Source organism: Amblyomma mixtum, chromosome 4 (genome assembly GCF_055824585.1).
Source record: "Amblyomma mixtum isolate Tamu chromosome 4, ASM5582458v1, whole genome shotgun sequence".
Lineage (NCBI taxonomy): Eukaryota > Metazoa > Arthropoda > Arachnida > Ixodida > Ixodidae > Amblyomma > Amblyomma mixtum.
The window spans coordinates 69,457,388-69,567,523 of NC_143015.1; the positions used below are offsets into that span (position 1 = coordinate 69,457,388).

A 110,136-nucleotide genomic window follows, 5' to 3' on the forward strand; every position below is an offset into this window, starting at 1 on the left:
GCATTTAAGCAGTGTCTGCGCCATTAAATAACCAGTTGTCAGTGAGCGCTGTGTTTTATCTTTCTTCCAAACTTCAGTAAAACGGCAAGTTGGTACATACTTGAAGAAAACATCGCAGCAACAGGGACAAGAGAAAAGATGATACAGGTGCTGACTGGCAACTGAAGGTTTATTGAAAAGGAACACATAAATATACTCACTTTACAACCAAGAGTGCGCATGAGCTGCACGAACAACACTGATAAGCAATCAACTTCAGTCATGGTGGTCAAGATTCAACAGTTCACAGTCATGAACGACCGTCCGTCCTTGTTCATGACTGTGAACTGTTGAATCTTGACCACCATGACTGAAGTTGACAGGTTATCGGTGTTGTTCGCGCAGCTCATGCGCACTATTGGTTGTGAAGAGAGTATACTTTATGCGTTCCTTTTCAATAAACCTTCAGTTGCCAGTCAGCACCTGTCTCATCTTCTCTCTTGTCCCTGTTGCTGCAATGTTTTCTTCAAGCATCCTTCTTCCCTTCTTTGGTCATGCACCGTTGCACTGGAAAATTACAAATTTGAAGTACTGTCAACATTTGCATGAACAATTTAGCACGTCTAAAATATGCTTGTCTTCTCGTAGCCTCCAGCTGCTCACGATGATGGTCTCTTCTAATTCATGATGTCACAAGCGAAGCTGCATCCCTGCAAAAAAAAAGAAAGAACCAAAATTTCCTAATATAAGCATCTTGGTGGGCCACGTCTAATAACAAATCTTTTACACTCCTCAATAAACACAGACATTGGACAGCTCTGTACAAAGAACTTATGTCCAGACACTTGGCTCAAACCAAAATAGTGAAAAAAAACGCCCTTCCCTGGCACCGCGAGCGTATTTTAACTGCCTGAGCAACAAATTCTTCTGAAAGTGGCTAAAAAATGCATTCATTACATAAAAGACATCGACTATTCATGCCACCTAAAATTCCTCAAAAGCAAGCAAATAATATACAAACAAAAATTCCCATTCCCGCACCTCACAGCAATGGCCAGTGCTGCTGTCTCGCTTGAATCCTGCCTTACAAGCGGACCTACTCGTGTCAGCCATGGGGACGGCCATTCAATTGCTTAAAACCACAAGGGCGTTTGTAGATGAAGGCACGACTGGAGGTGGTTGCACATCGCTCCCTTTGTCTTCCCTCAATTGTGCCATGGCAGGTGGCCGACAAAGTAAACCGAGCGAAGAGGGCAGGCCCAGCCTATAGTCTTTTTCAGCCTCACTGCTGTGCACAATTTTAAAGGCAAAGTTGCTGACAGCCGATTCTTCCTGGGCTACATAAGCTAGATCACAAACTGATGATGGGTCCAGGGGTCAAGTGGATGCAGCTAGCACAGGAAAGGGCTAATTTGGGGAATGTGGGAGAGGCTGTCGCGCTGCAGTGGGTATAGTCTGGCTGATGATGATGAAGGATGATTGAATACCAATGAATATTTCACTTTTCTTACCCTTGGCGCAAATCGCTGCACAGTCCCATAAATGCTGGTTATAAGAGTATAGATCTGATTGGGAATGAGAGGGAAAAGACAAAACTACTGGCATGATGCAGCAGCGTGTTTCGAGTGAAATAATAAATTCTGGTTCCTTGCTTAAAATGCCGCTGGATTTATGCTATCTTCCAGTAGAATGCATGAGAACTGGTGTAATGCCCTCGCACAAAGTGCAGACGTTAAGGAAGGTTTGAAGGTTTGAAGGTTTATTTCCGCAACTAGGTGTTGCGAGGACAGCCAGGGAAAAAGCTGTATAGACAGCTTGAGAGGTCCTGGCTTCCTCTTACAGTGCAGCATTGACGGCGGCGGAATAGGACATCAAACAAATAGTAAGAAAAAACTCGTATGTTCTGTACATAGAATGACACATGTACGTTCAGTAAGCAGTACATTCTGCTTGTAAAAGAAAAAAGAACTATATTAGGTCAAAGAGACTATAAAGGCAAACACAGAACATGCACATGTTCTTCCAGTGAACGAAAAATTCCAAAGTAGTGGTAATGACCATCGGTGATCACTGCTGGGTCAGTATGCCTCTGCGTCTTTAGTAATTTTCTAGCATCCGTGGGTAACTCTGGATGGTATGTATGGCTTCAGCACTTTATGCAGGGAATGCAGGTGAGAAGCAGGCTATTAATTGCCCACACGCGCAAGTCGTGCTCTAGACATTGAGTGGCGGCACCAGACTCAACTGTCATCCTATCTTCATAAACCACCAACTCCTCTATGTCAGAAATCCGCGACAACTCTTACGTTGCACTTTCTATGTCAGAGATGCTGCTAGCGGAGCTAAAATCCGACAAGTGAGAACTGCGGCTTTCAACTGCGTCCTCGGCTGGCGCTGATAGAGGATAAAATAACATTATGCGATGAAAAGGCATCTTGATACTGTTCTGCTCCTGTTGCGCACAATCTGCTGCCATGACCATTATCAAGACTGACAACTGCCAAACAGTTTTCTAGTTCGTCGTGAACAGCCTCTGCTGTTCTTCGGCGTCGTTGCCGAAAGGACACTTCGCTTAGCGAACACTTCATTCTCTTCATGATACAACGAATGTAGCACTTTATCAAACTATCACGAAGGGCGTGGGTAACATTTATACACTACTGGCTTTGTGCCAACCAACACAAGTCACAGCACAGCAATGGTAGTCCAGAAATCACTCACCATTGAGGTCATCCTCTGGGCAAGCCTTTGTTGTTTCAGCTGAATTCCAGTGAAACCACAACGAAACACAGCAGCGCGGGCACGGCGACAGCAAAAAAACTGTACTAGAAGAACAAAAAACGTGAAGACCTTGCCACGACTGCTGCTGACACGCGGGTTCTCGGATGAGCGCGCGCGTCGCAGGATTGGCTTTCGGCGCGGCTGCGAGTAGCCGCGGTTTGGATAATTTGGATCATGGAGGAAAAAAAACTGAGGAGGGAGCGTCCGGCGACAACCTTGAAGTCTAGTCTTAACAAGTAAAGATATAGCAAAAAAAGGAGAGTGTGTCCCCCCGTGATCGCACCACGTGATAGCGTGCGGTAAAGTCTAGCCCCGCTGCGCGCGCGCATGCGCCGATTAGCGCGGCAGACTAACTGTAGATGAACTTCCTTTCTGTAGACGCCCGCGCCGCGGGTCGCGCATACGCGCGCACTAAAACATACCGGAATCAAAACATAAAGGACCGGCTCGGAGAGCGAAAAACTGAGGGAGAAAACGACTTCAAAACACTCGGCTTGCGAACGCTGGCCGCGTGACGTCATGCTCCCTCCTTAGTTTTTTTTCCTCCATGATTTGGATTTGTGATAGTGATCTCCATGTCCATTAGACTGCGGTGCGTCAGTGAAACCAGAACTCAATTTCTTCGCCAGTTTTAATTTTGTCTGCGTGTTTTATTGAAAAATAAAGTAATTCCAGCTGTTTAAAAATATTTTAGATAGAAATATATCTTTCTACCTTAGTGTCATAGAGTGCAAGTACACTTGCGGTGCTCACCATTACAGACCACATGCAGACTTGCACTCGAAGTAAAAATTAATAAGTAAATAAATTAATACTGTCATGGTGAGGAGAAGTGATCTGGTACCGGCTTTTCTATTTGGGCTTCAGAAATAGCCCGAGAGGGCAGACAATTATGAATGTTATAGCAATGCCATCGTATGTGGTTCAACTTTTATCCATAATTTGACAATATTGCTGCAATGTGAAAAGACCACTTTAGAGCAACGTTATCAGCATGTTGCTCGGTAACATTGCAGCAACATTATCTAATGTTTAAGAATGTTAGCGCAACATAGTACAACATTGGCAATGTTGTTGCAACGTTGCAGTAACATACTGTGCTAATCGCCATGCGTAGTTTGCGCTATTATTGATAAAATACGATATGAACTACAACGCGATGGCGGCGTAGACAATTCACCGCACTTTCCCCGCCGCCGCCTGTCCGCGGCATAGAACAGGCATATGGGCAGCGCATGTTGCATGAAGGCAAGATAACCAATTATCGTTAGGGTAACGGGCTGGATTCAGAGAGAATGCAAGCACAGCAGAGAGGATCAGGGCAGGTGGGCAGATGAGGTTCTGAAGTTTGCTGGGATAAGGGTCCATAATAAGGGGGCCGCCGCTGGCACAGGGTTAACTGGAGAAATTTTTGGCCTGCACTGGACATGATTACAGTGTTGACATGATGATAAAAAGCGGGACTCAAGAAGTTTATTCTCAAGAAATATGAGGTCTCACATTCAGCTACACAAATGCCTAAGCTTTCCTCAGTTCAACATTCCAATATTTATCATTGCTAGCGCGATTAGCAGATTTAAGACATTTTTGAAAAAAAAATAACTCCCAAAAATTGAACTGAACCAATTCTTGTACTTTAAATAGTTGGATAAGTTGAATAAAACATGCCTAATCAGAAAAAATGGTTATTATATAGTCCTGGCTGCTAAATAACAAAAAAGTTTTTTAGTGTGTCCTCACTTTTCAGTGTGGTTGAGATAGCTTGCAGACTGTAGCACAAGGTATAAATTGAATGTAAGAATAGTAATGAAATAACAATGCGAATCCTGACCAAAGTGACTGGCATTTCAAACCAACTGCGTACAGTTGAGTCAGAAACCTGATGCGTGTGCATTCAGATTTGTCTTTACTACTTCCCGTATTTAATTTCTTCTTTCTAGGTAGGATAATGTTGCCGTGAAGCGAGCACGAAAAAACACATAAACACAGGCAGCGCTGGTCATGCCTCCAATTTGTAGTCAACAGCGATTTCCAACTTTAAATGCAGTAAGGCAACACGAAATATCGAATGATTGAAAAATATGGAATTCTTAAATTATATATCTCGCTTACATACCCAGGACGTGACAAGTAATATCTATGAGGAGTCTAGGTTAAGGCAGATATAATGTCGTGGGTACGTCTCCAGCTTTTCCACGAAAAAAGGTTGGTAGATAAGACGTCTGAGAGATTTTTCTTTGGTACATAGACGTTCAGACTTAATCTGGACATCTATGGGAGGTTTGTGGTTTGCTGGGGGGTGGAAGATTTCCGCGACGCTTTAGCAGAGCAGTCGCTGCTCCCCGATGTTATCGCAATGGGGGCGTATCGGATGAGCCACGTCTGGGCCGTCACTCTCAAGGATGCTGAAGCGGTGACCAAGATTATTAGTGTCGGTGAGCTGGTAGTGAAAAAAGGCCGCTGCTTGGTGATTGACCCGGCCAACCAAGACGTGCGACTGAAACTTCACTGGCTGCTACACAACGTGCCAGACGAGGATGTTCGGGCTGCCTTTGCGCCGTACGGAAAAGTGACGGAAGTGGCCCGCGAGCGCTGGCGCGTGAGTGGTATGTCAGAAAAAGGCTCGACTACTAGACTCGTCACGTTGAAGTTGAGAGCTGGCGTGAAGCTGGACGACCTGCCGCACCAGCTGAATGTTAGCGGTGAGCTGGCGCTCGTTGCTGTGCCGGGCAGACCACCGTTGTGCCTACGCTGTCGGAGTACGGGGCACATCCGTAAGGAATGCCGAGTCCCGCGTTGCGGAACCTGCCGACGGTTCGGCCATGAAGACGGACAGTGTGCCCGCACTTACGCGAGCATTACCGGCCCCGGTACAGGAGTAGACAAGTCTGAGTTGCTGATGGACGAGGCTGATGCGGAAGGTGCAGCCCGTGCAGACGGGCAACCAGCAGCGAGGGAAGGGCCATCGCTTACGGTTTTGACGAAGCAGAAGGCGTCGTCAAGTGAGGTACCGGCGAGTGTAGTACAAGTTCAGAGTGCCTTTCAACAGGGTGGCGATGGCGCGCCGAAGAGCGCGCCAGAAGCCGCGGCCGAAGCTCTGGACAGCGCTGAACCTGCCAACACCGAAAGCATGGACTTCACTGAGGAGGCTGGCACCCTAACGGCTGGAAAACGCTCCCGCGAGGAAAGCGCCGGCGAAAAGACGCATCTTGATGGTGGCAGCGACGAACCGCCGTCGAAGGCCCCGGGAATCCGGCGTCCGATGTTCAAGCCGCGGCCGAACGTCATGGCCGAGACAAGGCAGGCGGGGAAACCGTCTCCGTAGTTCTGCAATGTGCATTTGTGCTGTTTTTTTTTCTTGCTTTTCTTTTTTTTCCTTGTTGTCTTTTTTTTTTGGTGGGGAGTGGTACCCATCAGACTGTGTGCACGGATCTGGATCTGCTGGCAAAGGAATTACCCATGGGTTCCCGACGCCTGCACGCGGATATCTGGAAAGGCGACACCGTACATGCACAGTGAGTTTAAGAAGACTGCTCGGCTGACTATGAGGGGTACTGTGGGACTCAAGTCTCCTTTTCATAGGGCATGGCGATGAAACTAGACACAGCTTTACATGTAGCAACTTTGAATGTGAGAGGCCTTGGTGCACGACGGCGTCAGTGCCAGCTTAACCGCCTGCTTGCTGAAAACGCGCTTGACATAGTTGCAGTCCAAGAGACTAAGATCGAAAGTGAGGAATCCACTGATCGCATGGTGTCCACCTTTCGTGCAGCCTTTAACGTTTGTGTTTGCCATTCCGTTGGCACCTCGGGTGGGTGCGTATTATTTGTCCGAAATAATTTAGGCATCCTGCTCTCTTCTTGCGCTTTTGCGTTGTCAAGGTACCTTCAAATTCTTTTCACAAAGTCATTACAGGAAGGCTCCTTGCCTGATGAATGGAGGCTTGCTAATGTTGTACCTATACATAAATCGGGACCTAGGAATGTTGTTTCAAATTATCGACCAGTGTCCTTGACCAGTGTATTATGCAAAGTTTTAGAGCATGTGTTTTATACTAGTATTATGAATCATCTTAGTATACATTCATTATTAAATACTAATCAACATGGCTTTCGCAGTGGTTACTCGTGTGTCACCCAGCTTACCGAATTTGTACATGACCTGTCAAGTGCTTTAGATAAGGGATATTCTGTTGACTGTATTTTTCTAGATTTTAAGAAGGCCTTGACGTTGTATCACATTCCTTATTAATACAAAAATTATACTGGTACAACATAAATGAGAACGTTATTAGGTGGATAAAGGAATATTTGAGCGTTAGGCGTCAATGTGTTGTTGTCAACGGGAAACAATCGCATGAGGTGGCTGTAACATCAGGGGTGCCTCAGGGATCCGTCTTGGGCCCATTACTGTTCATAATTTACATGAATGACATCTTTTCAGGTATTTCTTCATACATGCGTCTTTTTGCGGACGATTGTGTATTGTATAGAATTATTAACGATCAAAGTGACTGCGATGCATTACAACAGGATTTGTGTAAAGTGGCCCAGTGGTGTGAGAACTGGAGAATGCATATTAACTTACAAAAATCTGTACATATGTGTTTCACTAAAAAGAAGGTTCCCCATATTTTCACTTATAACATAAATAATAGCAGACTGCTTTCAGTGTTGGAATTTAAATATCTTGGTGTATATTTAACAAGTTCAATGTCTTGGCATCGTCACGTGCATTTCGTTACTGCCAAAGCCTGTCGTGTTTTAGGTTTCCTGCGACGTAACGCTAAACTTTTCCCTTTAAAGACTAAAGAACTGCTGTATAATACAAACGTTAGAAGCATACTTGAGTATGCTTGCACTGATGCTTGAGTATGCTTGCACTGCTTGCAATGACGCTTTTACAATCAAGCAGCTATTTGAAGAGCAGTACACTGAGCTTCTTGGACATACGCGTGACATGAATGAGGCCTTCCTGGTTGGCTTTTTGCCTCTCCTGCCGAGACTTCAGGACGAAGTAAAGGAGCGTCTTGAGCAGCCCATAACTGCAAAAGAAATAGAGATTGCAATCGAAGACCTGCAAGCGGGAAAAGCTCCAGGACCTGATGGAATAGGGGCCGAATTTTACAAAGCATTTAAGCCCACAGTCGCTCAGTTACTGCTACGAGTTCTAGATGAAGCTTACGAAAGAAAACAAGTGCCACTCTCATTCACCACGTCGTACATAGTGCTGATTCCGAAATCAGATGTCCCAGAAAAGAGGTTGTTCGTGGGAAATTATCGCCCGATAAGCCTCACCAACGTGGACTATAAATTGTACATGAAGGTTTTAGCAAAGAGATTGCAGAGCATAATTACGAAATTGGTTGGGCCGCACCAGACTTGCGGAATCAAAGGTAGGAGTATCGCCACAAATGTGCACGTCGCACGGACCGTGCTGGAATGTTGCGATGTGCTCGGGGACCGCATCGCTATGATGCAGCTAGATCTGGCAAAAGCCTTCGATCGCGTTTCCCATGATGTCATTTTCAGCATTTTGGAGCACGCTAATGTAGGCCGTATTATTGCAGAAGGTGTTAAGATGGCATATGCAAACTGCACCACGCGCATTATTGTTAATGGTGACCTCACAGACAGGATAGCAGTTCATTCGTCAGTAAGGCAGGGATGCCCGCTATCGCCTCTGCTGTTTGCGGCCTACTTGGAGCCACTGTGCTTAGCTATCATCAAAAGTGAGAGCATCACGGGCTTTCGATTGCAGTCGACTCACATCAAAATCCTTGCTTATGCGGACGATATTGCGGTATTCTGTTCAGACAGAGGCAGCATTACTGAGGTGATCAGCACGGTGGATAAATTCTGCAAACAAACGGGGTGTCTCATAAACTGGGACAAAAGCTCTGGCTTTTGGCATGGCGACTGGGAAGCGATGCCTGAACACTTTTCCAGGATGCGATGGTCGTCTTTGCCGACGCAATATCTCGGCGTCCCCTTAGTGCATTATCGCGATGCAAGTGAACACTGGAATGAAGATACGTCAAGGGCGAGGGAGAAAGCAGATGCCTGGAAAGGGAGGCAGTTATCAATGTTTGCGCGAGCCTCCGTCTGCAATCTTTTCCTTGTATCCAAAATATGGTATTTGATGAATGTGCTGTGCGCATCTCGGGCCAGTATTCAAAAGATGCATCGAGTGTTTGCTGTTTTTATTTGGTCGTCAAATTGGGAGAGAACCAGCCGTACCAATTTGTTTCTTTCAGTGAAAAAAGGAGGCCTCGGCCTTGTGCATTTATTTCTGCGTCAAGTTGTTTCGCGTTTTTTCTTTCTCCGAAATCAAAGGGATAATTTTCTTATGACTGTTATCCAAGTGCGGTTGCAGAGACTTCTTCCTGAATTTGTCGTCTCATCTTGTGCGAATATGTGTGGCACTGTCAATGGGTACATGCGAGAAGTTGTACTTTCTTTTAGGCTGCTCCATGTGCGATTTTCCCTTGAGTACTTATCTAAAGTGTCAAAGCAAAAGCTGTATAAGGATCTGGTGGACACCATGTTACCGACCCCAATCTACCGGTTACCTTATCGTGGAGGCCCAGGGCACGATGTATTAAAGAGAGTTAAAAAATATGCCTGTGAACCCATCTACGAAATATTTTTTCTTTAAATTGCACTCGAATACACTTCCTGTTAAAACGTGGCTGCACGAAAAGGGGATTTTTGTCCCATGGACCACAAACTGTCTCTTATGCAAGAAACCTGAGACAGTAGAACATGTATTTCTGGACTGTTGGGACCCCATTTTCTATTGGGATGTGCTACAACGAACAGTCAAAAAAGATTTTCCCCTGGACCCCTACGGCATCAGATTCCTGCCAATTCAGAATGAAGCAGGAGTACCATATGATTTAATCATGCTTCTGGGCCTCCACAGTCTCTGGAGGACACGGATGCAAGTGCGACACGCGGATGTTAACGTTCGCTCGGTGCGCGAAAACTTTATTGAAAGTTTTGCTAGCTTGAGAGAAATGTACCGAGCACAAGCTGACCCACCTGAATGGATTACTGTATTTGATGAACTGGTCGCATTGAGAAGATTTTAAGCCCTGATACGTCAGCCGAATTAGGCTGATGTTTTTATCATTTGTACATTTTTGTTATCATGTCACAGACGGCAATAAAGAAAAAAAAATCGTTAGTATAGTGGCCAGCATCCCCGCCTGTCACGCGGGAGACCGGGGTTCGATTCCCCGACGGGGAGCTTTACTTTTTTTTCTCTCCATGCCGGCACATTTACTGGCAGTAGAATTCTCTGCCATGGCCAACACCGGTGGCTCCCCTCTTCCGGATTCTGCTTCCGGCCACCGAGCGTGACGGACGTGTGTATCATGGGCTCCCAAGGAGCGGATTTAGCGGCCCAGCCGGGCCGCGGTATCAGGAGTACGATCAAACCGAACGAGGACTACCAGCTGATTTTGCCGCATTTGCCAACAGGTTCGAGCGTTTTGCATACTGTTTTTTTGCATGGCGACGTCCAAGCCAGGCCATACCGTGTTGAAAACTTTCGTGACGCTCTTGAGCGTCTGTCATTGCTGCCGGAAGTGGTTGCCCTCGGGGCATATCAGATGAATCATGTTTGGGCCGTGACATTCTGCAATGAAGAAGGAAAAAACAAAATGCTACAGGCGGAGGCGTTCAACGTCAAGGACCACCGCTGTGTGGTCATTGACCCATGCAACCAGGGCGTCAGGCTGAAGCTGTTCTGGCTGCTACACGGCGTGAAAGATGACGACGTGAAGGCAGCTCTGGCGGCTTTTGGAAAAGTGACCGACATAACTCGGGACAAGTGTAGAGTCAAAGGCTGCGTCGACAAGTCGTCTACTACGCGCTCAGTGACATTGAAGCTGAAGGTGGGCGTTACCATCGAGGACTTACCGCACCAGCTGCGTGTTGGAGAGGACGTCGCACTCGTCCACGTTCCTGGCAGAGCTCCGCTCTGCCTCCGGTGCCGCGGCACCGGACACATACGTCGGGAGTGCCGTGTGCCACGTTGCGGGCTCTGTCGTCGCTTCGGCCACGACGACGCCCAGTGCGTGCGAACATATGCTACCGTAGCTGGTCCTGGTCGTAGGGATACTACTGAGGAGCATATTATGGACGAAGTCGACGCAGTAGAGGCGACCCGTGAGAGTCGGGAAGACGCAGTACCGAAAAGCATAGCCTCAGAAAAAGCAACGCTTCCCACGGAACATGAGGCTGCCAACTCAGAAGAACCGCCTGTGCCTGACACCAGAACTGAGGCGGACGCGGGAAAAGCAGATGATGCTGTGGTAGGTGCAGCTGAGACGGTTTTGGAATCGACCGACGAGAAGGACGTTGACACGGAGATGCCCGCGGCGTCAACTTTGCCAGCGAAGAGGACGCACGACGAAGCTGATGACAAGGCGACGAGCTACGACGGGACGGACCATGAGGAACCTCTTCCCAAAGCGCCTCCTGTTCGACGTGCGGCCTACAAGCCCAAGCCGAACATCCCTCCTGATCGTAGGACTTCGTCGGGTGTCCCTCCGCCTTAGCGGAGGTGCCTTGCAGGGTCTTCGTGTTGGTAACCCGGTCTTCGATCGGGTTCAGTGCTGACACCGCCGTACTTTGCAAGCTGGAAGGATTTTTGATGAGGTGAGCTGCAAACCGATGTCACTTTGAGAGCGGCGAATCCCAACCATTTAGATGGCGCCTCAACTAACATCTAGCTTGCGTATTGCCACACTGAACGTAAGAGGTCTTTCTGCGCGAAGAAGGCAAAATCAGCTTAAACGTCTCTTGTTCGAAAACGAAATCGATCTGTTGGCTGTTCAAGAGACAAAAATTGAAAGCGAAGAGTTGACAGATGCGATGGCAGAAATTTACCGTGCACAGCTCAGTGTTTGCGTGTGCCATGCAAAAGGAAAGTCGGGAGGGTGTCTGATTTTAACTCGAAACGGCAAAGTCGCTGTGGAAACTGTATTTTCCTGTGAAAGTGGCCGGATTGTAGCATGCGATTTTTACTTTTCTGGTGTAGAGTGGAGAGCTGTGTGTGTATATGCACCTAATAGAATTCCCGAACGAGATGCCTTTTTTCGCCGTGTTCAACCTTTCCTGCTGACAGAAAAGCGTGTACTATTGGAGATTTCAACTGCGTGTGTAGACCTGAAGATAGAACAAGCAACAAAACCCTGCAGGACACGAGTGCCGAGCTACTGTCTGAGATGATTAATGAAGCAGAATTGGAAGATATTGGCGTTATAATGCAAGGTTCAGAACAAGCACAGTACACGCATTTCCAAGGCGTTAGTCACGCAAGGCTGGACAGAATTTATGTTGCTTCTGAAGTTGTGCCCTTGTGTTCCCAGTACCAGACTGTGCACGTCAGCTTCAGTGATCATTCTTTAGTCGTGATCACACTTGGGAGAGGAAAAGGACTGTCAAGTTTAGTTGGGAATTATGGAAATTTAATGACTCATTGTTGGAGGATGACGAGTTTAGCAAGAAACTAAAAGACTCAGTCAAAAGCTTGTTAGAAAAAGAGACAGACTTTATACAAACATGGGAACAATTTAAATGCGACGTGAAAGTGGCCGCTATAGAAAGAGCATGTGTTTTAAAGCGTAAAGAAAAACAGCAAGAAAAGGAACTTCGTACCGAGCTTGATTTCATGCTCAGCATGGAAGGCGTCAAGCCGGGGTTGTACAGACAAGAAATAAAAGAGACCAAAACTAAGCTTGAACTAATAGATGAAACGAAATATCGAGGTGCTGTGATAAGGGCACGCAGCGAAAGATTTTGGCTTGGGGAGACGCCCACAAAAAGGGCGCTCAGTGACGAAAAACAGTATGCAGTTTCGAAAGAGATAAAGGAAATTTGTTATCGCAATGACGTAACTTCCGAATCTGAGGTGATTGAAAGGGCGTTTCTGGAATATTACCAAAACTTGTTCAGCCTTAAAACGCCTGATGTTGAACATTACAAAACTGCATTCCTGTCGCTAATGCCAAGAGTCGAGGAGGACCTGGCGCAGGTACTTGAGGAGCCCATAACGGCAGCAGAAATCGAAGCTGCAATACAGCAGCTGAGCTTGAACAAGTCGCCTGGGCCGGACGGCCTCGGTGCCGCACTTTACAAGGCTTTGAAAACAGAAATGGCAATAGCATTACAGCGCGTAATAAGCGAGTGTTACGAAAGAAAGTTAACTCCGCCTTCTTTTCGAACTTCCCACGTGGTGTTGATCCCAAAATCGGACGACCCGAGTAGGTTGCAGTCAGTTGAGTGTTACCGCCCAATAAGCTTAACTAACGTAGACTACAAAATTTATATGAAAGTGCTAGCCGGACGACTCCAAACAGTAGTTAAAACCCTTGTTGGCCCACACCAGACCTGCGGCATAAAAGAAAGATCCATTTTTGCTAACATACACGTAGCTAGAAGTGTCCTTGAATGCTGTGATGCAACGGAGGGTCGTGTCGCCATGATGCAACTGGACCTGTATGAGGCGTTTGATAAAGTTCTGCATGAAATTTTGTTCGTGCTTTTGGAACATGTGAATGTAGGATGTATCATCACTGATGGCGTGAAAATGGTTTATGATGGCTGTACATCAAGGTTCATAATTAATAACCGCCTGAGTAATAGTATTCCTGTCTTGTCGTCAGTGAGGCAGGGTTGCCCTCTTTCTCCACTGCTTTTTGCACTTTACCTGGAGCCCTTTTGTTTAAAGCTGTTAACTACGCAAAACATTCGAGGTTACGCCTTTTGTCATAATGAAGTGAAGGTATTGACATATGCAGATGATATAGCAGTGTTCTGCAGAGACCAGGAAAGCGTGCAAGAAGTGGTGAGAGAAGCCGTAAATTTTTGTGATGCAAGTGGCTGTGCGATAAGCTGGCAGAAATGTTTTGGTTTTTGGCATGGAAAGTGGCAGGCCACGCCAGAAGTATTCTGTCGAATGAAGTGGGTAGACACGCCAGAAGTACCTCGGCGTGCCGCTAACCAACTACACAGAAAGCAAAGAATATTGGGCCCATGAAACCGAACGATTCAAAGCTCAGACAGGCAAATGGGGCGGTCACAACTTTTCCATGTTTGCAAGAGCTACGGTGTGCAACATGTTTTTAATAGCGAGGATTTTCTATGTTCTGCAAGCGTTAACTTTGCCAAGGACTTCAGTGCAAAGGTTGCACAGAGTGTTTGCAACATTTATTTGGGCGTCAACATGGGAACGTACCAGCCGATGCAATCTGTTCCACAAGGTGCGGAACGGGGGGCTAATGTTGTCAAATTTATTTCTGAGACAGATAGTCACTAGATTCTTTTTCTTGCGTCAAGATAATGATTTTCTGCGAACTGTTATACAAGTGCGATTGTCAGAATCACTGCCTGATTATGTTGTGTCATCTATGTCTGCAGGGCGGAGTGGGTTGAGTGCTTTTTTGCAAGAAGTTGTTGCAGCAGTCCGTATTCTTCGGTCAAAATTTTCCGATGAGTATCTGACCATTGTAACAAGGAAAAAGATGTACAAGGACCTGCTTGATGTGTTTCTGCCAGTGCCTGTTTATCGCAGTGCTTATCTTCTGGGTCCCGAAAGGGATGTGCTAAAAAGAGTAAAAAAAATGCCGGTGAAGCCTTCAGTGCGTTCTTTCTTTTTTCAATTGCATACTGGAACCCTCCCAGTGAAGCCATGGTTGCAAAGCAAAGACCTTTTTGTACCTTGGTCAGTAGAGTGTCTTATTTGCAAGAAAGTGGAAACTATAGAACATATCTTTCTCGACTGTCATGACGCTGTTTTTCTTTGGGATGTGTTGAAGCGCACACTGAAAAAAGATTTCCCCCTGACTCCTTTTGGAATACGCTTCCTACCATGTGCAGAGCCAGGTGAAGTGCCTTGCGACCTGCTAATGTTGCTCTGCATGCACAGCCTATGGCGTACGCGAATGGATGTCAGGCATGAACATGTTGTGAATCCGGCTCATCAGTATTTCATTGAGAGCATCAAGTATACTCAGGACGTTTTCGGACAGCAAGCTCCTCAGCCTGAGTGGCTGCCTGTCCTCGACCAACTAAAATCATTTAACCCATTTTATCATCGTGCACTAGGTAGAAACTGACCTGTGCTTTTATTGTCATGTCATTGTATTTTTGTTTTGTTTGCCCGGCCAAGTCGGTAATAAAGAAAAAAAAATCCTCGTTAGTATAGTGGCCAGTATCCCCGCCTGTCACGCGGGAGACCGGGGTTCGATTCCCCGACGGGGAGCTTTTCTTTTTTTCCTCTCCATGCCGTCACATTCACGGGCAGTAGACTTCTCTGCCATGGCCAACACCGGTGGCTCCCCTCTTCCATCTCTCCTCGTTAGTATAGTGGCCAGTATCCCCGCCTTTCACGCGGGAGACCGGGGTTCGATTCCCCGACGGGTAGCTTTACTTTTTTTTCTCTCCATGCCGGCACATTTACTGGCAGTAGAATTCTCTGCCATGGCCAACGCCGGTGGCTCCCCTCTTCCATCTCTCCTCGTTAGTATAGTGAAGTGCCATTTCCGGCCACCGAGCGTGACGGACGTGTGTGTCATGGGCTCCGTAGGAGCGGCTTCAGCGGCCCAGCAGGGTCGCGGTAACAGGAATATTGCTTCAGACAATGATTACCAAGTTGTTTTGCCTAGTTTGCCAACAGGGCGTTTTGTTTTGAACACCGTTTTTCTACACTGCGATGTTAGGGCCCGCCCATATCGGGCAGAAGATTTTCGCGATGCGCTCGCCGAGTTATCGCTCCTGCCGGAAGTGATTGCCCTCGGAGCCTACCGCATGAGCCATGTGTGGGCGGTGACTTTCAAGGACGAAGATGCGGTGAAAAAGATTGTCGGCATGGGTGAGCTGCTGGTGAAAAAGTGCCGCTCGTAATCGATCCTGCCAACCAGGACGTTGGCATGAAAGTGCATTGGTTGCTGCACAGCGTGCCCGACGACGACGTACGGTTTGCCTTCGAGCCGTACGGGAAGGTCACAGACGTCGGCCGAGAGCGGTGGCGGGTGCATGGCCTAGCAGATAAGGGCTCAACTACCAGACTGGTCACCTTGAAGTTGAAGCCGGGCGTAAAGCTGGACGACCTGCCGCACCAGGTGAGCGTCACCGGAGAGTTGGCCCTCGTGGTCGTGCCAGGCAGGGCTCCGCTCTGCCTTCGGTGCCGTGGCACGGGCCACATTCGTCGCGACTGCCGCATCCCTAAGTGCAGTGCGTGCCGACGCTTTGGTCATGAGAGCAGCCAGTGCGAGCGGACGTATGCCAGCGTAACAGGACTGACAACCACCGAGGACGCCTCAAACCTGCTCATGGACGAGGCGGACATGGAGGATGCAGCATCGGTGGCAAGTGCAAGAACGGAGGTAGCCAAAAATACGGCGATTCCACTGCCGCAGCAGGAGCAACCCGGAACCGAAGCGGTTACTGCAGAGCAGCAACAACCGCCTTCGCAGGATTCTTCGACAGCTCCGAGCGCCGAGCTGAAAATCTCAGTTGATTATGAAGCAGCACCTCAGAACCCGAGGTTATGGACATCCTTAGCGCTTCAGCCAGCCTGCTGGCGGGGAAACGACCACACGACAAGACCCTTAGCGTTGGGACGAAGGAGGACGGCGGGGGCGGAGACGAGCCACCCACCAAAGCCCCAGGTATGCGGAGGTCTACCTTGAAGCCGCGACCGACCATTCCGGTCGATTCGCGGCAGGCGGGTAAACCGCTCCCGTAAATTTAGTTTGTCTAGCTAAGGTGGTTTGGGAGGGGTTTCCGTTAACGCCATGGCCCTCATCCTGAGCGGTTCGTTTTTCGTGTTCGGGCTTGGAAAGAGGTGCCAAGTTTACTTGGAGTGTCCTTTTTTGTTGGTTAGTTTTATTTTTTTTTCCTGGCCTTCGACGCGCTTATCGCCAGAGCATCATGAGCACAGACCCTTGGGCTATTGTAATGGGCACCATTCTACCGTGTAGCCATGGCGGTTAATATCGAAAGAGCGCTACGGGTAGCGACGTTAAACGTACGGGGCCTTGGAGCAAGACGACGACAATGTCAGCTTAGTCGCCTTCTCTTAGATAATGACTTACATATAGTGGGAGTCCAAGAGACAAAAATTGAGAGCCAGGAGCTCACCGACCGAATGGTGTCCAATTTTCGTGCTCATTTCGATGTGTGTATTTCTCACGCGATTGGTAGATCAGGTGGTTGCGCCGTATTCATAGGCAACAGCTTTGGAATCTGCGTGCAGTCAGTATTTTCATGTGACAGTGGACGCCTCTTAATCGCTGATATCGTCTTTGGCGAATTGGAGTGTCGCGTCATCTGTGTATACGCGCCGAATATTGACATGGAACGGCGGGTATTCTTTGAAAGCCTTGAGGCGTACCTAAATTGTCAGAAAGTGATAATACTGCTAGGCGATTTTAACTGTGTTTGCAATGTTGATGACCGCGCAAAACATTCGCGTGTTCGTGACAAGAGTGCAGAATTTCTCAATACACTTGTGCACGAATATGACCTTGAAGACATTGGTAGCGTTTTCGCCAGCGGTACTCGTCCGCAGTTTACACACTTCCAGCAAGACAGCCATGCAAGGTTAGACAGATTATATGTCTCTGCCGAATTGATACCCTTGTGTAGCGAGTACGAAGTGAAACCCATTGCATACAGTGATCACTGCTTGGTAACGGCCACCTTTGGAAAGACGCAGAAAAAACGAATCTTTAGCTGGGACTTGTGGAAAATGAATGCGCAGCTGTTGGATTGGATGACGAAGCTTTTGTCGACGCTGTAACGAAAGAACTGAAAAATTTGACTGCAAGCGAGCCAGAAAGTTACGCCATTCGTTGGGAAGATTTTAAGCAGAAAGTAAAAACAATGGCTATTGAAAGAAGTAGTGTCATTCGACGCAATCAGAAAGAAGCAGAGACAAAGCTTCGCCAGCAACTGCAGTTCTTTGTTAGTATGGAGAATGTCGAACCTGGTCTGTGTGTTAGAGGAATAAAGGAAGTGAAAACTGAACTTGAACGGATAGATTCGGAGAAGTACAAGGCGGCAGTAGTGAGATCAAGGTCCGAGAAGCTGTGGGCGGGAGAAATGCCAACCAAGCGGGCTCTGTGATGAAAAAAGATACGCATGTCAAAAAGAAATCCGCCAACTAGCTATAGGTGAAAACATCACGTCTAACAGAAATGAAATTAAGTAAGCGATTGCCGAGCACTTTAAAGAAATTCTAAGCCATCCACGGGACCTTAAAGATTGTTTCCAAAAAGAATTCCTTCCGTTGATGCCAAAACTTGACGAAGAAGTAAGGACACAGCTAGAACAACCAATCACACCAAGTGAGATAGAATGCGCAATAAATGAGCTGGCAGTCGGGAAAGCACCTGGGCCGGATGGCTTAGGGGCCATTTTCTATAAAACCTTCCGGTCTGAGGTTGCCCAAGTTCTTTATCACGTAGTTAGCGAAGCGTATGACCGGAAAAGACTACCCTTGTCCTTCACAACCTCGCATATCGTGCTAATCCCGAAGAGTGCTGATGCTCAGAAACGTTTGTTGCCAGGCTCATATCGCCCAATAACTCTTGCTAACGTCGACTATAAAATATTCACCAAAGTTCTAGCAAAGCGACTGCAAGGCGTTATTAAGAAGTTGGTTGGACCACACCAGACTTGTGGCATTAAAGGCCGCACTATCGCGACGAATGTGCACGTGGCTCGAAGCGTGCTCGAGTGTTGCGATGCCATGGGCGATCACGTCGCGATGATGCAGCTTGACCTGGCAAAAGCCTTCGACCGTGTCTCGCACGAGGCATTGCTCTGCATACTTGAACACACAAATGTGGGCAGTGTGATTACGGAAGGCGTCACGATGGCGTACAAAAAATGTACAACGCGTATTATTGTGAACGGTGAGCTCACTGATAGCTTGTGCGTGCTCTCGTCGGTGAGACAGGGATGCCCCCTTTCACTACTGCTGTTTGCCGCTTATCTTGAGCCACTCTGTCTGGCGATGGAAAATAATGCGCGCATAACAGGTTACAGACTACAGGCTGCCGAAGTCAAAATTCTGGCGTACGCGGATGACATCGCGGTGTTCTGCGCCAGCAAAGATAGCATTAGAGAGGCAACTAATGTCGTCGAAAAGTTTTGTGATGCGACTGGAGCCCAGATAAACTGGGATAAAAGTCATGGCTTCTGGCATGGCAATAGGGTGGACACACCAGAAGCCTTTTGTCGGCTCACCTGGTCAATGGTGCCAACGCAGTACCTTGGAGTGCCTCTCGAAAATTATCGCGACCCTGAACCATACTGGAGGGATCAAGCCTTGATGGCTAAAGAAAAGGCGAACGGGTGGCAAGGCAAGCAACTGTCGATGTTTTCTAGAGCCACTGTCTGCAACTTTTTTTTGGTATCAAAAATCTGGTACGTCATGAATGTGTTGTGTGCGGCGAGGATGAGCATTCAAAAAATGCACCGGGTTTTTGCTATTTTTATTTGGGCCTCGACTTGGGAGCGGTTCAGTCGAACGGATTTGTTTTTGCCTGTAAAGAAAGGGGGTCTTGGCCTGGCTCACTTGTTTCTGCGACAAATTGTGGCACGCTTTGTTTTTTTACGGGATCAGAACGATACCTTTCTGCGCACAGTTATACAAGTAAGACTGTATAGACTTCTGCCTGGATTCGTAGTCTCGTCTGTTCAAAATATGTGCGGAAGGGTGACTGGATACCTGCATGAAGTTGTCTTATCGTATAGGCTGTTGAATGTACGTTTTTCCCAGCAGTACCTGCCAACCGTTACAAAGAAAAAACTCTACAGAGACCTTGTAGATGTCATGCTCCCTGTACCTTTGTACCGTTCTCCACATCGCGGTGGCCCAGGACAGGACGTCCTAAAAAGAGTGAAGAAAATGCCTATACTACCCTCCGCCAAATCGTTCTTTTTCAAGTTACATACAAACAACCTCCCAGTTAAGACCTGGCTTCACGATAAAGGACTCTTCATTCCCTGGAACACTGACTGCTTTTTATGCAAGAAACCCGAAACAATAGAACACGTATTTCTAGACTGCTGGGACCCGATCTTTCCTTGGGATGTACTCCAAAGAACTTTAAAAAAACAGTTACCCCTGGATCCGTACGGCATACGTTTCTTGCCTGTGAATAGCTCAGAGGAAATACCTTATGACCTCATTATGGTCCTGGGCCTCCACGCGGTGTGGAAAACACGAATGCAGTTCGAACACGCGGACTTGGTTGTTCGCCCGGTTCGCGAACATTTCATTGAGAGCGTTGTGCGCTTAAGAAATGTGTACAACGCACTGCCTGATCCACCACAATGGATAACTGTACTAGATGGATTAATGTCGCTCAAAAAATTTTAAAGTCGTGTCGGCCGAAGTGTGGCCGCCATGTTTTATTTCTTGTAACCTCTTGATTTGTACGTCAAAATCGGCAATAAAGAAAAAAAAATCCTCGTTAGTATAGTGGCCAGTATCCCCGCCTGTCACGCGGGAGACCGGGGTTCGATTCCCCGACGGGGAGCTCATGTTTTTTCTCTCCATGCCGACAGATTCACGGCCAGTAGACTTCTCTGCCATGGCCAACACCGAGTGGCTCCCCTCTGCCATCTCTCCTCGTTAGTATAGTGGCCAGTATCCCCGCCTGTCACGCGGGAGACCGGGGTTCGATTCCCCGACGGGGAGCTCATGTTTTTTCTCTCCATGCCGACAGATTCACGGCCAGTAGACTTCTCTGCCATGACCAACACCGAGTGGCTCCCCTCTGCCATCTCTCCTCGTTAGTATAGTGGCCAGTATCCCCGCCTGTCACGCGGGAGACCGGGGTTCGATTCCCCGACGGGGAGCTCATGTTTTTTCTCTCCATGCCGACAGATTCACGGCCAGTAGACTTCTCTGCCATGGCCAACACCGAGTGGCTCCCCTCTGCCATCTCTCCTCGTTAGTATAGTGGCCAGTATCCCCGCCTGTCACGCGGGAGACCGGGGTTCGATTCCCCGACGGGGAGCTTTACTTTTTTTTCTCTCCATGCCGGCACATTTACTGGCAGTAGAATTCTCTGCCATGGCCAACACCGGTGGCTCCATTCTACTTCCAGCCACCGAGCGTGACGGACGCAGAATCGTGGGCTCCCACGGAGCGGCGATAGCGGCCGTTGCCGGCCGCGGAAACAGGTTTGCCAGCGACGCTGATAAGGACTACGAGATCGTTCTGCCTACCCTGCCCACCGGACGTGTTGTTTTAAACACGGTTTTTCTGCACGGCGACGTGCGTGTGCGACCCTACAGGGTCGAAGACTTCAGAGACGCCCTCGCTAACGTGGGTGCGCTCCCCGACGTCGTGGCGTTGGGGGCGTACCAGATTAACCACGTGTGGGCTGTGACCTTCAGCACCGCCGACGCCGCAAAGAAACTGGCCGCCATGAAGGAGCTGGAAGTCAAGGGATGCCGCTGTATCGTTTTTGACCCAGAGGACCACCAGGTCAAGCTGCGACTGCACTGGATGCTTCACGGCGTCGCCGACGAGGACATCCGTACGGCATTCGCGGCGTTCGGCAACGTGACCGAGGTCACCCGGGAGCGTTGGCGCGTCGCTGGCATGAAGGAGAAGGGGTCCACCACGAGGACCGTGCTCCTAAAGATGAAGCCAGGCATTAAGGTAGACGACCTGCCCCACCAGGTTCGAGTTGCTGGCGAGTTGGCTCTCGTGGTGGTGCCCGGGCGGCCGATGCAGTGTCTGCGGTGCGGCGGCGCGGGGCACGTGCGCCGTGATTGCAAGGTGCCCAGGTGCTCGAAGTGCCGACGCTACGGTCACTCCGAGGCCGACTGCGTGCGCACCTACGCGTCGGCTACCGGGCGTGTAGCGGCGAGCGACTCCGCAGAGCTCATGGACGTTGTCGAGGCGGAGGAAGCAGCCAGCGGCATCGACGACACGGGCAAAACGGCGGGGGTTGAGCCTGCGGTTTCGACCAGCAACACCGACGCGGCTGGCGCAAAAGAGAGCGGGTCGCCCATCTGTGACCAACCTTTGACGCCTCTGGAGACGCCCAACGATAACCCGAGCCCCCCAGAGCACGTGGAAGAGGAAACAAAGGCGGCCAGCGAGAACCGCGACGAGAAGGCCGACGCCCGCGTGAACACCGGCGTGACCACCCCTGCGAAGCGTCCGCACACCGAGACCAAGGCCGACGGGGAGAAGGCAGCGGAGTCCAGCGTGGAGGAACCGCCGACAAAGACGCCCCAAGCACGACGACCCAGTCTGCGACCGCGCCCGAAGGTTCCGGATGACAGGCGTGGCGGCGGCAAGGCGCCGCCTGACCAGGTCCATGTGCTCGCGCCGGATGACACCGGCGGCGACGGCATCGTCTAGCGACATGCTAGGCGCGGGAGGTAAGCACCATGCTTTCGGTCCCTTCTTCTTAAGTTGAAATGGCTTCCGCAACTCCGTTCAAAGTCGCCACCTTAAATGTCAGAGGCCTGGCAGGCAAAAGAAAACAAAGCCAGCTGTACCGACTTATAACGGAGCAAGACATTGATATATTAGCAGTGCAGGAAACTAAAGTCGATGGTGAGGAAGAGACCGGGAGCATGGTGCGACGTTTCACGTCTAGATATTTTGCCGTTGTCAGCCATGCGGTGGGCACATCGGCTGGTTGTGTTCTGTTTGTCAAGAAGTTGCCGGGGCTAGAGGTACACGGTCATCATTCGTGTTTGTCGGGTCGATACGTGTCGATAGATTTTTCGCTGTGCAACACTGACTGGCGCATTGTTTGTCTGTACGCTCCTAATGCGGTCGATGGCCGAGCAGCGTTTTTTGAAACTGTCGAAGAACGGCTTCGCACGGACAGGCAGCTCATTGTTATGGGCGATTACAACTGTGTCCTTAGTGCGCGCGACAAGACAAGCGTCCGAAATTTCCGAGATAAGAGCACTCAAGTGTTGTTGCGAATGATTCTGAACTGCAACCTCGAGGATGTGGCTGAGTGTCTTCAAGGAACGCGTGCTGTAAAGTACACACGATTCGAGGGCTCAAGTCATGCACGGCTAGACCGCATTTATGCATCCGCTGATACTGTACCTAAATGCAATAGTTATGGAGTTTTGCCGGTTTCATTTTCTGACCACTGTTTAGTTCAATGTTGCATAGGTATCGTTAAGAAGGGGAATGGTTTTTCGTGGGAAATGTGGAAGCTAAACGACAAGCTACTTCAGGACGAATTTTATAACCGAGCTGTAAAGGAAGAAATAGCAAAAATAGAACCAAGTAGCAACATGAGGATTTGGCAGCAGTGGGAGCTCAGTAAAGAAACTTTAAAATTAAAAGCCAAAGAAAGAGCCACCTGTATACGTCATGAGGAAAAAATGCAGGAAATGGAGCTAAAGGCACTGCTTCAGAAGATGACAAAACAGGAATGCCGAGCGCCTGGTAAATGGATAGAAGACATAAGAAAAACCAAACAAAAGCTAGAGCTTATCGAAGAAGAACGTTATCGGGGAGCGCTGGTGAGGGCAAGGGCAGAAGACATGGCAGCAGGGGAAGCGCCAACGAAACGAGCGCTTGGTTTAGAAAAGGCCCGTGCCGAAAGAAACCACATAAACGAAATAGAATGGAGAGGTGTTTCAAAAACGGACATCGATCACATCAAAGCAGCTTTTTTCGAGCATTACCAGGCGCTCTTCGCATTGCATCCGGTAGATGTTATCACATTTAAGGAGGCGTTTCTAGCCGAGATGCCGCGTCTGGACGACGAAAGTAAAGACAGATTAGAGCAGGAGATAACTCAATTGGAAGTCGAGCAAGCAATAGACAGTTTAAACCCAGGTAAGTCGCCTGGACCGGACGGGTTCAGCGCGGCATTCTACAAAGAATTTAAACATGTTATTTCCCCGGTCTTGACGGTCATCTTTAATGAAGCCTTTAAACTAAAATCACTGCCTCCGTCCTATGGCTCGTCCCATACTGTGCTGATTCCGAAAACGGATGACATAGACAGATTACGAATGGTAACAGCATACCGACCCATAGCACTCACTAATGTCGAGTACAAAATTTACATGAAGGTTTTGGCACGAAGGCTGCAGACCGTGATTCATTTATTAGTTGGTCCGCATCAAACCTGCGGCATTAAAGGGCGGTCTATTTTCACAAATATTCACGTTGCGCGCAGTGTCTTAGAAACATGTGACGACACTAATGGTCAGGTGGCGATTCTACAGATCGATTTGGAAAAGGCTTTTGACTGCGTTGCCCATGAACTTTTGTTTTCAGTATTAGACCATGTTAATGTTGGTTCTGTTGTCCGCGAGGGTGTGGCCCTGGCATACCGGAACTGCACGACGAGATTGATCGTTAACAAGAGTCTGGGGGCCCCCATTAGCGTGCAGCGTTCGGGGCTGTCCCCTCAGCCCCCTTTTATTTTGTATTTATGTGGAGACCCTTTGTTTAAAGATACTGAGAAACATGAGTATTACCGGATTCAGATTACAAGCAGCCGAAGTAAAACTCTTGGCGTACGCTGATGACATTGCTGTGTTTGCTGTTGATAAGAGAGGTATAAGCGAGGCTGTTCAATGTGTACGCGATTTCAGCCAAGCTACAGGCAGCGGGGTTAACTGGTCGAAGTGCCTCGGGCTTTGGCATGGTCGGTGGGCATCTACGCCTGAACGGTTTGCCAGCGTGCCTTGGACGACGACACCAGTTAAATACTTGGGCGTTCCGCTGGATGCCTACCGTGACAGTGCAAAGTATTGGACAGGACAGGTCAAGGAGATACGGGAGATAGCGGATAAGTGGAAAGGAACCACCTTGTCGATTTTCGCCAGAGCCACTGTTTGCAACTTGTCCTTTATCAGCAGGCTCTGGTACGTAATGCAGGTGTTGCACTGTTCACGGCTAAGCATTCAAAAGCTACACAGAATTTTCGCCGTCTTCATCTGGTCGTCTGAATGGGAGCGCTGCAGCCGGACCAACCTGTTCCGACGGGTACAAGACGGCGGGCTGGGACTGGGCCATTTGTTTTTGAGACAGCTGGTCAATCGTTTTTTGTTTTTTCGGGACACAAGAAACCCGTTTTTGCGTACCGTATGCCAAGTTAGGCTGCGGCGTCTACTTCCAGAGTACATAGTCGGAACTGCTGAGGTGTATAGTAGGGTCACCGGTTTTTACTGGGAAATCGTTGCCAGTGTAAGGTTTCTTTCCGCGCGGTTTTCAAATGACTTTCTGTCCACTGTGAAACGAAAGAAACTGTACCATGCATTGTGTGATGTAGTTTTCCCAGTGCCCTTGTACAGGGCCTTGTACAGTGGAGGCCCAGGCAGAGATGTCTTAAAGAGAGTAAAAAAAATGCAGGTGGCCCCGGGCACAAAAACCTTCTTTTTTAAGCTGCACACCGGAACCTTACCGGTTAAAAAATTTTTAGAGGGAAAGGAATTATTTTTACCCTGGGGATCCCATTGTTTGATTTGCAGGAAGCCTGAAACAATAGACCATGTATTTTTACACTGTTGGGAAGGGGTTTATTTTTGGGATGTATTGCAGCGAACGCTAAAGAAAGAATTTCCACTTGACCCGTACGGCATCCGGTACTTATGTGTTGAAAATGAGGATGGGGTGCCTTTTGACTTAATAATGCTTACAGGCCTCCACTGTATATGGCGCTCTCGAATGGCAAGCTGTCATTGCGACAGAGACGCAAGACCTGCCGGAATCTACTTCCGCGAAAGCATGCACATGTTTCTGGCCATTCAGAAAGCCGCTGCGGAGCCTCCGGAGTGGCTCTCAAGACTAGAGCCGCTCTGTACTCTGCCTGAATTTTAAGTTGACGAAGCCAGGTTCATACTGGCTGACCACGAGTCGTATGTATAAAGCGTTTGTTGTGTTTTGTTGATTGTTTGTATTGTTTAATTTTCTGTGCAAAAGCCAGGCAATAAAGAAAAAAAAACACCGGTGGCTCCCCTCTTCCATCTCTCCTCGTTAGTATAGTGGCCAGTATCCCCGCCTGTCACGCGGGAGACCGGGGTTCGATTCCCCCACGGGGAGCTTTACTTTTTTTTTCTCTCCATGCCGGCACATTTACTGGCAGTAGAAGTCTCTGCCATGGCCAACACCAGTGGCTCCCCTCTTCCATCTCTCCTCGTTAGTATAGTGGGCAGTATCCCCGATTCTACTTCCGGCCACCGAGCGTGACGGACGCAGGATCATGAGCTCCAGCGGAGCGGCGATAGCGGCCCTTTCCAGCCGCGGAAACAGGCTCGAGGACAACGAAGATAGCGAGTACCAGATTATTCTGCCAACTTTGCCCACCGGACGCGTTGTTTTTAACACGCTTTTTTTGCACGGCGATGTGCGGGTTAGGCCATACAGGGTCGAGGATTTCCGTGACGCCCTTGCCAACGTTGGTGCGCTCCCCGACGTTTTGGCGTTGGGGGCGTATCAGATCAACCATGTGTGGGCTGTCACGTTAACCAGCACAGAAGCAACAAAGAAGCTGGCGGCGTTCAAGGAACTGGAAGTGAAAGGTCGCCGCTGCCTCATCATCGATCCCGAAGACCAACAAGTGAAGCTGCGTCTCCACTGGATGTTGCACGGCGTGGCAGATGAGGACATCCGGACGGCGTTTGCTGCTTTTGGAAACGTGACCGAAGTGACCCGGGAGAGGTGGCGAGTTCAAGGCGTCAAGGAGAAGGGGTCCACCACGAGGACGGTGCTCCTGAAATTGAAGCCTGGCATTAAGGTTGATGATTTACCGCACCAGCTGCGAGTCGCCGGGGAATTAGCCCTTGTCGTGGTGCCTGGGCGGGCGATGCAGTGCTTACGCTGTCGAGGCACGGGACACGTCCGCTGCGAATGTAAGGTGCCCCGATGTTCAAAATGTAGGCGCTACGGACATGAGGAGGCTGACTGTGTGCTCACGTACGCTTCGGCCGCGGGACCTGGAACGAGGGAGCGGTCGGCGGAGCTCACTATGGACGTAGTCGAGGCAGAGGAGGCGGCAAAGGGAACCGGAGAAGCGCGCACGCAGGCACGGGAGACAGACTCGTCGGGGGACTCGGCACGAGATATCAGTGGTGCCAGCGATGCAGGGAGGAGTGACGCTACACCTGACCTCCCGAGGTCAGAGGACGAGACGTCACCTCAGCCTGCAGACGACATGGAGCAAGATAACGGTGAGGAGCACCCGGACACCAGCGGTACCCGTTCGCCAAGCGTCACAGCCCCAGCCAAGCGACCCCACACACAGACCGATCTCGAAGGTGACAAGGCAGCAGCCCCCGGTGTCGACGAGCCGCCAGCAAAAACAGTCCAATCCCGGAGGTCCGCACTACGTCCGCGGCCAAACCTTTCTTCGGAGAGGCGTGCAGCGGATAAAGCGCCCCCGCTGCCAGTTCAGCCGCTCGCACCAGACGGAGGCGGTTCCAACGACGGCGTCTAGCCGCGCGCTAGACGAGGAAGGTAAGCACCATGCTCTCGGTCTTTTCACCCTTTATGAAAATGGCGCCTGAAACCCCTTTGAGAGTAGCCACGTTAAATGTCAGGGGATTGGCAGCAAAAAAGAAGCAGAGCCAAGTACATCGCCTGCTAAGTGACCATGATATCGACGTGCTTGCCGTGCAAGAAACAAAGGTTGATGGGGAGGAAGAGACCGGGAGCATGGTGCAACGTTTCACGGCTAGATTTTACGCCATTGTGAGCCACGCGGTAGGGACATCGGCTGGGTGTGTATTGCTTGTCAAAAAGCTGCCTGGACTGATTGTACAGGCTCACTACTCATGTCTGTCAGGACGGTGTGTTGTAGCTGATTTTGCATATTACAATGCTGAGTGGCGCATTATTTGTGTGTATGCCCCGAACATTGTTGAGGAAAGAGCAGTGTTTTTCGAGAATGTTATGCAGCAGTTAAGTACGGAGAGGCAGGTAGTAATGCTGGGCGATTTCAACTGTGTACTGAATGCTCGGGACAAAACCAGAACACGCGGCTTCAGAGACAAGAGCACTGATGTGTTGTGCCAGTTAACAAGCGAGTGGAATATGGAAGATGTGGCCGAGTACCTGGGGGGAGCGCGTGCCGTACAGTACACGCATTTCCAAGGTGCGAGCCACGCACGCCTTGACAGAATTTACGTGTCGCTGGATTTGATTCCCGTATGCAATGAATACCAAGTTGTGCCCATGACATTCACGGATCACTGTTTAGTGAAATGCGTATTCGGCACCAAAAAACGAAGGAATGCATTTAGCTGGGAGTTATGGAAATTTAACAACAAATTGCTCATTGATGAGACCTTTAGACGGGTTGTACTAAATGAACTCATTAAAGTAAGGCCGGGCACATTGTACGAAATCTGGAAGCAATGGGAGATGTGCAAAGAACAGATTAAAATAAAAGCCATTGATAGGTCCAGTTGCCTGCGGTACCAGGAGAAAATTAAAGAAACCCAGCTAAAGGCTTTGCTGGAAAAACTACATGAGCAAGAATGTAACGCACCCGGCACATGGATAGAAGATATTAATAAAATAAACGAACAGCTTGCGTTGATGGAAGAAGACAGATACCAAGGAGCGTTAGTGCGGGCAAGGGCGGAAAGTTGGGACATGGGCGAGACGCCCTCGAAAAGAGCACTGGCTTTGGAAAAGGCGCATGCGGAAAAAAATCATATTGATAAGATTGAATGGGGCGGCATGCTATCGTCAGATGACGAACATATCAGACAAGGCTTCTTCCAGTATTATCAGCAGCTTTTTAACAAACAGAAGGTCGACATAAACGCGTTCAAAGAAAAGTTTCTTATCGCTATGCCACGACTTGACGAGGACACGAAGGAAAGATTAGAGATGCCAATCACAGAACTCGAGGTCGAAAAAGCAATCGATAGTTTAAATATGGGAAAGTCGCCTGGGCCAGACGGCCTAAGGGCAGCCTTCTATAAGGGGTTTAAGAACGAAATAGCGCCAATATTGACTGCGTTGTTCAAAGAAGCCTACGAAATAAACAGATTGCCGCTGTCATACGGGTTATCTCACACTATTCTAATTCCAAAGACAAATAACGAGGAAAAGCTCCAGCAGGTCACAGCTTACAGGCCAATTTCCTTGACTAATGTCGATTATAAAATATTAATGAAAGTGCTAGCAAGGAGACTGCAGTCAGTAATTCAGGATATTGTTGGCCCTCACCAAACGTGCGGGATAAAGGGGAGATCAATTATGACTAACATTCACACGGCAAGATCGGTTCTGGAGTGTTGTGATCTGACTAATGACTGTGTGGCCATCCTCCAACTGGACCTCGAAAAGGCATTTGACTGTGTAGCCCACGAAATTTTGCTCTGTATTCTGGACCACGCGAATGTAGGTTCAGTAATTCGAGAGGGCGTGGCCATGGCGTACCGCGGCTGCACTACGAGATTAATTATAAACAAGAGTCTGGGGGCCCCCATTCGGGTGCAACGTTCGGTACGCCAGGGCTGCCCCCTCAGTCCACTTTTGTTTGCCATTTATATAGAGACACTATGTTTGAACATTATTAAGAACGAGGCTGTTCAAGGTTTTAGGTTGCAGGCAGCTGAAGTCAAGTTGCTTGCGTACGCGGATGACCTAGCGGTGTTTGCTGTGAATCAGCAGAGCATACGGGAGGCTGTTGTGTCTGTTGACAGTTTCAGGAAGGCAACCGGAAGTAAAGTGAACTGGGCAAAGTGCCAGGGACTTTGGCATGGGGGTTGGCCATCAACCCCAGATCGTTTTGCGAATGTGACTTGGGTAACTATCCCCCCAAAATACCTAGGAGTGCCACTAAATTGCTACCGGGACAGTGATGCATATTGGAAAGAACAAGCGCACGAACTACGGGAAAAATCAGATAGATGGAAGGGGGCACATTTATCAATCTTTGCGAGAGCGACGGTGTGTAACTTGTTCTTTTTAAGCAAACTGTGGTACGTCATGCAAGTGTTGCACTGTTCCCGGGCAAATGTACAGAAGATACATCGCATTTTAGCTGTTTTTGTTTGGTCCTCGACCTGGGAACGGTGCCGACGGACGAATTTGTTTAGACGTGTGAAAGATGGTGGCCTTGGGCTAGGACATCTGTTTCTGCGCCAGCTTGTAAACAGGTTTTTCTTTTTCCGAGATGTGCGTGACCCTTTTTTGAGAACTATGTGTCAACTAAGGTTGACCCGTGTTTTGCCTGATTTTGTGGTGGGAACAAATTATTTTTCCGGAAGAACTTTAGGTTACTTCAGAGAAGTTGCTGATAGCGTTAAATTTCTGGTTGTGCGTTTTTCGAGAGAATATTTAAGTGACGTGAAGCGGAGAAAGCTATACGCAGATCTGTGTGATGTTGTTTTTCCAGTGCCAATGTACAGAGCTTTGTACGATGGAGGCCACGGAGGGGATGTTCTGAAAAGAGTAAAAAGAATGCAAGTACAGCCAGGAACCAAAACTTTCTTCTTCAAGTTACATACGGAAACACTCTCAGTTAAAAGGTTTTTAGAGGGAAGGGGTTTATTCCTACCGTGGGGTTCGCATTGCCTAATCTGCAAGTGTCCCGAAACAATAGACCATGTGTTTCTTCACTGTTGGGAGGGGGTGTTTTTTTGGGATGTTTTGCAACGAACAATTAAAAAAGAGCTGCCGCTTCATCCCTACGGTATCAGATATTTGGCAATTGAAAACCAGGACGGGTTTCCGTTTGATCAGGTAATGCTCTGGGGCCTCCATAGTATATGGCGCTCCAGAATGGCGGGGTATTACTGCGATTCTGACGCGAGACCAGCCCGCATGTATTTTCGGGAAAATGTACGTAGATTTGTGGAAGTAATGAAACTACAAGCATGTGTACCCGATTGGCTACCCAGGATGGAAAATTTGGCTCTGTTGAGAGAATTTTAAACTTGACAAGGCCTGCCAGGAAGATCTGGCAGGTTGCTAGTTTTCAGTTTGGTGTATGTAGATGTTGTGTTGTTTTCTTGAAGGCAATAAAGAAAAAAAAAAAGTGGGCAGTATCCCCGCCTGTCACGCGGGAGACCGGGGTTCGATTCCCCGACGGGGAGCTTTACTTTTTTTTTCTCTCCATGCCGGCACATTTACTGGCAGTAGAATTCTCTGCCATGGCCAACACCGGTGGCTCCCCTCTTCCATCTCTCCTCGTTAGTATAGTGGCCAGTATCCCCGCCTGTCACGCGGGAGACCGGGGTTCGATTCCCCGACGGGGAGCTTTACTTTTTTTTCTCTCCATGCCGGCACATTTACTGGCAGTAGAATTCTCTGCCATGGCCAACACCGGTGGCTCCCCTCTTCCATCTCTCCTCGTTAGTATAGTGGCCAGTATCCCCGCCTGTCACGCGGGAGACCGGGGTTCGATTCCCCGACGGGGAGCTTTACTTTTTTTTCTCTCCATGCCGGCACATTTACTGGCAGTAGAATTCTCTGCCATGGCCAACACCGGTGGCTCCCCTCTTCCATCTCTCCTCGTTAGTATAGTGGCCAGTATCCCCGCCTGTCACGCGGGAGACCGGGGTTCGATTCCCCGACGGGGAGGTTTACTTTTTTTTCTCTCCATGCCGGCACATTTACTGGCAGTAGAATTCTCTGCCATGGCCAACACCGGTGGCTCCCCTCTTCCATCTCTCCTCGTTAGTAAGTGGCCAGTATCCCCGCCTGTCACGCGGGAGACCGGGGTTCGATTCCCCGACGGGGAGCTTTACTTTTTTTTCTCTCCATGCCGGCACATTTACTGGCAGTAGAATTCTCTGCCATGGCCAACACCGGTGGCTCCCCTCTTCCATCTCTCCTCGTTAGTATAGTGGCGGGGATTCCATTTCCGGCCACCGAGCGTGACGGACGTGTGTGTCATGGGCTCCGTAGGAGCGGCTTCAGCGGCCCAGCAGGGCCGCGGTAACAGGAATATTGCTTCAGACAATGAGTACCAAGTTGTTTTGCCTAGTTTGCCAACAGGGCGTTTTGTTTTGAACACCGTTTTTCTACACTGTGATGTTAGGGCCCGCCCGTATCGGGCAGAAGATTTTCGCGATGCTCTCGCCGAGTTATCGCTCCTGCCGGAAGTGATTGCCCTCGGAGCCTACCGCATGAGCCATGTGTGGGCGGTGACTTTCAAGGACGAAGATGCGGTGAAAAAGATTGTCGGCATGGGTGAGCTGCTGGTGAAAAAGTGCCGCTGTATCGTAATTGATCCTGCCAACCAGGACGTTCGCATGAAAGTGCATTGGTTGCTACACAGCGTGCCCGACGACGACGTACGGTTTGCCTTCGAGCCGTACGGGAAGGTCACAGACGTCGGCCGAGAGCGGTGGCGGGTGCATGGCCTAGCAGATAAGGGCTCAACTACCAGACTGGTCACCTTGAAGTTGAAGCCGGGCGTAAAGTTGGACGACCTGCCGCACCAGGTGAGCGTCGCCGGAGAGTTGGCCCTCGTGGTCGTGCCAGGTAGGGCTCCGCTCTGCCTTCGGTGCCGTGGCACGGGCCACATTCGTCGCGACTGCCGCATCCCCAAGTGCAGTGCGTGCCGACGCTTCGGTCATGAGAGCAGCCAGTGCGAGCGGACGTATGCCAGCGTAACAGGACTGACAACCACCGACGACGCCTCAAACCTGCTCATGGACGAGGCGGACATGGAGGATGCAGCATCGGTGGCAAGTGCAAGAACGGAGGTAGCCGAAAATACGGTGATTCCACTGCCGCAGCAGGAGCAACCCGGAACCGAAGCGGTTACTGCAGAGCAGCATCAACCGCCTTCGCAGGATTCTTCGACAGCTGTGAGCGCCGAGCTGAAAACCTCAGTTGATTATGAAGCGGCTCCCAGCACCTCAGAACCCGAGGTTATGGACATCCTTAGCGCTTCAGCCAGCCTGCTGGCGGGGAAACGACCACACGACAAGACCCTTAGCGTTGGGACGAAGGAGGACGGCGGGGGCGAAGACGAGCCACCCACCAAAGCCCCAGGTATGCGGAGGTCTACCTTGAAGCCGCGACCGAACATTCCGGTCGATTCGCGGCAGGCGGGTAAACCGCCCCCGTAAATTTAGTTTGTCCAGCTAAGGTGGGTTGGGAGGGGTTTCCGTAAACGCCATGGCCCTCATCATGAGCGGTTCATTTTTCGTGTTCGGGCTTGGAAAGAGGTGCCAAGTTTACTTGGACTGTCCTTTTTTGTTGGTTAGAGTTTCTTTTTTTTTTCCTGGCCTTCGACGCGCTTATCGCCACAGTATCATGACCACAGACCCTTGGGCTATTGTAATGGGCACCATTCTACCGTGTAACCATGGCGGTTAATATCGAAAGAGCGCTACGGGTAGCGACGTTAAACGTACGGGGCCTTGGAGCAAGACGACGACAATGTCAGCTTAGTCGCCTTCTCTTAGATAATGACTTACATATAGTGGGAATCCAAGAGACAAAAATTGAGAGCCAGGAGCTCACCGACCGAATGGTGTCCAATTTTCGTGCTCATTTCGATGTGTGTATTTCTCACGCGATTGGTGGATCAGGTGGTTGCGCCATATTCATACGCAACAACTTTGGAATCTGCGTGCAGTCAGTATTTTCATGTGACAGTGGACGCCTCTTAATCGCTGATATCGTCTTTGGCGAATTGGAGTGTCGCGTCATCTGTGTATACGCGCCGAATATTGACATGGAACGGCGGGCATTCTTTGAAAGGCTTGAGGCGTACCTAAACTGTCAGAAAGTGATAATACTGCTAGGCGATTTTAACTGTGTTTGCAATGTTGATGACCGCGCAAAACATTCGCGTGTTCGTGACAAGAGTGCAGAATTTCTTAATACACTTGTGCACGAATATGACCTTGAAGACATTGGTAGCGTTTTCGCCAGCGGTACTCGTCCGCAGTTTACACACTTCCAGCAAGACAGCCATGCAAGGTTAGACAGATTATATGTCTCTGCCGAATTGATACCAATGTGTAGCGAGTACGAAGTGAAACCCATCGCATACAGCGATCACTGCTTGGTAACGGCCGCCTTTGGAAAGACGCAGAGGAAACGAATCTTTAGCTGGGACTTGTGGAAAATGAATGCGCAGCTGTTGGATGACGAAGCTTTTGTCGACGCTGTAACGAAAGAACTGAAAAATTTGACTGCAAGCGAGCCAGAAAGTTACGCCATTCGTTGGGAAGATTTTAAGCAGAAAGTAAAAACAATGGCTATTGAAAGAAGTAGTGTCATTCGACGCAATCAGAAAGAAGCAGAGACAAAGCTTCGCCAGCAACTGCAGTTTTTTGTTAGTATGGAGAATGTCGAACCTGGTCTGTGTGTTAGAGGAATAAAGGAAGTGAAAACTGAACTTGAACGGATAGATTCGGAGAAGTACAAGGCGGCAGTAGTGAGATCAAGGTCCGAGAAGCTGTGGGCGGGAGAAATGCCAACCAAGCGGGCTCTCTCAGATGAAAAAAGATACGCATGTCAAAAAGAAATCCGCCAACTAGCTATAGGTGAAAACATCACGTCTAACAGAAATGAAATTAAGCATGCGATTGCCGAGCACTTTAAAGAAATTCTAAGCCATCCACGGGACCTTAAAGATTGTTTCCAAAAAGAATTCCTTCCGTTGATGCCAAAGCTTGACGAAGAAGTAAGGACACAGTTAGAACAACCAATCACACCAAGTGAGATAGAATGCGCAATAAATGAGCTGGCAGTCGGGAAAGCACCTGGGCCGGATGGCTTAGGGGCCATTTTCTATAAAACCTTCCGGTCTGAGGTTGCCCAAGTTCTTTATCACGTTGTTAGCGAAGCGTATGACCAGAAAAGACTACCCTTGTCCTTCACAACCTCGCATATCGTGCTAATCCCGAAGAGTGATGATGCTCAGAAACGTTTGTTGCCAGGCTCATATCGCCCAATAACTCTTGCTAACGTCGACTATAAAATATTCACCAAAGTTCTAGCAAAGCGACTGCAAGGTGTTATTAAGAAGTTGGTTGGACCACACCAGACTTGTGGCATTAAAGGCCGCACTATCGCGACGAATGTGCACGTGGCTCGAAGCGTGCTCGAGTGTTGCGACGTGCTGGGCGATCACGTCGCGATGATGCAGCTTGACCTGGCAAAAGCCTTCGACCGTGTCTCGCACGAGGCATTGCTCTGCATACTTGAACACACAAATGTGGGCAGTGTGATTACGGAAGGCGTCACGATGGCGTACAAAAAATGTACAACGCGTATTATTGTTAACGGTGAGCTCACTGATAGCTTGTGCGTGCTCTCGTCGGTGAGGCAGGGATGCCCCCTTTCACCACTGCTGTTTGCCGCTTATCTTGAGCCACTCTGTCTGGCGATGGAACATAATGCGCGCATAACAGGTTACAGACTACAGGCTGCCGAAGTCAAAATTCTGGCGTACGCGGATGACATCGCGGTGTTCTGCGCCAGCAAAGATAGCATTAGAGAGGCAACTAATGTCGTCGAAAAGTTTTGTGATGCGACTGGAGCCCAGATAAACTGGGATAAAAGTCATGGCTTCTGGCATGGCGATTGGGTGGACACACCAGAAGCCTTTTGTCGGCTCACCTGGTCAATGGTGCCAACGCAGTACCTTGGTGTGCCTCTCGGAAATTATCGCGACCCTGAACCGTACTGGAGGGATCAAGCCTTGATGGCTAAAGAAAAGGCGAACGGGTGGCAAGGCAAGCAACTGTCGATGTTTTCTAGAGCCACTGTCTGCAACCTTTTTTTGATATCAAAAATCTGGTACGTCATGAATGTGTTGTGTGCGGCGAGGATGAGCATTCAAAAAATGCACCGGGTTTTTGCTATTTTTATTTGGGCCTCGACTTGGGAGCGGTCCAGTCGAACGAATTTGTTTTTGCCTGTAAAGAAAGGAGGTCTTGGCCTGGCTCACTTGTTTCTGCGACAAATTGTGGCACGCTTTGTTTTTTTACGGGATCAGAATGATATCTTCCTGCGCACAGTTATACAAGTAAGACTGTATAGACTTCTGCCTGGATTCGTAGTCTCGTCTGTGCAAAATATGTGCGGAAGGGTGACTGGATACCTGCATGAAGTTGTTTTATCGTATAGGCTGTTGAATGTACGTTTTTCCCAGCAGTACCTGTCAACCGTTACAAAGAAAAAACTCTACAGAGAACTTGTAGATGTCATGCTCCCTGTACCTTTGTACCGTTCTCCACATCGCGGTGGCCCAGGACAGGACGTCCTAAAAAGAGTGAAGAAAATGCCTATACTACCCTCCGCCAAATCGTTCTTTTTCAAGTTACATACAAACACCCTCCCAGTTAAGACCTGGCTTCACGATAAAGGACTCTTCATTCCCTGGAACACTGACTGCTTTTTATGCAAGAAACCCGAAACAATAGAACACGTATTTCTAGACTGCTGGGACCCGATCTTTCATTGGGATGTACTCCAAAGAACTTTAAAAAAACAGTTACCCCTCGATCCGTACGGAAACGTTTCTTGCCTGTGAATCCCTCAGAGGAAATACCTTATGACCTCATTATGGTCCTGGGCCTCCACGCGGTGTGGAAAACACGAATGCAGTTCGAACACGCGGACTTGGTTGTTCGCCCGGTTCGCGAACATTTCATTGAGAGCGTTGTGCGCTTAAGAAATGTGTACAACGCACTGCCTGATCCACCACAATGGATAACTGTACTAGATGGATTAATGTCGCTCAAAAAATTTTAAAGTCGTGTCGGCCGAAGTGTGGCCGCCATGTTTTATTTCTTGTAACCTCTTGATTTGTACGTCAAAATCGGCAATAAAGAAAAAAAAAAAATCCTCGTTAGTATAGTGGCCAGTATCCCCGCCTGTCACGCGGGAGACCGGGGTTCGATTCCCCGACGGGGAGGTTTACTTTTTTTTCTCTCCATGCCGGCAGATTTACTGGCAGTAGAATTCTCTGCCATGGCCAACACCGGTGGCTCCCCTCATTCTACTTCCGGCCACCGAGCGTGACGGACGCAGGATCATGAGCTCCGGCGGAGCGGCGATAGCGGCACTTGCTGGCCGCGGAAACAGGTTTGCTGCCGACGCAGATAAGGAATACGAGATAGTTTTGCCTACCCTTCCTACAGGACGTGTTGTTCTTAACACGGTGTTTCTTCACGGCGACGTGCGAGCGAGGCCCTACAGGGTGGAAGATTTTCGGGATGCCCTGGCCAACGCTGGTACGCTCTCCGACGTCGTGGCGTTGGGGGCGTATCAGATTAACCACGTGTGGGCGGTGACGATGAGCACGTCAGAAGCTGGGAAGAAACTTGCTGCCTGCAAATAGCTACAAGTGAAAGGGCGCCGGTGCATTATTTTCGACCCTGAAGATCAGCAGGTAAAGCTGCGCCTGCATTGGATGCTGCACGGGGTGGCTGACGACGACATTCGGACTGCGTTCGCGGCGTTCGGCAACGTGACGGAGGTGACGCGGGAGCGTTGGCGTGTCCAAGGCATGAAGGAGAAAGGCTCGACCACCAGGACCGTGCTACTGAAGTTGAAGCCGGGAATTAAGGTGGATGATTTGCCACACAAGGTCCGAGTAGCCGGTGAGCTGGCCCTCGTTGTTGTCCCTGGGCGACCGATGCAGTGCCTGCGTTGCCACGGCACGGGTCACGTTCGCCGCGACTGCAAGGTGCCCAGGTGTTCCCAGTGCAGGCGCTACGGACACGTGGACGCGGACTGCGTCCGTACCTACGCGTCAGCTACCGGGCTCGGAAAGGCGAACGACACTGCGGAACTCATGGACATCACCGAGGCGGAGGAAGCAGCCACTGGTACGGACGAGGCGGGCAAGTCGGCTTCTACGCTTGCGACGTCTGGGACTCCCAGTGACGACACCAAAGCGGGCGACGAACCAGAGAGCCAACAGCCGACGGGAGGTTCCCTCGGCGTCTCTAACGAGACGTCAGAGAACGGGGCGTGCCCATCAGAGCCCGTGGTCGACGAGGGAAAGGACCTGAACGAGGACCACCACGAGAATACCGGCGCCCGCACAACAAGCGTCACGCCCCCCGCTACCACCCCGGCGAAGCGTCCCCATGACCAGGCCAGCCCCGAAGGAGGCAAAGTGGTAGCACCCGGCGTCGAGGAGCCCCCTGCAAAGACGACTCAAGCCCGGCGTTCGTCGTTCAGGCCACGCCCAAACTATGCGGCCGACAAACGGTACTCCTCCGCAGACAAGGTACTACTCGAGAAGACTGATGTACTTGCGCCGGATGATACCGGCGACAACAGTGGCGTCTAGCTGCGCGCTAGACGTGGAAGGTAAGCACCATGCTGTTGGTTCCTTCCTCTTGCGTAAAAATGGCTCCCGCCTCCGCCTTTAGAGTCGCTACATTGAATGTGAGGGGCCTGGCGGCAAGGAAAAAACAAGGTCAGGTGTCCCGACTTATTACAGAGCGCGAGATAGATGTATTGGCCGTGCAGGAGACGAAAGTGGACGGCAACGAAGGAACCGACAGCATGTTGCGACGTTTCACGACTAGATTTTATGCTGTCGTCAGTCAAGCAGTGGGAACATCGGCTGGCTGCGTGCTTTTTGTAAAGAAGATGCCGGGGCTAGAGGTGCAGGCTTATTTGTCGTGTGTGTCTGGCCGGTGTATTGCGCTTGATTTTAGAGCGCAGCTCTTTGGCGTCCGTTCCTGGGTTTCGCGTCGTCGTCGGCGTTGTCGTCGGCCTCGTAACCAGCTCCGCCCCCCTTTCATCCCCCCAGCGCTAGCAGCGACCGACTGATACCGCTGGATGCCGCTGACGCCGCTAGAGAGTCAAGATAACGTGACTGCATAGAACACCGTCGCCGCCATGCAGAAAGAGGAGGAAAGGGTCCCCCCCCCCCCCCCCTGTTTTTGTGTGGCGGATAGGGTGCTCTTCAGTTGCCGACGCGCCGGTTATTTCACGTAGGCCCCGGCACGTCGACGAATACGTGACCACGTCCCCACGGCTAGACCTGGTTCTTAGCGCTGCGGAAGCGAGGGTATCATATTGTTTGTGTCGGCATCGGCGGCGTTGTCCCTGAAACCAACTCCGCAGCTGGGGTTGACTCACTATCGAAAAGGTGAAACAGCTTATTTGCTTCGCTCAAATTTCGCATTAGGAAGTAACGTAATCGTCGGTAATTTTTTGTCTGAACGGCACTGAGTGGCGCATTGTTACCGTGTACGCGCCGAATGTGGTTGAGGAAAGGGTTGCCTTTTTCCAAAGCCTCCAAGAGCGCCTTTGCAGGGAGAGGCGGCTCATTGTATTAGGCGACTTCAATTGTGTTCTTAATGCGCGCGATAAGTCAAGCATCCGGGGGTTTCGAGACAGGAGCACTGAAGTGTTGATGCGAACGATCGAGAACGGAAACCTTGAGGATGTGGCTGAACTTATTGAGGGTGCGCGGGCAGTGCAGTTCGCTCATTTCCAGGGCTCAAGCCATGCACGGCTGGACCGCATTTACGCATCAGTCGACCTTGCCCCTGATTGCAACCATTATGAAGTTGTGGGAGTCTCCTTCTCAGACCACTGTTTAGTTGAGTGCTGCCTGGGGAGTGTGAACCGAAGCAACGCATTTTCGTGGGAAATGTGGAAGCTAAACAACACGCTTCTTCACGACGATATCTACTGCAGAGCAGTAAAGGATGAAATAGGGAAAATAAACCCGCGCAAGAACCTGAAGATTTGGCAACAGTGGGAGCTAAGTAAAGAATCTTTAAAAATCAAAGCAATAGAAAGGGCGACATGTATCCGTTATAAGAAAAAACAAGACGAAGCTGAGCTAAGGGCACTGCTTCAAACGCTGATGAAGCAGGAATGCAAAGAGCCTGGGAAATGGATAGAAGATGTCGGGAAAACAAAACAAAAGATAGAGCTTATGGAAGAACGGCGTTATCGCGGAGCACTAGTGAGGGCGAGGGCGGAAGACATAACTGCTGGCGAAGCGCCATCGAAACGTGCTCTTGGTCTAGAAAAAGCGCGCGCTGAAAGAAATCACATCGATAAAATAGATTGGGGGGGGGGGGGGGTTATCTTATCGGCAGACACTGACCACATCAAAGAAGCCTTTAACGAATACTACCAGAGGCTTTTTTCATCGACTCCTGTAGACGCAGTAGCCTTTACGCACCAGTTTCTTGGTGCAATGCCACGGCTTGACGAAGAAAGCAAAAAGAGAATGGAACTAGCAATAACTCACAGCGAGGTAGAGCACGCGATAGATCAGTTAAACCTAGGAAAATCACCAGGACCAGATGGGCTCAGTGCGGCATTTTATAAAGAATTTAAGCACGAAATTGCCCCAGTGCTGTGTACAATGTTCAATGAAGCCTATGAAGTAAACGTATTGCCTCCGTCTTTTGGGACCTCCCATACAATGCTCATACCTAAAACGGATGATATACCGACTGTTGCGCAAATCAGAGAAAATCTAAGAAAAATTCTTTCGGCTTAACCGCGCGTTTGTTCGGGCTCAAATTTCGCACAGAGGTTGCATGTAGTGGTCAGTTTTGTTTTATACTACATTTAGGTGAGGTACTTGCCTGATTCGGGCAGAATTATTTGGAAATCCCCATCGTCTGTGGCGACGCAGAACCAAAATCGAAAGACTTCGCAGCAATGGTACGCGTAGCGCCATCTCGCAGCCATCGGAGAAACGAGCTCTCCACTTAGCACAGCTGGGTTTCTCCGGTGGGTGCGAGATGGCGATACGGGTACCATTGCTGCGAAGTCTTTCGATTTTGGTTCTCCGTCGCCACAGACGATGGGGATTTCCAAATAATTCTGACTGAATCAGGCAAGTACCCCACCTAAATGTAGTATAAACAAAACTGACCACCAAATGCAACCTCTGTGCGAAATTTGAGCCCAAACAAACGCGCGGTTAAGCCGAGAGAATTTTTTTTTCGATTTTCTCTGATTTACGCAACACGCAATAGAGAAATTACAATTGGTTACAGCGTATCGACCGATAGCACTCACTAATGTGGACTACAAAATTTTTATGAAGGTATTGGCGCGAAGACTGCAGACAGTGATATCGGATATTGTTGGACCCCACCAGACATGTGGAATCAAAGGGCGCTCAATTTTTTTCAACATTCACAAAGCGCGCAGTGTGCTTGAAAGCTGTGACGACATCGGGGGGCGAGTAGCGATGCTTCAGATTGATCTCGAAAAGGCATTTGATTGTGTTTCCCATGAAATTTTGTTTACCGTTTTAGACCATGTGAACGTCGGCTCAGTTATCCGTAAGGGTGAAGCCCTGGCGTATCGAAACTGCACGACAAGACTGATCGTTAACAAGAGTCTGGGGGCCCCCATTAGCGTGCAGCGTTCGTTGCGTCAGGGCTGCCCCCTCAGCCCTCTCTTGTTTTGTATTTATATCGAAACCCTGTGCATGAAAATCATAGAAAACAATAGTATTAATGGCTTTAGGTTACAAGCAGCTGAAGTTAAGCTGCTGGCCTATGCAGATGACGTTGCAGTATTTACGGTTGATCAGGGGAGAATAAGGGAAGCTGTCGGGTGTGTACGTGCGTTCAGCGAAGTCACAGGTAGCGGGGTTAACTGGTCCAAGTGCCTTGGGCTCTGGCATGGATGGTGGCCAACCCACCCGGACCATTTCGCCAACGTACCGTGGGCGACGACCCCGGGCAAGTATTTGGGCGTTCCGCTCGATGCTTATCGCGATAGCGAGGAGTATTGGAAAGAGCAAACTAAAGACGCACGTGACCGAGCTGGGAAATGGAAAGGCACCAGCCTTTCAATTTTCGCCAGAGCTACAGTCTGCAATCTTTTTTTTATTAGCAAACTCTGGTATGTGATGCAGGTTTTGCATTGCTCGCGTGCGAACGTTCAGAAGCTACACAGGATTTTTGCAGTTTTCATATGGGCGTCCGAATGGGAACGTTGTAGCAGAACGAACCTGTTCCGGCGGTTAAAAGACGGGGGGCCAGGGCTAGGGCACCTCTTTTTAAGGCAGCTGGTGAACCGTTTTTTGTTTTTTCGCGACGTCACAGACCCGTTCTTGCGCACCGTGTGCCAAGTGAAGCTGCGCCGATTGCTGCCGGAGTTTGTGGCATCCACAGAAGAGCTCTCTGGTGGAACTTTTGGTTACTATAAACAGATTGTAGCAAGCGTTCGGTTTCTTTCGGCACGTTTTTCCACCGATTATTTGTGGAAAAGTAAAAGGGAAAAGTTGAACAATGATCTTTGTGATATTGTTTTCCCAGATCCCATGTAGTACAGGGCCTTGTACAGTGGAGGCCCGGGAGGGGATGTTTTAAAAAGGGTGAAGAAAATGCAGGTGCCACCAGGAGTAAAGACTTTCTTTTTTAAGTTACACACCGGGACGTTACCAGTTAAAAAGTTTCTAGAGGGAAAGGATTTATTTTTTCCGTGGGGATCGAACTGCTCAATTTGTAAACAGCCTGAAATAACAGACCATGTTTTTTTGCATTGCTGGGAAGGGGTTTATTTTTGGGACGTGTTACAAAGGACCATAAAGAAAGAGCTACCACTTGATGCGCACGGAATTCGCTATTTAAGCACTGATGATGAGGATGGGGCACCTTTTGATCTCATAATGCTCTTGGGCCTCCACTGTATATGGCGCTCCAGAATGGCAGGCTACCATTGTGACAAAGACGCACGACCGGCCCGAATTTATTTTCGGGAAAGAATGGACTGGTTTCTTGCCATCCAAAAAGCAGCTGCGGAGCCTCCTGAGTGGCTCTCAAGACTAGAGCCGTTGTGTATGTTGCGGGAATTTTAATCTGACGAAGCCAGTCTCGTGCTGGCTGACCACGACAGTGTCTTATGTATATAGCGTTATGTGTATTTTTGTTGTGCAATGTCATGAGCCAAAGCCATGCAATAAAGAAAAAAAAAGACCCTCGTCCATCTCTCCTCGTTAGTATAGTGAAGAAGCCGTTCTGTGCGGCTGTGCTTCAGCATGCTCCTAGCTGGAAACAGCGCATCGGCCGTTGGCCGAGGTCTACCGACGTCTCAGGACACTACGGACTCGTACAAAGTTGTACTTCCCCGATTGCCTGCCGGTAATGTTGTCCTTAATACCGTTTTCCTGCATGCTGACCTTAAGGGACGCCCGTACCGAGCACCTGACTTCCGTGACGCACTCGCACAGATATTGGATCTCCGGGAAATTTTGTGCATTGGTCAATACCAAATGAGCCACGTGTGGATGGTTACCTGCGAGAGTAGTTCTTCCAAACAGAAGCTTGTTAACAAAGCGGAGTTTCCTGTCAAAGGACTGCGGTGCATGGTGTTTGACCCGGATACTAAGAACGTCAAGGTTAAGCTCCTTTGGCTTCCCCGCTATATGGAACACCGGAGGATTGTGGAAGCATTAGAGCCTTATGGCACGGTTCAGTCTGTGGAGCGTGAAAAGTGGCGGTGCCCAGGGATGGAGCATATGGAAACGGCGAACCGTGAAATCTCCCTCACACTCAAGGATGGAGTGTCAGCAAGCACAATCCCACACACACTTAATGTTTATGGAGTGCAGGCATTAGTCCTTATCCCAGGGAGACCTCCACTGTGCCTCCGATGCAGCCGGGTTGGGCATGTACGGCGCCAGTGTCGCACGCCTCGATGCACCCAGTGCCGACGCTTTGGCCATACTGCAGAGAACTGTGTCTTGAGTTACGCTGACAGGCTGCGTCAAGGCCAGTGGTCACGGGAAGATGACGTGGCATCCGAACACATCATGGATGTGTCTGAGGTTGTCGACGCGACCGGAGAACTAAGTCGTGAGCATCGAATAGATGGGGAACAGAAGACTTCAACACCTCAAATCAACACGGAATCTGAAGCGACTGGCCATCTAGCATCCGCGCCTCCAGAACGAAAACCGCCGGACCCGGGCCCCCCCGTGAGTGCTACAGAGACTGCTGTGCTTGCTACACAGGAACACCTCGTCGCCACAGGTCAACGTCCGGATATGCCTCCTGTGGAGTCAGTCGAGGCGATACAGCCAGTGAATGCTCGCCGATCCTCCTCTGTTGCTGATTCTGCTTCGTCGTTGGAGGGTAACGGTGAGCCGTGTGTGGCGTCGATGTCTGGCGTGTCCGGTTCTCTGTCGGCTGTCAGTGTGGCAGCGAGTGATGTGCTCCCCTCGGGTTCGTGGGCCGAGGCCTTGGCTGTCTCAGAGGAAGACATGGACAGCACCGCCCATTTGAAACGTCCAGCAGATGCTGACGAGGTGTGTATCGATGGCGCTGACCACAAGGCACAATGTGTAGAGGCCACGGGAAGGGTGGTGTTAAAGAGGAGGGCGATGTCTGCCCGAGAGGCCGCCAATTTGGAGGCGGGCCACCCCATTCCAGGGGATGGCGTTTGTTAAGACTGGCACCAAAAATGGCGAGCGTCGCAGCATATCAAGTCGCTACCGTTAACGTTAGGGGTATGCGTAATCGTAGGAGGCAACAGCAGGTACGGCATCTCTTAAAGAAATGGAGTGTGTGTGTAGCCGCTATCCAGGAAACAAAGTTGTCCTCTGATGAAGAGACAGCAGCTGCTCTCGAGCCTTTTTTGTCGGAATACAACATTATTGTTAGCCACGCGAGAGGCTTATCCGAGGTTGTATGCTATTCCTGGCGAACACGCTAGAGATGACAGCCATGTCTTATTGCATAGATGACGAGGGGCGACTTATATGGTGTGATCTCACAATTTCAGGTGTACAGTGGCGGATTATTTGTGTTTACGCCCCCACAAAGCAGCGCGATAGAAGGCTTTTCTTTCTGTCATTAGTTGAACATTTGTGCACGGACCGCAAAATTATATTGTTGGGAGATTTTAATTGCGTTTGTAGGGATGAGGACCGATCAGTGGTATGTAAGAGACACGACCCTAGTGCTGCATTACTTACTGACTTGGTTTCTGAATATAGTCTTGTGGATGTGGGACAGGAAAAAGGCGACAGTATACATTTCACTCATTTTCAGTTGTCCTCTAATGCTCGCCTTGACAGAATTTACGTTTCTGTAGACGCGTTAGCAAGTGTGTTTGGCTACTGGGTGCGGCCCATCTTCTTCAGTGACCACTGTATGGTGTCTCTTCAGATAGGGAAGTACACTCGGCATGTACTTCACCCTCGATGGGAGTTGTGGAAGATGAATAACTGTCTGCTCTCAGACGAAATCTTTCAGCGTGCGGTACCTACTTGTTTGAAGGACGTATGGTCACGCCGTGATCTGTCCGTTTTTCAAAAGTGGGACTTGTTTAAACAGGAGATCAAAAACTTGGCAATTGAGGCCTCAGCAAGAATCGCTTTCCTGAAGAGACGCCACCTTCGTGAGCTTGGGCGCACCCTAATGGAGCTACATGAGCTAGAGAGGGTATGCCCGGGTGCCTATCTCGAAGAGATTAATAACGTAAAAGCAGAGCTTCAACAATTTGCGACAGAAAAATATAAGGGGGCCTTGATACGATCTAGGTCCCGAAGGTTTCTTGATGAGCAACCGTCTCGTCGGGCTCTGAGTGATGAAAGAGAGAATGCTCTTGCGAAGGAAATATTGGAAATTCAGTATGGTGATTGCACATACAGCGATGCGCCTGGTATTCTTGCTGCTTTCTTCGACTATTATCGGAAGCTGTTTGGCAGTTGCGAAGATCCAAATCAGGGTTTCGATTACAATTCCTTACTCGGACACTTCCCTCGACTTGGCGATGAGAAGAGTGCTATAGTGAAGGGACCTATCACTTTGGATCAAATTCAATCAGCCATTTCTGCCCTGCAGAGCCAGAAATCTCCTGGGCCAGATGGTATTACTAGCGAATTCTATAAAACATTTTCGCCTTGCCGAGTGCCTGTTTTGATGGAAGTTTTCCAAGCATCTTATGATGTGGGTGGCCTGCCTCCCACTTTCTATTCTGGGCACACAATATTAATTCCCAAAAGCAAAGATATTAATCGGTTGAAAACTGTTGAGGGATATCGTCCAATTTCCCTCTGCAATGTTGATTACAAAATTTTTGCCAAGGTTCTTAGCAGTCGTCTGCAGCTCGTCATTATGGACTTGATAGGTTCGCATCAGGTCTGTGGTATTAGAGGCCGCAGTATTCAAACACATATCCACATTGCACGTTCAGTATTAGAGACAGTATCAGATGAGACAGGCCAAGTAGCTCTGATTCAAATTGACTTGGCGAAGGCGTTTGATAAAGTTCGGCACGATTTCTTGTTCGCGGTCTTGGAGAATGCAAATATTGGTGACGTCTTGCTCAAAGGCATAAGGCTGTGCTATAAGAACTCCTATACAAGGGTTATTGTTAATCAGGAGCTAACGAAACCAATACCACTAGAAGCATCTGTTCGTCAAGGATGTCCACTGTCTCCATTGTTGTTTGCCCTATATCTGGAACCCCTCTGTCTCAGTATAATTAACAGCGCAGCTATCCGCGGTTTCTCTCTGGCTCAATGTGAAGTTAAAGTTTTAGCCTACGCTGATGATGTCGCCCTCTTTTGTTCTGACAAAAAGAGTGTACTTGAGGCTCTAAACTTGACTAAACAGTTCTGCGATGTATCAGGCAAGGCTCTTAATTTAGAGAAATCCAAAGGCTTTTGGTTGGGTTATTGGGGAGCTAAGCCAAGGCAGTTTGGTGGCATAAGCTGGGACTGTAGCCCTCTTGAGTACCTAGGCGTTCCGCTGCATCAAGTTCGCAACAGTACAGCCTACTGGGATTCACAAATTGTAACTCTACGGCGGCAAACACAAGCTTGGATGGGTAGGGAACTCTCAGTGTTTGCGAGGGCGCAGGTCTGTAACATATTTTTGTTTGCAAAGCTCGCGTATGTCCTTCAAGTCCTGCATTGTGCGAGGAGGAAGGTGCAAGCAATACACAGAATATTTGCAACATTCGTTTGGCGCTCTCAATGGGAGCCCATGAGGCGTGACAACTTGTTCCTTCCCTTAGAGGGTGGTGGAGTGGGCCTTGTTCACCTGTTCGTGCATCAACTTGTTTCCCGTTTTTTCTTTTTCAAATCGGCAAACCACCCGTTTCTGGTGGCTGTGCTCATTAGGCGGCTTAGTTTTCATTTGCCTTACTTATTCGCACCGACTGTGCAGGCTCGTGAGGGGACTTTATGGGGATTCCTTAAGGAGGTTGCTGACACTTTCAATTTCCTCACTGTGCGCTTCTCTTTAGATTACCTGTATAGCCTCTCGAGAAAACAGATGACCCTGGCTCACACTGAGTCTTTGTTCCCAACACCATTGTATCGGCAGCCTTATCTGGGGTCTTTGGACATCAGTGTTCTAAAGCGTGTTAGGCGGATGTGCTTTCAGGCAGCCGCTAAAACGTTCTTTTTTAAATTACATACAGCGACGCTGCCTGTCAAGACATTTCTTAATGACAAGGGGATGTTTGTACCCTGGAATGTGAATTGCCGTCTGTGTAACGTGCCTGAGACAATTGATCATTGCTTCATCCTGTGCCGTGATGCCATGTCCTTTTGGGACATACTTCAACGAACTCTTAAGAAGGACATTGAAATTATACCATACACCATTAGATTTCTGCCTGTTGACCAAAACTCTGTTGTGCCTTATGATCTGTTTGTGTTGATTGGACTATTCAGTCTTTGGAAAAGCCGTATGATGGACAGGCATGCCGAGCCACCAAGATCGTCCAAATCTGTGTTTCGTGAACAGTGTGCTTTGGTGAGGAGTGTATATGCTGCACGCGAAGAACCTCCAAGCTGGCTGCCGTGCCTAGATGCATGTGTGTGCCTCCCTGAATTTTGATGTTTTGATGGGGATGCAGTGGTGAGTTAGGGCTATGGCGGGCTCCTATTAAGCAGCCCGGTAACTTGAGTCGCGAACCAATCTGATTGATGTTTTCCTCCTTTCTACGGAAGTTCTTCCATGCAATAAAGAAAAAAAATCCTCGTTAGTATAGTGGCCAGTATCCCCGCCTGTCACGCGGGAGACCGGGGTTCAATTCCCCGACGGGGAGCTCTTCTTTTTTTTCTCTCCATGCTGGTCTTTTACTGGCAGTAGAATTCTCTGCCATGGCCAACACCGGTGACTCCCCTCTGCGATCTCTCCTCGTTAGTATAGTGGCCATCAGATTCCACTTCCGGCCACCGAGCGTGACGGACGTGTAATGACTAGCTCTGTCGGAGCGGCTACAGCGGCCATGTCTGGCCGTGGAAACGGGAATTTTGGCTCGGACAGCGAGTACCAGGTTGTACTGCCTAGTTTGCCTACAGGGCGTTTTGTTTTGAACACAGTTTTCCTGCACGGGGACATCAGTGCTCGTCCCTACAGGGTGGAAGATTTTCGAGATGCGCTCGCTCCACTTTCGCTCCTGCCGGAAGTTATCGCCCTGGGGGCGTATCGGGTGAGTCAGGTGTGGGCCGTAACCTTCAAGGACGCCGACGCTGTGAAGAAGATTATCAACATCGGTGAGCTCAAAGTGAAAGGTGCCCGATGTCTTGTGATAGATCTTGCAAACAGGGACGTCCGAATGAAGCTATATTGGCTCCTACACAGCGTACCGGACGAAGACGTATCCCCGCCTGTCACGCGGGAGACCGGGGTTCGATTCCCCGACGGGGAGCTCATCTTTTTTTCTCTCCATGCCGGAACATTTACGGCCAGTAGGCTTCTCTGCCATGGCCAACACCGGTGGCTCCCCTCTTCCATCTCTCCTCGTTAGTATAGTTTACCCGCCTGCCGCGAATCGACCGGAATGGGCGGTCGCGGCTAAAAGGTAGACCTCCGCATACCTGGGGCTTTGGTGGGTGGCTCGTCTCCGCCCCCGCCCTCCTCCTTCGTCCCAACGCTAAGGGTCTTGTCGTGTGGTCGTTTCCCCGCCAGCAGGCTGGCTGAAGCGCTAAGGATGTCCATAACCCCAGGTTCTGAGGTGCTGGGAGCCGCTTCATAATCAACTGAGGTTTTCATCTCGGCGCTCGGAGCTGCGGTTGTTGCTGCTCTGCAGTAACCGCTTCGGTTCCGTGTTGCTCCTGCTGCGGCAGTGGAATCGCCGTATTTTCGGCTACCTCCGTTCTTGCACTTGCCACCGATGCTGCATCCTCCATGTCCGCCTCGTCCATGAGCAGGTTTGAGGCGTCGTCGGTGGTTGTCAGTCCTGTTACGCTGGCATACGTCCGCTCGCACTGGCTGCTCTCATGACCAAAGCGTCGGCACGCACTGCACTTAGGGATGCGGCAGTCGCGACGAATGTGGCCCGTGCCACGGCACCGAAGGCAGAGCGGAGCCCTGCCTGGCACGACCACGAGGGCCAACTCTCCGGCGACGCTCACCTGGTGCGGCAGGTCGTCCAGCTTTACGCCCGGCTTCAACTTCAAGGTGACCAGTCTGGTAGTTGAGCCCTTATCTGCTAGGCCATGCACCCGCCACCGCTCTCGGCCGACGTCTGTGACCTTCCCGTACGGCTCGAAGGCAAACCGTACGTCGTCGTCGGGCACGCTGTGCAGCAACCAATGCACTTTCATGCGAATGTCCTGGTTGGCAGGATCAATTACGATACAGCGGCACTTTTTCACCAGCAGCTCACCCATTTTGGTTGGTAACAACTTTATTCATAGTCCTGCAGAGCTTTCGCCGACGGGGCCTTAGGTCTCCCACGTGGGGACGTCGAGGCGCTGCCTCGCCGTCGCCTCGCGGGCCTGCTGGACGGCCCAGAGTTGGTCCCCGAGGCTGGGGCTGCGCAAGGCAGCGGCCAACCGCGGCGGGAGGGTTCCGGAATTAGCACCGTGAAGGTTTTTGTTGCAGTCCCAGAGCATGTGAGTTAAAGTGGATACATTGGCGTTGCAGACCTTGCATATATTTGTCGGGTATGTACCGGGGTAAAGCCTGTGGTATAGTTCCGGGTTGGGTTGGGGTAAAGCCTGTGGTATAGTTCCGGGTTCGGCCGACAATCTTTTTCACCGCATCTTCGTCCTTGAAAGTCACCACCCACACATGGCTCATGCGGTAGGCTCCGAGGGCAATCACTTCCGGCGGGAGCGATAACTCGGCGAGCGGATCGTGAAAATCTTCTGCTCGATACGGGCGGGCCCTAACATCACAGTGTAGGAAAACGGTGTTCAAAACAAAACGCCCTGTTGGCAAACTAGGCAAAACAACTTGGTAATCATTGTCGGAAGCAATATTCCCCCCCCCCCCCCCCCCGATTCCCCGACGGGGAGCTCATCTTTTTTCCTCTGCATGCCGGCACGTTTACGGCCAGTAGGTTTCTCTGCCATGGCCAACACCTGGTGGCTCCCCTCTTCCATCTCTCCTCGTTAGTATAGTGGCCAGTATCCCCGCCTGTCACGCGGGAGACCGGGGTTCGATTCCCCGACGGGGAGCTCATCATTTTTCCTCTCCATGCCGGCACATTTACGGCAAGTAGGCTTCTCTGGCATGGCCAACACCTGGTGGCTCCCCTCTTCCATCTCTCCTCGTTAGTATAGTGGCCAGTATCCCCGCCTGTCACGCGGGAGACCGGGGTTCGATTCCCCGACGGGGAGCTCATCTTTTTTCCTCTCCATGCCGGCACATTTACGGCCAGTATGCTTCTCTGGCATGGCCAACACCTGGTGGCTCCCCTCTTCCATCTCTCCTCGTTAGTATAGTGGCCATTCTACTTCCAGACGCGATAGCGGACGGTCGCAGAATCATGGGCTCCCACGGAGCGGCGATAGCGGCCGTTGCCGGCCGCGGAAACAGGTTAGCCAGCGACGCTGATGAGGACTACGAGATCGTTCTGGCTACCCTGCCCACCGGACGTGTTGTTTTAAAGACGGGTTTTCTGCACGGTGACGTGCGTGTGCGACCCTACAGGGTCGAAGACTTCAGAGACGCCCTCGCTAACGTTGGTGCGCTCCCCGACGTCGTGGCGTTGGGGGCGTACCAGATTAACCACGTGTGGGCGGTAACCTTCAGCAGTGGGGATGCCGGAAAGAAACTGGCCGCCATGAAGGAGCTCGAGGTTAAGGAACGCCGCTGCATCGTCTTTGACCCAGAAGACCACCAGGTGAAGCTGCGCCTGCACTGGATGTTGCACGGCGTCGCCGACGAGGACATCCGGACAGCTTTCGCGGCGTTCGGCAACGTGACCGAGGTCACCCGGGAGCGTTGGCGCGTCGCCGGCATGAAGGAGAAGGGGTCCACCACGAGGACCGTGCTGTTAAAGATGAAGCCTGGCATGAAGGTGGATGACCTACCCCACCAGGTTCGTGTCGCCGGTGAGTTGGCTCTCGTGGTGGTGCCCGGGCGGCCGATGCAGTGCCTGCGCTGCGGCGGCACGGGGCACGTGCGCCGTGATTGCAAGGTGCCCAGGTGCTCAAAGTGCCGTCGCTATGGACATTCCGAGGCTGACTGCGTGCGCACCTACGCGTCGGCTACCGGCCGTGTAGCGGCGAGCGACTCCGCTGAACTCATGGACGTCGTCGAAGCGGAGGAGGCAGCGAGCGGTATCGACGACACGGGCAAAAAGGCGGGGGTTGAACCAGCTGTCTCGAGCAGCAACACCGACGCGGCTGGCGCACAAGAGAGCGGGTCGCTAACTGCTGACCTCTCTTCGACGCCTGTGGAGACGCCCAAAGAAAACCCGAGCCCGCCAGAGCACGTGGACGTGGAATCAAAGGCGGCCAGCGAGAACCGCGACGAGAAGACGGACGCCCGCATGAGCACCGGCGTGACCACCCCAGCGAAGCGTTCGCACGCCGAGACCAAGGCCGACGGGGAGAAGGCAGCAGAGCCCAGCGTGGAGGAACCGCCGGCAAAGACGCCGCAAGCGCGACGGCCCAGCCTGCGGCCGCGCCCAAAGGTCCCGACTGACAAGCGTGGCGGCGACAAGGCGCCGCCTGACCAGGAGCACGTGCTCGCGCCGGATGACACCGGCGGCGACGGCATCGTCTAGCGACATGCTGGACGCGGGAGGTAAGCACCATGCTTTCGGTCCCTTCTTTCTAAGGCTTCTGCAACTCCGTTTAAAGTCGCCACCCTAAATGTCAGAGGCCTGGCAGGTAAAAGAAAACAAAGCCAGCTGTACCGACTTATAACGAAGCAAGATATTCATATACTGGCAGTGCAGGAGACCAAAGTCGACGGTGAGGAAGAGACCGGGAGCATGGTGCGACGTTTCGCGTCTAGGTATTTCGCGGTCGTTAGCCATGCGGTGGGCACATCGGCAGGTTGTATTCGAAAAAGTTGCCGGGGCTAGAAGTACACGGTCATCATTCGTGTTTGTCGGGTCGATACGTGTCTATAGATTTTTCACTGTGCTACACTGACTGGCGCATTGTTTGCCTGTACGCTCCTAATGCGGTTGATGGCCGAGCCACGTTTTTTGAAAGTGTCCAAGAACGGCTTCGCACGGACAGACAGCTGATTGTTATGGGCGATTACAACTGTGTTCTTAGTGCGCGCGACAAGACAAGCGTCCGAAATTTCCGAGATAAGAGCACTCAAGTGTTATTGCGAATGATTGTGAACTGCAACCTCGAGGATGTGGCTGAGTGTCTTGAAGGAGCGCGTGCTGTAAAGTACACACGATTCGAGGGCTCAAGTCACGCACGGCTAGACCGCATTTATGCATCCGCGGATACTGTACCTAAATGCAATAGTTATGGAGTAGTGCCGGTTTCATTTTCTGACCACTGTTTAGTTCAATGTTGCATAGGCATCGTTAAGAAGGGGAATGTTTTTTCGTGGTAAATGTGGAAGTTAAACGACAAACTACTTCAGGACGAATTTTATAACCGAGCTGTAAGGGAAGAAATAGCAAAAATAGAACCAAGTAGCAACATGAGGATTTGGCAGCAGTGGGAGCTCACTAAAGAAACTTTAAAATTAAAAGCAATAGAAAGAGCCACCTGTATACGTCATGAAGCAAAAAAAGAGGAAATGGAGCTAAAGGCACTGCTTCAGAAGATGATAAAACAGGAATGCCGAGCGCCTGGTAAATGGATAGAAGACATGAGAAAAACCAAACAAAAGTTACAGCTTATCGAAGAAGAACGTTATCGGGGAGCGCTGGTGAGGGCAAGGGCAGAAGACATGGCTGCAGGGGAAGCGCCAACGAAACGAGCGCTTGGTTTAGAAAAAGCCCGTGCCGAAAGAAACCACATAAACGAAATAGAATGGGAGGTGTTTCAAAAACGGACATCGATCATATCAAAGCAGCTTTTTTCGAGCATTACCAGGCGCTCTTCGCATTGCATCCGGTAGATGTTGTCACATTTAAGGAGGCGTTTCTGGCCGAGATGCCGCGCGTGGACGACGAAACTAAACAAAGATTAGAGCAGGCGATAACTCAATTGGAAGTTGAGCAAGCAATAGACAGCTTAAACCTGCATGGTAAGTCGCCTGGACCGGACGGGTTCAGCGCGGCATTCTACAAAGAATTTAAGCATGTAATTTCCCCGGTCTTGACGGTCATCTTTAATGAAGCCTTTAAACTAAAATCACTGCCTCCGTCCTATGGCTCGTCCCATACTGTGCTGATTCCGAAAACGGACGACACAGACAGATTACGACTGGTAGCAGCATATCGACCCATAGCACTTACTAACGTCGAGTACAAAATTTTAATGAAGGTTTTGGCGCGAAGGTTGCAGACCGTGATCCATTTATTAGTTGGTCCGCATCAGACCTCCGGGATGAAAGAGTGGTCCATTTTTACAAATATTCACGTTGCGCGCAGTGTATTAGAGTGCTGTGATGACACTAATGATCAGGTAGCTATACTCCAGATAGATTTAGAAAAGGCTTTTGACTGCGTTGCCCGTGAACTTTTGTTTGCAGTATTAGGCCATGTTAACGTTGGTTCTGTTATTCGCGAGGGTGTGGCCCTGGCGTACCGGAACTGCACGACAGATTGATCGTTAACAAGAGTCTGGGGGCCCCCATTAGCGTGCAGCGTTCGGTGCGCCAGGGCTGTCCCCTCAGCCCCATTTTATTTTGTATTTATGTGGAGACCCTTTGTTTAAAGATACTGAATTCATGCTCTTCGCGGTCCACAACGCTCCGAAGATCCTGCTGCTGTCGCTGCACAGTTTCTTTCAGGCGTGCCTTGGTGAGAGCACTTTTTAGAGTCAGCGCCGCATCCATTTGAAGAGCTTCCGACAACTTTGCGTCCCGTAGTCCAACTACAAACCTGTCGAGAATCATCCGCTCTTTAATCTCCCCGTAGTCGCATCTATCGGCCAGCGTATGTAACTCTGTAACATACTGATCTACAGACTCGCCTGGGTCTTGGTGGCGGCGATGGAAGCACGCACTTTCGTAGACTAAGTTTCTTGTGGCGACAAAATGGGTGTCGAACTGTGTCTTCACCACGTCGTATTTCTTCGAGTCTTCCTCGGACAAGTTGAAAGTCTTGAAAATGTTGCGTGCCTGTCGTCCCATCGTGTACAGCAACGTACGCACCTGAGCCTCTTGAGTTCGCTCATTAAGTCCTGAGGCGAATCGGTAGTCATCGAATTCTTGTATCCACCCAGGCCACTCGGACGTCTTGTGGAAGTTGAAGCTCGCTGGCGGCTGCACCAAAAAAGGCTGAGACGAAACCTTCGTTTCTTCCGACATTTTCTGGGCTGTTATCCGGCTGGTATACGATGCTGCTGGCGGCCGGCCACAGGCGGTAACCTTACGTCTGCCGTGGGTCCCGTATAACCTGGACAACCACTTCTGACACCATGTGGTGTTTCGCAGGACGACACATCGATGAAGACTAGTGCGTGGCCCCCAGGCCCACGCCCAAAGGAAAAAGCCCCCGTTTATTGCAACCTGACAAGTATATATACAGACACTGAGTACGTCACGCATGCGCCGAGCATCACAAGAGTACACGTGCACTTGCTACGATAGATACTGTCACACGAGGATCGATAACGCCGCAGTCCCCTCAGCCCCCTTTTATTTTGTGTTTATGTGGAGACCCTTTGTTTAAAGATACTGAAAAACAGGAGTATTACCGGATTCAGATTACAAGAAGCCGAAGTGAAGCTCTTGGCGTACGCTGATGACATTGCTGTGTTTGCCTTTGACGAGGGAGGCATAAGCGAGGCTGTTCAATGTGTACGCGATTTCAGCCAAGCTACAGGCAGCGGGGTTAACTGGTCGAAGTGCCTCGGGCTTTGGCATGGAAGGCTGAACGGTTTGCTTGTGTACCTTGGACGACAACACCAGATAAGTACTTGGGCGTTCCGCTCGATGCTTACCGTGACAGTGAACATTATTGGACAGGACAGGTCTAAGAGATACGGGAGCGAGCTGATAAGTGGAAAGGAACGACCTTGCCGATTTTCGCCAGAGCCACTGTTTGCAACCTGTTCTTTATCAGCAGGCTCTGGTACGTAATGCAGGTGTTGCACTGTTCACGGTTAAGTATTCAAAAGCTACAAGAATTTTCGCCGTCTTTATCTGGGGCCCGATTCTCGATATTCGCCAATCCGCCATGAGCGGGGCGTACCCGTGACGTGTGAATCGGAGCGGTGCGAAAATGCGTAACAGGAGAGTAGAATGACGACATTGAAGAATAAAGAAAAAAGTATGACAAAAAATAAAGTGTCGTCTGCTACTTGGCGCCAAGTACAAAAAACACCGCCGAGTTGCGGCGCGAAGGTTAGTTAGCAAAGTAGCGCCGTAGAGATGAACGGTGAAATGCGTTGTGGCGGCGGTCTCGGCGTACTCGCCGCACAGTGATGGTGCTGAATGCGACGCTAAAGACCCTGTGGTCGGTCGTCACGGAAATAAGAGTTTAGCGGTAATTTTGCTGCATGAAGCGACCGCTTATTGCCCGAAGCCATCGCGTAGCGTGTCGCGTCTCCGTACTTGTGAGATGCGATCAGCGTCACGGGGAGAGGAATAGACGATATGCGAAATTGCTTATCGGTCTGGCAACACCGCGCCCACAACTTCCGGTTTCCATCTTGGCGCGGTCGAGCTCGTCGAGCTGGTGCATCGTTTGCTATGCGTACTTTCTTCTTGCGAGTGGAATTTCAACAGGCAAGCTTCAGCTGCTGCGTTGTTTTCACAGCTGATCTTTGACTAAATGTAGGTGCTTTCAATAAGCGCCAGCTTACTCCTACCGCGTCCTCAGCTTCGCTTCGCTGATGATCGCAATAATCGGCACTCGAAAGTGGGTTGGAAAGTCGAACCGTGACCGTGTGCTGTTGTCGTTTTAATGCTCGCATTAAAGCACCAGTTCAAGCATCACGCATTATCATGGCTATTTTATTCCCAGGTGGACGTGAATTCATCTGGTAGGGTAGCGAGCGGTTATTTTGCGGTTAGTGCGCACGTGTGTTGACAAACTTCTGTGATAGTGCGAACTTTCGTTCGCGCCGACGCCAGGAGCTTCGTGCATTGCAGTATAATCACACAAGACCCTCGACCAGCTGCGTAATTCGATTCCTTTACTGTAATGTGCAATGCGCATCTGCGGTTTTCAACGTCACCGTTTCAGAGCCCGGCGTCGGTTGATTTTCGCCGCAATTCGTTGAAACCGCGTCTTGCTTAAGACGCAGTTGAAGCGAGTATTGCGATGTTGTCAATCGATATTACCAAGAGGAAAGTGGGCATATATAATTCAAAATGTAAGCAAAGACGCAGTTTTTTTTTTCAGATAAGCACTGAGCTACCGCGGCGGCTTGATTAGAGAAAGAGCGTACAGCTGTAGGTGCCTGCACGGACTCGATACGCTGGTCAAGTTGTGTGTGCAGGGGCGAAATTAGCATGTTCGGTTGCTTCCGAAACTTAATTAGCTTACTCCCAAACTTGAACAAATGGCTTTGTTGCGAAGCAAGCTGTTGAAGCATGCCACAACGATAATAAAATCTGATGGCCTGAAGCGTTTTCAGAACACTGTTGCACGAACTTTCTAGCTTAGAAATGCGTCCCTCCTTCATAATAAAGTAGCTATATTATTCGCTTCTTTTTTTTTTTTAGATTTTCGTCGCCGCAGATATGGAAGGTATAGGAATCCTCAAGAAATAAAGCATTCGCACCTCAGTTTTTATACGTATATAGGGTGTATTGCTTCACAAAGACTGCTTAACGCGCATAACATATGCGTATGGTCCAGAGAGTTTGCTCGCCCTTCTAAAACTAATTGAACGCGGGAAAAACTTAACTGAACACGTAGCAAACTAAGCAGTAATCGGCATATGGTTCTTCGAGTGAACTTATTTCGCCACGGCACGAGCGATTGGCCCGCTCAAAAAAATTACCTTCTCTATTACGTTGTTCAAGTATGCGTCTATATATATTCACGCCCGACCGGGGAGTTGATGAATGCACGAAATCGGCTTCTAATTTTGATCAAAGACAACAAAGGCTGTGGTCCTTATCTTAATTTAAACGCAAATCACCTCGAGAGATTTGTCAAAAATCAGCGCAGAAAGCGAAAGCTGCGCACTGATCCGCGTGCTGACACATGATACCTCGCATGGCGTTTTGTGTTACTAAAACGTTGGGACGGAGTAAAAAAATAGAAAAGCGAAAAGCTGGAACGCACCTAGTTCTGGCACGCATCGTAGTGTCTTTTCACAGTGGAGAGGGTAGCGCAACACTGCATCGGCATTTTACTTTTCAAACGAAGCGCAGCCGTTTTAACCCAACGCTGGGCAGCGGTTTCGTTTTCTGTACCGTGCCAACATGGAGGACTTAGTTCTCGGAGCGTCGAGAGATGGCGCTACGCATTTAGCATATCGTCTATTGGCGGAGAAACGGCTGGCTCTCGATCGTAACCTCAACGCGTCAGTGGCGTTGGAAAGCTTTACCTCACCGTGTCACTTCTTCAGGTGCATAGAACTTAACATTACCCTTGGTTACGTTTACAAGCGGCCGCGCACGAAACGCAACTGCGAATCGCGTCAAGTGCAACGCTATGAGCGCGTACATCCTATTATCAAAAGCGTCAAATGCGAAAGCAAAATAGGGAGATATTGTTTCCCGCCAGTACTTAAAGAAAAACAGACTAAGCTAAAAGTCCACTGTCAACAGAAGCATGTATTTCACAGTGTTGGCGTTTGACTTAATCTCAATAGGACATGGCACTCATCTTTTGCTTTGTGAACATTAACTAAGCCTGCCTGCAAGCAGACTTCACGGACTTTATGTAAAAGCACCTCACGAATGCATGGCGTAGAGTTGCAGGTACATTATTTTATTCAAATAAAAAAAGGCTCCCAATAATGCTATTTAATTTCAATGTTTGAAAAGGCCCTCAATCTCGTTAATTCTAACAATGAGTACACAGCACTTACCAAGGGCATATAGGCAGGTACACCACTCGTGTGATGCAAGTACGCACCAAAATGTGAGAGGTGAAACAAAATTTGTCATGCCCATCCCTACAATTCCTTTGCTGTAGGACAACAGCAATGCATCCACCGCAATCCACCGCAGCACCAGGCAGCTCCTTTCAATGCAGCAAGATTCCTTGTAAGAGGGCAATGTGTGATGTCAAGAGAGGTGAAGTCTTGCACTCTTTTTTTCCTTGCTGACGATGACATCCCGACTTTCTTATCTGACTCTCGCTTATTATATTTTTTTAACTTTATTGCTCGTTTCTCATGACAGTATCATTCTTCAGCAGCTATTGTTTCATTTCTTGCTCCCTAAAAACTTGTCAGCATTTTTGTTACTGTGTTTTTTTTTCTTGTTATAGTTTTTTTCTTTACCGTGCCGAAGTCCTCAAATATGCTACTTGCTCCTGTTTTGCTATTTTGTTATACCTTTTGTATATTGCATATTGCCTTGTTGGACTACGATCGCCTTTGTGTTGACACTTACTTGACCTGTGTTATTTTAGTGTATGTGATGTCCCACTCCTGCGACGGCCTCAAATGTGAGGCTAGCAGTATGTTCAAATAAATAAATAATAAATAAATAAAGATATCTTCACATATGCTACTCAACATTGGGGAACGGGACGAATATAGAGGGGGATAATGAAGGTGGACGGTGATGCCACATCACAAACAGCTAATGCAGTGTGCAAGACACTTGCTTTATTTGCTTCATGCAAGTTATCGGTTTGGTTTATTGGGGTTTAACGTCCCAAAGCGACTCAGGCTATGAGAGACGCCGTTGTGAAGGGCTCCAGAAATTTCGACCACCTGGGGTTCTTTAACGTGCATGCAAGTTATTATCATATCATGCACATACATGCATATTATCTAGTGCACATGTCATATTAAGCCTGAACATGGCTCGGGGTCAGGTCAAGGAGCTGAAGGATAATAAAAACAACGGTGAGTTAAGAAGGAAGAATAGCAACACAACAAGAAAAGCACAAGCATGCACAGCAGCAAGATAACACACAAATGGGGCAAGAAATGCAAGGCTAACATGATCCACAGTATTTGAGGGAGGCAGCATCACAGACAAGCAGTGGTATTCTAGCAAAAGGTCTATTAATGCAGCATGATAACACTGGATGATGTGGATTGGTTTTGGCAAGCCCTGTGCACTCCACGAGCAATCTACAAGAGGCCTCAGTCATGTTTCTATCCTGATGTGCAAGTGCATGACTTTCCCTCTGTGCACACTCCTGACCACATACATATCAGGGCCATTGTTGGTTTTCTTTGAGGGGTGGATCACAATGCCGTTAGGCAACATTTACACCATACACTGATGCAATAAAGACCCTGTGATGCCACTATTGCGCACTGCTGGAGAGTAATGCTCAATGAAATGCGTTCACTCTCAAAGTACCTTCCTTTACTGTGAACTAAAATAGACAACCCTCTATGTACACTCAAAATATGACATCTACAGTTCAGTGAAGGGCACCATACCAGATGTAGGTGCTGAAATGTCGGCAAATGTCTCAAAGGACACTGAGGATTAATCGAAGTTGCTCTGCAACAGTAGATTACCACATTCCAATAACAAAGGGCCTGCCTGTACTGAGAACAAAGCTTGTGTACAGCTCAGAGATTATTTGTTCAAAGAAGCAGTTTAAAAAATTACCATGGTGAAGTGCGTTGGCAGGAAGGCTATTACAGCCCTTGGTTGGTAATAACTTTATTAGTCCCACTTCAGTGGATCAGGTGACGGTTAGTGAAGGGGTGTTGAAGAGGTCGGCGGCGGCCCTCAGGCCACTTTAGGTGACCAGGCACTGTTTGGCTGCAGCGACCTTCAAGGCCCAGGCCATGATGCAAAGCTGAAGCTCTGCCTGTGAGCTGCGCAGAGAAGCCTCCCATCGCTCCTGTGATTCCACCCCTTGGAAAGGAGGTTTCGGTTTGTTTGGGCAAGCCTGATATGTGCGTTTAAAATCCGCTCTGGTGCTCGAGCATAAGTGACAGGTTGGAGATTTCTCCCCTCTATGTACGTATTACACTCCACTGCATGAAAAAAAAAAACAGAACACTTAAAATGCCTAGTGGTGTGTGCACATGGAGGGTAAATCATTTTTTTGAGCATGATTAAGGCAGCTTGAAAAATGGTAAGCAAGTCTGACTCAGAGTTTCCACGAGGAGAGTGTTAAATTAATGAACAGAAGCTATTCCCCACCAATATAATGATAGAACAGGTTGCAAAATGTTGATGAAATTGGAGTCATTGCAAGTGCCTGTGCATAAAATTTAAGCTCCCTGAAAAATTGCCGTCTTGTACAGCTTTGCTGGCTAATTTCTCTTAAAGTTCTAGCAGAAGTATGAAACCAAACCAAGTCAGGTGGAAACAGGCTGCTATTCTTTTTTCCCTCTATAAGAATAATTTTTTCTCTCACTACCACCAAGTAATATCATTAGTGCTGTATTGTATATGATGGCATCGCAATTAGTGCTAAGAAGTTATTGGGTGCCATGTGCAACCAGAAAAGAAAGGTACGGAAAGCTTGCACACACCACTGTCAAGGAGAGAGGCTGCCATTCAGCAGAAAACCCAGTGTTATCCAGCCGGCATTGCGTCAAAAGACAAGCTTCACGCGTGGATGTCCGTAGTGAAAGTCACTGAAAAGAGGATTTGTAATCTGAATCAAACGTCAGCACACATCTGAAACTACTTCACTTTATAAAATAATAGATTCTACGTACAGAAAATTAATAAATTTCTTTCTGCCTTGAAACCCATGACCCCTGGATCGCCAGCCAGGCACGCTACCAACTAGACTGTGTAGGCACATTGACTTTGCTGAGGTACAAAGGGGGGGGGGGGAGTGATGTGTGGGTGCTGTTGCCTTAATTTGAAGCCTAGCAATGTAATTACTGCAGTGAACTAGAGATGTGCCAATTAGTGAGAAACTAATTACAATAACATTACGTAGGTGAACTGCAGTGTGGAAGAGTTCAAAGACAAGAATTGGGAACCTGTGCTGAGGCAACTCTGATAAATGTATGAACACAAATGAAGAACAGTGACTGTGTATGTGAAGAGAAACCGCTGCAGGGAGCCATAAACACTGTCGTGTCATACCCATGAATGCTGAGCTTAATTGTGCCCCTACATTTTTGGGGAGCGAGACAAGTTGCATTGCCTCTTAGGTGTTGCAATTTGCTTAAAAAAAGTGAGGTGTCTTTTACATGCAGAGTGAAAAGTTTGTGGAAGCCATTATTGGCAAATTAATTTATTTCCATCACTGAACTTCATACATCCTAGAATTCACTACGCAGCCTAACTGCGAATCATTACCTAGTGCAACAATACACATTGACGAATATGTCTCATCTACAAAGATAAGAATTTTTTTGGGACAGACTCATCTTTCATAACCGTTTGACAGTGGTGCACCTGCACATTAGTGTTTCATAGTTTGCAAACTTAAGTAGCCAGCAGTCGCCTTTGCTAAACAGAAAAAAATTCTCTGCCTCTCCCGTAACCGAGAGTAGAGTAAGCATGAAATGTTTACGGGCCTAATGTCATCTCGGTGGACACCCGAACCGCACCGTACAGGAAGGGAGGAACGCCACCACCCGTTCAGCGCGATGCCTTGCCATTTGAACGCAAGGTTTTTTGAGGAAAGGAAATGGTGGAGTAATTCTCTGCCATCTCGGTGGCCACCCGAACCGCACCGTAAAGGAAGGGAGGAACGCCACCACCCGTTCGGCGCGATGCCTTGCCCTTTGAACGCAGCGCTTCTCCCCCGGGCCCCTGTCCGCCTGCGCGGCTTTGCTTCGATGCGCGAAGCCCCTAAGAGATCACGTACGACAACCAAGTGTATCGTGGCATTTATGTGCTTTTTGCACGCGTTATTAGAAATCGGAAATTATAATTCCGTGCATTATCAAACGCACAGCGACTGATATCTTGATAAACATTGAGAAGGCACTGGCAGTAGTTATTTTTTGTGACTCCTTTGGAGACCAACCGGCGCTTGCATGCCGGTCGCGTAGGAGGGCTTACAGAGTCTCGTTAATTCTCGTTAAGTCTCGTACGGTGCCCGGATGTTCTCGTTTCAGAGCCCGGATGAGTGGATTTCAATGCCCGGATGAGTGGATCTCGGTCTCGGCGTGACGCCACCACACTGCCGACAACGGGGGCTAAAAGCATTTCATGCTTAAAATGGCAGCACGTACACTGATATGGTCCAATTACACTAAGGGTTCAGGGGGTGAGCAGGTCGTCTAGGATTTTTCATAAAATGACCAAACAGCATCCCCAATTTGCATGAAGCAAAACGCAAGTGAACATGTCAATGAAAATGGGATCTAACAGAGTTTCACTGGGAGGACAGGTGGGCAGTGATCTTCCAATGCATGCATTCAAGGTTGATGGCCCAGCACAGAAAAAGAACACAGACTGCAAATCCTGGAAAGAGAAAAAGATCCCAAACCTGGGAAGACCGCCTGAGTAACCCAGAAAGATCAACAAAGTTTACTACTACTACTACGACTATTATGATCCATTTCCAGTTGAATTATTGAACCGGATCATGCCCTTCTAGCTACAAAATGCCATTTGGAGCTTTATTATTGAAACACAAATTACGTCCAGCTGCATAATTTATGCCTCCATTTACCTTCAACTGAATTAATGTACAATTTCTAGGTTTTCGTCACGGGTACAAATTTGAGCTAGAAGATGAGAATGGGTACACGTGTCACAGCGCTGGCCAGGCCTTGCATTTTCATCTGGAAAAATGACCATGAAACAATTACGTGACTTTTCCTTCAGGAAAAATAGTTCACTGCTGTATAACTACAAGCAGCATGTGAAAGAGGCAGTCGAAAGCAAGCACACAGAGGCAACCAGATGCCATGAGACAAAGCATGTTGTGATCTTATCACACAAACAGTACCACACAAGGCATGTTGCACCCTGAAGAACAGATGTTATAAATGACTAGAGACACAGCGACCATGCTGTATGTTGAGGATGGACTGCTAGCTCTCAACAAACACCAAAGCAAACAGAAAAGCACTGGTGAACGCATGTGCAGTGAACACCCTGGTGCTAGAAGGAAAACATTTGGTGGCTTCCTGTCTTTCACTGAACTTAAGCACCAAATAAAATGTGCGTTGTGTACAAGCAGAACACATAGGGAGGCACCACATGAAGGAACAGCACTTCTTCACAATCACCAAAGTATGTGTTGAAGCACGCACTCAGCAAGTTGGCAGACGGTAGGTTGAAAACACTTGGGACACTTCCTGACTCACAAAAAACTGCAGCAACAGACAAAACTGATTTCTACTGTCATGCATACCACCAATATGGTCTAGTTTAATGAAGAACACCAAAATGATGAAGACTTCATAGGCTTCCTAGCAGTATGCCATCAAACTTGAAGCAGAGCAAATGTACACTGATTACTTGTGGCATAGCTACACGTGAAAACCGTGGCAGTGAGTGCAATTCCCGCACGCAGCTGCTGATCATGCACTTCCTGTCTGTCAGGTAGAATCCAAATGGTGCTGTGTCCTCCTCCTTGTTGTAGATGTTGGTGCTCCTGCTATTATCACCACTTGCCAGTGGTGTCATGGTCCTGCAGCTGAGTGTGGGATGAATATGTTGGGTTGCACAATGCAAGCTGTGATGACCTTCGCAGAGGACTCTTGACCATGCTGCACCATGGCCTTTGCAGACACCTCAGGAGCCCGGTATGGCCACCCAGCTGGGTAACCAGACCAGCTGGGAGGTGACCAAACATGAATCTGGTATCCTGGCTCCAGAGCACATGAGACCCCATGGTGAGGGTGGTCTGCCACATCTGCATAAGATGCACACCATCACTTGCACACTAATCAATGCTGTGCACTGAAATCTCCCAACGAGCTAGACATTGTGTTAAAAAATAGTCTAGTTTTACGTACAAATGTAAAATACGCTCACTGCAAAACCAATCATTAGTATCAAAACAAACTGTTTCTATATAGCTAAAGGTACTTGATGGCAGATTTCCCAAACTGATGCACAGAAATAATTACTACAGTCTTTTTATACTCAAGAAAATCGCTACAGAATGCACTGCAAGGAAGGGCAGAAGTTTAACTGTTCATGACTACCTTGAGTTTTTTAGTATATGCATGCTTTCGCGTTTTGCACCAATCGAAACGGGGCTACCTTGACATTGTGGTCACTGAGAGAAATTCAAAACCACAGAACAACACTGCGTGTCACGCACACCTATCTCCACTGTCACTTGAAAAGTACAGACATGATTAATTTACATTATTTTCATACGTGGTTCTATTTACACTGTTCTTGCTAGCTGAATAAACTATATATATATGCAATCAGATATCATTAGCCGTACGCAATCTTACTAAAGGCAAACATGTTATTCCTTAATGCTTTCGACTACACGTACACTAAGCGCGTGCTCACCAGTTTGACGATTTCCATGCGGGCAGCACATGAAGAGAGATTGCACACAAACGGGTCATGGATGGATCCCGCACAGACTTCGTGTGAGCTGGAACCTTCACCGGCAGGAACAACACGCCTGTAAATAAAATGTACAAGAGTCATACATGTTTGTTTTTCGCGCGCTCTAAGAGAGATGATTTTTTTCACCCTCCTACGGTCATTTCCACGTGACTGCTGTGTAACTGATGATGTAACACTGTTATGAAACTTTTACCTTGAATAGCAAAATCACTTTTGTGTGCTTCACTAATAATGCTTAAGCCAGGGTATAGTATTCTTTTAGAGTTTCACGCATTTTTTTTCCACACTTAAGGAAACGACGCCTTCCAGCTGATTTCACCTATGCTGCCTTTCACATTCATCAACACCAAAAACAAAGAAATCGACCAACCTACTAGCATGCTACAATTTGTTTTCTCAACTTGAGCCGTGTGCAAAAACTGAAAACAGTATGATGAAAAAAGCAACGCGAAATGCCGAATAAAAATTTCGGATTCGCAGCATGCATGCAAAAGGAATGAGAATGACGCTACACACACACACGGATGTCTCGTCGAGAAGCCCGACACATTCCTGGAGTTTGTTGCTCGGCCGCGCGAACACCTGTCGTGTCATCCGCTCATCACGCGCGCAAAGCCCATCCGTTCTGCGACGTTTCACAGCTGGCGATCGCCCCTCATAGCTCGACAGTTCGGCACTGCTTCTCGCCGCAGTGCATCCTTGCATAGCCACCACACCATATGCCTCGTTAGGTGATTGCACAGACGAGCTGTCTAGTCAGAGACAACTCGAAAGCATCGCGGTGACCTCGAAACTCGCTCACCTTTCCCACTTCTAGGGTTTAACAAGCGACGAATGAATGCAAGGAGCAGCAAATCGCAGCGCTGGCACCGCCATTCGAGCAATTTTCGCGCTTCACTAACCGCACGGAGGGATGATTTCTCACTGCGAGCAAAGGGTTTGCAACGGGAGAGTAATTAGCGCCCCCATGCGGCTGTACGCTTAAGCCTTCACTATTAACGCTCTCAAGGGTTGCTTATTTCAGATGTGCTCTTATAACGCCATACCATTACATTGTGCAATCAAAACAAGACTTTTGTAAGCTTAGTTTTGTCTTGAAATAAATACCCGTTAAAGTGCGGCTACCTAACGCCGTATAAATCAACATAACACTAACTCATTTGCATGATTCGGGTACCTTTCGCCGGGCGAAATGATGGCGGCGAATTTCAGCCATTTTTTGCAATGGCGGCACAACGTAAACGTGATGAAACGTCATTCTGACATCCCTCCAACATGTGTGCCTATCACGTGATTTACGTGATATTGTTCCAACCAATCAGATTTTAGGAAGTTGCCATTTCCGGTGTGCAGCTATTTTATCCAAATTGGCAAGCCGAGCGCAAGTGCTCTCGCGCGGACCACTTGTAGCTTCTTTTCCCTTCACAATGACATATATGTACCAGCCGGGCACCAAGAATAGCGCTACGAAAATGCATTTTCAATGCCACGTCAAATCGACGTCACCGCGAAAAGTGCTCGTGTAACCGACCCTGATTGACACGCCCATTGACGGCGATTGACACTTCTGACAGCCAATCAGAGAGGCAATATGGCGCCGACAGGCGAATGTGAATATCGAGAATCGGGCCCCTGGTCGTCTGAATGGGAGCACTGCAGCCGGACCAACCTGTTCCGATGGGTACAAGACGGCGGGTTGGGATTGGGCCATTTGTTTTTGCGACAGCTGGTCAATCGTTTTTTGTTTTTTCGGGACACAAGAGACCCGTTTTTGCGTACCGTAAGCCAAGTTAGGCTGCGGCGTCTGCTGCCGCAGTATGCAGTCGGAACTGCTGAAGTTTGCAGTAGGGTCAGCGGTTTTTACCGGGAAATCGTAGCCAGTGTAAGGTTTCTTTCCGCGCGGTTTTCCAATGACTTTCTGTCCACTGTGAAACGAAAGAAACTGTACCGTGCTTTGTGCGATGTAGTTTTCCCCGAGCCCTTGTACAGGGCCTTGTACAGTGGAGGCCCAGGCAAAGATGTTTTAAAGAGAGTAAAAAAAATGCAGGTGCCGCCTGGAACAAAAACCTTCTTTTTTAAGTTACACACCTGGACCTTACCGGTGAAAAAATTTATAGAGAGAAAGGAATTATTTTTACCCTGGGGATCTCACTGTTTAATTTGCAGAAAGCCGGAAACAATAGACCATGTATTTTTACACTGTTGGGAAGGGGTCTATTTTTGGGATGTATTGCAGCGAACCCTAAAGAAAGAATTTCCACTAGACCCGTATGGCATCCGGTACTTATGCGTTGAAAATGAGGATGGGGTGCCTTTTGACTTAATAATGCTGACAGGCCTCCACTGTATATGGCGCTCCAGAATGGCAGGCTGTCATTGTGACCCAGACGCAAGGCCTGCCAGGATTTACTTTCGCGAAAGCAAGCACATGTTTCTGGCCATTAAGAAAGCCGCTGCGGAGCCTCCGGAGTGGCTCTCAAGGCTAGAGCCGCTCTGTACTTTGAGTGAATTTTAAATTGACGAAGCCAGACTTATGCTGGCTGACCATGTGTCGTGTGTACATAGCGTTTATTGCCTTTTGTTGATAGTTTGTTTTGTGCAATTTTCTGTGTCAAAGCCAGGCAATAACGAAAAAAAGAAGTCAGTACAGTGGCCAGTATCCCCGCCTGTCACGCGGGAGACCGGGGTTCGATTCCCCGACGGGGAGCTCATCTTTTTTCCTCTCCATGCCGGCACATTTACGGCCAGTAGGCTTTTCTGCCATGGCCAACACCTGGTGGCTCCCCTCTTCCATCTCTCCTCGTTACTATAGTGGCCAGTATCCCCGCCTGTCACGCGGGAGACCGGGGTTCGATTCCCCGACGGGGAGCTCATCTTTTTTCCTCTACATGCCGGCACATTTACGGGCAGTAGGCTTTTCTGCCATGGCCAACACCTGGTGGCTCCCCTCTTCCATCTCTCCTCGTTACTATAGTGGCCAGTATCCCCGCCTGTCACGCGGGAGACCGGGGTCCGATTCCCCGAAGGTGAGCTTTTCTTTTTTTTCTCTCCATGCCGGCACATTTACTGGCAGCAGACTTCTATGCCATGGCCAACACCGGTGACTCCCCTCTGCCATCTCTCCTCGTGAGTATAGTGATTCTACTTCCGGCCACCGAGCGTGACGGACGTGTGTATCATGGGCTCCCAAGGAGCGGATTTAGCGGCCCAGCCGGGCCGCGGTAACAGGAGTACGATCAAACCGAACGAGGACTACCAGCTGATTTTGCCGCATTTGCCAACAGGTTCGAGCGTTTTGCATACTGTTTTTTTGCATGGCGACGTCCAAGCCAGGCCATACCGTGTTGAAAACTTTCGTGACGCTCTTGAGCGTCTCTCATTGCTGCCGGAAGTGGTTGCCCTCGGGGCATATCAGATGAATCATGTTTGGGCCGTGACATTCTGCAATGAAGAAGGAAAAAACAAAATGCTACAGGCGGAGGCGTTCAACGTCAAGGACCACCGCTGTGTGGTCATTGACCCATGCAACCAGGGCGTCAGGCTGAAGCTGTTCTGGCTGCTACACGGCGTGAAAGATGACGACGTGAAGGCAGCTCTGGCGGCTTTTGGAAAAGTGACCGACATAACTCGGGACAAGTGGAGAGTCAAAGGCTGCGTCGACAAGTCGTCTACTACGCGCTCAGTGACATTGAAGCTGAAGGTGGGCGTTACCATCGAGGACTTACCGCACCAGCTGCGTGTTGGAGAGGACGTCGCACTCGTCCACGTTCCTGGCAGAGCTCCGCTCTGCCTCCGGTGCCGCGGCCCCGGACACATACGTCGGGAGTGCCGTGTGCCACGTTGCGGGCTCTGTCGTCGCTTCGGCCACGACGACGCCCAGTGCGTGCGAACATATGCTACCGTAGCTGGTCCTGGTCGTAGGGATACTACTGAGGAGCATATTATGGACGAAGTCGACGCGGTAGAGGCGACCCGTGAGAGTCGGGAAGACGCAGTACCGAAAAGCATAGCCTCAGAAGAAGCAACGCTTCCCACGGAACATGAGGCTGCCAACTCAGAAGAACCACCTGTGCCTGACAGCAGAACTGAGGCGGACGCGGGAAAAGCAGATGATGCTGCGGTAGGTGCAGCTGAGACGGTTTTGGAATCGACCGACGAGAAGGACGTTGACACGGAGATGCCCGCGGCGTCAACTTTGCCAGCGAAGAGGACGCACGACGAAGCTGATGACAAGGCGACGAGCTACGACGGGACGGACCATGAGGAACCTCTTCCCAAAGCTCCTCCTGTTCGACGTGCGGCCTACAAGCCCAAGCCGCACATCCCTCCTGATCGTAGGACTTCGTCGAGTGTCCCTCCGCCTTAGCGGAGGTGCCTTGCAGGGTCTTCGTGTTGGTAACCCGGTCTTCGATCGGGTTCAGTGCTGACACCGCCGTACTTTGCAAACTGGAAGGAGTTTTGATGAGGTGAGCTGCAAAGCGATGTCACTTCGAGAGCGGCGAATCCCAACCATTTAGATGGCGTCTCAAATAACATCTTGCTTGCGTATTGCCACACTGAACGTGAGAGGTCTTTCTGCGCGAAGGAGGCAAAATCAGCTTAAGCGTCTCTTGTTCGAAAACGAAATCGATCTGTGGGCTGTTCAAGAGACAAAAATTGAAAGCGAAGAGTTGACAGATGCGATGGCAGAAATTTACCGTGCACAGTTCAGTGTTTGCGTGTGCCATGCAAAAGGAAAGTCGGGAGGGTGTCTGATTTTAACTCGAAACGGCAAAGTCGCTGTGGAAACTGTATTTTCCTGTGAAAGTGGCCGGATTGTAGCATGCGATTTTTACTTTTCTGGTGTAGAGTGGAGAGCTGTGTGTGTATATGCACCTAATAGAATTCCCGAACGAGATGCCTTTTTTCGCCGTGTTCAACCTTTCCTGCTGACAGAAAAGCGTGTACTATTGGAGATTTCAACTGCGTGTGTAGACCTGAAGATAGAACAAGCAACAAAACCCTGCAGGACACGAGTGCCGAGCTACTGTCTGAGATGATTAATGAAGCAGAATTGGAAGATATTGGCGTTATAATGCAAGGTTCAGAACAAGCACAGTACACGCATTTCCAAGGCGTTAGTCACGCAAGGCTGGACAGAATTTATGTTGCTTCTGAAGTTGTGCCCTTGTGTTCCCAGTACCAGACTGTGCACGTCAGCTTCAGTGATCATTCTTTAGTCGTGATCACACTTGGGAGAGGAAAAGGACTGTCAAGTTTAGTTGGGAATTATGGAAATTTAATGACTCATTGTTGGAGGATGACGAGTTTAGCAAGAAACTAAAAGACTCAGTCAAAAGCTTGTTAGAAAAAGAGACAGACTTTATACAAACATGGGAACAATTTAAATGCGACGTGAAAGTGGCCGCTATAGAAAGAGCATGTGTTTTAAAGCGTAAAGAAAAACAGCAAGAAAAGGAACTTCGTACCGAGCTTGATTTCATGCTCAGCATGGAAGGCGTCAAGCCGGGGTTGTACAGACAAGAAATAAAAGAGACCAAAACTAAGCTTGAACTAATAGATGAAACGAAATATCGAGGTGCTGTGATAAGGGCACGCAGCGAAAGATTTTGGCTTGGGGAGACGCCCACAAAAAGGGCGCTCAGTGACGAAAAACAGTATGCAGTTTCGAAAGAGATAAAGGAAATTTGTTATCGCAATGACGTAACTTCCGAATCTGAGATGATTGAAAGGGCGTTTCTGGAATATTACCAAAACTTGTTCAGCCTTAAAACGCGCGATGTTGAACACTATAAAACTGCATTCCTGTCGCTAATGCCAAGAGTCGAGGATGACCTGGCGCAGGTACTTGAGGAGCCCATAACGGCAGCAGAAATCGAAGCTGCAATACAGCAGCTGAGCTTGAACAAGTCGCCTGGGCCGGACGGCCTCGGTGCCGCACTTTACAAGGCTTTGAAAACAGAAATGGCAATAGCATTACAGCGCGTAATAAGCGAGTGTTACGAAAGAAAGTTAACTCCGCCTTCTTTTCGAACTTCCCACGTGGTGTTGATCCCAAAATCGGACGACCCGAGTAGGTTGCAGTCAGTTGAGTGTTACCGCCCAATAAGCTTAACTAACGTAGACTACAAAATTTATATGAAAGTGCTAGCCGGACGACTCCAAACAGTAATTAAAACCCTTGTTGGCCCACACCAGACCTGTGGCATAAAAGACAGAACCATTTTACTAACATACACGTAGCTAGGAGTGTCCTTGAATGCTGTGATGCAACGGAGGGTCGTGTCGCCATGATGCAACTGGACCTGCATAAGGCGTTTGAAAAAGTTGTACATGAAATTTTGTTCGCGCTGTTGGAACAAGTGAATGTAGGATGTATCATCACTGATGGCGTGAAAATGGTTTACAATGGCTGTACATCAAGGTTCATAATTAATAAGCGCCTGAGTAATAGTATTCCTGTCTTGTCGTCAGTGAGGCAGGGTTGCCCTCTTTCTCCACTGCTTTTTGCACTTTATCTGCAGCCCTTTTGTTTAAAGCTGTTAACTACGCAAAACATTCGGGGTTACGCCTTTTGTCACAATGAAGTGAAGGTATTGGCATATGCAGATGATATAGCAGTGTTCTGCAGAGACCAGGAAAGCGTGCAAGAAGTGGTGAGAGAAGCCGTAAATTTTTGTGATGCAAGTGGCTGTGCGATAAGCTGGCAGAAATGTTTTGGTTTTTGGCATGGAAAGTGGCAGGCCACGCCAGAAGTATTCTGTCGAATGAAGTGGGTAGACACGCCAGAAGTACCTCGGCGTGCCGCTAACCAACTACACAGAAAGCAAAGAATATTGGGCCCATGAAACCGAACGATTCAAAGCTCAGACAGGCAAATGGGGCGGTCACAACTTTTCCATGTTTGCAAGAGCTACGGTGTGCAACATGTTTTTAATAGCGAGGATTTTCTATGTTCTGCAAGCGTTAACTTTGCCAAGGACTTCAGTGCAAAGGTTGCACAGAGTGTTTGCAACATTTATTTGGGCGTCAACATGGGAACGTACCAGCCGATGCAATCTGTTCCACAAGGTGCGGAACGGGGGGCTAATGTTGTCAAATTTATTTCTGAGACAGATAGTCACTAGATTCTTTTTCTTGCGTCAAGATAATGATTTTCTGCGAACTGTTATACAAGTGCGATTGTCAGAATCACTGCCTGATTATGTTGTGTCATCTATGTCTGCAGGGCGGAGTGGGTTGAGTGCTTTTTTGCAAGAAGTTGTTGCAGCAGTCCGTATTCTTCGGTCAAAATTTTCCGATGAGTATCTGACCATTGTAACAAGGAAAAAGATGTACAAGGACCTGCTTGATGTGTTTCTGCCAGTGCCTGTTTATCGCAGTGCTTATCTTCTGGGTCCCGAAAGGGATGTGCTAAAAAGAGTAAAAAAAATGCCGGTGAAGCCTTCAGTGCGTTCTTTCTTTTTTCAATTGCATACTGGAACCCTCCCAGTGAAGCCATGGTTGCAAAGCAAAGACCTTTTTGTACCTTGGTCAGTAGAGTGTCTTATTTGCAAGAAAGTGGAAACTATAGAACATATCTTTCTCGACTGTCATGACGCTGTTTTTCTTTGGGATGTGTTGAAGCGCACACTGAAAAAAGATTTCCCCCTGACTCCTTTTGGAATACGCTTCCTACCATGTGCAGAGCCAGGTGAAGTGCCTTGCGACCTGCTAATGTTGCTCTGCATGCACAGCCTATGGCGTACGCGAATGGATGTCAGGCATGAACATGTTGTGAATCCGGCTCATCAGTATTTCATTGAGAGCATCATGTATACTCAGGACGTTTTCGGACAGCAAGCTCCTCAGCCTGAGTGGCTGCCTGTCCTCGACCAACTAAAATCATTTAACCCATTTTATCATCGTGCACTAGGTAGAAACTGACCTGTGCTTTTATTGTCATGTCATTGTATTTTTGTTTTGTTTGCCCGGCCAAGTCGGTAATAAAGGAAAAAAAATCCTCGTTAGTATAGTGGCCAGTATCCCCGCCTGTCACGCGGGAGACCGGGGTTCGATTCCCCGACGGGGAGCTTTTCTTTTTTTCCTCTCCATGCCGTCACATTCACGGGCAGTAGACTTCTCTGCCATGGCCAACACCGGTGGCTCCATTCTACTTCCAGCCACCGAGCGTGACGGACGCAGAATCGTGGGCTCCCACGGAGCGGCGATAGCGGCCGTTGCCGGCCGCGGAAACAGGTTTGCCAGCGACGCTGATAAGGACTACGAGATCGTTCTGCCTACCCTGCCCACCGGACGTGTTGTTTTAAACACGGTTTTTCTGCACGGCGACGTGCGTGTGCGACCCTACAGGGTCGAAGACTTCAGAGACGCCCTCGCTAACGTGGGTGCGCTCCCCGACGTCGTGGCGTTGGGGGCGTACCAGATTAACCACGTGTGGGCTGTGACCTTCAGCACCGCCGACGCCGCAAAGAAACTGGCCGCCATGAAGGAGCTGGAAGTCAAGGGATGCCGCTGTATCGTTTTTGACCCAGAGGACCACCAAGTCAAGCTGCGACTGCACTGGATGCTTCACGGCGTCGCCGACGAGGACATCCGTACGGCATTCGCGGCGTTCGGCAACGTGACCGAGGTCACCCGGGAGCGTTGGCGCGTCGCTGGCATGAAGGAGAAGGGGTCCACCACGAGGACCGTGCTCCTAAAGATGAAGCCAGGCATTAAGGTAGACGACCTGCCCCACCAGGTTCGAGTTGCTGGCGAGTTGGCTCTCGTGGTGGTGCCCGGGCGGCCGATGCAGTGTCTGCGGTGCGGCGGCGCGGGGCACGTGCGCCGTGATTGCAAGGTGCCCAGGTGCTCGAAGTGCCGACGCTACGGTCACTCCGAGGCCGACTGCGTGCGCACCTACGCGTCGGCTACCGGGCGTGTAGCGGCGAGCGACTCCGCAGAGCTCATGGACGTTGTCGAGGCGGAGGAAGCAGCCAGCGGCATCGACGACACGGGCAAAACGGCGGGGGTTGAGCCTGCGGTTTCGACCAGCAACACCGACGCGGCTGGCGCAAAAGAGAGCGGGTCGCCCATCTGTGACCAACCTTTGACGCCTCTGGAGACGCCCAACGATAACCCGAGCCCCCCAGAGCACGTGGAAGAGGAAACAAAGGCGGCCAGCGAGAACCGCGACGAGAAGGCCGACGCCCGCGTGAACACCGGCGTGACCACCCCTGCGAAGCGTCCGCACACCGAGACCAAGGCCGACGGGGAGAAGGCAGCGGAGTCCAGCGTGGAGGAACCGCCGACAAAGACGCCCCAAGCACGACGACCCAGTCTGCGACCGCGCCCGAAGGTTCCGGATGACAGGCGTGGCGGCGGCAAGGCGCCGCCTGACCAGGTCCATGTGCTCGCGCCGGATGACACCGGCGGCGACGGCATCGTCTAGCGACATGCTAGGCGCGGGAGGTAAGCACCATGCTTTCGGTCCCTTCTTCTTAAGTTGAAATGGCTTCCGCAACTCCGTTCAAAGTCGCCACCTTAAATGTCAGAGGCCTGGCAGGCAAAAGAAAACAAAGCCAGCTGTACCGACTTATAACGGAGCAAGACATTGATATATTAGCAGTGCAGGAAACTAAAGTCGATGGTGAGGAAGAGACCGGGAGCATGGTGCGACGTTTCACGTCTAGATATTTTGCCGTTGTCAGCCATGCGGTGGGCACATCGGCTGGTTGTGTTCTGTTTGTCAAGAAGTTGCCGGGGCTAGAGGTACACGGTCATCATTCGTGTTTGTCGGGTCGATACGTGTCGATAGATTTTTCGCTGTGCAACACTGACTGGCGCATTGTTTGTCTGTACGCTCCTAATGCGGTCGATGGCCGAGCAGCGTTTTTTGAAACTGTCGAAGAACGGCTTCGCACGGACAGGCAGCTCATTGTTATGGGCGATTACAACTGTGTCCTTAGTGCGCGCGACAAGACAAGCGTCCGAAATTTCCGAGATAAGAGCACTCAAGTGTTGTTGCGAATGATTCTGAACTGCAACCTCGAGGATGTGGCTGAGTGTCTTCAAGGAACGCGTGCTGTAAAGTACACACGATTCGAGGGCTCAAGTCATGCACGGCTAGACCGCATTTATGCATCCGCTGATACTGTACCTAAATGCAATAGTTATGGAGTTTTGCCGGTTTCATTTTCTGACCACTGTTTAGTTCAATGTTGCATAGGTATCGTTAAGAAGGGGAATGGTTTTTCGTGGGAAATGTGGAAGCTAAACGACAAGCTACTTCAGGACGAATTTTATAACCGAGCTGTAAAGGAAGAAATAGCAAAAATAGAACCAAGTAGCAACATGAGGATTTGGCAGCAGTGGGAGCTCACTAAAGAAACTTTAAAATTAAAAGCCAAAGAAAGAGCCACCTGTATACGTCATGAGGAAAAAGTGCAGGAAATGGAGCTAAAGGCACTGCTTCAGAAGATGACAAAACAAGAATGCCGAGCGCCTGGTAAATGGATAGAAGACATAAGAAAAACCAAACAAAAGCTAGAGCTTATCGAAGAAGAACGTTATCGGGGAGCGCTGGTGAGGGCAAGGGCAGAAGACATGGCAGCAGGGGAAGCGCCAACGAAACGAGCGCTTGGTTTAGAAAAGGCCCGTGCCGAAAGAAACCACATAAACGAAATAGAATGGAGAGGTGTTTCAAAAACGGACATCGATCACATCAAAGCAGCTTTTTTCGAGCATTACCAGGCGCTCTTCGCATTGCATCCGGTAGATGTTATCACATTTAAGGAGGCGTTTCTAGCCGAGATGCCGCGTCTGGACGACGAAAGTAAAGACAGATTAGAGCAGGAGATAACTCAATTGGAAGTCGAGCAAGCAATAGACAGTTTAAACCCAGGTAAGTTGCCTGGACCGGACGGGTTCAGCGCGGCATTCTACAAAGAATTTAAACATGTTATTTCCCCGGTCTTGACGGTCATCTTTAATGAAGCCTTTAAACTAAAATCACTGCCTCCGTCCTATGGCTCGTCCCATACTGTGCTGATTCCGAAAACGGATGACATAGACAGATTACGAATGGTAACAGCATACCGACCCATAGCACTCACTAATGTCGAGTACAAAATTTACATGAAGGTTTTGGCACGAAGGCTGCAGACCGTGATTCATTTATTAGTTGGTCCGCATCAAACCTGCGGCATTAAAGGGCGGTCTATTTTCACAAATATTCACGTTGCGCGCAGTGTCTTAGAAACATGTGACGACACTAATGGTCAGGTGGCGATTCTACAGATCGATTTGGAAAAGGCTTTTGACTGCGTTGCCCATGAACTTTTGTTTTCAGTATTAGACCATGTTAATGTTGGTTCTGTTGTCCGCGAGGGTGTGGCCCTGGCATACCGGAACTGCACGACGAGATTGATCGTTAACAAGAGTCTGGGGGCCCCCATTAGCGTGCAGCGTTCGGGGCTGTCCCCTCAGCCCCCTTTTATTTTGTATTTATGTGGAGACCCTTTGTTTAAAGATACTGAGAAACATGAGTATTACCGGATTCAGATTACAAGCAGCCGAAGTAAAGCTCTTGGCGTACGCTGATGACATTGCTGTGTTTGCTGTTGATAAGAGAGGTATAAGCGAGGCTGTTCAATGTGTACGCGATTTCAGCCAAGCTACAGGCAGCGGGGTTAACTGGTCGAAGTGCCTCGGGCTTTGGCATGGTCGGTGGGCATCTACGCCTGAACGGTTTGCCAGCGTGCCTTGGACGACGACACCAGTTAAATACTTGGGCGTTCCGCTGGATGCCTACCGTGACAGTGCAAAGTATTGGACAGGACAGGTCAAGGAGATACGGGAGAGAGCGGATAAGTGGAAAGGAACCACCTTGTCGATTTTCGCCAGAGCCACTGTTTGCAACTTGTCCTTTATCAGCAGGCTCTGGTACGTAATGCAGGTGTTGCACTGTTCACGGCTAAGCATTCAAAAGCTACACAGAATTTTCGCCGTCTTCATCTGGTCGTCTGAATGGGAGCGCTGCAGCCGGACCAACCTGTTCCGACGGGTACAAGACGGCGGGCTGGGACTGGGCCATTTGTTTTTGAGACAGCTGGTCAATCGTTTTTTGTTTTTTCGGGACACAAGAAACCCGTTTTTGCGTACCGTATGCCAAGTTAGGCTGCGGCGTCTACTTCCAGAGTACATAGTCGGAACTGCTGAGGTGTATAGTAGGGTCACCGGTTTTTACTGGGAAATCGTTGCCAGTGTAAGGTTTCTTTCCGCGCGGTTTTCAAATGACTTTCTGTCCACTGTGAAACGAAAGAAACTGTACCATGCATTGTGTGATGTAGTTTTCCCAGTGCCCTTGTACAGGGCCTTGTACAGTGGAGGCCCAGGCAGAGATGTCTTAAAGAGAGTAAAAAAAATGCAGGTGGCCCCGGGCACAAAAACCTTCTTTTTTAAGCTGCACACCGGAACCTTACCGGTTAAAAAATTTTTAGAGGGAAAGGAATTATTTTTACCCTGGGGATCCCATTGTTTGATTTGCAGGAAGCCTGAAACAATAGACCATGTATTTTTACACTGTTGGGAAGGGGTTTATTTTTGGGATGTATTGCAGCGAACGCTAAAGAAAGAATTTCCACTTGACCCGTACGGCATCCGGTACTTATGTGTTGAAAATGAGGATGGGGTGCCTTTTGACTTAATAATGCTTACAGGCCTCCACTGTATATGGCGCTCTCGAATGGCAAGCTGTCATTGCGACAGAGACGCAAGACCTGCCGGAATCTACTTCCGCGAAAGCATGCACATGTTTCTGGCCATTCAGAAAGCCGCTGCGGACCTCCGGAGTGGCTCTCAAGACTAGAGCCGCTCTGTACTCTGCCTGAATTTTAAGTTGACGAAGCCAGGTTCATACTGGCTGACCACGAGTCGTATGTATAAAGCGTTTGTTGTGTTTTGTTGATTGTTTGTATTGTTTAATTTTCTGTGCAAAAGCCAGGCAATAAAGAAAAAAAAACACCGGTGGCTCCCCTCTTCCATCTCTCCTCGTTAGTATAGTGGCCAGTATCCCCGCCTGTCACGCGGGAGACCGGGGTTCGATTCCCCCACGGGGAGCTTTACTTTTTTTTTCTCTCCATGCCGGCACATTTACTGGCAGTAGAAGTCTCTGCCATGGCCAACACCAGTGGCTCCCCTCTTCCATCTCTCCTCGTTAGTATAGTGGGCAGTATCCCCGATTCTACTTCCGGCCACCGAGCGTGACGGACGCAGGATCATGAGCTCCAGCGGAGCGGCGATAGCGGCCCTTTCCAGCCGCGGAAACAGGCTCGAGGACAACGAAGATAGCGAGTACCAGATTATTCTGCCAACTTTGCCCACCGGACGCGTTGTTTTTAAGACGCTTTTTTTGCACGGCGATGTGCGGGTGAGGCCATACAGGGTCGAGGATTTCCGTGACGCCCTTGCCAACGTTGGTGCGCTCCCCGACGTTTTGGCGTTGGGGGCGTATCAGATCAACCATGTGTGGGCTGTCACGTTAACCAGCACAGAAGCAACAAAGAAGCTGGCGGCGTTCAAGGAACTGGAAGTGAAAGGTCGCCGCTGCCTCATCATCGATCCCGAAGACCAACAAGTGAAGCTGCGTCTCCACTGGATGTTGCACGGCGTGGCAGATGAGGACATCCGGACGGCGTTTGCTGCTTTTGGAAACGTGACCGAAGTGACCCGGGAGAGGTGGCGAGTTCAAGGCGTCAAGGAGAAGGGGTCCATCACGAGGACGGTGCTCCTGAAATTGAAGCCTGGCATTAAGGTTGATGATTTACCGCACCAGCTGCGAGTCGCCGGGGAATTAGCCCTTGTCGTGGTGCCTGGGCGGGCGATGCAGTGCTTACGCTGTCGAGGCACGGGACACGTCCGCCGCGAATGTAAGGTGCCCCGATGTTCAAAATGTAGGCGCTACGGACATGAGGAGGCTGACTGTGTGCTCACGTACGCTTCGGCCGCGGGACCTGGAACGAGGGAGCGGTCGGCGGAGCTCACTATGGACGTAGTCGAGGCAGAGGAGGCGGCAAAGGGAACCGGAGAAGCGCGCACGCAGGCACGGGAGACAGACTCGTCGGGGGACTCGGCACGAGATATCAGTGGTGCCAGCGATGCAGGGAGGAGTGACGCTACACCTGACCTCCCGAGGTCAGAGGACGAGACGTCACCTCAGCCTGCAGACGACATGGAGCAAGATAACGGTGAGGAGCACCCGGACACCAGCGGTACCCGTTCGCCAAGCGTCACAGCCCCAGCCAAGCGACCCCACACACAGACCGATCTCGAAGGTGACAAGGCAGCAGCCCCCGGTGTCGACGAGCCGCCAGCAAAAACAGTCCAATCCCGGAGGTCCGCACTACGTCCGCGGCCAAACCTTTCTTCGGAGAGGCGTGCAGCGGATAAAGCGCCCCCGCTGCCAGTTCAGCCGCTCGCACCAGACGGAGGCGGTTCCAACGACGGCGTCTAGCCGCGCGCTAGACGAGGAAGGTAAGCACCATGCTCTCGGTCTTTTCACCCTTTATGAAAATGGCGCCTGAAACCCCTTTGAGAGTAGCCACGTTAAATGTCAGGGGATTGGCAGCAAAAAAGAAGCAGAGCCAAGTACATCGCCTGCTAAGTGACCATGATATCGACGTGCTTGCCGTGCAAGAAACAAAGGTTGATGGGGAGGAAGAGACCGGGAGCATGGTGCAACGTTTCACGGCTAGATTTTACGCCATTGTGAGCCACGCGGTAGGGACATCGGCTGGGTGTGTATTGCTTGTCAAAAAGCTGCCTGGACTGATTGTACAGGCTCACTACTCATGTCTGTCAGGACGGTGTGTTGTACCTGATTTTGCATATTACAATGCTGAGTGGCGCATTATTTGTGTGTATGCCCCGAACATTGTTGAGGAAAGAGCAGTGTTTTTCGAGAATGTTATGCAGCAGTTAAGTACGGAGAGGCAGGTAGTAATGCTGGGCGATTTCAACTGTGTACTGAATGCTCGGGACAAAACCAGCACACGCGGCTTCAGAGACAAGAGCACTGATGTGTTGTGCCAGTTAACAAGCGAGTGGAATATGGAAGATGTGGCCGAGTACCTGGGGGGAGCGCGTGCCGTACAGTACACGCATTTCCAAGGTGCGAGCCACGCACGCCTTGACAGAATTTACGTGTCGCTGGATTTGATTCCCGTATGCAATGAATACCAAGTTGTGCCCATGACATTCACGGATCACTGTTTAGTGAAATGCGTATTCGGCACCAAAAAACGAAGGAATGCATTTAGCTGGGAGTTATGGAAATTTAACAACAAATTGCTCATTGATGAGACCTTTAGACGGGTTGTACTAAATGAACTCATTAAAGTAAGGCCGGGCACATTGTACGAAATCTGGAAGCAATGGGAGATGTGCAAAGAACAGATTAAAATAAAAGCCATTGATAGGTCCAGTTGCCTGCGGTACCAGGAGAAAATTAAAGAAACCCAGCTAAAGGCTTTGCTGGAAAAACTACATGAGCAAGAATGTAACGCACCCGGCACATGGATAGAAGATATTAGGAAAATAAACGAACAGCTTGCGTTGATGGAAGAAGACAGATACCAAGGAGCGTTAGTGCGGGCAAGGGCGGAAAGTTGGGACATGGGCGAGACGCCCTCGAAAAGAGCACTGGCTTTGGAAAAGGCGCATGCGGAAAAAAATCATATTGATAAGATTGAATGGGGCGGCATGCTATCGTCAGATGACGAACATATCAGACAAGGCTTCTTCCAGTATTATCAGCAGCTTTTTAACAAACAGAAGGTCGACATAAACGCGTTCAAAGAAAAGTTTCTTATCGCTATGCCACGACTTGACGAGGACACGAAGGAAAGATTAGAGATGCCAATCACAGAACTCGAGGTCGAAAAAGCAATCGATAGTTTAAATATGGGAAAGTCGCCTGGGCCAGACGGCCTAAGTGCAGCCTTCTATAAGGGGTTTAAGAACGAAATAGCGCCAATATTGACTGCGTTGTTCAAAGAAGCCTACGAAATAAACAGATTGCCGCTGTCATACGGGTTATCTCACACTATTCTAATTCCAAAGACAAATAACGAGGAAAAGCTCCAGCAGGTCACAGCTTACAGGCCAATTTCCTTGACTAATGTCGATTATAAAATATTAATGAAAGTGCTAGCAAGGAGACTGCAGTCAGTAATTCAGGATATTGTTGGCCCTCACCAAACGTGCGGGATAAAGGGGAGATCAATTATGACTAACATTCACACGGCAAGATCGGTTCTGGAGTGTTGTGATCTGACTAATGACTGTGTGGCCATCCTCCAACTAGACCTCGAAAAGGCATTTGACTGTGTAGCCCACGAAATTTTGCTCTGTATTCTGGACCACGCGAATGTAGGTTCAGTAATTCGAGAGGGCGTGGCCATGGCGTACCGCGGCTGCACTACGAGATTAATTATAAACAAGAGTCTGGGGGCCCCCATTCGGGTGCAACGTTCGGTACGCCAGGGCTGCCCCCTCAGTCCACTTTTGTTTGCCATTTATATAGAGACACTATGTTTGAACATTATTAAGAACGAGGCTGTTCAAGGTTTTAGGTTGCAGGCAGCTGAAGTCAAGTTGCTTGCGTACGCGGATGACCTAGCGGTGTTTGCTGTGAATCAGCAGAGCATACGGGAGGCTGTTGTGTCTGTTGACAGTTTCAGGAAGGCAACCGGAAGTAAAGTGAACTGGGCAAAGTGCCAGGGACTTTGGCATGGGGGTTGGCCATCAACCCCAGATCGTTTTGCGAATGTGACTTGGGTAACTATCCCCCCAAAATACCTAGGAGTGCCACTAAATTGCTACCGGGACAGTGATGCATATTGGAAAGAACAAGCGCACGAACTACGGGAAAAATCAGATAGATGGAAGGGGGCACATTTATCAATCTTTGCGAGAGCGACGGTGTGTAACTTGTTCTTTTTAAGCAAACTGTGGTACGTCATGCAAGTGTTGCACTGTTCCCGGGCAAATGTACAGAAGATACATCGCATTTTAGCTGTTTTTGTTTGGTCCTCGACCTGGGAACGGTGCCGACGGACGAATTTGTTTAGACGTGTGAAAGATGGTGGCCTTGGGCTAGGACATCTGTTTCTGCGCCAGCTTGTAAACAGGTTTTTCTTTTTCCGAGATGTGCGTGACCCTTTTTTGAGAACTATGTGTCAACTAAGGTTGACCCGTGTTTTGCCTGATTTTGTGGTGGGAACAAATTATTTTTCCGGAAGAACTTTAGGTTACTTCAGAGAAGTTGCTGATAGCGTTAAATTTCTGGTTGTGCGTTTTTCGAGAGAATATTTAAGTGACGTGAAGCGGAGAAAGCTATACGCAGATCTGTGTGATGTTGTTTTTCCAGTGCCAATGTACAGAGCTTTGTACGATGGAGGCCACGGAGGGGATGTTCTGAAAAGAGTAAAAAGAATGCAAGTACAGCCAGGAACCAAAACTTTCTTCTTCAAGTTACATACGGAAACACTCTCAGTTAAAAGGTTTTTAGAGGGAAGGGGTTTATTCCTACCGTGGGGTTCGCATTGCCTAATCTGCAAGTGTCCCGAAACAATAGACCATGTGTTTCTTCACTGTTGGGAGGGGGTGTTTTTTTGGGATGTTTTGCAACGAACAATTAAAAAAGAGCTGCCGCTTCATCCCTACGGTATCAGATATTTGGCAATTGAAAACCAGGACGGGTTTCCGTTTGATCAGGTAATGCTCTGGGGCCTCCATAGTATATGGCGCTCCAGAATGGCGGGGTATTACTGCGATTCTGACGCGAGACCAGCCCGCATGTATTTTCGGGAAAATGTACGTAGATTTGTGGAAGTAATGAAACTACAAGCATGTGTACCCGATTGGCTACCCAGGATGGAAAATTTGGCTCTGTTGAGAGAATTTTAAACTTGACAAGGCCTGCCAGGAAGATCTGGCAGGTTGCTAGTTTTCAGTTTGGTGTATGTAGATGTTGTGTTGTTTTCTTGAAGGCAATAAAGAAAAAAAAAAAAAGTGGGCAGTATCCCCGCCTGTCACGCGGGAGACCGGGGTTCGATTCCCCGACGGGGAGCTTTACTTTTTTTTTCTCTCCATGCCGGCACATTTACTGGCAGTAGAATTCTCTGCCATGGCCAACACCGGTGGCTCCCCTCTTCCATCTCTCCTCGTTAGTATAGTGGCCAGTATCCCCGCCTGTCACGCGGGAGACCGGGGTTCGATTCCCCGACGGGGAGCTTTACTTTTTTTTCTCTCCATGCCGGCACATTTACTGGCAGTAGAATTCTCTGCCATGGCCAACACCGGTGGCTCCCCTCTTCCATCTCTCCTCGTTAGTATAGTGGCCAGTATCCCCGCCTGTCACGCGGGAGACCGGGGTTCGATTCCCCGACGGGGAGGTTTACTTTTTTTTCTCTCCATGCCGGCACATTTACTGGCAGTAGAATTCTCTGCCATGGCCAACACCGGTGGCTCCCCTCTTCCATCTCTCCTCGTTAGTAAGTGGCCAGTATCCCCGCCTGTCACGCGGGAGACCGGGGTTCGATTCCCCGACGGGGAGCTTTACTTTTTTTTCTCTCCATGCCGGCGCATTTACTGGCAGTAGAATTCTCTGCCATGGCCAACACCGGTGGCTCCCCTCTTCCATCTCTCCTCGTTAGTATAGTGGCGGGGATTCCATTTCCGGCCACCGAGCGTGACGGACGTGTGTGTCATGGGCTCCGTAGGAGCGGCTTCAGCGGCCCAGCAGGGCCGCGGTAACAGGAATATTGCTTCAGACAATGAGTACCAAGTTGTTTTGCCTAGTTTGCCAACAGGGCGTTTTGTTTTGAACACCGTTTTTCTACACTGTGATGTTAGGGCCCGCCCGTATCGGGCAGAAGATTTTCGCGATGCTCTCGCCGAGTTATCGCTCCTGCCGGAAGTGATTGCCCTCGGAGCCTACCGCATGAGCCATGTGTGGGCGGTGACTTTCAAGGACGAAGATGCGGTGAAAAAGATTGTCGGCATGGGTGAGCTGCTGGTGAAAAAGTGCCGCTGTATCGTAATTGATCCTGCCAACCAGGACGTTCGCATGAAAGTGCATTGGTTGCTACACAGCGTGCCCGACGACGACGTACGGTTTGCCTTCGAGCCGTACGGGAAGGTCACAGACGTCGGCCGAGAGCGGTGGCGGGTGCATGGCCTAGCAGATAAGGGCTCAACTACCAGACTGGTCACCTTGAAGTTGAAGCCGGGCGTAAAGTTGGACGACCTGCCGCACCAGGTGAGCGTCGCCGGAGAGTTGGCCCTCGTGGTCGTGCCAGGTAGGGCTCCGCTCTGCCTTCGGTGCCGTGGCACGGGCCACATTCGTCGCGACTGCCGCATCCCCAAGTGCAGTGCGTGCCGACGCTTCGGTCATGAGAGCAGCCAGTGCGAGCGGACGTATGCCAGCGTAACAGGACTGACAACCACCGACGACGCCTCAAACCTGCTCATGGACGAGGCGGACATGGAGGATGCAGCATCGGTGGCAAGTGCAAGAACGGAGGTAGCCGAAAATACGGTGATTCCACTGCCGCAGCAGGAGCAACCCGGAACCGAAGCGGTTACTGCAGAGCAGCATCAACCGCCTTCGCAGGATTCTTCGACAGCTGTGAGCGCCGAGCTGAAAACCTCAGTTGATTATGAAGCGGCTCCCAGCACCTCAGAACCCGAGGTTATGGACATCCTTAGCGCTTCAGCCAGCCTGCTGGCGGGGAAACGACCACACGACAAGACCCTTAGCGTTGGGACGAAGGAGGACGGCGGGGGCGGAGACGAGCCACCCACCAAAGCCCCAGGTATGCGGAGGTCTACCTTGAAGCCGCGACCGAACATTCCGGTCGATTCGCGGCAGGCGGGTAAACCGCCCCCGTAAATTTAGTTTGTCCAGCTAAGGTGGGTTGGGAGGGGTTTCCGTAAACGCCATGGCCCTCATCATGAGCGGTTCGTTTTTCGTGTTCGGGCTTGGAAAGAGGTGCCAAGTTTACTTGGACTGTCCTTTTTTGTTGGTTAGAGTTTCTTTCTTTTTCCTGGCCTTCGACGCGCTTATCGCCACAGTATCATGACCACAGACCCTTGGGCTATTGTAATGGGCACCATTCTACCGTGTAACCATGGCGGTTAATATCGAAAGAGCGCTACGGGTAGCGACGTTAAACGTACGGGGCCTTGGAGCAAGACGACGACAATGTCAGCTTAGTCGCCTTCTCTTAGATAATGACTTACATATAGTGGGAATCCAAGAGACAAAAATTGAGAGCCAGGAGCTCACCGACCGAATGGTGTCCAATTTTCGTGCTCATTTCGATGTGTGTATTTCTCACGCGATTGGTGGATCAGGTGGTTGCGCCATATTCATACGCAACAACTTTGGAATCTGCGTGCAGTCAGTATTTTCATGTGACAGTGGACGCCTCTTAATCGCTGATATCGTCTTTGGCGAATTGGAGTGTCGCGTCATCTGTGTATACGCGCCGAATATTGACATGGAACGGCGGGCATTCTTTGAAAGGCTTGAGGCGTACCTAAACTGTCAGAAAGTGATAACACTGCTAGGCGATTTTAACTGTGTTTGCAATGTTGATGACCGCGCAAAACATTCGCGTGTTCGTGACAAGAGTGCAGAATTTCTTAATACACTTGTGCACGAATATGACCTTGAAGACATTGGTAGCGTTTTCGCCAGCGGTACTCGTCCGCAGTTTACACACTTCCAGCAAGACAGCCATGCAAGGTTAGACAGATTATATGTCTCTGCCGAATTGATACCAATGTGTAGCGAGTACGAAGTGAAACCCATCGCATACAGCGATCACTGCTTGGTAACGGCCGCCTTTGGAAAGACGCAGAGGAAACGAATCTTTAGCTGGGACTTGTGGAAAATGAATGCGCAGCTGTTGGATGACGAAGCTTTTGTCGACGCTGTAACGAAAGAACTGAAAAATTTGACTGCAAGCGAGCCAGAAAGTTACGCCATTCGTTGGGAAGATTTTAAGCAGAAAGTAAAAACAATGGCTATTGAAAGAAGTAGTGTCATTCGACGCAATCAGAAAGAAGCAGAGACAAAGCTTCGCCAGCAACTGCAGTTTTTTGTTAGTATGGAGAATGTCGAACCTGGTCTGTGTGTTAGAGGAATAAAGGAAGTGAAAACTGAACTTGAACGGATAGATTCGGAGAAGTACAAGGCGGCAGTAGTGAGATCAAGGTCCGAGAAGCTGTGGGCGGGAGAAATGCCAACCAAGCGGGCTCTCTCAGATGAAAAAAGATACGCATGTCAAAAAGAAATCCGCCAACTAGCTATAGGTGAAAACGTCACGTCTAACAGAAATGAAATTAAGCATGCGATTGCCGAGCACTTTAAAGAAATTCTAAGCCATCCACGGGACCTTAAAGATTGTTTCCAAAAAGAATTCCTTCCGTTGATGCCAAAGCTTGACGAAGAAGTAAGGACACAGCTAGAACAACCAATCACACCAAGTGAGATAGAATGCGCAATAAATGAGCTGGCAGTCGGGAAAGCACCTGGGCCGGATGGCTTAGGGGCCATTTTCTATAAAACTTTCCGGTCTGAGGTTGCCCAAGTTCTTTATCACGTTGTTAGCGAAGCGTATGACCGGAAAAGACTACCCTTGTCCTTCACAACCTCGCATATCGTGCTAATCCCGAAGAGTGATGATGCTCAGAAACGTTTGTTGCCAGGCTCATATCGCCCAATAACTCTTGCTAACGTCGACTATAAAATATTCACCAAAGTTCTAGCAAAGCGACTGCAAGGTGTTATTAAGAAGTTGGTTGGACCACACCAGACTTGTGGCATTAAAGGCCGCACTATCGCGACGAATGTGCACGTGGCTCGAAGCGTGCTCGAGTGTTGCGACGTGCTGGGCGATCACGTCGCGATGATGCAGCTTGACCTGGCAAAAGCCTTCGACCGTGTCTCGCACGAGGCATTGCTCTGCATACTTGAACACACAAATGTGGGCAGTGTGATTACGGAAGGCGTCACGATGGCGTACAAAAAATGTACAACGCGTATTATTGTTAACGGTGAGCTCACTGATAGCTTGTGCGTGCTCTCGTCGGTGAGGCAGGGATGCCCCCTTTCACCACTGCTGTTTGCCGCTTATCTTGAGCCACTCTGTCTGGCGATGGAACATAATGCGCGCATAACAGGTTACAGACTACAGGCTGCCGAAGTCAAAATTCTGGCGTACGCGGATGACATCGCGGTGTTCTGCGCCTGCAAAGATAGCATTAGAGAGGCAACTAATGTCGTCGAAAAGTTTTGTGATGCGACTGGAGCCCAGATAAACTGGGATAAAAGTCATGGCTTCTGGCATGGCGATTGGGTGGACACACCAGAAGCCTTTTGTCGGCTCACCTGGTCAATGGTGCCAACGCAGTACCTTGGTGTGCCTCTCGGAAATTATCGCGACCCTGAACCGTACTGGAGGGATCAAGCCTTGATGGCTAAAGAAAAGGCGAACGGGTGGCAAGGCAAGCAACTGTCGATGTTTTCTAGAGCCACTGTCTGCAACCTTTTTTTGATATCAAAAATCTGGTACGTCATGAATGTGTTGTGTGCGGCGAGGATGAGCATTCAAAAAATGCACCGGGTTTTTGCTATTTTTATTTGGGCCTCGACTTGGGAGCGGTCCAGTCGAACGAATTTGTTTTTGCCTGTAAAGAAAGGAGGTCTTGGCCTGGCTCACTTGTTTCTGCGACAAATTGTGGCACGCTTTGTTTTTTTACGGGATCAGAATGATATCTTCCTGCGCACAGTTATACAAGTAAGACTGTATAGACTTCTGCCTGGATTCGTAGTCTCGTCTGTGCAAAATATGTGCGGAAGGGTGACTGGATACCTGCATGAAGTTGTTTTATCGTATAGGCTGTTGAATGTACGGTTTTCCCAGCAGTACCTGTCAACCGTTACAAAGAAAAAACTCTACAGAGACCTTGTAGATGTCATGCTCCCTGTACCTTTGTACCGTTCTCCACATCGCGGTGGCCCAGGACAGGACGTCCTAAAAAGAGTGAAGAAAATGCCTATACTACCCTCCGCCAAATCGTTCTTTTTCAAGTTACATACAAACACCCTCCCAGTTAAGACCTGGCTTCACGATAAAGGACTCTTCATTCCCTGGAACACTGACTGCTTTTTATGCAAGAAACCCGAAACAATAGAACACGTATTTCTAGACTGCTGGGACCCGATCTTTCATTGGGATGTACTCCAAAGAACTTTAAAAAAACAGTTACCCCTCGATCCGTACGGCATACGTTTCTTGCCTGTGAATCCCACAGAGGAAATACCTTATGACCTCATTATGGTCCTGGGCCTCCACGCGGTGTGGAAAACACGAATGCAGTTTGAACACGCGGACTTGGTTGTTCGCCCGGTTCGCGAACATTTCATTGAGAGCGTTGTGCGCTTAAGAAATGTGTACAACGCACTGCCTGATCCACCACAATGGATAACTGTACTAGATGGATTAATGTCGCTCAAAAAATTTTAAAGTCGTGTCGGCCGAAGTGTGGCCGCCATGTTTTATTTCTTGTAACCTCTTGATTTGTACGTCAAAATCGGCAATAAAGAAAAAAAAAAATCCTCGTTAGTATAGTGGCCAGTATCCCCGCCTGTCACGTGGGAGACCGGGGTTCGATTCCCCGACGGGGAGCTTTTCTTTTTTTTCTCTCCATGCCGGCACATTTACTGGCAGCAGACTTCTATGCCATGGCCAACACCGGTGACTCCCCTCTGCCATCTATCCTCGTTAGTATAGGATAGATGGCCTCGTTAGTATAGGCAATAAAGACAAAAAAAAAAAATCCTCGTTAGTATAGTGGCCAGTATCCCCGCCTGTCACGTGGGAGACCGGGGTTCGATTCCCCGACGGGGAGCTCTTCTTTTTTTTCTCTCCATGCCGGCACATTTACTGGCAGCAGACTTCTATGCCATGGCCAACACCGGTGGCTCCCCTCTGCCATCTCTCCTCGTTAGCATAGTGGCCAGTATCCCCGCCTGTCACGCGGGAGACCGGGGTTCGATTCCCCGACGGGGAGCTCTTCGTTTTTTTTCTCTCCATGCCGGCACATTTACTGGCAGCAGACTTCTCTGCCATGGCCAACACCGGTGGCTCCCCTCTGCAAGGTCGCTTTATTGTTTGTGACTTCGTTTTTCATAACAGCGAATGGCGCGTTCTTTGTGTTTATGCACCGAATGCGGCTGATGAAAGGTTAAATTTTTTCGTGAGCATCCAGCGATATCTAAATAGTGGGCGACAACTCGTCGTTATGGGCGATTTAAATTGTGTTTTAAGTGCTCGAGATAAGACAAGTAGCCGCGCCTTTCGAGACGCAAGCACGGATGTTTTGTCGCAGCTAGTTGGCGAATTTGCTCTAGATGATGTAGCGGAGTGTTTGGAGGGAGCGCGCAGCGTGAAATACACGCATTTCCAAGGTTCTAGTCATGCCCGGCTCGACCGTATTTATTTATCGTTGGATGCGATTCCGAAATGCCAAAATTATGTCGTTATGCCAGTGTCTTTTAGAGCGCAGCTCTTTGGCGTCCGTTCCTGGGTTTCGCGTCGTCGTCGGCGTTGTCGTCGGCCTCGTAACCAGCTCCGCCCCCCTTTCATCCCCCAGCGCTAGCAGCGACCGACTGATAACGACCGACTGATACCGCTGGATGCCGCTGACGCCGCTAGAGAGTCAAGATAACGTGACTGCATAGAACACCGTCGCCGCCATGCAGAAAGAGGAGGAAAGGGTCCCCCCCCCTGTTCTTGTGTGGCGGATAGGGTGCTCTTCAGTTGCCGACGCGCCGGTTATTTCACGTAGGCCACGGCACGTCGACGAATACGTGACCACCTTCCCACGGCTAGACCTGGTTCTTAGCGCTGCGGAAGCGAGGGTATCATATTGTTTGTGTCGGCATCGGCGGCGTTGTCCCTGAAACCAACTCCGCAGCTGGGGTTGACTCACTATCGAAAAGGTGAAACAGCTTATTTGCTGCGCTCAAATTTCGCATTAGGAAGTAACGTAATCGTCGGTAATTTTTTTCGGATCACTGTCTTGTGAAATGTACAATCGGCCCTAGAAACCGAAAGAAAAAATTTGTGTGGGGACTGTGGAAGCTAAACTCCAAACTCTTAGAAGATGAAGCTTTAGTTGAAATAATTGTAGGGAAGCTTAAAGAGATAGAGCAACGGCCTTGCACCACCATTGGAGAGCAGTGGGAATGGTGCAAACAAGAAACTAAGATGAAAGCTATAGAATGCAGAAGGGTTGAAATGCGGGCCAGTTGGTACATTGTAAACGGAAAAAAACCAGTCTTGTCCGTCGTCTTGTGGGAAAGCTATAGAAAGAGGCAGTTGTATTCGACATGACGAAAAGCGAGAAGAAGCTTGTTTAAGGGCGACACTAAATCAGTTAATAGCGCACGAGTGCAAAGAGCCAGGGGTCTATAATGACGATATCAGAAAACTGAAAAAGAAAATTGAGTTACTAGATGAAGATCGATATCGAGGAACACTCATTCGCGCCAGGGCCGAAAGATGCGCAGCAGGCGAGACGCCCACTAAACGGGCTCTCGGTCTCGAGAAAGCGCATGGTCGTCGAAACGACATAGAAGAGATAGAGTGGAACGGCAACCTCGTGACAGATAAAGACGGCATTGCACGTGCGTTTTACGAATACTATCAGCAACTGTTTGCATTTCGCGACATGAACATGGGCAGGTTTAAGCGCGTGTTTCTTTCTTCCTTGCCACGACTAGATGCTGACACAACAGAAAGGTTGGAGCTGCCGATTTCCGAACATGAAGTTGAGCGTGCCATTGATAATCTAAATCCAGGGAAGTCGCCAGGGCCTGATTGCTTGAGCGCGGCTTTTTATAAAGCATTTAAAAAAGTGTTGTCCCCATTGTTAGCTGCAGTATTTAACGAAGGCTACGATCTTAACTTGTTGCCGCCTTCTTTTGCGTCGTCACATACTGTACTAATCCCTAAAACAGAACAAAATAAGAAATTGAGATTGGTGACGTCATACAGGCCAATAGCCCTAACAAATGTTGATTACAAGATACTAATGAAAGTACTAGCAGCCAGATTACAGACCGTTATTAAGGAGATTGTTGGGCCTCACCAGACTTGCGGGATCAAGGGAAGGACCATTGCTACGAACATACATAAGGCGAGACGCGTACTGGAGTGTTGTGATGCAACATGCGGTAGCGTTGCGGTTCTGCAACTCGACCTTTTTTGATTGTGTTTCACATGATGCCTTGTTTGCAGTTCTAGATTACATTAATGTGGGTTCTGTTATCAGCGAGGGCGTAGCCTTGGCGTACCGAAACTGCACTACAAGATTAATTGTCAACAAGGAACTTGGTGCACCCGTGAACGTGCGACGTTCGGTGCGTCAGGGTTGCCCCCTCAGCCCGCTTCTGTTCTGCATTTATATTGAAACTTTGTGCTTGTCAGTCCTTGAGAATGAATCTGTACAGTGCTTCCAAGTCCACATGACGGAGGTCAAACTTTTGGCGTATGCTGATGACGTAGCCGTCTTCTGTACGAACAGAGAGAGCGTTAGCGTGGCAGTCGAAGCCGTGAAAGATTTCTGCACGACCACTGGAAGTCCGGTGAATTGGGGAAAGTGTCTAGGGTTTTGGCACGGAGAGTGGCCATCGACGCCTTACACGTTTGCCAACGTGACTTGGGCCACAACACCGGTTAAGTACTTGGGTGTGCCTCTAGAATGCTATGAAGACAGTGAGCCATTTTGGCGCGATCAAGCCCAAGAAATCCGTGAGAAGGCTGACAAATGGAGCGGTGTGCCGCTGTCTATCTTTGCACGCGCAACGGTGTGTAATCTGTTTTTTGTTGCCAAGTTGTGGTATGTAATGCAAACGCTTCACTGTTCCAGGTTAAACATTCAGAGGCTGCATCGGGTATTTGCCGCTTTTGTTTGGGCGTCGAATTGGGAACGGTGTAGACGGGATAACTTGTTTCGGCGTGTCAAAGACGGGGGTCTTGGGCTAGCGCACTTATTCGCCCGACAGCTTGTAAACAGATTCATTTTCTTCCGCGACGTAAATGATCCATTTCTGCGCACTGTTTGCCAAGTAAGGCTCGTGCGGGCGTTGCCAAATTTTGTTGTTGCCACAGAAAGTATGCCAGGGCGCCTTTTCGGTTTGCCGCCGCGGTGGCTCAGCGGCTATGGTGCTCGGCTGCTGTCCCAAAAGACGCGGGTTCGATCCCGGCCGCGGCGGCTGGAATTTCTTTGGAGGAGAAATTCTAGAGGCCCGTGTACTGTGCGATGTCAGTGCACGTTAAAGAACCCCAGGTGGTCGAAATTTCCGGAGCCTTCCACTACGGCGTCTCTCATAGCCTCAGTCGCTTTGGGACGTTAAACCCCATAAACCAAACCAAACCAAACCTTTTTGGTTTTTTAAGAGAAGTCGTAAACAGCGTCAGAATTTTGACAACTCGTTTTTCGATTCAATATTTGTGTGCAGTCAATAGGAAAAAATTGTATAAGGATGTGTGCGATGACTTTTTCTCCGTTCCTGTGTACAGAGCCTTGTACAACGGCTATCCGGGTCAAGATGTATTGAAGCGGGTCAAAAGGATGCCAGTTTCCCCAGGAGTAAAAACGTTTTTCTTTAAGCTGCATACTGGAACGTTGTCGGTGAAAACATTTCTTGAAGACAGGGGTTTTTTTCTGCCATGGGGGTCGCTTTGTTTAATATACAAACAGCCTGAGACAATAGATCATGTTTTTCTACACTGTTGGGAGGGGGTTTATTTTTGGGACGTGTCGTGTCCGGTCGCTGTGTTGAATGCAGCGAAAGACGCACACGGTACTTTAAGACTTCGTTTATTTAAAGCCGATGAGGGTGCGACCAGCGTCGACCGAGGCAGGAGCCGAACTGGCCGCCCGAAGAAAGGAGGGAGCGGAGAAGCGTCCACGGGAGGGAGTGGCTTCCCAAAACAGGAGGAGGACGCGGGGGCGCACCATGGGGGGGCATCCGGCGACAGCGTGCGACGAGGGGCAAGTCGTCGTTAGGAGGAGGATGCGAGTGGTCGTTAGGAGGAGGATGCGAGTGGTCGTTAGGAGGAGGATGCGGGGGCGCACACACCCAAAAGCAATAAGGGGACACAACACTTCCTTCCCCCTTAGAAAGTTGCCTGGTATCGTGCAGGGGGTCGGCGCTCACGCGTGGAGGCGCGCTGGCTTTGTGCGCTCGGGGGAGAAACACTTGTAGGCTGGCTGTTGTTCGCTGTGTCTCCTAGGTCTGTCCTGGGCGAAGTCTCTTCTTCCGGGAAGAGGTGCCAGGCTATGTGGGAAGATGGTGCATGTGTTCTCTCCGCTGGCGGACAGCTCTCAGACGGCGTCGTAAATCTACGCAGCTGGTTGAGATGTCGGCGTGCTACTGTGCCATGTATGTTGACGAGCCAAGAGCGCAGGCCTATGCGTCTGACAATTGTAGCTTCCTCCCAGCGTGGCTTTTTCAGAAACTGTCGGGCGAGGACGCGCTGCCCCTCATTAAGCGTGCCGCAGCGCGGAATTGCTTTTTCTTCCCGGAACGTCTCTGCCTTTGGCTCGGGGAGGATGGCTGTGAGCTGGGTTCGCATTTCACGCTCGAACATCATTTTCGAGGGGGTCTCGCCTGTTGTGCTCTGAACCGTCGTGTGCTGCTTGAAGAGAAAGCGCGCAAGGCGGCGCTGCAGCGAGCCTGTCTGATCTCTTTCAAGGGCGCGTTTTAGCTCGGCTACGTAGCGCTCGGCTTGTCCGTTTGTCGCTGGGTGGTAGGGGGCCGATGTAACTGATGAGATCCCGTTGTCGCGATAAAACTTGAGGATCTCCGCAGACACAAACGGTGTTCCGTTGTCCGACACTACCTTGCGCGGCAGGCCGAACGTTGCAAATAGTGATCGGAGGTTGTCAATGACTGCTGCCGAAGTCGTCTGTCCCATTTGCCTTATCTCAAGCCACTTTGTGTAGGCATCTACGACCACAAGGAAAGTGCAGCCCTCAATTGGTCCTGCAAAATCAATGTGCAGTGTGTGCCATGGTGTGTCTGGCTTTTCCCATTCTGGGACAGGAGCTTTCGGCGGGGCGCTCCGGCTGCTCTGGCAAGGCTTGCATTCTCGCACCACTGTTTCGATGTCGTTGTCAATGCCAGGCCACCACATGTAGCTTCTGGCACACTTTTTCATTGCAACGATGCCCCGATGTCCGGCGTGGATGAGAGACATAGCTTGTGCGCGTAGTTCTCTCGGCATCACAACTCGGGACCCAAATATGATGCAGCCGCGATGGGTGCTCAACTCTGTAGCTCGCCTGCGGTAAGCGTCGAAGTTGTCCCCTTTGAGTTTATGCACGTTGCCTTGTTGAACAGCTGTGTAAACTAGCCGGAGAGCTGCGCACTTCTGCGTAGATGCTGCAACTGTGCCTGCTGTAAGCGGAGGTTCTGGCAGTGCTTCGAACATCAGAACGTCTCCTGGTGGAAATGGTTCGTCAACAGTTGCGTCTAGTGGCAGACGGCTTAGCGCATCGGCGTTTTGATGTTTACTCCCATTGCGGTAGACCAGAGCGTAGTCGTACGCTGAGAGTTTGATGCACCAACGTGTCATTCGCGGAGACAAAGTTGGTGGCATAGGCCTTTGTGGTCCCAGAATGCCCAATAGCGGTCGGTGATCGGTTATAAAGGTCACCTTCCGGCCGGCAATGTACTGGTGAAAATGTGTCGCCGCGTAGACGATGGCTAGCCCTTCTTTGTCAAGTTGCGCGTAGTTGCGTTCTGCTTGCGACAACGTACGTGAGGCGAAGGCGATGGGAGCTTCCCTTCCTTGCTCGTCAGTTTGCGATAGAACCGCGCCGACTCCGTACGGTGATGCGTCGCAAGCCAAAAGCAGAGGCTTCCTTTCGTCGTAGTGGCGGAGGACTGTACTGTACATCTTCGAATCAGGTCTTTCAGGGCATCGAATGACTGCTGATGGCGTGGCGACCATGTCCATGTCACATCTTTCCGAAGGAGTTGGTATAAGTCGTTGGCCACGGTAGCTCTTTGTTCCAAGAACCGGTCGTAGAACGTCAAGAGTCCGAGAAAAGCCTGTAGCTCCTGCTTGTTTGTTGGAGCTCGTGCTTCTGTGATCGCTCGCACTTTGTCCTCGGTAGGGTGAATGCCTTCCGCATCAATTCGGTGTCCCAGAAATTGCACCTCTGGCACCGCAAAACAGCACTTCGATTTGCTTATGCACAAATTAGCGTTTGCTAGCCTTTCGAGAACGAGCTCTAGGCGCACTGCATGCTCTTCAGTGGAAGTGCCACTGATGATGACATCGTCAAGGTAGACACAAACTCCTGGGATGCCCTGAAGCACTGTCTCCATGAATTTTTGAAATATGGCCGGGGCTGCAGCTACGCCAAAAGGCAGTCGCTTGACTTTGTACAAGCCTTTCAGTGTGTTAATTGCCAATAATTCAGCAGTTGACTCGCTCACCTTCAGCTGCTGATACGCCTGGGTGAGGTCCAATGTGCTGAAGACTCTTGCGCCACGTAGTACACTGAATACTTCTTCAGGTGTCGGTAGCGGGTAAGAGGACGCTTTAGTCGCAAGATTGACGGTGCTCCGGTAGTCTCCGCAGAGGCGTATGGTTCCGTTCTTCTTGCGAACTACGACAAGTGGTGTGGCCCATTCTGAATGCTGCGTCGGCTCGATGACACCTTGCTGCTCCAGTTTGTCCAACTCTTTTTCAACTGAATCTCGGAGAGCAAACGGCACCGGCCTGGCCTTCAGAAATTTGGGTTGCGCGTTGTCCAACAACTCCAGTGTGACCGGGGGCCCTTCGTTTCCTGGAATCTCTTCCGAGAATACTCTTTCGTATTTCTCTTGCAGTTGCTCAACCATGTTCTGGCTCGGCGTCTGGTGTATGCCGCATATCATCACGCCTAGTGGAGAAAACCAGTTTCTCCCTAGAAGGCTTGATCCTGTGCCCTTCACAACAAGCAGAGGTAGCGTATGGGTCTGGCCGTTGTAGTTAACCTGCACGTTGGCAGAGCCCAATAGTGGCAGATTCTGTCCTGACCACGTTCGCAGGTGCGTGTCGTCTTGTTGCAGGGCGGGTGCGTCAGATGGCCATGAAGTTCGGAACGTGTCCTCACTGATCAGAGTACAGGCTGCGCCGGAGTCCACCTCGAACTTAATCAGCTGGTGATGTACGCTTACTTCTGTAAAAATCTTCGGTCGCGTGCCGAGATTCATGGTGTTCAGGTCGTACAACACAGATGGTGTTGCTGATGTTGTTCCATGGAGATCAGATAGCGGCGTATTCTCTGAGGCGTTGACGCTGTGATTAGGCTGGGAAGGTGACTTTATCTTGGCAAGTCTCCGTTTCGTAATGCATGCTCTTTCGATATGCCCTCGCTTGTGGCAAAAATTACACGTGGCTGACTGGAATCGACATCCCTGGGGGTTGTGTTGGTCGTCACACCGCCAGCAGCGTTGTGCCTTTTTGACCGATTTTACAACAACAGAAGGCTTGCGCACCTGGTTGCTTGTCTGGTGTACCGGCTCGGTGTTCCGGCGAATCCCTCTCTGCTGGTGACCGGCGCTCTCCGCTCGAACGGCGATGTCGTAAGCTTTGCTGAATGTGAGGTCCTTCTCAGCGAACAGGCGCTGCTGCAGTGACTCGTCACTCAGTCCGCACACAAATCTGTCGCGTAACATCACGTCCAAGGGAAGCATGGTGGTGTTAGCAGAAGAAGCTGCGTCTCCCTCCTGCCCGGTAGCTGTTGTCGACAGCGTTCCAAAATTGCAGTCGGCAGCGAGCTTCTTGAGCGCGGCTACGTAGGCGCTCACAGTTTCTCCTCCCAGTTGATCTCGTCGTTGGAAGCGAGCCCGGCTGTAGACCTCGGATGGCCTTGGGTCGTAGTGCTTTTGCAGCGCTTTTACGATGTCGTCGTAAGACACTGCCGCTGGTGTGCTTGGCTGAATAAGGGCGCAGACAGTATCGTAGGTCTGCTCCCCGCACAGCGTCAGCAGGTTGGCCCTCTTCAAGGCTGGGTCTGTGATGTTGTTAGCTTCAAAGTAGAACTGAAGGCGTCCAACCCACGATGACCACGATGAGCCGTTGAACTCTGGTATCTGATTGGGAAACCCTCGCGTAGCCATGGCTTGTCAATAGCGTTGCGTAGCGCGGGTCGAATCCACTTTCTTGTCGCCACTGTCGTGTCCGGTCGCTGTGTTGAATGCAGCGAAAGACGCACACGGTACTTTAAGACTTCGTTTATTTAAAGCCGATGAGGGTGCGACCAGCGTCGACCGAGGCAGGAGCCGAACTGGCCGCCCGAAGAAAGGAGGGAGCGGAGAAGCGTCCACGGGAGGGAGTGGCTTCCCAAAACAGGAGGAGGACGCGGGGGCGCACCATGGGGGGGCATCCGGCGACAGCGTGCGACGAGGGGCAAGTCGTCGTTAGGAGGAGGATGCGAGTGGTCGTTAGGAGGAGGATGCGAGTGGTCGTTAGGAGGAGGATGCGGGGGCGCACACACACAAAAGCAATAAGGGGACACAACAGGACGTGCTGCAAAGAACCCTTAAAAAAGACTTACCGTTAGATACACATAGCATCAGGTTCCTATCAACAGATAACGAAGACGGCATACCTTTTGATACCGTCATGTTAATCGGTCTGCACAGCCTCTGGCGGTCCCGGATGGCTGGGTATCATTTAGACACCGATGCTCGCCCTGCAAGGCTCTACTTTCGTGAAAGTATGCATGCCTTTGTTGAAATGCACAAATTGAAGTGTACAGTTCCAGAATGGCTGCCAAGATTAGAGCCCTTGATCCATTTGAGAGAATTTTAAAACGACAACGTCATCCCACCTAAGGATGACAGCTTCCTTATTACTATCATTTCCACGTGAACTTTTGGCTGTGAGTTCGCTTTATTTTTTCCGTGTACGATTTTGTACTGTGTAAGTATCCGGAAATAAAGAAAAAAAAAGTATAGTGGCCAGTATCCCCGCCTGTCACGCGGGAGACCGGGGTTCGATTCCCCGACGGGGAGCTTTTCTTTTTTTTTCTCTCCATGCCGGCACATTTACTGGCAGCAGACTTCTATGCCATGGCCAACACCGGTGGTTCCCCTCTGCCATCGCTCCTCGTTAGTATAGTGGCCAGGATTCTGCTTCCGGCCACGCCAGTGAGTGAACGGACGCAGGATGCAGGGCTCCGATGGAGCGGCTTCAGCGGCCGTGTCGGGCCGCGGTGACAGGGCTAGTCAACAGGAAAATACTTACCAGGTTGTTTTGCCAGCACTGCCTACAGGTCGGTTCGTTTCGAATACGGTTTTTTTGCACGCCGATATCAGGGCCCGCCCGTACCGGGTGGAAGATTTCCGCGACGCTTTAGCAGAGCAGTCGCTGCTCCCCGATGTTATCGCAAAGGGGACGTATCGGATGAGCCACGTCTGGGCCGTCACTTTCAAAGATGCTGAAGCGGTGACCAAGATTAATAGTGTCGGTGAGCTGGTAGTGAAAAAAGGCCGCTGCTTGGTGATTGACCCGGCCAACCAAGACGTGCGACTGAAACTTCACTGGCTGCTACACAACGTGCCAGACGAGGATGTTCGGGCTGCCTTTGCGCCGTACAGAAAAGTGACGGAAGTTGCCCGCGAGCGCTGGCGCGTGACTGGTATGTCAGAAAAAGGCTCGACTACTAGACTCGTCACGCTGAAGATGAGAGCTGGCGTGAAGCTGGACGACCTGCCGCACCAGCTGAACGTTAGCGGTGAGCTGGCGCTCGTTGTTGTGCCAGGCAGACCACCGTTGTGCCTACGCTGTCGGAGTACGGGGCACATCCGTAAGGAATGCCGAGTCCCGCGTTGCGGAGCCTGCCGACGGTTCGGCCTCGAAGGGGAACAGTGTGCCTGCACTTACGCGAGCATTACCGGCCCCGATACAGGAGAAGACTCGTCCGAGTTGCTGATGGACGAGGCTGATGCGGAACATGCAGCCCGTGCAGACGGGCAACCAGCAGCGAGGGAAGGGCCGTCGCTTACGGTTTTGACGAAGCAGAAGGCGACGTCAAGTGAGGTACCGGCGAGTGTAGTACAAGTTCAGAGTGCTTTTCAACAGGATGGCGATGGCGCGCCGAAGGGCGCGACAGAAGCCGCGGCCGAAGCTGTGGACAGCGCTGAACCTGCCAACACCGAAGGCATGGACTTCACTGAGGAGGCTGGCACCCTAACAGCTGGAAAACGTTCCCGTGAGGAAAGCGCCGGCGAAAAGACGCATCTTGATGGTGGCAGCGAGGAACCGCCGTTGAAGGCCCCGGGAATCCGGCGTCCGATGTTGAAGCCGCTGCCGAACGTCATGGCCGAGACACGGCAGGCGGGGAAACCGCCTCCGTAGTTCTGCAATGTGCATTTGTGCTGTTTTTTTCTTTCTTTTACTTTTTTCTCCCCTTGTTTTTTTTTTTTTTTTGGTGGGGAGAGTACCCATCAGACTGTGTGCGCGGATCTGGAACTGCTGGCGAAGGAATTACCCATGGGTTCCCGACGCCTGCACGCGGATATCTCAATTACCTGTGATGTTGTGAACGAATTAACATGCGTTACACCCAGTGTTGAGTGCCTTGTGGCACGGCTGAAAAGTATTCTTATAGCAGCTGTCTATAGGCCACTATTAGGATACAAGTCCTAATTTTTTGAATTTATGGAAACTTTACTGTCAAGCCTCCATTCAATGCAAGGAGCCTTCTTAGTTATGGTTGATGTGAACATCAATATGCTCGGCGAAGATTCATGTTCTGAGCACCTAGAAACTATAATTCGAACTTTCGCTTGTTCAAATATAATTTCCTTGCCCACCCGTGTTACCGATACCAGTGCCACGCTTCTAGATATCTGCATTACCAATGTGCCTTGTGACCAGTGTTTATGAGGTGTGCTTTCCCTTGATATCAGTGACCACCTCCCGGTTTTTACATGTTTGCCGACGGCGACTGCCAAACAGAAAGTCACTTATAGCTCTACTTATCGTGACATAAGCTCTGCTTCGCTCGAGAAATTTTACGCTGCGATGGAAAATATTCACTGGGATAGTATCTACGCCGAATGCGATGCTAGTCAAGCGTATTCTCTTTTCCTCAGCAAATTTAAGACCTGCCGTGAGAAATATTTTTCCTTGGTGCAGAATTCTAACCGAAAAAAAAAAATACGCAAGCCTTGGATTACGACCACCTTGCACAAGAGAATAAAAGTGAAAAACAAAATGTACCACACTTTCCTCCAATCACGTGATACTCTTATACTAAAGCAATTCAAGACATTTCGAAATAAATTTAATGCCGATTTAAGGAAGGCAAAAATGTAATACTATCAATGTCTATTTGCTGAAATACACAACACCCCAAGAAAGCTATGGCAATAAATAAAAAAAATTAGGAGTCACTTTGGCGACTAAAGTGGGTGCAAGGCGAAAGCCTGAGTACAGCATTCTGCCACGAATGTGGTTGTGAATGATGATTCAAGTGCTGCCAGCGAATGACGCGTCCATTGGCTGTCTGCGTGTGTTACTGATGTGTGGTTAACATGTTAAGCTTTGCCTGTAAGAGTGGAACGCGACAGCGTCTTGCAACGCTGCCAGTGAGTCCACAGAACGCCATCGCCAATTCGGCTGTACGCCTTGCTGGACGGTAAATTTAGTTTTTGAGGAAAGGAAATGTATCTCTCTCGCATATCTGGGTGGACACCTGCACCTCGCCGTACGGGAAAGGGGGAAGATGGGAGTGAACGAAGACGCCGTATTAGCTAGACGCGCCTTTTTTCATTCCAAACCATTCAGCTTGCATTACAGAGTGGCTAGCGTGCTCGTATTGCACTCCGGAGACCCTGGTTCGATTCCCCAACTCGACCAATTTCGTTCTCGGTTTTATTGATTTATGCGGTCTAACTAGAAAGGTTAATTAGGCTATTTCATATTTATATTATTGCATTTCTATCCATCGTGTTCTGTCATTCACCTGTCAAATGTTGGAACTGTCTAGGATGTTCGACACAACGTATATGAAACGAGAAACGTCGGACTGAGTGGGGAAGTGCGTGGTGGTGGAGCGAACGCGGCATCATTCAAAAGAGGTCGCATTGTCCTTATTCCTAAAAAGTCTCCTATGTCGACATGCCCGGCAGATTGGCGCCCTATCACCCTGCTAAATTCAGATTACAAAGTATTAGCAAAATTACTCGTTCGTCGTCTACGAGCTCTCCTCCCGTCACTTATTTCCTGCCACCAGGTTTGCTCCATCCCAGGCCGTGAAATACACAGTTTATCTTCTGTAACGCGAGACATCCTATCGTATACTTTACGACGGCGCGCACAGGGTCTTCTTTCCCTTGATCAGGAAAAGGCGTTCGACTTCTTAGAGCACGAGTACATTTACGGGATGCTGGATGCTTTCGGCTTCCCACCTTCATTCGTGCTTCTCATTAAAGAGATGTACAGAGATATTTCAAGCACTCTGTTCCTCGATGGCCGGGAAAGTACCGCATTTGATGTTCGCCGCGGCGTCCGTCAAGGTTGTCCGCTCTCCCCCCTTTTGTTTGTCTTAGCATTAGAGCCTTTCCTCTTGGCAGTCAATCGCCACTCCTTTATCAGAGGTCTGGCTTTGCCAGGCAGCGAAGCGGTACGCGTCACTGCTTATGCAGACGACATCACTCTGTACTTAGCTGATGAACGCAGCCTGCTTGAAACTTTAAATGTTTTCCGTGAGTACGCCTCCTTGTCTGGGGCTGCTCTTAATTACTCGAAGAGTTGTTACTTTTTTGTAGGGTCTTCCCAGACTCGTATTACATCTTCAATACCTTTGCAGTGGTGCGCGCAGATGCGCATTTTAGGTGTGACCTACGACTGTGCTGGAATATGGAATGGTGTGTGGTCTTCGGTCGTCGAAGACATTACAGCTCGTGTGCGAAGGGCGCAGACATTCGAGTTGCCTCTGCTTGAGAGGCGCTACCTGGTTCAGTCCGTCATACTTGGTGCCTTCTGGTACCTCTGCTACACTGTTAAACCACCCCTCCGTGTCATAAGGCGAGTGCAGACTACAGTTTTTTCGTTCTTTTGGTCAGGCGGAACCGAACTTGTAGCCCGTGCTGTTCTTGGACAACCACGGGAGAGAGGAGGGTTTGCCTTTCCAAATTTGTCCGTCACGTCCTCGCTGTTAGCGTTGAAGAGTATTTTGCGTATCCTGCTAGGAAACGCGTCTCCGGCGCGAATCCTGGCTCGGTACTTTTTGGGCCCTTCTTTACGTTTTTTGGATCCGGCGGCCCCTGTTAATCATGGACCCCAGTCAGAGCAACCTACTGCTTTCTACGCTTCATCAGTGGCCTTTTACAGGCATGTAAGAGCAGTAGTACCTGCTGTGAACATCGTTGCAGACCGTGTGGTGGACATTATGGGCACACTATTGTTACCTGTTGTGCCGGCGTCTCGCCGCTCACCTATGCGCCGCGTTCAGTGGGCGCGTTTAGCGTCGACACCTCTCCCAGATCATCTACGTGACTTTGTCTGGAAACTTGGCTGGGCAGTGCTCCCTACTTGCGACCGGTTAGAGCGGTGGGGTGTGTTACGCTCCAGTACCTGTCCGAATTGCCCGCTCCCGGAATCTAATCGCCACGCTACAGTCACCTGTGTTGTAGCGCGTGTCTTTTGGCGCGCGGTTCATGCGGGATTTCGTGGGCAGGGCATTTCGTGCTTCGTCTCCCGCGGCCGCTTCCCCAGCGGCCGTTTTGCTCGCCTGTTAATAGTTGCAGGTCTTTTTAGTTTATGGCGCAGTCGATGCGCCGCGGTCGCTAGTGGCTTTCGACGCCGCGCTGTGTGGCCAATTCTCGGCCGTCTCCGACGGGAGCTGATTAGTTTTTTGTCCGAGGAACTCTTTTTCTTGGGTGAGGAAGAGTTTCTCCTACAATGGTCATGCCCATTTATTTCTGTTAATAACGGTCGTCTTGTCTTGGTTTTTAGGCCAAACTGGCGCTAAAGTCTCCTTTTCAATGTTTCAATGACTAATTATCGACTTTTCGCTCTTCTGTCAATCGGTATATGTGCATTCTTATTTTACATTGCCCATTCCTGTTAGTTACTTAGAAATGTTTACGGTACCTGTTTAATTGGCTCACCTTACATGCTTAATGTCATGTGTTTTTGTTAATGTGAATGTATCTTGTAACCTTGGCATGTGTACATATGTAAATAAATTTTTTCTAAACATCGTACTTATCTGTTTTTTTCAGCAGCGTCTCTTTCAGCGGACGCTGTTGTCGCTGCGACGCTCGTCTTCTCTTTTCCTCTTCTGACCTTTTCATTGTCCTCTATCTTAATTAGGATAATTGATTAATTAAACAATTAACTAAACACAGTCCCACTTAGTTAGAAAGGATTGGTTGCATGGTTACTAGCCAAAGTACAATTGGCCCCATTTGAAATTCGCGCACTGTGACGTCACGAGCATTTCGACCAATTGAAAAGCGTGACATTTTCTGTCGACAACTCCTGCTTACAACGATGAGGCATTAAAGGCTTCCGCCTTAATAAATAATTTATCCGGTAACCTTAAAGCTAAGTGTCCTCTTAATGTTGCAGCTTTCGCTGATGGGAAGGCTGATATAGAGGCGTTAGATGCAATGAATGAGTTCTTTTCTAACGTTGGCGAATACATTCCTCCAAACAGAGACTGTGCTAATTCGTTTTCTATACTTCGCCCAAGGCTTGGAAATTCAGTTATATTCTCCCCAGTTACTTCCGAAGAAGTCATCAGCTTCATTGCCAGAATTCGAAAGAATGTCGCCACTGGACTAGATGGCCTGAGCAGTGTCCCTATTAAACATGTAGCACCGATTATACCATGCCACTCGCATATATAATCAATCAAATGATTGAAACTGGTATCTTTCCTTCTGACCTTAAACAAGCGCGTATAACCCCGGTCCACATAGGTGGAAGTATTACTGATATATCAAACTATTGCCCGATATCCGTTTTACCCATATTTTCTAAGTTTTTTGAGAACGTTATTAATGCTCAACTTACAAATTTTCTTACTAAATACCATGTTTTCAGCGATTCGCAGTGCGACTTCCAGAAAGGAAAATCAGTTGAAATGGTCTTACTACAAATCAAGGGTGAAATGCTTAAAAATATGGATACGAAACAATTCACTATAGGCTTATTCATTGACCTGAGGGAAGCGTTTGACTGTGTAAACCATAATATATTGCCACGTTTCCACTAGCAGCCGCTGGGCGGCTACTCTTCGCAAGTCGCGTGCACCGGCGAGCGAAAGAAGAAGCTCGGTCCCGGCCTCCTCTTGGTGCTCTTGGCTTGTTCTCGGGTGCCGTCCAGGTCAACCCCCCATTAAAGCCTTTCGGTTACGAGCCCCAACGGCTACGTAACACTGCTGGCGGCGATGAGTAGTAGAAGAGCCGTCGGGAAGAAGTTCGTATGTGACGTCAGTCAGCTGACGGACCACTCTGTAGGGACCGAAGTACTGCTTTAGCAGTTTCTAGGAAAGCCCTTGGCGTCGAATCGGAGTCCACACCCACACCCTGTCGTCCGGTTCGAAGGTCACTACTCGGTGGCGGTGATTGTAACGCGACCGTCTCGGCCTTGCTGGTTCCAGATGCGCAGTCGCGCAAGCTGCCGTGCTTCTTCGGCGCGCTGAGTAAATTCCTCGGTACCGATTTTGGGATCATCGTCGTGATGGGGCAACATGGCTTCTAGCATGGTGGACACTTCGCGGCCATACAACAGGGAGAAGGGCGTCATGCGCGTGGTCTCTTGCTGGGCCGTATTGTATGCGAATGTGACGTGCGGTAGGATGTCATCCCAAGACCGATGTTCAACGGCCGCCGCGGTGGCTCTGCGGTTATGGTGCTCGGCTGCTGACCCGAAAGACACGGGTTCGATCCCGGCCGCGGCGGCTGGAATTTCTGGAAAAGACGTTGGAGGTGTTCCTCGAACGTTGGGGGAAACAGAATAACGTCGTCCAGATATACTAGGTAAGTTTGCCATTTAAGGCCGGATAAGACTGCGTCCATCATCCGCTGGAAGGTCGCTGGAGCGGAGCACAATCCAAACGGTACGGCCTTGAACTCGTAAAGTCCATCCGGCGTGACAAACGCTGTCTTCTCACGATCCCGTTCGTCTACTTCGATCTGCCAATAACCGCTTTTGAGATCGAGCGAGGAGAAGTAGCGCGCATGGCGCAGCCGGTCTAAGGAGTCATCAATGCGTGGTAGCGGATAGACGTCTTTTTTTGTGACCTGGTTAAGTTTGTGGTAGTCAACACAGAATCTCAGACTGCCATCTTTCTTCTTAACCAAGACGACAGGTGAAGCCCAGGGACTCCTCGATGACTGTATGACACCGTCATTCAGCATTTCGTCGACCTGCTGAGCGATGACTTCGCGTTCCCGCGGTGACACTCGCTATGGGTTCTGTCGGACTGGTCGGATACGTTCGTCGGTTATTATGCGGTGCTTGGTGAGAGGCGTCTGCTTGACCGCTGAGGCAGACCAGAAACAGTCTTGAAACTGACAGAGCAGCCCGACGAGTCGATCCGTCTCGGTTGGCGATAGAGCGGGGTTCACATCGAGGGCGAATTGGGCCGTTTGACTGGCAGATGTCCCGCTCTGGAGTGCGACGCAGAAGTTTCGGCGATATCTTCCAAGTAGGCGATCGTGGTCCCTTTAGCGATGCGTTGTCGCTCATTGCCGAAGTTTGTAAGAAGTACATTCGCGAGGCCATTGGTCAGATGGACGATACCGCGGGCAACACAGACGCCATGATGGAGCAGCAGCTCAGTGTTCTGTTCGGCCACCCCTGCAGCACTGGACTGGTCATCGCACCTGACGGTAACGAGGGTACATGAGCGCGGCGGCATGGTTACATCCGTGTCAAGGATGCGCAAAGGTGCGTGGCGTCGTTCGGCGTCTGAGGAAGTAGGTGCAGGCGGTGAAAACGTGACCAAACGGCGAGGAACGTTAATGACGGCACCATGCTGCCGTAAAAAGTCAAGGCTGAGTATGAGGTCCTTGCAACAGTTAGGCAGGATAACGAAAACGGTCCCGAGGTCCCGAGGTCGCTCACCGAACCGTGGGCGCGGGGCGTGACGTGAAAATCCCTGAAGCCCGAGTTCACGGTAGGGGCAGCGCCGTTACAGGTGGCCGGCTTCCCCGCAGTGGAAGCAGAGTGGCCGCTGACGAGGAGTGCGCCAGATGTCTGCCTTCCGGACCGGTGGTTGCATGGCGAGTCCCGGCTGCGGTGGCCGCTGGTAGGAGGGTGGCGGCAGAACGGACGGCGGCTGCGAGTCGAACGGTAGAGGCTGCGCGGGAGGCACCGCGGGCTGACGGACAGCTGCTGCATAACTCAGAGGGCGTGGCTCTGGCAGAAACTGAGGCGGTGCAAACGCTTGCCGGATCTTCTCGCGCACGACTTCAGTGAGGGCAGCGGCTGTCGGATCAGGCGAGATGATGTGGAGTTTCCGGAGCTCCTCGCGAACTACGTCTCGGATCAACTCTCGCAAAGAGGAATGTTCACTGGCGCTGCACGAAGCGGCCACTGAGCTGAAGGGCTGAACGGACGCAGACTCGTTACGTCGGGAACGTTGCTGCAGGGCTCGCTCAATGAGGGTTGCTTCGCTGATGAAGTCTGCAACGGTCTGGGGGGATTCCGCACCAAACCAGCGAAAAGATGTTCTTTTACCCCCTGCATCAGGTGGCGCAACTTCGCGGCCTCCGTCATGTCGGGATCAGCCCGTCGACAAAGACGGTTCACATCCCAAACATGGCGACGCACTCGTTGGGCTTTTGGATACGGGCTTCCAGGAGGCGGCGCGCTCGGTCTCGGCGGTCGGGGTTGGCAAACGTATCGCGCAGCTGCTGGCGGAAGGCATCCCAGCTTTGAATACCGGTCTCCCGGTTCTCGTACCAGGTTTTGGCGCCGTCTTCCAGCGCGAAGTATACGTTGCGCAGCTTCATGGCAGAACTCCACTGATTAAAGTTGGCCACGCGTTCAAACTGCTCAAGCCAGTCGTCGACGTCTTCAGTAGGAGCGCCATGGAAACTGGTTGGCACATGGGGCTGCTGGAGGGTTAGATGAGGGGAACTCGCCTGCGCCATGGGATGAAGCTCAACGGGGTGGCGGTCGGGAAGGAGACCGAACTCTGGGGAGAGGCCGTGAATGCGGCGGCTGCTGCGATGTACGGGCGTAGACACCAGCGGGAGTCGGTCGGGACTCGATGAACCGCTGCGAGAAGAGGTCCGGGACATGGGATCTTGAATGCACCTCCACCAGTGTTACGTAGGAGTTGGGGCTCGTAACCGAAAGGCTTTAATGGGGGGTTGACCTGGACGGCACCGGAGAACAAGCCAACAGCACCCAGAGGAGGCCGGGACCGAGCTTCTTCTTTCGATCGCCGGTGCACGCGACTTGCGAAGAGTAGGCGCCCAGCGGCTGCTAGTGGAAGCGTGGCAACATTACTCTCAAAGCTGCAAGATTATGGCATACGTGGCGTTCCCTTTGACCTTATCAAAAGTTATCTCTCAGACAGAAAACAGTGTGTAAAAGTTGGTGACCTGACGTCTTCGATTACAACGGTAAAACATGGTGTACCTCAGGGGTCGATCCTGGGGCCTATGTTGTTCATCTTGTATATTAATGACATGTGCAATTTGCCTCTTTCACCGAAACTGGTCATGTACGCCGATGACACAAATATTTTTTGCTCCGAACAAACCATAACCCAATTGAACACTGTCATAAATAGTTATTTGATCAAACTTGAAGAGTGGTTGCATAAAAACAGATTAACCTTGAACGTTAAAAATACTAAGTATATTATTTTTAAGCCGCATACAAAGCCTGTGACACTGAGCTAGTCCTAAATTTTCAAGATACAACTTTGCAGCGACTGAGATCAGAAAATTTTTTAGGTGTATGGTTCGAAGAAACCATGCCGTGGAACACGCATGTTAGCAAGCTGGGGATAGAACTAAGTTAAACAGTTGGCTGTATCTATAAGCTGAGAGAACTACTTCCAGTGAGGCTCAAAAAAGCAATATATTTTGCTAACTTCTACTCTCGTACGTCTTTCATATTGCATCTTAGTTTGGGGAGTTACAACCATCCATAATTACAATAAACTGGAGCGTCTACAAAAGAAGGTGTTACGAATTGTTGAGAACTTTTATGGCTACCCTATCCAACTATCTACTGATCCCTTGTTTACTAAACATAATGTACATAATAGCAGCTAAATTATATGACTACAAACTGTCTCCGTATATGCATAAGCATAACCATCCAAACGATGCACACCATCCCTTGCATGCTTACAGCGTACGCAGGGAACTAAAACCAAAGCCGCTTACACAAACGAATTATAGGCGGTCCACACTTGACTTCCGCATACCATTACTTTATAATAAACTTAAAACGCACATTGATTTTACTGCCCCACTTATTTATTTATTTATACAAATACCTCACAGGTTCCACACTTGGAACATTGTGTGAGGGGAGGGGTTACAATATTTAGCAGACAAAAGATGGTACAAAGTGGAAAGAACAAAAGTAAACAATATTAAATACATTGGACTGCAAACAATTATTATACCGTACTTAAAAAAACCGTAATATATTGACACAGAGGAAAAAACAGCAAACAAATAGCGGCACTGCATGGATTTGACAACACATACGAACACAATTTATGTACAATATCATGGATGCATGAAGGTGGTCAATTCGCTTTTGAAGATTAATGGGTCATGTATGGTAGCAATGCAATCCGGAAGGCCATACCAACACTTGATAGCACGTGGCAAAGCAGAAGAATTAAACGCGAGTGTTCGGCCGAATAGACGTTGGAAGCTAAGATTATTATGTAGGCGACGTGAAGTGCGCATTGGGCGTGTAAGTGGCAGTGTGGACGCGTGACGACTGTATATTAGTTTCTGTAGTAAGCAAAGAAGTGCGATATCCCTACGTGTCTGTAAACTTGTTAGCGACAAAGATAACTTGATGCTTGTTACGCTTGAATGACGGTTGTAGTTGTGAGAAATAAAACGCGCTGCACGGTTCTGAATTGCTTCGAGTGAATTAAATAAGCCTGATGTGGTGACCAGATGGCTGATGCATATTCTAGTTGGGGACGGACAAATGTTAAGTATGCTAGCTTGCGGGTAGAAACAGGTGCGCTATGAAGATTTCTTTTCAGGTAGCCAAGCGTGCGCGATGCTTTGGCAGTTATGCATTGGCAGTTATGGTTTGGCAGTTATGCAGTACACGGGCCTCTAGAATTTCTCCTCCGAAGAAATTCAACCGCCGCGGCCGGGATCGAACCCGCGTCTTTCGGGTCAGCAGCCGAGCACCATAACCACTGAGCCACCGCGGCGGCCTGTTGTGTGTGTAATCCTTTAGGAAATGTAAGCACTGAATTTGATCTGGATACAAGCTTCATGTTCATATTCATTTTTATTGTGCTGTGAGGTCCACTGAGTGATGCTGCCTGTAGGCCCCCAGGGCCCAGTCAACCTGTCTGTGACAGCTTTTTGCCTGGGACCCCCAACTTGTAGGTTGGAAATAAAGTGGATTTGGATTTGCTTGATATCTGGAAAGGAGACACCGTACAAGCACAGTGAGTTTAAAAATAATGCTCGGCTGACTATGAGGGGTACTGTGTGACTCAAGACACCTTTTCATAGCGCATGGAGATGAGACTAGACACAGCTTTGCATGTAGCAACTTTGAATGTGAGAGGCCTTGGTGCACGACGGCGTCAGTGCCAGCACATTTAGATACGAATTAACAAACTTTCTGATGAGGCAATGAATATTACTGCAATCCAAATAAATAACACTGACCAATTAGAACTGACACCACTACTCGACCGGCGGACAACTGATTGATTCTTGATCGATTAACTTTTGTTTGCATCATAATGTGCTAGCATGTATTGGTTTCTTTTTAAACGTACTGAAATGAAATATATTATATTGAAATATTGTTGTATACCTCTTCAGGTAGTGTAAACACTGCATTTGCTGTTTGTTTTAAGTTTCATGTTCATATTCATTTTGATATCTGTTGTGTGTGGTTTATGGTTTATGGTGTTTAACGTCCCAACGCGGCTAAGGCTATGAGACGCCGTAGTGGAGGGCTTCGGAAATTTAGACCACCTGGGGTTCTTTAACGTGCACTGACATCGCACAGCACACGGGCCTCTAGAATTTCTCCTCCGAAGAAATTCAACCGCCGCGGCCGGGATCGAACCCGCGTCTTTCGGGTCAGCAGCCGAGCACCATAACCACTGAGCCACCGCGGCGGCCTGTTGTGTGTGTAATCCTTTAGGAAATGTAAGCACTGAATTTGATCTGGATACAAGCTTCATGTTCATATTCATTTTTATTGTGCTGTGAGGTCCACTGAGTGAT

The 110,136-nt window shown here is 49.7% G+C and overlaps 1 protein-coding gene, 1 long non-coding RNA gene and 14 other non-coding genes across 16 annotated transcripts; 15 read left to right on the forward strand and 1 right to left on the reverse strand.

Annotated features, from left to right (window-relative positions):
- Window positions 1-14,961: 14,961 nt before the first annotated feature.
- TRNAD-GUC (transfer RNA aspartic acid (anticodon GUC)) lies at window positions 14,962-15,033 on the forward strand. Its single transcript has one exon. It is a non-coding gene; the product is annotated as a tRNA-Asp (tRNA).
- A 5,218-nt stretch (window positions 15,034-20,251) lies between these two features.
- TRNAD-GUC (transfer RNA aspartic acid (anticodon GUC)) lies at window positions 20,252-20,323 on the forward strand. The gene has a single exon. It is a non-coding gene; the product is annotated as a tRNA-Asp (tRNA).
- Window positions 20,324-20,412: 89 nt separating this feature from the next.
- On the forward strand, window positions 20,413-20,484 carry TRNAD-GUC (transfer RNA aspartic acid (anticodon GUC)). The gene has a single exon. It is a non-coding gene; the product is annotated as a tRNA-Asp (tRNA).
- An 89-nt stretch (window positions 20,485-20,573) lies between these two features.
- Window positions 20,574-20,645, forward strand: TRNAD-GUC (transfer RNA aspartic acid (anticodon GUC)). The gene has a single exon. It is a non-coding gene; the product is annotated as a tRNA-Asp (tRNA).
- An 89-nt stretch (window positions 20,646-20,734) lies between these two features.
- On the forward strand, window positions 20,735-20,806 carry TRNAD-GUC (transfer RNA aspartic acid (anticodon GUC)). The gene has a single exon. It is a non-coding gene; the product is annotated as a tRNA-Asp (tRNA).
- A 10,130-nt stretch (window positions 20,807-30,936) lies between these two features.
- TRNAD-GUC (transfer RNA aspartic acid (anticodon GUC)) lies at window positions 30,937-31,008 on the forward strand. Its single transcript has one exon. It is a non-coding gene; the product is annotated as a tRNA-Asp (tRNA).
- Window positions 31,009-31,098: 90 nt separating this feature from the next.
- On the forward strand, window positions 31,099-31,170 carry TRNAD-GUC (transfer RNA aspartic acid (anticodon GUC)). Its single transcript has one exon. It is a non-coding gene; the product is annotated as a tRNA-Asp (tRNA).
- A 90-nt stretch (window positions 31,171-31,260) lies between these two features.
- Window positions 31,261-31,332, forward strand: TRNAD-GUC (transfer RNA aspartic acid (anticodon GUC)). The gene has a single exon. It is a non-coding gene; the product is annotated as a tRNA-Asp (tRNA).
- Window positions 31,333-36,565: 5,233 nt separating this feature from the next.
- TRNAD-GUC (transfer RNA aspartic acid (anticodon GUC)) lies at window positions 36,566-36,637 on the forward strand. Its single transcript has one exon. It is a non-coding gene; the product is annotated as a tRNA-Asp (tRNA).
- A 13,389-nt stretch (window positions 36,638-50,026) lies between these two features.
- On the forward strand, window positions 50,027-50,098 carry TRNAD-GUC (transfer RNA aspartic acid (anticodon GUC)). Its single transcript has one exon. It is a non-coding gene; the product is annotated as a tRNA-Asp (tRNA).
- Window positions 50,099-50,188: 90 nt separating this feature from the next.
- TRNAD-GUC (transfer RNA aspartic acid (anticodon GUC)) lies at window positions 50,189-50,260 on the forward strand. The gene has a single exon. It is a non-coding gene; the product is annotated as a tRNA-Asp (tRNA).
- A 13,443-nt stretch (window positions 50,261-63,703) lies between these two features.
- On the reverse strand, window positions 63,704-65,467 carry LOC149346851 (uncharacterized). Its single transcript, XR_016292110.1, has 3 exons — window positions 65,380-65,467; window positions 64,515-64,632; window positions 63,704-63,897 (listed from the first exon to the last, which is right to left on the reverse strand). It is a non-coding gene; the product is annotated as an uncharacterized LOC149346851 (long non-coding RNA).
- A 7,110-nt stretch (window positions 65,468-72,577) lies between these two features.
- On the forward strand, window positions 72,578-72,649 carry TRNAD-GUC (transfer RNA aspartic acid (anticodon GUC)). The gene has a single exon. It is a non-coding gene; the product is annotated as a tRNA-Asp (tRNA).
- A 10,131-nt stretch (window positions 72,650-82,780) lies between these two features.
- TRNAD-GUC (transfer RNA aspartic acid (anticodon GUC)) lies at window positions 82,781-82,852 on the forward strand. Its single transcript has one exon. It is a non-coding gene; the product is annotated as a tRNA-Asp (tRNA).
- Window positions 82,853-82,942: 90 nt separating this feature from the next.
- TRNAD-GUC (transfer RNA aspartic acid (anticodon GUC)) lies at window positions 82,943-83,014 on the forward strand. Its single transcript has one exon. It is a non-coding gene; the product is annotated as a tRNA-Asp (tRNA).
- Window positions 83,015-83,320: 306 nt separating this feature from the next.
- Window positions 83,321-84,513, forward strand: LOC149346855 (uncharacterized). The gene has a single exon (XM_089585459.1). It carries the CDS (start codon window positions 83,329-83,331, stop codon window positions 84,511-84,513), a length of 1,185 nt encoding a protein of 394 aa, XP_089441585.1. The 5' UTR covers window positions 83,321-83,328.
- Window positions 84,514-110,136: the final 25,623 nt, after the last annotated feature.

Coding starts and splice junctions, on each gene's coding strand:
- LOC149346855 (XM_089585459.1), top strand. CDS start 83,329: ATGGGCTCCGTAGGAGCGGCTTCAGCGGCCCAGCAGGGCCGCGGTAAC.